Source organism: Geotrypetes seraphini, chromosome 8, assembly GCF_902459505.1.
Source record: "Geotrypetes seraphini chromosome 8, aGeoSer1.1, whole genome shotgun sequence".
Lineage (NCBI taxonomy): Eukaryota > Metazoa > Chordata > Amphibia > Gymnophiona > Dermophiidae > Geotrypetes > Geotrypetes seraphini.
Window position 1 is genome coordinate 21,900,011 of NC_047091.1, and position 121,896 is coordinate 22,021,906.

The 121,896-nt window shown below is 43.3% G+C and overlaps 1 protein-coding gene across 1 annotated transcript; it reads left to right on the forward strand.

Annotated features, from left to right (window-relative positions):
- Nucleotides 1-57,651: 57,651 nt before the first annotated feature.
- PSMB2 (proteasome 20S subunit beta 2) lies at nt 57,652-97,732 on the forward strand. Its single transcript, XM_033957492.1, has 6 exons — nt 57,652-57,831; nt 60,449-60,571; nt 61,638-61,708; nt 88,307-88,469; nt 91,780-91,829; nt 97,509-97,732. The coding sequence occupies exons 1-6, from the start codon at nt 57,741-57,743 to the stop codon at nt 97,608-97,610; spliced, it is 600 nt and encodes a 199-aa protein (XP_033813383.1). The 5' UTR covers nt 57,652-57,740; the 3' UTR covers nt 97,611-97,732.
- The last annotated feature ends 24,164 nt before the right edge of the window (nt 97,733-121,896 follow it).

Consider the following 121,896-nt stretch of genomic DNA (forward strand, 5'->3'; position numbering starts at 1 on the left):
TTGAAGCGATCCCCATCCTTTTGTACTCTCCTTCCCCTTTTCCCTATCCCTCTTTTCTTTCATTTTCAATCTTGATGTATTTTTTTTAACTCCCCTGTCCCCCCCCCCCACTATTTCAGTAAGTACCATTCGACTGTCAACCCCAATAATTTTAATTATGATTTCTTATATTTGATATTGTTTTTATGGTTCTTTTCAATGTATTTTCACTTTCTATAAATATTTGAAACCATTCAGGGATTCCTTGATAAACGGTATATCAAGTGACGAATAAACTTGGAAACTAGGCTTGGCTTTTTTCCTACTGCCTTCCCTGCTTTAAAGGTCTCGGTGTGAAGCCGAATTGATCAGTGGAATCCCTCAGCTAGGTTCAAATGTGGGAAGATGTCAGAAGGTGAGATGTGTAATTAAGAGGATGTTCTGTGAACTTGGATTGCAGACCTTATAGGTTTCGTGACATTTTTCATATCTAAAACTTTAAAAGGTAGTTTAAAATGCTGAACTCAACTGAATTGTCCATTTGATGGCATTAGTGAGAAAATGTTTTCCTCAAGGCCCATTTTGTTTGTCTTCCTGAAAAGATCCCTCTCCTCTAATGCACCAGACTGGGGTGTCCACTCTCCAGACCTGGTCCTGGGGTACAGCATGGTGTTGTGTCAGGGTGGTCTCACTGGCCACGATTCCTGGTACCACGTCACTAACCCTCACTATCGTATGCTCCACAGGAGCAGCCAGTGTAACTGATGGAAATTATTCACAATTCCTGCTTTGCCTTACTTGGAATTTATTTTGCTAGGTCTGATGGCTTCCTCATTTTGCCAGTGAGTAGCTGGTAAGGCTGGTGTCAGACATGTTGAGGGCCAGGGCAGGAATTAGGAAACGAGACTCAAAGTCCACCAAGCAGTATTTTCTTTTGCATCAAGCAGGGTTGGGATCTCAGAGCAATTGCTCTGCTTTTGACCCCTCCCCGCCTCCAAAAGTATGGGCCCTGCTAGCTAGGAAGAAATGAGAAGGGATGTGTTTGCAAAGGAGAACAAAGAAAAAAACCTTTACTGGTAAAGAACAGAGACTTAGGAGCCTAAGTTCAGGCACTGTTTTCAGAATTTGGCCTAAGGCCTAATTCACTAAACTCACTGATCGTGTCCCGATCATGTACCGACCAGTTTGCAATCGTTCCCTGACCATGACCCAATCCACTAACCTTCTGCCTGATCAATCTCCCACCCGATACGATTCGTCCGTGCAAAAGAGGGGAAATGGCGTGCATAAGTAGGAAGCCATCGATTCACTAAGCAGAAAAAGAAACACCGATTGGGTTTGCCGATCTGAAATGAAGTGACTGCCGAGGTTCAATCGCTTACTGCCTTTGCCGACTCTCCGCCGCCCAGTATCGAGGTTACAAAACACCCATCAAAATAAAAAATAAAACTTTTTATCTATTCTGCAAAAAGTGCAGGGCAAGCCCGTGGTTCTAACCCGTGGTTCTAACCCGCAGGTTTAAAGCGTGTTCTGTTCCATAATCCAGCTGCACATATTGAAATGATTCCTTTTAAAATGTCCACTCGTAGGGCCAGCAAGTAAACTGAGGTCGCTTGTGCGAAGAGCAATCGCCATGCACAAATCGCATCTACAACCAACAAGGATAATCTGCGCATGCGTCTCGATTGCTGTAGGGCGTGCGTCCGATCAGATCATTTGCATGAAGAATCTGTAGTGAATCGGTCTCTCGGCAAAACTCGGCCATGAATCGCCCAGCAACGATCCAGATCGGTGAGTTTAGTGAATCTAGGCCTAAGTGTCAGGAGTGTGGCATGGGCGGAGAGTAGGCCTGTAAGGGAGCATTTAATGTGGTGCACTTACTGGGCCCCAACTGCCTCACAGAGTTCACTTCCTATATAAGAGTGCTTAACCCAAGTTCAAGTTTATTTAGATTTGATAAATCGCTTATCAGTAATTTACTAAGCGAGTTACAATAAAGTATAAAATAAACATACAGTTCAACAAACTTCTTAAAACGGGTTAGACGGACAAACATATAGGCAAACTTGAATACATAAGGCAAAAAGGGAGAAAGTTACAAAGTTGATGGTTTGTTTTTTTTTAAAAAAAAAGAAAAGCAAGAGCCATAAATGGAGGGAACATGAGGAAAGGTAAAAAATGTTATTATTATTAAAAGGGTTTTTGTTTTTTTGTTTTTTTTGCACTGTATATATGTCATTTAAGTATTAAAAGCATCTCTGAAGAGAAAGGTTTTCAGGTTATTTTTAAATCGATTAAGGTCCTTTTCTTCTCTTATATATTGTGGCAGGGTATTCCAGGTCTGAGGGGCCATCACCGAATATATGTCGTGAAGTCTAGTACCAATAACTTTTCAAGAAGGAACCGCCAACAGCCTTTGGGCTGTGGAACGGAGAGAGCGTGAAGTATTATATGGAATAAGCATTCGGTTTATGAATTGCGGTTCGTTGGTGGACAGTGTTTTAAATGCTAGAAGCAGGATTTTATAGGTTATACGGTGGTTAATAGGAAGCCAATGTGAATCAATCAGAAAGGGAGTTACGTGATCAAATTTTTTTCCATTGTGGATGATTTTAACAGCGGTATTTTGAATTATCTGTAAACGCTTCTTTTCCTTTTGAGTGATATTTAATAATAATGAGTTGCAATAATCGAGCTTAGAAATGACAAGTGAGTGTATTAAAATATTTAATGATTTAGGTTCCAGAAACTTGGACATAGAACGAATCAAATGTAGGCGATGTGTTCGTGATAAGATAGCTTGTCATCGATAAGTCCATTGTGGTCGCCACGGCGCTCAAGAGACACCAGACAGCGCGTACTGCCTCTAACACTCCACCATAAGTAGCTGACTAATCCTGCTGTCCACGGAGAACCTCCGTTACAAGTAAGTAACTACACTTTATCTGAATGTTAATGCGCAATCTGCCATGCAAAATAGTGGGAACACCCCTAAGGATTGTTGCGTTGAAATCTGCAGCTACCATAGGTTAACATCTGGCTTTAATCCAGAGTAACTGCAATTTTATTGTGGCTTAGTAGCTGGGTGTCTTTGAAATATAGCTGGCCTGATGTACTAAAGGATTTCCCCCAAGTTTTCTCTACAGGGAAAATGCCGAGTGCTTGTGACCCAGAGAGTGTGACGACTGACCGCAAGGCTCATCTCTCATCCGTGCTGTTTGAACTCAGGCCTTCCCCCTTGCATTTCAACAACGAAGAGTTCCCTGTGCTTGTCTGGTCTGGGACTCTGTCGTCATATTTCAATCCCAGCTGTTCTCATCTAAAAACTGATCCCCTGTGATCATTACATTTATGTCGTTTATTTTATTAATATATTTGAAAACAATTTATATCTATCTTTATACAGTCTTGGGCAGCTAGGAGTTCGAGACATCCTGCCCCCTATAATTAGGAAATCAGCTATTGCCTAGTCCCAGATACAGAGCTGTATCTCTTTAATTCTGATCGGGCTGCCTAGGAGAATAAGGGGGGGGGGAAGAGGAGGGAGGGAAGGTCCCAGTCTGTGATCCCTCCAGGCCTAACCTAATCACCATCTCTCCGCATTATTACACTGCCTAACACGGCATGCCTTTAAATAAAATATGCAACGATAGCTCAAATTATTTCCCAGGGGCAAGTGCGTTGTCTATCTTCGCTCTTGCATGTTAATCTGAAAAATGCTAATTCTACACACCCCCATCTGTTGGGCTCCAGCCATTTTATTAACTTTTTAAATGTTAAATTTGTAAGAAGGAAAAGCAATGCTATGTGTTATTCTTGCAGCGTGTCTGTATGGTGGAGATGGGGAGGGGGAGGAATTTCTTTTTTTCAATTTAAAGAGAACAGCGTGTCATGTAAAAAAAAAAAAATTAGCTGAAAGGTACAAAGGATTACGTTGTCCCCAATATGAGGATTTTAATCGGAACTAGCTGTGGCGAGCAAACCTGGATTTACTCTAGAAAATATTAATATTTAAAAATGGCCAGGCTGGGCTGGCCCAGTCTAAGATTTCTCTTACAATTTCCATTCATGTGCATGTACTATATATGCAATATATTGTTATCAATTGTGTTAATAATTGCATATTCATATCTATATTAAAGTCTGTGGTACTTTCTTGATCTTACAGTGCCTCAGATATTTGCAGCCTGAGCAACAGTTTGCCAGCGGAGAATGCTCACCTGAGAGCAGCTCAGACGCCTGCCACCGCCTCAGGTGGCAATCAACCGGCGAAGTGTAAGACAATAGCAGCATAATTACACAATCACATTACAATTCATTTCCATTTTTCATTATTTAGAGCTGTGTTGTGTTAGCCAAAACAGCTGAGAGGCAGGGAGAGAGGAAAACGGGGAGGCTACCTGTAGTGTCATCCATTTTGACCTCTACCAAGGACACACCCATTGAAATGGGCCTGGGTTGAGCTCACGTTTGCTACATGTTGTAATCATAGTGAAACAATATTATCAGGGATTAAAAGATTCTGGTAAATAAAATGTTCCATACTTAAGCTGACCTGGATCGTAAAAGCACGGTTACGATGAACTTATCCGTCTAGAACACTTTCCAGCTGAGGAGGCAAACACATTAGAGTTAAGTTGAATATTTTCTGTTTCTAGGCCTAAGGTTGATTTGTTTTTAAATATCTTTATTGCAATTAATGGAATAAATGAAATGAAAATAAACAACAATAAAAAAAATCATAAATCACAGTCTACGGAAGGACTTGGAGAATAATGATTTTATTAACCTTCAATAGGCAATAAGAATGAGCAACGCTGAATTCAAAGACACAAATTCTTCCGTTGTTACTCTTTGTTCTCCATCTCTGTCCTGTTGTGAACTGTTATTGCTTGATCTTTACCCTCTTTTCCTGGCACATTTACTGTCAGAACACTTGGATGGTGTGAAATTATTTTAATCCTAGTTGCAAGACAGTGGGAGGGTTGATCTTCTAAGCAAGCTCAAAAGTAAGGAAGGTTTGGGTTGGTGCAACACCTTTGGGATGTGATGGAATCACATTTTAATGGAGGCAGCTACTGAATGCCAATTAAATGCCAACTGATTATTTACATAAAATGTATTTATCGAAGTTCAGATTAGCTCTCAGAGAGATGTGATATCGAGACATATAATTTAGAAGGTCAAGGTTGAACCGGAAAAGGATTACCAAATCTTTGGATCAAAAAATGTAATTATAATGGGGAATCAATTCATGTTAATATTTCCATGACACTCTCTTAGCCTGCTAGAAGTCTCCTCTCTCACTCCCGTACTTTTCACATGAGAACTGAAAGACTGAGGGCTCTCAACTCCAGAAGACGACATGAGATAGTCTTATGGGGGCACTCCAGTAAATTCAGAATGCAGCTCCTCAGTTGTTGACCAAGATAGGCTTTTGTCTAGAGGATGTAGAATCCCAGTTGCATAGTCGTATAGCCATAGACCTGTAGTCTCAGTTACATTAGTTACCAAGTTACATTTAAAGCGCCATTGCTTTTGTTTAAGGCATCAAAATAGGCCACACCATTTACTTTGACGAGTCCTATTAAAGAATATAGCCCAGTTAGAGTTCTGCAATCTCATGGGCAGGGATTCATTATATATTCGTGTGATTGGCACACGATCTGCCAGTCGCTTTTAAAGTGGCCGCCAGCAACAGCACTGCTTATAGAATCCGGGCCTCGGTTGCCACATTTACACCAGCTGTAGGCATGGCGCAAGTGGATGCGCTTAAAATTTGGCGCATAACTGTGGTCTTATGCTAGTATTCTAGAACAGATTTGGCGCGCAACTCTGCTAGCTTCCCACCCAGTTTTCAGGTGCCTAACTTTTAGCGACCTTTACTGAAATTACCCCAATCTGTCTTCCAGTAACCTCTTTACTGTTTTCTATTTCACACATCCGGTTGGTCGATGAGGTCAGACTCATAAATCACCTTTGCTATTTCACCATTAAATGTGGGTAGAAACAAGTCCAGCTGAACGAGAAGGTTCTCATCTCTTGCCCCCTAGCTTGACGTTATCCAATGATTTGTGCATCGCAATAGATCTTTGGGGTTTCAGAAAAGGCCTGAAGACTTGTGTGTTCAGATCCTCAGATTGCTAGCATTTTCTGTGAATGTTCTTGTTTTGATGATTTTATTATGATATTAAATGTATGTTTATCATTTATAATTATGTGTGGTTTTGCCTTCAACCCTGGAGACTAGGCGAGTCACAAATTCCTTCAAATAAATAATACCTTGAAAGTTGCTAAATTGGTTAAAAAAAGAATCAGCATACTCTAATCTAAAGGGTAATTGTGAAACCAACTACCAGTGGATTTAAGAATTTTGATAAATGTTTATGACTTGCACAAAAAAAAGTGAAAATATGGCTATTTACAAGTTCTTTCAGGAACTAATTACATTATATTAGAGATTTCTATTCCGCCATTGCCTTGGGGTTCAAGGCAGATTACAAAAGAATTACAATAAAGGTATTACATGAAGAAGATATCTGGTAATTTCTAGAGGAGATACGGAGTAGATGAGGTTGCTTTGGGGAATCGGGAGGGTATTAGGTAGTGGTATTGGAAAGTGGGAAGGAGCTAGCGGTATTAAGTCATTTGCAAGAATTTCTTGAAGAGTAGAGTCTTTATTTCTTTTCTGAATGTTTTGTAGTCTGGGTCATAATTAGTAGATTGGAGATTTGGTTGTCGAGTTTTGTTGCTTGTGTGGCTAAGAGGCCATCATATAGTTTTTTCCGTTTGACTTCTTTGGAGGGTGCGTGAATGGAGTGTGGGGTTTTCCAATGTCTAGTTGATGTGGTTTGGATGAGGCGGTTGTTCAGGTAGGTTGGGCTATCGCCGTTTATGGTTTTAAATAGTAGACAGTAGAATTTGAATAGTATTCTTGCCGGAATTGGAAGCCAGTGTGAGTTGAGGTATGCCTCTGTGATGTGGTCGTGTTTCCTCAATGAACAGATAAGGCTCAGTGCTGTGTTTTGGATTGTTTGTAGTTGTTTTAACATTGTTGTTGAACAGGGGAGGTAGAGAATGTTGCAATAGTCTAAAAGACCTAGGACTAGGGATTGTACTAAGAGCTGGAATTGTATTCTATCGAAGAATTTTCAAACTTGTCTTAAGTTTCTCATAACTGCGAATGATTTTTGTATTATTTTATTGATTTGTGGTTGCATGGTGCAGCATTTATCTATCGTCATCCCTAGTAATTTTAGGGTAGGTTGAATGGGGTAATTGATTGAGTTAATTTCTATATTGGTTATGGTTGGGACTTTGTTATTTTTGTTTTGTGGAACTTTTATATGATGGCATTTTAGAAGTATACTTGTCTGTTTTGATGTTTTGTCTTTGTTTTTTGTGAACTGCTTACGAGGGACTGCTGAAATGTTCTCAGCTCAGCCAAGAAGAGAATGATATGGAGCCCTGAAACTTACAAGTTATTCTACACTTTTCTTGACACTTTACTTCAATGAGGCAAATGCATCTAGTAAATGGGCACAAGTATAGGGAAACCAAGCCATTGTGATATCACCAATGAAGTTGGCTCTTAGGCATTGGTGGAATGAAGCATTATGACATCACAATACGAGGAGCCACTGAAAAGTTCTCAGCCCAACCAAGAAGAGAATGATGTGGAGCCATGACTCTTACGAGTTATTCAATGAGGCAAATGCATCTAGTAAATGGGCAGAAGTAGAGGGAAACCAAGCCATTGTGACATCACCGATGCGGTTGGCTCTTAGGCATTGGTGGAATGAGGCATTATGACATCACAATTCGAGGGGCCAATGAAAAGTTCTCATCCCAACCAAGAAGAGAATGATGTGGAGCCATGACTCTTACGAGTTATTCAATGAGGCAAATGCATCTAGTAAATGGGCACAAGTAGAGGGAAACCAAGCCATTGTGACATCACCGATGAGGTTGGCTCTTAGGCATTGGTGGAATGAGGCATTATAACATCACAATACAAGGGACAGCTAAAAGGTTCTCAGCTTAACCAAGAAAAGAATGATGTGGAGCCCTGAAACTTACAAGTTATTCCACACTTTTCTTGACACTTTTCATTTATATGAAATGAAACAAAAAGTGTGGAATAACTTGTAAATTTCATGGCTCCACATCATTCTCATCCTGGTTGGGCTAACTTTTCAGTGGCCCCTCTTAATGTTAGTGGCACATGAAATGAAACATTCCAAGGTCAGTGGCAAATTCACTATCTCGTTCCTGATTCTGAAACATATTTTGGCAGCTAAAACTTTTACATGGGTAGTATACATCGCTGGAAGACCATTACAAAACAAATAGGGTGCTCTAGGAGGGTCACCAATCCTTGTGTAGAATCTTGACAGCCAACTCACCGAAAGAGACCAGCAGAAGATGAAAACTTTGAAATAGAAATCCTGTGTAAGTCCATGAAAGAGTAATTCCCTTTTTTAGATACTCCATGCTTCGGGCTTCTAGATATTATGTTATTAGCAGAGGGAAGATAACGCTTTACTTCAAGAGACTTGTTTGACATTGCTCAGCAAATTCTGCATAACTGTGATGAGTGGTCCAGGAATGGGGAAAAGATAAAGTTGCCTCTCATTCTTGTCCCTCCAGGTAATGATGGAAGTTATTGGTGGGAGCAGTGAAGAAACTGGATGAGGGGAGAGGAACAGATAAGGACGGTTCAAGACAGGGTTGAGGATAGCTATGTTGCCTGGCCTTGATCTACTGGTGTTTAGGACAGCCCAACATTCCAGTAGCTGTCTCTCTGCCTTGGGGAACACGTATCCTCCTGCACAACTCGAGAAAAAAGAAAACAAAATAATATATTAAATGCAACTGGAAATGAGATCAAAGCCTTTCTTCAAATAATGTCCTGCAGCTAAAGAGAAAGAGATAATCGTCTGTCACTGTGCAAGCCCTGTGCATTTTGTTGTGGATAGAGCACGACAAAGGAAATTGTTGAACGTTTAGCAAATGCACAAGGTTGGCATTTGATGGAGTTTATCACCGCGGCCTCTTGACCTGCTTCTGAAATCCCAGAGAGAGGGAAGAATTTGCCTGCTACTGTCAGCCCTTGGGCAAGGCAGCTCAGGCTCAACTTGTTAGTGCATTAAATGGGGGTGAAGAAGATAAAAGGCGGGGTGGAGGGTCAGTGAGATATGCAAACCTTGTGTCTACCTGGCCAAATTATCTGAGACGTCTTCATCTACCACAACCAGGCATTGGCTCAAATTTCTAAATGGAATTAAGCTCTTACCCTCCATGCTGCATCAGATCTTGCTGAGGATGATGTAATCCTCTGAAATCCTGCAAAAGTTTTTCAGATTTTTCTGGAATGTGGCTGAATGAATTGTGCTGCCATTGAGCACTTTGCCCAAGGAAGGAGTGCTATGGCTTCAAAGTATGCAGCGCCAATAATGAACCCTTGAAAAAGCCAGTATTGCTGGCGAAACGTGTGCCGGCGGGCCATGGATGCCTGCACTTTTTAATGATAAGCGATTCATTTCCTTTGCCACATTTATGATGAGTAAACAAAGACTATAAGTGAAATTGATATAAAGAATTTTGAAGAAGAATAAAAATTAAGAAATTTTAGACAAGCAAAGGAATTTAGAGTAAGGTGGGGGAGGATTAGAGGGATCAATGAATGAAACTTGGAACCTGTCAGTCTTGGCTAAAGGTTTGTTTACCATATCCCCAAGCGGGTTTCTGGGATCCTCATTCTCTTTTTACTTACATTCCATGCTTTATAGAAGTGGGATACTTCTTCATCTACCACATCCAACCAGGAATTAAGCTCTTCCCTTCCATTCTGCACCAGATCTGGAATATGACGGAGGGCTCCTTTTACGAAGCTGCGTTAGGGCATTAACGCACGGAATAGCGGGCGCTACATTGCCGTGCACGCTAGACGCTAACGCCAGCATTGAGCTGGCGTTAGTTCTAGCCGCGTAGCGGGCGATAATATCTTGCGTGTGCTAAAAACGCTACCGAACCTTGGTAAAAGGAGCCCTGAATGAATTGGGCAGAACTTAGTTTTCCCTTTCCCGAGTCACAGCTAAAATGCACTAAAAGGGACATAATATTGTAAAACCCCATCAGTCCAAAAGAGAACCACTGGGCAGTAGTCTCGCAAGTGTGTCTCGATCCTGAGCTTAAAGATGGACCAACACTTCAGTTTGGCATCAGATGCAAGGTATGGCCCTGCAATATTTGGCAGTCTGTCCTGTCTGCTTGTTTTGATGGTTGAATGACCGTCCTCTGCTCCTCATGGTTCAGTATTTGTATGGCTTGATCCTACTTGACATTATTGCACCTGATCGATGGAACAATCTTCCTCATCCCATCCAAGCAGAAATTTCACAGTATTATCCGGAGTTTTACTAAATGGTGACAGAGGTTACTGCCACGAGCCAGCAAATTAAGGCCCCACTTTTATCAAGCCGTGTTAGGGGTTTTTTTTATCGCTGGCCGCTACGGTAAAAACTCCGACGCTCAGCGTCCAGCAATAAAAACCCTAACACAGCATGATAAAAGGGGGTAAATGCTCCAACGCTCATAGAATTCCTATGAATGGTGGAGCATTTACCTCACCAGCCCTCCGTAAAAACCTCTACTGCCGTTTAGTAAAAGGAGCTCTTAGTGAAGGTATTTCTCTTTAAATCGGTTTTTAGGGAGTTGGTTGGTTGAAGAGCTGTTTGCTTATTCATACATTTGTTGTTCTCATTGATTGATGTGATGATTATTCTATGGTACTTTTGTTTTGTTTGGGAGAAGTCCCATTCTGGTACAGTATGTCTGCAAGTTTAGTATAAGTGTGTTATTTATTTATTCCGTTATCTATACCAGTGGTTTTCAACCCTGTCCTGGAGGACCACCAGGCCAGTCGGGCTTTCAGGATAGCCCTAATGAATATGCTTGGAGCAGATTTGCATGCCTGGCACCTCCATTATATGCAGATCTCTCTCATGCATATTCATTAGGGCTATACTGAAAACTCGACTGGCCTGGTGGTCCTCCAGGAGAGGGTTGGGAATCACTGATCTATACCGTTCTCCCGGGGGAGCTCAGAACGGTTTACATGAATTTATTCGGGCACTCAAGCATTTTTCCCTGTCTGTCCCGGTGGGCTCACAATCTATCTAATGTACCTGGGGCAATGTGGGGATTAAGTGACTTGCCCAGGGTCACAAGGAGCAGCGTGGGTTTGAACCCACAACCTCAGGGTGCTGAGGCTTTAGCTCTAACCACTGCGCCACTCTAGAAATCAAAATTTAGTGAAAGTGAGCCAAGTCTAGGACAATCAAGCCATTGTGACATCACTGAGGAGGTTGGCTCTTATTGGTGGAATGAGGCATTATGACATCAGGGAAAGGGATTGGGACTTGTATACCCCTCCCCCCCACTCAAAGCGGTTTACATACAGGTACTTCAAGCACTTCCCTATCTGTCCAAGTGGGCTCACAGTCTATCGAATATACCTGGGGCAATGGGGAGCCTAAGTGGCTTGCCTGGTGTCATAAGGAGTAGTGTGAGTTTGAACCCAAACCCTCAGGGTGCTGAGGCTGCAGCTTTAACCACTGCACCACACACTCCCCTTCTCCATATATTAACCATTGTATGAAAATTTTAAACAGTCTTCTTTCTAACTACACAGAAGGGAAAAGAACATCATAAAAGACTGCATTAGAATATAAGAACATAAGAGTTGCCATATTGGACTAGGCTGAAGGTCCATCAAGCCTAGTATCCTATTTCCATCAGTGGCCAAACCATGATACAAGTCCCTGGCAAGATCCTAAACCAGGGGTGTCCAATGTCGGTCCTCGAGGGCCGCAATCCAGTCGGGTTTTCAGGATTTCCCCAATGAATATGTATGAGATCTATTAGCATACAATGAAAGCAGTGCATGCAAATAGATCTCATGCATATTCATTGGGGAAATCCTGAAAACCCGACTGGATTGCGGCCCTCGAGGACCGACATTGGACACCCCTGTCCTAAACAGTATAACATCTTATGCTGCTTATCTTAGGAATAAGCAGTGGATTTTCTCAAGTCTATCTTAGTAATGACTTACGGACTTTTAGCACATTATCCAAATCAGTTTTAAATCCTGCCAAGCTAGCGCGCCATCAACAAATTCCAGAGTTTAATTACAGAGAGTGAAGAAATATTTTCTCTGGTTTGATTGAAATCCACTACTCATTAGTTTCATTGCGTGCTCCCTAATCCTAGTTCTTTTGGAAAGAGTAAACAAGCGATTCACATCTACTCTACACTGAATAAGAAGGAAATGGAAATTGCCAGTGGATTTTTTCCAGTTCATACTCAGCTCTATTGTAACCCACCTGTGGCAGCAACAAGTGGCTTCTCTCTAAAGTTCTTGCAGAACCTTTGTGGGGAGGTGGAGCCATCTTTACTCTTCTGCCAAGCAGAGTTGATCTTTAACTCCACTACCAGGATCAACAGAGGTGTTCAAGGGTTGTCCTAGAACGTTCTTCCAGAGGCTGTTATAAGGGAAAGCACCCTTCAAGGATTCAAGAAAAGGTTGGATAAGTTCCTGCTGGAACAGAACATACGCAGGTAAGGCTAGACTCCAGTAGGGCACTGGCCTTTGACTTAAGGGCCACCGCGTGAGCGGACTGCTGGGCACGATGGACTGCTGGTCTGAGCCAGCAGTGGCAATTCTTATGTTCTTATGTCCTATTTCAATAACGTACTTCTTATCATTGTTTTATGTTTGGTCTGCACACCACATTGGCCTGTCTTATTGGTCAATTTTTAATTGACTATTAGCCAGGTAGCTTGGGGACCACCACCTCTTATTTCTGGGTGAGAATAACAGGGGGTGGATGCCCCATTAAGATCTGCCAGGTACTTTCAAGTTGTCCAGACTGGCCACTGCTGGGAGGCAGGGCGCTGGGCTTGATGGACCCTTGGCCTGACCCAATATGGGCACCTCTTACGTTCTTACATCATTTCAGAAGGAAGCAACTCTGACTTAATCCTTTCCTACTAGAATTTACAAGCAGTTTCAGTGGGATTTTGAGAAATAAGTGCTGAGCGGAAACAGCCCAGAGAGCTCGATTGCATTACGAAGCAAGACATAATTCCTAGCCAGTAGTTGTATTACCAGAAAAAGGGATTTCCCTGGAAAATGAGAACACAGAGTGGACGCTGGAAACATCCCTGGTGTCATGTCGGATGAGCTGATTAGCTCCATTCAAAGACAGCCCTGAGACCGAAGTATTCAGCTGATCTTAGTTTTCGAACATCCGCCCCAATTCATGGTGATATTTGTAGTCCCCGTGTCTTATCATTTAAAAATGAATTAGTACTGCATCAGGATGGAATTCAGAAATCTAGGACTAGCTTAAAATCTGCTTCCTAGAAATGGATCTCTTGAAAGCTCTTCTCTATAACCTAAAATTTTGTAGACTTTTTTTTGTTTGGTTGACTCAAGGTTACTGAAATAATAAGATAGACTAGAAAATGTCGCCCTGTCTGTTGCTAAAGGAATGTTTTTTCATGCTCTTTCTCCAGACAGTATGTTTGAGAAACACAAAATTCCGTTCCTGCTGGCCCAAGACATGAGGGGCCTCTGAGATAACATAAGAACAGCCATACTGGGTCAGACCAGTAGTCCATCTAACCCAGTATATCTTGTTTCCAACAGTGGCCAATCAAAGTCACAAGTACCTGGCAGAATCCCAAATCCCACTGATCCCAGGGCAAGCAGTGGCTTCCCCCATGTGTCTATTTCAATAGCAAACTATGGACTTTTCCTCCAGGATCTTGTCCAAACCTGATTTAAACGCTAACCACTGTTTATCACATCCTCTTGCAATGAGTTCCAGATCAACCCTCAGTGCGGTTTTTGCGGGTAAAACCAAAAAATACCTTGGCCTGTCCCATGAGGCACTTTAACTTGAATTATAATGGTCTGTCCAGGACATGAGCCCTTTCAAAACTTGAAGACCAGGTTGGAAGGGAAGGGATTGTACAATTACTAACATTCATTTTTATAATGTTCTGAACAGAGCATTTTCTAATTGCATTAAAAACATTTCTTTTTGCTGATGCATATGGAAATAAATAGAAATGTTTCAGCGCTGAGAGATTCCTGTAAAAGACGCAGGATATTTTGATTTTGTTTTGAATTTCAAAAATATTTTTACAATTTGAACTGAAATTTTCCCCTTCCTTTACAAAGCCACGGTAGCGATTTTAGTGCCGGCTGCCACGATAACTGCTCTGTCGCTCATAGAATTCCTGTGAGCATCCGAGCTGTTCCTGCCACAGCCGGCGCTAAAAACACTAGCGCGGTTTTGTAAAAGAGGGGGTTTCTTTTTATTGTACGTAATTATTTTATGTGACTAATTTTGTTATTTGAAGTTTAGACTGTAAGCCGCCCAGAAGGTCCATGACCACTGGTGTGGGATAGTAAGTTTTAAGTAAACTTGGTTTTCAGATGTCTTTGTAGGGGAAGAAGGTTCGTTTCTTATTTGTAAGGCAGCTGGTGGTTGATCATTTCAGTTTTCCTTCCATGACTAGGCCATTTCTGCTACACCTTGAGGTCTCCATGGCCCAAGGCACGAGCTTCAATTTCCAGCACTGCGGTCTGTTCTGAAGCAGGAAACGGCCTTACAAGGGAAGGTTGATGGGTTTGCCTCGATTCCCTGGATGGATTTCACCATATACCCAGATATGGTCTACACTGAAGGTGAAGGTGCTGGTGAATGTTCTCATCACTGTCACTATTTGGAGGCTAAAACGGGATGACGTGACACTCTCACAGCTCCGTCTTCTTAGGTCAAATAGCGGTAGCTTTCAGGTTGTTTCATTTTTACGTTTTTTTTTACTTATGAAGATTTTTATATGCAATAATCATAAACTTGGAGATCATATCAGCAACCCATAAGAGCACATCAGAACGTGATATCTCTCGTGGTGTTGAGGATGGACATTTTCTAGTTAAATGCCTCTTAATTTTAACCCTCCTCCAATGACATCTCAAGATAAACTTTCAAAGCTTGTGCTAAGTGCCTTGGATATCTCATCTTGTCTCTAGGACTCTTTCAGAATGCTGAATTCTTGATTGCTTAACTAATCTTCCTCTGTCTACTGCATATTGAGACTCTTCAGGGGTATGACCTACCAATCAAAAAGCAGGTGGAGCCTTCCTTTCAACACTCTGTATTGCGATTGGCCTGTCAACTAGTCCCTCCCAGCTAGGCCAGTGAGGTTGTGACAATTATGTAATCAGATCTGAGAGCATGGAAGACCTCGAGCTACAAGGCCACTCTTCCCTCTCCTCCTGGCATCCTCGCTGGGCCCTGGGGAGGGTATCACAGCCATGGGTTGCTCTGGATTTTGTGCCTGTGCCGACTAAAACTTTGTTGTGGAAAACGTGCCGTGCCCCCTTTAAAAAACAAAAGGCATGGTGCCTTTCTGTTTTCTCGTTAAATGATGTCTGGGAGGGAAGCTGCCACTCTGAAAAATGAACCTCGGTCTTTTTCCATTTACTCCCATCTTCCCTCCCAGCTCTCGCTCATCTGTTCAGGTGAACCGCAGGCAGATTCATTACATCTTTCTCTTTGACACTTCAGCTGTTTCAGTGCCTGTGGCTTTTCTTCCTTTTTCTGTTCTTTATGTGGGTTTTTTTTTTTCTCTCCCATCTTTGTGTCTGCCTGATCAGCACACTAAAAAGGGCTGGGGAGGGAACACCCCAGAATGGTAAAGCACAAATTGCACTTCCATTTTCAATTAAATTGCTTTTAGGGCTCCTTTTACTAAAGTGCGCTAGCGTTTTTAGCACATACTAACCATGCGCTAAACGAAAAATACTAATGCAAGCACTATGGAGGCATAAGAACATAAGCAGTGCCTCTGCTAGGTCAGACCAGAGGTCCATCATGCCCAGAAGTCCGCCCACGCGGCGGCCCATCAGGTCCAGGATCTATATATTAATCCTTTATCTATACCCTTTTCCTTCAGGAAATCATTCAATCACTTCTTGAACCCCAATACCGTACTCTGTCCTGTCACACCCTCTGGAAGCGCATTCCAGGTGTCCATCACCCTTTGGGTGAAGAAGATCTTCCTAGCATTGGTTCTGAATCTGTCCCCTCTTAACTTTTCTGAATGCGCTCTTGTTTTTGTAGTTTTCGAAAGTTTGAAGAGTCTGTCCCTCTCCACTTTCTCTATGCCCTTCATGATCTTGTAAGTCTCTATCATGTCCCCTCTAAGTCTCCGCTTTTCTAGGGAAAAGAGCCCCAGTTTCTCTAATCTTTCAGCATATGAAAGGTTTTCCATACTTTTTATCAATCGCGTCACTCTCTTCTGAACCCTCTCGAGTATCGCCATATCCTTCTGTAGGTACGGTGACCAATATTGGACGCAGTACTCCAGATGCGGGTGCACCATCGCCTGATACAACAGTATTGTAGCGCACGCTAAAACCGCTAGCACACCTTAGTAAAATAAGTCCTTAATGTTGATTTTTTTTTTGGGGGGGGGGGAGATTAAACAATTTTAAGATTGTTTCCCCCCACTTTTTCTTTGCAAGCTCAGCTTTCATGGGTCTTACTGTCATTCCAAAGACCCCACTTACCCTTCAAACACATTTACCTAGAGGAAGGGCCTCAAGCCGGATTTGGTTTTCAATGTAGACAAGCCAAATGTGGAACTTATTACCTGCTCAAATAAGAGAAGAAAAGAACCTGGAGAAATTTAAATCAAAACGAAAAAGTTTCCTATATCGAGACACCTTGAACTGATTAGTGAGTCCCTTAAACTAAGTTGACATTCCCAATCGAAGTATATTATAACCCCCTTTTGTTCTATCCTTATTTGTTCTCTTTACTATATCAAATTGTAGTTCTTCCCTGATTTCCCTTTGAAGTGTATGTTTGTCTATCCCTACATAGTATGTTCCCCTCATTTAAAAATTATTCATTGTACATCGCTTTGTAATCCTTGAAAAAAGCGATTTTATCAAATATGAAATAAACTTGAAACTTGAGTGCAGATGTATCCGTGCATGTCCATGGTGAATATCCTTGTAAACTGACATATTTGTGGTCCCAACTCAAACCCTTAACCCAGGAGCAAAGAAACAAGTGTTGCCACCTAGAAGAGGCAAGCTTCTGACTTTTTTTGGGTGTGATACTTCTTGTATTTACATATCGAGACTTTTCCAAATCAAAAACTGGAAAAATCAACATTTCAAGGATGAGTCTGCATACACTGTTAAGACAAAATCCCTCTAAGGGAGATAGAAACATGTTGGCTGATAAAGGCCAAATGGTCCATCCAGTCTACATCCACTAACTCCTCTCCCTGAGATAACAAGTGCCTGACCCACGCTTTCTTGAATTCAGACACAGTCTTTGTCTCTACCACCTTGTCTCGACGGACTATTCCACACATCTACCACCCTCTCTGTAAAAATGTAAGAACATAAGAATAGCCTTACTGGGTCAGACAATGGTCCATCATGCCCAGTAGCCCGTTCTCAAGGTGGCCAATCCTGGTCACTAGTACCTGGCCAAAACCCAAGGAGTAGCAATGCCAATCCAGGGCAAGCAGTGGTATGCAAGTATTTCCTTATATTACTCCTGAGCCTCTTAATTTCATCCTATGCCCTCTCATTCCAGGGCTTCCTTTCAATTGAAAGAGACTCGACTCATGCGCATTTACATTATGTAGGTATTTAAACATCTCTATCATATCTCCCCTCTCCCGCCTTTCCTCCAAAGTATACAGATTGAGATCTTTAAGTCTGTTCCCATACGCCTTATGATGAAGACCACGCACCATTTTAGTAGCCTTCCTCTGGACCGACTCCATCTTGTTTATATCTTTTTGAAGGTGGTCTCCAGAATTGTACACAATATTCTAAATGAGGTCTCACCAGAGTCTTATACAGGGGCATTAATACCTCCTTTTTCCTACTGGCCATACCTCTTCCTATGTACCCTATTATCCTTCTAGCTTCCATTCCATTGGAGAGACCTCCCAAGAAAGAGACTTGGGAGTTCTGATTGACAAGTCGATGAAGCCGTCTGCACAATGTGCTGCGGCGGCAAAAAGGGCAAACAGAATGCTAGGAATGATAAAGAAGGGGATCACGAACAGATCAGAGAAGGTTATCATGCCGTTGTACCGGGCCATGGTGCGCCCTCACCTGGAGTACTGCGTCCAGCACTGGTCACCGTACATGAAGAAAGACATGGTACTACTCGAAAGGGTCCAGAGAAGAGCAACTAAAATGGTTAAGGGGCTGGAGGTGTTGCCGTACAGTGAAAGATTAGAGAAACTGGGCCTCTTCTCCCTTGAAAAGAGGAGACAGAGAGGAGACATGATCGAAACATTCAAAATACTGAAGGGAATAGACTTAGTAGATAAAGACAGACTGTTCACACTTTCCAAGGTAGGGAGAACGAGCCATTTGCATGAAACTCAGGGAGTTGAGAGAACTAAGGCAAGACCTTTGACCCTGCTCTAGTATCAAGTGCATCAACCAGTCAGTCCAAAAAGGAGCCCAGTGATTCTTAACCTTTTCTGAGTCACGGACCCCGTTAAGAATCTGATGAAAGCTCTGGACCCCCTTCCCCAGAAATAGTCACTTAATCACAACTTTGCATTCAATGAATATAATGTACTTTATTTATCGAGGTTTGATTATCTCATACATATATGACATACACAAAGTCTTATTAAAATTCTATAAAACACTATTATTAAACAATCTATAGAAACACTCCTATTTTTAAATGAAAAAAGTATTGGCCACTGATTATAATTACAAAATACAATCCTCTTGTGCAAATTAAAACAAATCTACCACTATTACATCTAGTCTCTCGTTATCTGCAGGCTGTACAGTGAATATAAATGTTAACTTTTATCTGACCCTGAAACTCATCCATGGACCCTCTAGGGTCCACAAACCCCAGGTTAAGAACCCCTGGACTAGTAGATTGGATTTGTAAACAGATGATATGGAGAATTATTATATAGTGGTTGGCCAGCAGCATTGGTCTATTCCCACTCTCTGCCTTTCATACCCTTCTTTTTATCTATCTCCTGCTCCCGCCTTGTCTTTAATTGACAGAGCTGTCTGCTTCCCTTCCATGGATTGGGGGGAGGGGCACTGGGCCCCCAGGGTATCTACTACTACTACGAATTATTTCTATAGTGCTACCAGATGCACGCAGCACTGTACATAGTCACGAAGAAGACAGTCCCTGCTCCAAAGAGCTTACAGTCTAAACAGACAGGATATCATGGATGCAGTTAAGGGGAATGGTGGGCAGTGGGGAGTAGGGTTATGGATTGAAGGCTATATCAAAAAGGTGGGCTTCAGCCAGCTTTTAAACAAGGGAAGGGAAGGAGGCATAGGAGGCAGCTAGATGAAAGGAACGAAGTCTGGAATTGGCAGTGGAGAAGAAGGGTAAAGCTAAGAGCAGCTGATCTGAGGAACGGAGTTACCAGACGTCCGGATTTCCGCCTTTTGAGGACATGTCAGGGGGTCTGGATGGCTTTTCAAAACCCGTCACTTTGTCCGGGTTTTGAAAAGCTGTGTCGGGCAGGCAGGACGTCCGCTTATACACGGACGTCATCACGTAGCATCCACCCATTGCGGATGTCCTCTCTGCCTGACAAGAGCAGGCAGCGGGGCTAGGGTGGGCATGGGAGCGGGGCTATGGGTCCAGATTTTTCAAAAGGAAAATCTGGTAACCCTATGTATTAGGAGAGGTAAGAGAAGAGAGACGGCGTTACTCGAGAGGGTTCAGAGGAGAGCGATGCTTCTGATAAAGGGGATGGAAAACCTTTCATACGCTGAGAGATTGGAGAAATTGGGTCTCTTTTCCCTGGAGAAGAGGAGACTTAGAGGGGATATGATAGAGACTTACAAGATCATGAAGGGCATAGAGAGAGTGGAAAGGGACAGATTCTTCAAACTTTCAAAAAATAAGAGAACAAGAGGGCATTCGGAAAAGTTGAAAGTGGACAGATTCAAAACAAATGCTAGGAAGTTCTTCTTTACCCAACGTGTGGTGGACACCTGGAATGCGCTTCCAGAGGACGTAATAGGGCAGAGTACGGTACTGGGGTTTAAGAAAGGATTGGACAATTTCCTGTTGGAAAAGGGGATAGAAGGGTACAGATAGAGGATTACTGCTGGGCCTGTTGGGCCGCCACATGAGCGGACTGCAGTGCGCGATGGACCTCAGGTCTGTCTCAGCAGAGGCATTGCTTATGTTCTTATGATACTGAGGGGCAGCAGAATGAACAGGAGTTTGAACTGAGTACTAGGGATTGCACCAGAACAGGGTGGGGAACCAATGCCCAGTTTCAGGGAGGAGGTTTTAAGCCAGTTCTGGACTCTGACAACTCTGTCCTGATGCATTCTGGGATGTGTAGAATCATGGACTACAAATCCCACCCTACCTTGGGTTGGCCACAATGTCTCCCTCCTGGAGCTTAGTATGAGCTGGTTTGCACTGAGAGCTCAGCATGCCAGACCCCTTGCCATCATGTCTGTTACTAGGTTGAGGAGGGAAGGGGGGTCCTGTATGTTTTTTAAAAATGATTTGTACTCGGTTTCGTGGTTGCAGCCCAGTGCATGACAGCCCACTGGTACCGTGAAGTCAATGCAGAAGGTGCCGCAAAGTTCTGTGAATTCCTGCAGAGTTATGTTAGCGGGAATCAAAGTGCAGGCTGTGCGCTGCTTTAATTTATCCGCTGTCACGATTTCCATTTTTCTCCTCCTTCTTTCCTGCTTTTGTGTTATTTTAATTAACAGAGAGCTCCTCCGAGCAAACCAGCTGTCACGTAAATTGTCTGACTGTCTGTGTGCACAGGAACTTACCAGGAATTAGAACAATTATCACCTGGGATCTGCTCCCCTCTCTCTCTGGTTCTGGCGATGGACAAGCACCATTTTCATTATTATGAGATCTTGTTAATCTGTATTATGAAAATTCCTTCTAGAATCTGCCATACCAAGGAGATCAATTGATTTTCTCTGTGTCTGATGCAAGGAGAGTGAATGTGAACAGTTGCTGAGCTTCCTAGTTCAATTGTTTCAGTGTGGAGACGATGCTTTGCAATCTGCCAGAAAGGACAGCTGTATAATTGATCTCGTTATTAATTGCAATGTATCCAATGCTGCGATAATGATCATCGCTGTAAGATTTATGAATTTTACCCATAAAGGCCCGGATTCTCTATAGGGTGCCAATATCATCATGTGAAAGATAGGCACCAGAAATGTAGGCTAGGGTTTTCCAGACCTTAGTGCCTATCGTCACGTGAATTGCACCTAACTAGGTGCTTTAGGCCGCCTAACTCCACTTCCCATAATGGCGACCGATGGCCTAAAGCACCTCTTTAGGTGTAATTCTGGCGTGTATTATTTAGGCGCTGTCGGGCTCTTTAACGGTGCTGTTTGTTTTTCCATTTTAAATGGCTTTTGTTACTTAAGTTAGGCCTACTGGCCCCTAAATTTAGGCACCATTTCTAGAATTTCCCCCAAAGTTTCTTTTCTTTAAATAAAATAAAAACAAAACACTTTTTGGTTCTTTTTTCCCCAGTATATTTGTTAAAAAAAAAAAAAGTTTTTAAAAAACAAGTTTCAAGTTCAAGTTTTATTTAAAATTTGATTTACATGCATTGTCAAATATTTCAAAGCGATTGCAATTCTAATAAGGAGGGGGGGAGGGACAAATTTCAGATGTGCGTACGAAAACGGACTGAAATAGGATGGAAGAGGGGAAGAACTACAAAAAGTTATAGCACAGAAAGAACATGTAGGATTAGCACAAGCAGGATGGGAAAAGGTTAAAACTAGAAATGCAGAGAAAGATAGTCAGAGAATGTACACGATAAATGATAACGTAAAATATTAAGAAGGTCTTAGACCTTGAATCTAAGGGGTCCTTCTACTAAGGCGCGCTAACTGATTTAGTGCACGCTAATGCATCCATAGAATATAATGGGCGCATTGGCATTTCCATTTTATATTTTGTCCTTAAATTGTAATATTATCTGGGGGTACATGAAGGAGGACACGGTACTATTCAAAAGGATCCAGAGAAGAGCGACTAAGATGACTAGAGGGACTAGAGGAGTTGCCGTACAGTGAGAGATTAGGGAAACTGGGCCTCTTCTTCCTCGAACAGAGGAGATTGAGAGGGGACATGATCGAAACATTCAAGGTACTGAAAGGGATAGACTTAGTAGATAAGGACAGGTTGTTCACCCTCTCCAAGGTAGGGAGAACAAGAGGACACTCTCTAAAGTTGAAAGGGGAGAGATTCCGTACAAAAGTAAGGAAGTTCTTCTTCACCCAGAGAGTGGTTGAAAACTGGAACGCTCTTCCGGAGTCTGTCATAGGGGAAAACACCCTCCAGGGATTCAAGACAAAGTTAGACAAGTTCCTGCTGAACCAGAACGTACACAGGTAAGGCTAGACTCAATTAGGGCACTGGTCTTTGACCAAGGACTGCCGTGTGAGTGGACTGCTGGGCAGGATGGACCACTGGTCTGACCCAGCAGCAGCAATTCTTATGTTCTTAGTAAAACAAAATAAGCGATTATATCAAATTTTAATAAAAACTTGAAACTTGTACCTAACTTACATTGGCTTTTACAAAGCTGCGGTAGAGGTTTTTACCATGGGCCGGCGAGATAAATGTTCTGACACGCAGAGAATTCCTATGAGCATTCATTTCGCTGGCCCACAGTAGAAACCTCTACCGCAGCTTTGTCAAAGGAGCCCTTAATTAGTAAATTGGCTTAAATTATGACCTTTAACAAGCTCATAATTGAAAAAATTAAAAATGGATTGGGAGATAGGCATCTATCCTCTTAGGTGCGATTCTAAATAAAATAGTCACGTATTGCACCTAACACTAACCCCTTGGACACGTTAGCGGTTAGCGCATGCATAAGAACATAAGCAATGCCTCCACTGGGTCAGACCCGAGGTCCATCGTGCCCAGCAGTCCGCTCACACGGCGGCCCAACAGGTCCAGGACCTGTGCAGTAGCCCTCTATCTATACCCCTCTATCCCTTTTTCCAGCAGGAAATTGTCCAATCCTTTCTTGAACTCCAGTACCGTACTCTGTCCTATTGCGTCCTCTGGAAGCGCATTCCAGGTGTCCACCACACGCTGGGTAAAGAAAAACTTCCTAGCATTCGTTTTGAATCTGTCTCCTTCCAACTTTTCCGAATGCCCTCTTGTTCTTTTATGTTTTGAAAGTTTGAAGAATCTGTCCCTCTCTACTCTCTCTATGCCCTTCATGATCTTGTAGGTCTCTATCATATCTCCTCTGAGTCTCCGCTTTTCCAGGGAGAAGAGCCCCAGTCTCTCCAATCTTTCAGTGTATGAAAGGTTTTCCATGCCCTTAATCATTCGTGTCGCTCTTCTCTGGACCCTCTCAAGTATTGCCATATCCTTCTTAAGATGCGGTGACCAATACTGAACACAGTACTCCAGGTGCGGGCGCACCATTGCCCGATACAACGGCAGGATGACTTCTTTTGTTCTGGTCGTAATACCCTTCTTAATAATACCCAACATTCTGTTTGCCTTCTTCGCGGCTGCTGCGCATTGCGCCGTTGACTTCATTGTTGTATCCACCAGTACACCCAAATCTCTTTCAAGGTTACTTGCGTGGATTCAGTGCCTGCTAAATCCAAGCTAAAACGCTTAGCACGCCTTTGTAAAAGAGGGCCTAAGTGTGACTGCCCCCACAGATTAGACCTCTTGAAGGACTCCTCAACGTTAGGAAAGCAATAAAAACAGACTCCCCTGCCTATGACCGATAGATTACCGGTATGAGATAAAAACGTGTATTGAAAAATCTTGCACTGTAACACTGATAAATTTGACCTGTAAACTGTATATTATGGCTATTGATATTATATCCCTAGTTTGGGTTAAGTTAGGACAAAATCTTGTATTGAAAAAACTTATACTGTAACTATAGCAAATTGTAACCTGTATGCTGAAAGATTAGCGAAACTGGGGCTCTTTTCCCTGGAAAAGCGGAGGCTTAGAGGGGACACGATAGAGACTTACAAGATCATGAAGGGCATAGAGAAAGTGGAGAGGGACAGATTCTTCAAACTTTCAGAAACTACAACAACGAGAGGGCATACGGAAAAATTAAGAGGGGTCAGATTCAGAACCAATGCTAGAAAGTTCTTCTTCACCCAAAAGTGACTCGAACAAGAGGACATGGACTAAAACTGAGGGGCGGCAGACTCAGGACTAATGTCAGGAAGTTCTGCTTCACACAGCGAGTGGTGGACACTTGGAATGCTCTCCCGGAGGAGGTTGTGACAGAGACCACCATTTCGGGATTCAAGGGCAAGTTGGATGCACACCTTCTTGCAAATCACATTGAGGGATACGGGTGAACAAGGTGTCCATTAGGGAACACCTAGCTTGGCCTCCGCGTGTGCGGGTCACCGGACAAGATGGACCTAGGGTCTGATCCGATGAAGGCATTTCTTATGTTTTTATGTTCTTATGGTGGACACCTGGAATGCGCTTCCAGAGGGTGTAATAGGACAGAGTACGGTTTTGGGGTTCAAGAAGGGATTAGATAATTTCCTGAAGGAAAAGGGGATAGAAGGGTATAGATAGAGGATTACTATACAGGTCTTGGACCTGATGGGCTGCCGTGTGAGCAGACTGCTGGGTGTGATGGACCTGTGGTCTGACCCAGCAGAGGCACTGCTTATGTTCTTATGTTATGTATGTCAACCTGTAACCCGTTTTGAGCTCTTTGGGGAGAACAGAATAGAAAATGAATTAAAGAAATCAGTACATTGCCTTGAACCTGTATGGATAAGTGTGATTAAGAAATTCTGATCAGATTAGGTATGTAGGCGCCTAAAATTAGGTGTGATTTCCAGAATTTGGGGATAAGTGCTCCCGTGTTAATATTTTTGCAGGTCTCAAGGGAAAAATTAGTGTAAGACCTGAAAATATAGGGGGGGGGAAGCCCTTTTCTTCGTGCATCTTAGTACATCATCAGAACGGGAGGCACTGATGACACTGCAGCCCTTCTGCGCTGCTAAGCCTTTCCAAGGAGAGACAAATGCGATCTTATGATAAGAACAGCTGCCGCTGGTCCAATCAGTGAGCAGCTTCTGGCATTCGCAGTGACATATTGGAGAGCAGGGATCACGCAGATGTTCCATTTTCAGGGATTTATGACCTGCCTCCAGAGTGTGACAAGATGCTGTTTAATGCTACCTGCAACTTCTCCCGCCCTCAGAGCAGCCACTGATTCTTTTTGAATGGTTGCTTTAATATGGCTTCCACATATTGCTGTATTTTGTAAATCTCCGCTTAAAAAAAACCCTAAAAATCAGAAAGCCACCTGTAGGGAAAGATGCCTCCAAGTAAATCGCAACGGTTCAGGAGCCACTTCTCAGATATGTGTCTTCAACCCAGGCTGGAATAAGAACAAATAAGAAAAAGTTTCAAAGCAATATATCTATAGCATCAGTATTTCTCTCATTTGATCTCTCTCTACTACCATCTTTCTTTCCCCCCCCCCCCCCTAATGTACTTCCCTTTTATGTACTTTTCTTTAAAAAAAAATTGTATTTCTTCCCCCCTTTCCTAATGTTTCCCTTGTTCAATTTACCCCTGTTGGTCTAATTATAAAGATTATGTATTAGTGTTTTGTTTTTTTTAATTTCATTTTTTTCTGTAAAACGCTTTGTAATTTGAAAAGCGTTTAATCAAATTATTTGAATAAACTTGATTAACTTGAAACTTGATATCTGAACGACACAAAAACGATTTCATACAAGTCCTGTAGGTCTTTGTTCCAAAATCACTTCCCCTGGACAAACCTAAGATCTAGCTCTTTCACAGAGTCTTTTAAGAAACCATTTTTTCTCACTTGACTGGTCAGTGAAACAATTAAGGGCTTGATTCACTAAGCAAACCAATCGTGTACCGATCGGTTTGCAAGTCCTTTACGACCAGATTTCACTAGCGCCTGTAGCAATCCGATCCCGATCGCCCCATGCAAATTAGCCAAGCGACTGATTCACAAACAATTGCTTGGCTATTTTGAGTCAGGTTTTACTATTGGCAAACCCGACTGCTGCAGACCTGTCAGTAACTGAGTTACCGTCAGGTCTGCAGGCTTTTTGACAGGCCTGCCTGTCTTTTTTATTCATTTTTTTTTTCCATGGCACAGATATTTTGCGTGTGTTACACATGCAAAATATCTGCCCCATAAAAAAAAATGAATAAAAAAGACAAGCAGGCCTGTCAAAAAAATATGTAACCCCTCACTAAAACATCCCCCCCCACCCCCGACTGGAGAAAAAAGCAGGAGGGATGCCAATTCCCTCCTGCCATCAGCATTTAAAAAAAATGCATGCATGCAGCACTGCCTTCGTCCTCCCCAGGTCCTTGACCTCCACCCTGCCGACCGGCACGGCCCACCCCCGGCAATAAAAAGTTGTGAGCAGGAGGGGGGCTCAGTCCCTCCTGCTTCTAGGCCTCCCACCCCCTGGCCCACCCCTGGTCGGCGCAGACGGTTGGGCCTGGCCCTCCCACCCATCCCGGTACTTTTAAAATAGTTGGGAGCAGGAGGGGTGCCCGGTCCCTCCTGCTCCTTGGAGGCTCTGAACATCTTTGGGAGTAGGAGGGGTGCCCGGACCCTCTTCCTGCTCCTTCGCCACTCCAAAATCTTCAGGAGAAGGAGGCTTCTCCCTTTGGAGGGGCCTGGGGCACCTCAGCCAATCAGGGACTTCCTTAAGGAGTCCTCTAGCATAATTTTTCCAAGCCACGTATTCAATTTGGCGGCTTGAAATGAGAAAATTAGACTGTAAGCTCTTCTGAGCAGGGACCATCTATTGAATATTAAATGTACAGCGCTGCATTTGCCTTTCAGCGCTTTAGAAATGCTAAATAGTAGTAGTACTAACAGTTAATGACCCCAATGTAATTAGCAGTCGTGTGGAAGCAAATGATGAGCATCATGGATGCAAACCTGGACCTTGATAATACAGCATACTTATGCCCAACCGTGTGTTATCAAGAAACATCAGACGCAAGCTAGGCCTCAGAGATCATGCAGGAAAGTGCTTAGGTTGTCCCTAGCCTGTGCTCTCTAAGGTCTCAAATTTAACCCTGCCCCAGAGCAGGGGTTTAACTTTGTAGTATGCTTGTTCCTGAAAAATCTCAGCTAGCGGTAAGCACTGGGACTTACAGAGGGAAAGAAATACAAGACGTTACCTGGAGCTCTTGAGCTATAACACCTTCTTCCTGCACTTAGCTTGGAAAATGAAAATAGATGTCAACATCCACTTTAAACCTTCCACTGTTATTTACATCATGAAAATGTCTTTTCAAAGGTTTAGCGCATGGGAAATGCATTATAGCGCACTTCATGGTGCTCCTTTCTGAAGTAAAAGGCCATTCTAGAGGTTTCTATAGAATAATGACCATCACTGTCTCGTATGTAGCTTGTCAGTCCAGAGACCATTAAAGGCATTCGGAGCCTTGAGCCAGAGCAGTAATATAGATGCTGATATCAGTGGGCCCAAAATTCAGAAAAAGCTGTGCTCTGAAATTTATGTTCCTGAGTTTTTACCTGATAATTCACCTTCATTTAGGAGCTTAAAAGTTCTAACACTTGGCATTTTCATTAATGCACTGCATACCCACAAATTCTAGACTTCTAGCTAATACCCGTGTAATTGTGATTGTCACGCAGATGGATGCTAGCTATAACTCTAGCAGAAGACTCGCTTAACCTGTACACGCAAGGGGGTGTACACAGGCAGAGGAACATGGCCATGTCCAACCTACACTGCTCCAAGTCACTTAATCCCCTCATTGTCCCAGGTACATTAGATAGCCAGACAGGGAAAAATGCTTGAGTACTTGAAAAAATTCATGTAAATCATTCGGAGCTCCCCTGGGAATGGTATAGAAGGCTGAATATATAAATAGTGTGAAACGTTTCAGCCTCTAATAACCAGAGCTGGTATTATGACGTCATAATGCCTCATTCCACCAATAAGAGCCAACCTCATCAGTGATGTCACAATGGCTTGATTGCCCCATACTTGACTCACTTGTACTACACCTTGATTTCTAGAGTGGCACAGTGGTTAAAGCTACAGCCTCAGCACCCTGAGGTTCTGGGTTCAAACCAATGCTGCTCTTTGTGACCCTGGGCAAGTCACTTAATCCCCCCATTGCCTCAGGTACATTAGATAGATTGTGAGCCCACCAGGACAGACAGGGAAAAATGCTTCAGTACCTGAATAAATTCATGTAAAGAAAATTGAATACATAAATACACAGCAGTTACGCACCTAATTACAGTTGCGCAGTATTCTTTAAGTTGGCATGTAACTGGCTGAGCCATGGTCGGGTCGGACACTTAGATGCCAAATTTATAGAATACTGCAAGTTGCCTAGGTGCCCCATAGCTACACCTACCTTTTACACGGGGTAAGTGTGGTTTTCTAAATATTGGTGCATTTTGCACAGTGTATCTAAGTCCGACTTTAGACGTTTCCCTCTAAATGTTCAAATATCGGAGTGGGGAAACCTCCATTTACAAAAGTGCTAGACGTTCACTTTTTGGATTTTTTTTGAGAATGATCTATTTGGATGTCTTGGTCTTTAGGACATCTAACTATTTTGGTCATTTTCAAATACAAAAAAATGTCCATGTTCAAAACATCCTAATTCAGACCATTTGGACTGGCCACATACACATTCCAACAGAGCAGTGGGGCACCTTACAGGGCACTGCTGTGAACTTCACTGAAAGGGTGTCAGATGTAAATCTCAAAAAAGGCTGAAAAAGAACCTAAAGAATGCCAAAAAGCATCAGGACGGGCACTACCAGCGGTTTAGGCCCGAGCAGGGACTCATTAGATGACAAGCACCAGACTAAAAAGTCTCCATAAGCCCTGCCCCGTACATCACTTAAATTTCTTTCTTCCTTTTAATTTAATTCCAAATTTTTTTTTGTGAAATATACAAAAGTCTGCAATTGCACACTATGAATTCTAAGCAGAAAGGAGAAAGTAGGGCGCAATAAACGCCCCCCCACTATCCAAATTTTCAATTCAAAATCATTGCAAGAATCTTTGAAAAAGCCATGAATGCAGTTTCACTTAGCTGAATCCTGAGGCCTATATTAGATGTATCGCCGATATCTCACCCTAACCCCCTTATAATTTATGGTGAGCCCCCCAAAACATGCTATACCCACCTGTGGATCACCACAATAGCCCTTATGGCTGCATATAGCACCTATATGGCAGAAGAGTAGAGTTTGGGTGGGTTTTGATGGGCTCATACTTAATACCATGCCTTATGGGTCTGGAGTCCTCCTCCTGTGCTTCACTAGCCCACCTACCAGGTAACTCTACAATCTTCTCCATACCAGGTGCTACTGTTCAAGAGCCAGGTGTGTACCTTTTTGTTCTCATTTCTGAGTGATGAAAGGGAGTCAGTGAGCACTGGGTGAGTGTGGGGGTGTCTTACTGTAATGGTCATCTGATCAGTTTGGGGACCCTTGTGGCACTTAGATGCTTCTGAAACAGGTCTATTTCCGAACATCTATGTTCCGTCCAGGACATCTTGCAAAATGTTTGATTATCACTGCAAGACGTTCAGGTCTAGCCCGCCCTTATGCATGCTCAAAGCCCGCCCATGACACGCCTCAACCATGACTAATCTCAAGCTCTGAATGCACAGAGGCTGGGACACCTCACAAGATGTCCAGAAAGGCAGTTTCAATTATTGGCACTTGAACATCCTGGTGATTATTATGTGCCCCTTAGGCTCTATTCTACAATGGAATCTGGGCGCCCAGATGGTGCCTAATTTTTACATAGAAACATGACGGCAGATAAAGGCCAACTGGCCCATCTAGTTTGCCCATTATCTCTTTCTCTCTCCGAGAGTTCCCACCTGCCTATCCCAGTCCCTATTGAATTCAGATACAGTCTCTGTCTCCACCACATCTTCCGGGAGACTGTTCCACGCATCTACAACCCTTTCCGTAAAAAAGTATTTCCTCAGATTACTCCGGAGCCTATTACCTCATTGCAGAGTTGCCTTTCAAACGAAAGAGACTTGACTCATGCGCATTTACTTACATAAGTATTTAAATATCTCTATCATATCTCCCCTCTCCCGCCTTTCCTCCAATGTATACAGGTTGAAATCTTTAAGTCTGTCCCCATACGCCTTATGACGAAGACCACGCACCATTGTATTAGTCTTCCTCTGGACCGACTCCATCCTTTTTACATCTTTTTGAAGGTGTGGCCTCCAGAATTGTACACAAGATTCTAAATGAGGTTTCACCAGAGTCTTATACAGGGGCATCATTCAATACCTCCTTTTTCCTACTGGCCATACCTCTCCCTATGCAACCTAGCATCCTTCTAGCTTTTGCCATCACCTTTTCAACCTGTTTGGCCATCTTTAGGACCCTTTGCATAATTACCGCCATTGTGACTTGAACTCTAAAGTTATAGAATCCCACTGAGAGCGAGTCTAGCACTTATGCACAGGTTGGGTCAAGTTACACATGAATATTCAGCTGTACCACTTAAGTGGATAGTATCTCTGAATATATGTATGATTTGAACCTATCTAAGTCAAACATTTCACTTTATGCATTGACCACACAGCTGTGACAATGCAAGCTCCGAATTTGGATTCATTTTCGACAATTTACCTGATTCTCTGAGCTCGTGAAGGCTGCACAGGCTTGCGACCGGGGCTTCTAACTCTGGGAGCTGTATAGATTTGTATTGGGACTGAGAGTAATAAATCTTTTTAAACACGTTGTACATGTTATGTAAATGCTCTGCTGTGCCTCGCAGATTGTCCACAAATTCACGTTATCCATCTATGTCACAAGGAAGTTATAAATTCAGGTTATATTAATCAAAACCTTTAGTGTGAGATTCGAGCGCTGTGGCAGTGCCAGGGTAAGTGTTTCCAGCCTGGCAGCTCCCCAAAATCCTTTCCTTGTCTCCTCCTTAACAAGTAGTGGTTAAAAAACCTTAATGAGAAGGGAAGGTTTTAATGAGAGGTGAGAAGTAAGACACCTTGGAAATGATAGCAGTCAGAACTCATGCATCACAGCTGGGGATGGATTTTGGCATTCTGATTGGCTTGGAGTGTTACTTCCTGCCAAATACTTTGGTTTCACAAAAGGAATGTTATCATGTCTTTTACTAAGCTTAAAATCTGAAATTACCAAGCAGCAAGAGTTTATAGCAAAACCTAAGATTTCTTTTTTTTTCCCCCCGCCAATATTCATTTATGATTAAGTCTTTGTAACACTGAAATGCAACACAAAACATATGACAAAGGCTGTATAGCGGTATATAAGAAATAAATTACTATTATTATTATATAAAGGAAGGACATAAATATGTGGGGGCTCATTTTCAAAAAAGATAGACGTCTTACTACAGTGGTTCCCAAACCCTGTCCTGGGGACCCCCAGCCAGTCGGGTTTTCAAGATATCCCTAATGAATATGCATGAGAGAGATTTGCATACCTGTCACTTCCATTATATGCAAATCTATCTCATGCATATTCATTAGGGATATCTTAAAAACCCGACTGGCTGGGGGTACCCCAGGACAGGGTTTGGGAACCATTGTCTTACTAGTCAAAATGGCCAAGTGGGCATTTTTAGGTGTCTTTCTGGTTGTTTTTGCTCCTGTTCATCTAAATCTTAAAGGGGTGTGTTAGAGGCATGTTTGGAGCAGGATTAGGGAGGGCTTAGCACATCAACGTTTTACAGAAAATTTGGACGTTTTGGGCTAAGAGCCAAACTGACCACATGACCACTGGAAGGATGAAAATATGGTCCCCACACAGTCCCCCAGTGGTTAGTGACCACCTCCTACCCCCAGATATCTGCATGAAACAGTATGGACATATCGATCTCTATGACAGCTGCAGATACTGCTGCGTGCAGGTCTCTGTAATAGCCTGCTGAGCAGAGCAGTGGATTGCAGAGAAGGGGGGAACCCAGGCTCATATGCCATCCTAACCCCAGTACGCTTGTGGCATAAAGTGTGAGCCCACCAAAAATACACTGTACTGCCATATAGGTGACACCTCTCAGTTCAAACATAGAAAAATGATGGCAGATAAAGGCCAAATGGCACGTCCAGTCTGCCCATCCACATTAACCATTATCCCTTCCTCTCCCTATTGGCTAAGGCTCTTAACATTTGCATCTCCTCTTCCTATAGGCTAAGGCTCTTTACACCTGCATTGTGAGGTCATAGAGCAGGGGTGTCCAATGTCGGTCCTCGAGGGCCGCAATCCAGTCGGATTCTCAGGATTTCCCCAATGAATATGCATTGAAAGCAGTGAATGCACATAGATCTCATGCATATTCATTGGGGAAATCCTGAAAACCCGACTGGATTGCGGCCCTCGAGGACCGACATTGGACACCCCTGTCATAGAGCATTATAGTTATAGAAACAGAGAAACATGATGGCAGATAAAGGCCAAATGGCCCATCCAGAGCATCCACTATCTCCTCCTCTCCTTATTGGCTAAAGCTCTTAACATTTGCATCTCCTCTTCCTATAGGCTAAGGCCCTTTACACCTGAATTGTGAGGTCATAGAGCTTTATAGTTATAGAAACATGACAGCAGATAAAGGCCAAATGGCCCATCTGCAGCATCCACTATCTCCTCCTCTCCCTATTGGCTAAGGCTCTTAACATTTGCATCTCCTCTTCCTATAGGCTAAGGCTCTTTACACCTGCATTGTGATGTCATAGAACTTTATGGTTATAGAAACATAGAACATGATGGCAGATAAAGGCCAAATGGCCCATCCAGTCTGCCCATCCGCAGTAACCATTATCTCTTCCTTCTCTCTAAGAGATCCCACGTGCCTATCCCACGCTTTCTGAAGGCATAAGGGCTATTGGGGTGGTAGACAGGTGGGTACAGTAGGTTTTTGGGGAGTTTTGGAGAACTCATCATATAATGTACAGGGGTTAGGGTAAGATGTGTACCTGGTACCCTTAATGTGAAGTTCACAGCCGTGCCCCCTAGGGTGCCCCACTGCTCAGCTGGCATGTCTGTGTGGCCATTCCATTAAAATGCTGGCCCCTCCTACATGCAAATGGCTTGTTTTGGACATTTTTAATTTGATATTTTTTCAATAATGGCAAAAAAAAAAAAATTAGACTTCTAGCTGGGCTCTTTTTGAAAAAAAGAAAGATGTATTGAGGGATATGAGAATGGACATTTTCTCCACCCAATTTTTGGATGTTTTTCTCACAACGGCCAAAGTCAGACTTAATCGTCCTACTGAAAATGCCCTTCATTGTGTCAAACAATGCTTGTTTTTAAAAAAAATTTAACTCTCTGAAAAAAATACACACAAAAAACCATGTCATACACAGCCCAGATATCTCCTCACTCACACTTAGGCCCTTTTTTATCAAGCCACAGTAGCAAGTGCCAGGCAGCAAATGAACTGACGCCCATCCAATCCCTATGGACTTTGGTGCATTTACCATGCTGGCCTGCACTTTTCAGCTTGATATAAGAGGCCCCATAGAGTTCAAATGCAGATAAAGATTTGTTAAAATTTCACAATGAATGTGGGAAGGAAATCTTGAGGTTTTTGGTAGAGTTTCACCTAACAGCTTGTTCCCACAAAATAATCTATTTTGAGGAAGAGATTTTCTAAAAAATCAAAACCAGCTTATTGAATAGATAATTCACAGTAAATTGTCGCCACCATTTTAATAAGTGGAATCTGAGCTCACATCACAAACAGCTAGAATGCTTTCCTTTTTCACCACACACAATGCAATGAACAGAAATCTTTTGTCTGGTTTCGTGGAGCTTAGATAAACAGTGCATGTCACCTAATAACATAAATTTTATGTCCAAAGTAATTTGTTTCCCAGTTACAAACTGTGGAGTCTGTTTTGGAAGAGTTATGCACCATTTACCATTTTCAAAAGTTGTTTTCCATGACACAATCTGCTACTTATGCATTTAAGCCACGGGCATGAAGAAGGTAAACCTTGAAACTACACGCATATCTCATATTTTAGAGTAGCACTACAGGAATATTCTAGATAATTTACATTGAGTCACATGTAACTCTTGGCTAATTTCTGATTTGGAGAGCTCTGTTGGTGTTCAGAATTATTTATTTAATATACCATCCAAAGTACCATTTTTATTTATTTTATTTTAATGTATCTTTAATTTATCTTCATTGTAAATCGCTTTGAACCTCACGGTATAGCGGTATATAAGAAATCAAATCAAATCAATCTTAAACCCAAAACACAGTGAGTGGTTTGCAATCAAGCAAAAGCATCATAGCCAAAGAAGCTAGAGCAAAGGGAAGAAAGAGGAGGGAGAGAAGATAGGAGAAGGGAGAATAGAGGGGGTGAGAATGAAGCAGAGAGTAGCTTAGAATAGGTGACTAGAAAAAGTTGTTTTCATAACTCTCTTCATATGGGGCTTAGAAAGCAACCGAAAAGGAAGTGCGTTACAAAGATGAGGGCCCAGATAGAAGAATTTTATGCGCAGTCCTTTGAAAGATCCAGGTGAAAATGCACAATAGAATGTTAGGAATTCTGAGGAAAGGAATGGAAAACCAAGATGAGAAGGTGATAACGCCCTTGCATTTCTCCATGGTGCGTTGCTCGATTACTGTGTGCAATTCTGGTCATTGCATCTCAAAAAACAGAATTAGAAAAGGTACAGAGAAGGCTGGTGAAAATGATCAACTTCCCTATGTAGAAAGGCTAAAGTGGCCTGGAGAAGAGAGGTATGATAGAGGTTTAGAAAACACTGAGTAGACTGGAAAATGACAATTAAGAGAGAACACTTCCAAGTTTGAAATGCTTTTGGGCAGATCCAAAAAAAAACAAAACAAGAGTGTCTAACAGGTTATGTTACAAGTACTAAAATTCAATGCAAAGAAATGCAGAGTAATGCATTTGGGGATTAATAATAGGAAGGAACCGTATATGCTGGGAGGAGAGAAGCTGATATGCACGGACGGGGAGAGGGACCTTGGGGTGATAGTGTCCGAAGATCTAAAGGCGAAAAAACAGTGTGACAAGGCAGTGGCTGCTGCCAGAAGGATTCTGGGCTGTATAAAGAGAGGCGTAGTCAGTAGAAGAAAGAAGGTGTTGATGCCCCTGTACAGGTCATTGGTGAGGCCCCACTTGGAGTATTGTGTTCAGTTTTGGAGACCGTATCTGGCGAAAGACGTAAGAAGACTTGAGGCGGTCCAGAGGAGGGCGACGAAAATGATAGGAGGCTTGCGCCAGAAGACGTATGAGGAGAGACTGGAAGCCCTGAATATGTATACCCTAGAGGAAAGGAGAGACAGGGGAGATATGATTCAGACGTTCAAATACTTAAAGGGTATTAACGTAGAACAAAATCTTTTCCAGAGAAAGGAAAATGGTAAAACCAGAGGACATAATTTGAGGTTGAGGGGTGGTAGATTCAGGGGCAATGTTAGGAAATTCTACTTTACGGAGAGGGTGGTGGATGCCTGGAACGCGCTCCCGAGAGAGGTGGTGGAGAGTAAAACTGTGACTGAGTTCAAAGAAGCGTGGGATGAACACAGAAGATTTAGAATCAGAAAATAATATTAAAGATTGAACTAGGCCAGTTACTGGGCAGACTTGTACGGTCTGTGTCTGTGCATGGCCGTTTGGAGGAGGATGGGCAGGGGAGGACTTCAATGGCTGGGAGGGTGTAGATGGGCTGGAGTAAGTCTTAACAGAGGTTTCGGCAGTTGGAACCCAAGCACAGTACCGGGTAAAGCTTTGGATTCTCGCCCAGAAATAGCTAAGAAAAAAAAAAAAAATAAAATAATAATTTAAATTGAATCAGGTTGGGCAGACTGGATGGACCATTCGGGTCTTTATCTGCCGTCATCTACTATGTTACTATGTTACTATGTGTATTGTTTATTGAAAGCTGCTATCCCGCTAGTAATGACTAGGGAGTCAATTCAGAGCGGTTTATATGAGCTTCTGTAATGGTGTTATAATACATGTTATGTTGCTAAATCCTCCTAAGGTATAGTTTAGGGATGGTAACATATAACATGTAGACACTGATATACAATATGCAAAAAGAATACATTTCATTGAATCTCTTCAGAAAGAAGAGTCACATTTTACTGCTGTTCAGCACCAAGCCCTGGACAGCTCCTGTGATAGACAGACAGACAGACACTTCAAAACGAACAGTGCAACATTTCGAAACATGAGAAAATGAAGGTAAAAAGAAGCAGGGGATCCAAGTGTTCCTGCATGTATTCAGGGTGTAGCTGGTATCCTCCTGGTTCATCCAGTCCTGTTCAAATACCTTATGCTAAGAATTGGCTGCTCACTCCTGGACTTCAACCTTAGGGAAAATGAAGGCTGTGAAGCGCCCCTCAATTTTCAAATGTGCCCCTTGCACGAGTAAATGCAGGGGAAACTGTGTTCTATAAGGGGTAAATTCAAGGAAGGTGGACCACAGTTAGGTCCAGAACATTTTGGTGCTAGATAGCAAGTCCATCGTGGTAATTCTGCTTGGAACAGCCTTTATAGCTTACTAGTGTATGTCAGGTGTGAGGACCTAGGCCAGCTCAAAGGCTGGTGTAAATGTTCACAGCTAAATACTAGCACTCAGGCTCATGACAGTATTGTATGACATCACACCCAATTGCTTGGTATACCTTTGACCCACCCATGCCCCTTCCAGTCCACACACTCATCCACCCATGCCCCTTCCCAGGGACACACCCCTGACCCACCCATGCCCCACCCCTTGCTCATCCATGCCTCAGCGTTTGCAGCAGTTCTGTGCCTGGTGCTAAGCAGTCACATTTTAACTGTATGCTACAGGAATATTTTCCTTTCTAGAACTGCCCTCCAAATGTCCATGTTACAACCCAAACAACCTATACCAAATTTGTCCTCAAAATCTGACAGAGTGGATTTCAGAAGTAACAGACCAGGCAAATGCTTGAGTACCTGAACAAATTCATATAAACCATTCTGCGCTCCTCCGGAAGAAAGGCAACGAAAACTGAATATATAAATAGCGTGAAAAGTTTCAGCCTCTGATAACCAGAGCTGGTATTGTGACATAATAAGGCCTTAGTCCACCAATAAGAGCCAACCTCATCAATGATGTCACAATGACTTGATTGTCCTATACTTGGCTCACTTTTACTACATCTTGAGGGTGGTGCAGTGGTTAAAGCTACAGTCTTGGCACCCTGAGGTTGGGGGTTCAAACCTACACTTCTCCTTGTGACCCTGGGCAAGTCACTTAATCCCCCCATTGCCCCAGGTACATTAGCTAGATTGTGAGCCCACTGGGATAGACAGGGAAAAATGTTTGAGTACCAGAATAAATTCATGTAAACCATTCTGAGCTCCCCTGGGAGAACAGTAAAGAAAACTGAATGAATAAATAAATAATACCAAACATCTTGCAATCATCCTGCCCACTACCACCCTATATCTCTCTCTCTCTCTCCAATACCGAGTTTCTGCCATACTGGTTGTACAAAGCAGCAGCATGTTTCCAGGGTGTCATGGAAAGAAAGTTAACAAAAAATGATGAAAAAGTCCAGAAATAATAATTATAAGATGCCCGGAAACCCTCTCGAAGAAGCATAAACTCTGAAAATGAAAGTAAATGATTAAAATAATTAAATACTTCAAGTTGACAAGCAGAAGTAGAATCTTGCCAACGGACATTTATCGGTAATTAGTTAATTAATCCTAACACAAATTATAAGCCATAACAAAGCAGTGAGGCTGAACCCAGCCGGCTGTTCAGAATTAAACTTTCAAAAAGAAGGGAACCAGGAAAAGAAAAGTGAAATTGCTCTGATGAGTTCTCAAATGTGACATGGGCTCAAACCTTAAGGAGCATGAGGGGTGCAGATGAAATTATGTGGTTCTAACTGGGGGGAGGGGGGGTTAAAAATCAAACTAGTGAAAATAAAATCCACTGGATATTACCGTAATTCGGTCTTCTTTGCTGAATGGGTCTTTCAAAGAATGGCTTAAGATGGGCCCAGCCTGGAATGTTCTTTTCTAACATTAAAAGATGTTGTGAAACCAAACCCAACAAGAAATGGATGAGTTTCCACACTTGGAGCTGCTTTCTACTTTTGAGAGCACCAAACAAGGTTCAGGGTCTTTGAAGAAGTAGCTTAGAAGACGTATGAGGAGAGACTGGAAGCCCTGAATATGTATACCCTAGAGGAAAGGAGAGACAGGGGAGATATGATTCAGACGTTCAAATACTTGAAGGGTATTAACGTAGAACAAAATCTTTTCCAGAGAAAGGAAAATGGTAAAACCAGAGGACATAATTTGAGGTTGAGGGGTGGTAGATTCAGGGGCAATGTTAGGAAATTCTACTTTACGGAGAGAGTGGTGGATGCCTGGAATGCGCTCCCGAGAGAGGTGGTGGAGAGTAAAAACTGTGACTGAGTTCAAAGAAGCGTGGGATGAACACAGAAGATTTAGAATCAGAAAATAATATTAAAGATTGAACTAGGCCAGTTACTGGGCAGACTTGCACGGTCTGTGTCTGTGTATGGCCGTTTGGAGGAGGATGGGCAGGGGAGGACTTCAATGGCTGGGAGGGTGTAGATGGGCTGGAGTAAGTCTTAACAGAGATTTCGGCAGTTGGAACCCAAGCACAGTACCGGGTAAAGCTTTGGATTCTCGCCCAGAAATAGCTAAGAAGAAAAAATAAAATAAAATAATAATTTAAATTGAATCAGGTTGGGCAGACTGGAAGGACCATTCGGGTCTTTATCTGCCGTCATCTACTATGTTACTATGTTACTATGTTCTCACAAGATCCCCAGAGCTGATTGCTGTCCTAATGTTCTTTACTATACTGTATGTGTGGCAATGATATGTTGTATACCGTTTTGCAACTGTGAAGATCCTGCCCAAATTCTGGCCCCAAAATGGGGGTCTGTGACCATCGTGACCTAAACTTTCAGAAGCTCTGTTTAAGCTGAACCATTACAGGGGACAAATCTGTTGACGATCTACTGACATCCTGTATTTTTCTGTGGGCCTCCCTTTGTGTATTTTGGGCACCAGTCCTGCAGGATGCCTGTCTCGATATACTGTGCACATGCTAAATTTGTGTGTCTCATAAGAACATAAGAACTACCATCACCGGATCAGACCCTAGGTCCATCAAGTCCGGTGATCCGCTCACGCGGAGGCCCAGCCAGGTGCAACCTGGCGAAAACATTAGTCACCGGTATCCCTCTATTTGCCTTCCGAGGAGATGTGCATCTAACTTGCCCTTAAATCCTAGAATGGTGGGTTCCGCTGCAATCTCCACCGGGAGAGCGTTCCAGGTATCCACCACCCGCTGTGTGAAGCAGAACTTCCTGGCATTTGTCCTGGGTTTGTCCCTCCCCTCAACTTCAGTCCATGACCTCTTGTCCTAGTCACATTTGACATCGTAAATAACTTTTTGTCCTGCTCTATCTTGTCGATTCCTTTTATTATTTTAAAAGTCTCAATCATATCCCCTCGCAGTCTCCGCTTCTCAAGGGAGAACAGTCCCAGTTTTCCAAGCCGTTCTTCGTAGCTCAAGTTCTCCATACCTTTGACCAGCTTTGTTGCTCGTCTCTGCACCCTCTCGAGCAGTTTTATATCCTTCTTTAGATAGGGAGACCAATGTTGGACACAGTATTCCAAGTGTGGTCTGACCAATGCTCTATAAAGCGGCATTATAACACCCTCCGATCTACTTGTGATTCCCTTCTTTATCATGCCCAACATTCTATTTGCCTTCTTTGCTGCCGCTGCACATTGTGCTGATGGTTTCAGGGTCCTATCTATCAGTACCCCCAGGTCCTTTTCTCGCTCACTCTTACTCAGAGTTGCACCTGACATGGTGTACTCATGCTCCTTGTTCTTTCTGCCCAAATGCATCACTTTGCACTTTTCCACATTAAATTTCATCTGCCATTTCTCTGCCCATCTCTCCAACTGGCTCAAGTTTCTCTGTAGTTCCTCACTGTCCTTTTGTGATCTGATTGGCCGACATAGCTTTGTATCGTCTGCAAATTTGATGATATCACTAGACGTTCCTTCTTCTAGATCGTTGATGAAAATATTAAATAAGATGGGCCCAATAACTGAACCCTGGGGCACACCGCTAGTCACTTTCTCCTAGTCTGAGAGCTTCCCATTTATGCCTACCCTCTGCATTCTGTTTTCCAGCCATTTGCCTATCCAACTTAGGATGTCTCCCTCTATTCCGTGGCTTTGTAATTTCCTGAGAAGTCTTTCGTGTGGAACTTTGTCGAACGCTTTCTGGAAGTCTAGGTATATTATGTCCACTGGTTCCCCGTTATCAATAGATTTGTTTACAGTTTCAAAGAATTGTAGTAAATTTGTCAAACATTACTTCCCTTTCCTGAAGCCGTGTTGACTGGCTCCCATCAGGTCGTGTGTATCCAAGTGCCAGACTATGCTATCTTTAATCAGTGCTTCAACCATCTTTCCATCTCTGTATCCTTTGCATACCCACGGATTTTATATAGGGAGTACAAAACTAAGCATGGATCACAGATGCACGCATCAACTAATTAAGCCAATTATTGGGGTTACTTGACAGTTAATTGCCAAGAATTAGGAGTTATGCCACATCTGCCCTGCACTCTATTCTATTACATACATACCTAACTTTAGCCATGGGAGAAGCATGCGCAGGTCCGTGACCTCATCAAATGCGCACATGACAATCGCATGCTGACAATTGCGCAAGGCAAATGTGCACACTGAATGGGGGTGACCCGACCTGACAATTTGGGGTTTCTTTTAGGGGGTGGGGGGAACCAGCCCCCACTACACTTAAAATATTCACTTGCTATCTAGTGTTAGGGTAAGGTTTGATCCAATCTGGTTTTCTGATACTCCGCGTACCAACATTTGGGACCCCTGAAGAAGAAGTGTTTTTCGAAACACGGACCGTGTCGGGTCAGGTCCACATGAATATTAGGACCAGTTTTTGGGATATAATTATTGTAGCTTATGTATTTTTTAAATCTATGTCATATATGTTTTTATGATTTCTGTTGATTTTATCGAATAAATTCTTGCACCCTGTACATTCCCCTGAAGTTTTGTCTGGATCACATATGTACGTGTGTTTTACGTATTTTCTGGAATGTGAGATCTGACCTTCAGAGGAGAAGAAATAATGTACCCCCTTAGGCCAGTGTTGTCAGTGAAATGTCTGTCTTCCTTAATTTCAATTAGGAGGACAAAGGACGGGCATTTTGCTCTGAACAATCCAAACCTACTGTAAAACCTGTCAGATGGAATTTGTCTCCAGAACGAACATTTCTCGCTCTTCAGAATCATAGTTAAAGGCGTCCTGTGACCTGTGGGGCAACCCTGTCCTTCAGCTGAAAACAATCTTCACTTCTACTCTTTCAGTTCTAGTCTGTATATTTGAAATATTGGAGAAGTAGCTAGAGATGACACCTTTTGCAATTAGCTGCTGAGAATCAAGATCCCTAATGTGTTTCTCTATGAACCCAAAGCAGGACAGATATTTACATAGCCACGGAACTAAATAAAGAACACATAATCTCTAGATGATGTGAGATGTGCCTTTGAGATATGGGGAACGACTACCCTATTGTCATTACTCTTTTACGACTGCGTATTCGCTGTGCAGAAGCCTGATACACTTTAGAATAGTAAAATAAATAATTCTTTAACTAGTCATAATTGGGGGGGGGGTCACTAACTGCCAGATTCTCTAAACAGTGCCGTTGTTGGCGGCTGCCTTAAAAGCTGCCGATTGCGTCACAATTACACGATGGTTCTGTATGGAGAATTGTGCCTCTGGAAACGTAGGTGCCGGTAAGTGCTTTGAAATTTTGTATAAGTTCCGTTTAAAAAGGTGTTTCCCTCTTAACTTAGGCGCCGGAAGGGTGTCTTCCATCATCAAAGTTAAGGCGCTATTTATAGAATTTTCTCCTGATTCTGTAAATGGCGCTCTACCACTGACTAACTTAATTGTTTTAATTGGCTTTAATTGGCTCGGTAATTGACTGCGCTGTTAAAAGCCAATTAAAAACTCATTATCAAAAAATGAGTGCCAGGAGCTGCTTACTAGAGTAGGCAACATAATGGCGTCTAGAGTAAACTGCCTAACTGTGCCTAATGTCACAGTAGGTGTGGTTATGGGTGGAGATGACCTTAGGCACCATCAATGGAGTAGTATGGGGGAGTGTCATCTTGGTTGGGGTGCCCAGGGACAATTGAGACAGACATGGGGGAAGCCACTGTTTGCCCTGGATTGGAAGCATGGAACGTTGCTACTCTTTAGGATTCCGGAATCTTGCTATTCCTTAGGATTCTGTATGGATGTTGCTACTCCTTGGGTTTTGGCCAGGTACTAGGGACCTGGATTGGCCACCGTGAGAACAGGCTACTGGGCTTAATGGACCTTTGGTCTGACTCAGTAAGGCTCTTCTTATGTTATCCTCCTCTCTGCTTCCATGCTCCTTCCCCACCCCCACAACCACATGTGCAGGCCCCTTCCCTCGTACCTCTTTTAATGTTCACAACGTTCACAGCAACCCCAACCTGCTGCTCGCGCCAGCATCGGCTCTTCCTCTGACATCACTTCCTGGATCCGTGCCTAGGAAGTGATGTTAGAGGAAGAGCCGACGCAGGTTGGGGGTTGCTGCTCGCGCCGCGAACGCTACAGAGGTACAAGGGGATGGGGCGTATGCATGGCAGCAGGAGGGACAGGAAAGGAGCAGATGGGGCATAGGCGGGGGAGGGGTGCCACTGTCCCAAGCCTCGCTCATCCTCACTATGCCACTGGGCGCCGCAAGCTGCAATTCTTTATATGGTGCCCGCGCACGATCGACACGTGGGGCCGGCACCTTTATTGTAGGTGCTGTTTACAGGATCCGGCCCCAATGTTTTATCACAAATTAATCCAATTTTCTCCAAAGCTGATATAATCGTACAACTGTAACATAGTCGGGTGGCAAGCCAATTGTTTCTTAACCCCAAATATATATTGTACTAGTTAGTGCTGTGAGCTTGTACTGGGAATTGAAGGGAATAGACTTAGTAGATAAAGACAGGTTGTTCACCCTCTCCAAGGTAGAGAGAACGAGAGGACACTCTCTAAAGTTAAAAGGGGATAGATTCCGTACAAACGTAAGGAAGTTCTTCTTCACCCAGAGAGTGGTGGAAAACTGGAACGCTCTTCCGGAGGCTGTTATAGGGGAAAACACCCTCTAGGGATTCAAGACAAAGTTAGACAAGTTCCTGATGAGCCAGAACATATATAGGTGAGGCTGGACTCATTTAGAGCACTGGTCTAAGGGCCGCCGTGGAAGCGGACTGCTGGGCATGATTGACCACTGGTCTGACCCAGCAGCAGCAATTCTTATGGTCTTTTAATTTCAGTGAAACTGTTGCTATGAATGTCTCTTCGAGAAATATCCATAGATAAAACTGAATTGGACAGAATACCCCCTGAGCTTGGTCTGGGATGTTTCCCAAATGCTTAGAGACCAAAGGCAATAGAGCTGCTGAGGGCCAATGTTTGAGAGGAGGATATCCAATCTCAGTGGATGGGAATAGGGGATTCTCACCTGTGGATCAATCGATCAGAGACGGACACGGTGCTAATCACGACCAGCCACACTTTGTCCAGCTGGTTATAATCCATTTTCACCTGCCCACACCGATCGATTTTTCATTCTTACACTCACAGGCTCCAAGTAAACACTCCCTACACTAGCCAAGATCAGGTGAGGACTTTAATTCCCAAATATGTGTACGAATAAAGGCTGTTAACCCTCTTCACGCCAGTGCTAAGACCAGCATTTTTTTTTTTTCTCACAGTGAGAGGCTGTGTTAATGGAAAGTGTAATATAGAAAATACCTCCAGGCTGCACCAGGGTCGGAGAACAAATCGTTCTGACTCTTCTGTTCATCAGCAGATCTTCAGAAGGCCTCGGCAGAGCCATCAGTCATTAGGTGGGGGAGGCCCAGCATGCAGGTCCATGAAAGGGAAGCAGAGCTGCTGGGGGGAAAGCGCAGGATTAATGGGACCCTGCTTTTCTGGCATTACGACCTCCTAATGCGCCCTTAAAACCCGGTTCTTCAAGCACTGCTTAACAGAATGGAAGTCAGTCACTGATCTCATGCTAGGCTTTTACATGCAAAAGCAGGTCGACTGGCAAAGGAACATTCTCCCAGCAATGACTGGAAAAGGGCCAGGAAGTTATATATGAGGGACAGGGTAATCTGATCAGATGGGGACTTGAAGGCACCTGGAAATGAATGAACCTCATAAAACTTGACTGAACAGTTCATTACCTGACCGCCTCTATTAATGAAGTGTGTTTTATTTATTTATTTCCTGATGTATACAGGGCCATATGGTCGTCTTTGAGGCATTTTCCTCAAAACTACTGAAATTCTGCCCATAGCCCCTAAATGAGGCTCTTATGTGCCAAAGGTTATTTTCAATTTCCCCTTGATGCTTCCTTCTCAGAAGGCATGCTTGAAGGCTGAATGTGCCCCTCCTCTGAGGTATGTCCAGTCACAGGGTGCCCTTCCTCCCTCTCTGGGCGTGCTCCAGGCCACTGACCTTGCAGAATAGGGAATCTGATGCCAGAACCTTTCTTGCTGCATCACTATGACCTCATCAGCAATCCAGGCAGTCCCAAAAGTTGCATGTCAAGGTTCATAAGACAAAATCTGAATTATGACTCACTCAGGGACTCATGTGCTTACTGTGACTCAGTGTCAGGCATACGATGAAAACCACTCAGAACTGTTCCTCTATCGTATCACAAGCAGGACATAGCTTAAAATGCTGGGAATTTGCAGAAGGGTTGAGTGATCCTGAAATATATGTCACAAAACACGAAAGCATTTTGTATTCTATAGGATATGTGCCATGAAACTTGAGGGATGTGGCAGCAGAATTTCATATTTCTTCTTATATCTGATCTGAAATAACATGGACTTTGTAGGAGAGCTGAGTGTTCCTATAACATGAGCCATGATGGGCTGAGATCTAAAATGAACCTGAATGCTCTTCTACCCAGAAGCCCATCAATCTGTGTTGTAATTTAGCACTGTAGCATTTTGTGAAAAGGCAGAACACCTGCACCCTTTCATTGCTCACAGAACCCTGATCCAAACTATAACTTTCAAAGGGTTTAGCTCTGTTAGCCAGGTGTAACAACATTGAAACAGGCAGGTGGCATCTTAAAGACCAGGGGTGAGCAATCTCAGTCCTAGAGGCCACAACCTAGTCAGGTTTTCAGCATTTCCCCAATGAATATGCATGAGATCTATTTGCATGAACTGTCGCCATTGTATGCAAATAGATCTCATGCATCTTCATTGGGGAAATCCTGAAAACCCGACTGTGGTGCAGCCCTTAAGGACCGAAGTTGGCCAGCCCTGCCTGTTACAGACCAACCAACAAGAGAATATAGGAAGTGATGTAGATAAGAAGGATTACAATCTCACTGCTTGCCCTATATCGGTTTAGCAACAAGAAACCCAAAAAGAGGAGTACTGAAAAGTAGAAGGAGAAAAAGTCTCCCTGACCCGAATCAAGTGAGGGGGGAGAGACAACCTTGACAAACACACCTAATAAATTATTGAGAGTGAATGGGTAGTCCGCAATCCCACAGCCCGCAATGGGGAACTGTGGGGCTGAGAACTACCCATTCACTCTCCATAATTTATTAGGTGTGCATGTCATGGCTGTCTCTCCCCCTCACTCAATTTGGGTCAGGGGAGACTTTTTCTCCTTCTGCCCTGTATCGGTAGCATGGAATATTGCTATTCCTTGGGTTTTGGCCAGGCACTGGTGACCTGGATTGGCCACCATGAGAACGGGCTACTGGGCTTGATGGACCATTGGTCTGACCCAGTAAGGCTATTCTTATGTTCTGGATCTCTTCAGTGTCTTTCACCCAATGAGCATATTGAACATAACTCACTGCAGCCATATTAATTCAGAACCAGACATACAGTCAGCTCTACGGTGGATGTCACATGACACTACGGCCTATATGAGAGCCTGTGAAGGGGAAAAGAAAAAAATTAGCCATATTTGACCAGTCCAAGGACTCAGGATTAGAACCATGTTTGTTTATGCCTTCTGCCACACGGAGTGACTGGAGCAGTAAAGATCACACTAACAGCCCTGAGGAGAGGACACACTTGCTGTCGAAAAATAGCTACACCTAGTGCTTGGATTTAAGGCTCATTATTTCAGGGTCTGGAATGAGTGCCGTTTCTTGTTCCCAGGCTGACCAATATCTGACCTAGACACAGAAAGTGGGGGTACCTTTCCCCCCAATAGCTATGTACGAAGGTGCTTGATCCCAGCTCCAGTTCAAGTGGAACTCGAAGATCCCCTCTTTCCTCCAAAAAAAGGAATAGTGTTATAATCTATACTCTTCTCGAAACATGACCATGGCAGAGCTGGGATTAGAGCTCACAGGGAACTAGAAATAATTTCTCAGAGAATGTATAAGGAGCTAATAAGGGCAGTAGTTGTGGCGGATTTGTGAAAGGCGTTCAGAATGCATAAACTCTCTAATATGAATTTAATAAACAGCAACTATGCATTTGGTCATATTTGAAGAAGGGCCTATGAAGTCCCAAAAAAATACCGGTACAGGAACATTTACATCAGCCCTATTTTTCCAGTAAAAGGTATCAAGACCTACAAGAAATAATACATATTAAGAGAAAGAAAGCAAATAACGTGAACTATCAAGGAAGGCTTCCAGGAGTTTCAGTAATGGATTGACTTGTTTGCTGAAAACAAGATGTCTTGCCAGCTCTCACTCATTTACAGCCAGGCTCATTGATTTTAGCTTTAGTCTCATGCCGTCTCACACCTTCTCAAAGATTTCCATGGAGCTTTTAATGACTCAGGGTGCAAAGAGAACACTGTTTTTCACACCTTCCACTTCTGTCCTCCTCCTCGTCCTAAATTAAATGGACAATCTTAAAGTGTTGGCTAGCATCAGAATACTTATATTCAGCATGCCTTTAATAGCAAAGGAGTGCATAAGACAGATCTCAGGTACAGGGACTTGGAATGGAACCTGACACTATCATTACGAATGAAACTACGCTTTGAAGCTCTTCTGTTTCTGTGCTAACTCGTTAAGCCTCCAATAAGCCCACTGATTTAACTTAAAGGCTCTGATCTGTACCCTATCGTTAAAATTATCCAGGGTACCCGAAGACTGGAAGGTAGCCAATGTAATGCCAGTTTTTAGAAAAGATTCCAGGGGTGATCAGGGAAATGAGAAACCAGTAAACCTGATGTTAGTGCTGGGCAAAATGGGAGAAATTATTATAAAAAAAAACACACACACCCTTTTACAAAACTATAGTGTGGATTTTAGCGCCAGTCGCAGCGGTAACAGCTCTGACGCTCATAGGAATTCTATGAGCTTTGGAGCTGTTACTGCCATGGCCGGTGCTAAAAACCACGCTACAGTTTTGTAAAGGGGGAGGGGAAATTAGGCTCCCTATTATGAAGCCGTGTTAGGCTTTTTTATTGTAGGCTGCAACAATATGATGCTGATAGGAATTCTATGAGCATCGGAGCTTTTAGCACCATGGCTGATGATAAAAATACTAATGCAGCTTCATAATAGGGAGGGAAAATGACCCCCCTCCTTTACAAAACCGCACTAGCATTTTTAGCGCCGGCCGCAGTGGAAACAGTTTGGACGCTCATAAGAATTCTAGGAACATTACATTACATTACATTACATTAGTGATTTTTATTCCGCTTGTACCTTGCGGTTCAAAGCGGATTACATAAGAAGAGAACTGGACATTTCCAGGATGGTACATGACAATAGAGAATACAGTTTGAGGATAGAGACTTAATAACAGAATGATAGTAAAGACTTAGTAACATCGGAAGATGTTTTGGACGGCAATGTTTTGGTTTCTTGGGGGATGGGGTGAGGGAGGTTAGGTAGATTGTATATGCTTTTTGAACAGCAGTGTTTTGATTTCATTACGGAATGTCTTGAGGTCTGATGTTGTGGTTAACAATCTGGTGATGGAGGGTTCGAGTTTTGCAGCATGTGTTGCCAGGAGGCTATCGTAAAGCTTTTTGCGGTGAGTACCCTTGAGTGGTGGGTATGCGAATGATGTCAGTGTTCTTCTTGTTCTGGTTGGAAGGTTACGGTTTAGGCGGTCATCTAGGTAGGTGGGTGCAGTACCGTCAATTACTTTGAAGAGTAGACAGTATAGTTTGAATTGAATTCTGGCTCGAATCGGTAGCCAGTGTGAGTCTAGGTAGGCATTGGTGATGTGGTCAAATTTTCCGAGTGAGTAAATTAGTCTAAGGGCTGTGTTCTGAACAGTTTGAAGTTTTTTGATCATGTTTGTGGGGCATGGTAGATAAAGGATATTGCAATAGTCCACGAGACCTAGTACCAGGGATTGTACAATTATCCTGTAGTGTTCTTTGTCAAAGAATTTCCTTATTTTTCTTAAGTTGCGCATTGTGAAGAATGCTTTTTGGGTAGTTTTGTTGATTTGGGTCTGCATAGTGCAGCATCTGTCTATCAGCACTCCCAAGATTCTGAGTGAGGTCTGGATTGGGTATTTGGTTGCTTTAATTTCTAGGTCTGTTATGGATGGGTTTTTGTCCGTTTCAAGCATTAGGAATTTGGTTTTGTCCGAGTTTAGTTTCAGTTTGTGGTTTGTCATCCATTTTTCTACTTCATCCAGAATTATTTCCAGGTGTCCTGTTGAGGTGTGGTCTTTGGTTTCAAAGGGGAGGAGTATAGTTATGTCATCTGCGTAGCTGAATGATGTTACACCTAGGTCGTCTAAAGTGGTGCCGAGGGAGGAGATGAAGAGATTGAATAGAATGGGCGACAGTGGTGACCCCTGCGGGACTCCGCATGGATTTGACCATGGGTTAGATTTCGTGTTGTTTGTCTTAACTCTGTACGTTCTTGTTTTAAGGAATCCTTGGAACCAATTGTAAACCACCCCTGAGATCCCGATTGCATCAAGTATCTGGAGTAATATGGTGTGATCGACTAGATCGAACGCGGCGGAAAGATCTAGTTGGATAATTAGAATCCTGTGTCCTTTACTGAGGTGTTGTCGGGCTATGTCTAGTAGTGTTGCTAGTAGTGTTTCCGTGCTGTGGTGAGATCTGAATCCTGATTGAGAGGAGTGAAGTATATTATGGTCAAATAGGTAGTTGGTGAGGTATTGAGTCACTAGTCCTTCAATCAGTTTGACATATAATGGGATCGAAGCGATAGGTCTGTAGTTGGTAGGAGCGTCTATAGGACCTTTTTGATCTTTCAGTAGGGGTGTGATTATGATCTCTCCAAGATCTTGTGGGAATTGACCTTCTGTGAGAGTGCTTTGAATCCATTGCATGAGGTTGGTTTTGAATTTAAGGGAGGCATTTGTAAGCAGATACGATGGGCAGTAGTTCATGTCGCATGAGGTGTGGCTGTATTTTTTGTATAGTCGGTTCAAATCAGACCATTGTAGGGTTGGGAATGTGGTCCATGTTCTGTCTGCAGATATGGCTTCTTCCGTTGTGGGGGTTGTTATCTCGTAGAGTTTGGTGGTTGAGTTGTTGAAGGTATTTCTGATTGTAGTGATCTTGTGTTTGAAGTGGTCTGCTAGTTGAGAAGCTGTTGGTGGTTTATTGCCTTGGGTGGCAAGGAATGGGTTTGTGTCCGTAAGTTTTTTTACTAAGTTGAAGAGTGTTTTTGTATCAGAGGTGTTTGTGCCAATTAGTTTAGAATAGTATGTTTTGCGTTTTTCTTTAAGTTTGATGTTGTATAGTTTGATTTGGGTTCTCCAAGCGGATTTGGTTTGATCATTTTTCTTTTTTCTCCAAGATCTTTCAAGTTGTCTGCAAAGCCTTTTTTGTAGGAGGAGTTCGGAGTCGAACCACTTGTCTGAGGATCTGCAGGTTCTATGTTTGGTTTTTTCAGGGGCTAGCTCGTTCAAGGTTGTTTCACTTAGGATGCGCCAGTGATTTACGAAGTCAGTTGGGTCGATGGGAGCGATTGTAGGGTCCACTTTATCCCAGAATGTGGCAGGCTCAATCTTCTGTCTAGATTTGAAGGTTGTTTTTTGTGGTTTGGGTTTTGTGTTATTTTGAGGCCAGTTGATGGTGAAAGTGTATTGTGGAACGTTGGAGCTACCGCGGCGGCTGGCAGTAAAAACACTAGTGTGGCTTTTTAAAGGGGGGGGGATTTAGTGAACACACAGACAAACATGGTTTAATGGGACAGAGTCAACTTGGATTTATTCATCCAAAGGAAATCGTGCCTCATAAATCTGCTATGTTTTTTTAAAGAAAACCACCACAGGAGAAAATCTTTCTCACAATGGAGAATCAAAGAACGAACAGTGAAGGCTTTATTGACTTGAAGACATGATACGTATGTGTTTCGGCCCAAACGGCCTGCATCAGGAGTCCCGGACAAAGTGCCGGGTTTTGAAAAGCCATCCGCGGAAATCCAGAGGTTGGGCTCACAATGAAGTGACTTGCCCAGGCTCATAGGGACTCAGCTCACACTGTCCTCACCAAATGCTTTTTCCTTTTTTTTTTTTTAAATGATTTTTTCTTTTCCCAATAACAATAACACACACTTCCAATATGTACAATACAACAATAATAATAACAACACACACATTATTACAACTTAATGAGGACTATGGGGGGCCGCCACGGGAGCGGACTGCCGGGCACGATGGACCCCTGGTCTGACCCGGCAGAGGCAACGCTTATGTTCTTATGTTCTTATGTCTGTTATAAAATAACAACCTAAAATAAAATTAAAGATAGAATAAAATAAAATACTCCTTAGCTGCATATATGCAATTCAGATGGGAGAGAGTTAGGGAAGGTTCTCCTTCAAACTTTTACAGAAACCATCCAGGGGGGCCCAATTTCTTAGTAAAATGAGCAATATTATTCTGTATATCTCAAACTTCTAGGGAGATAATTGATTATAATCTGTGATGACTTAATCAAATCACAGTTTCTAAATGATTTAATAAAATAGTGTTTGTAAAGTGCTCAGACCCTGTGGCTATTATTGGGACCACTTTTAAGCTGTTCCCACTAAACAGCAATGTTACTTACCGTAACAGTTGTTATCCAGGGACAGCAGGCAGCTATTCTCACTAGTGGGTGATGTCATCCGACAGAGCCCCGATACGGACGTCTCACAAGCATATTTTGCTTGAAGAAACTCAGAAGTTTCGAGATGCCCGCACCGCGCATGCGCCAGTGCCTTCCCGCCCGATGCTCCGGGCGTGTCTCCTCAGTTCAGGTAGCTAGCAGAGAAGCCAACCCAGGGGAGGTGGGTGGGACGTGAGAATAGCTGCCTGCTGTCCCTGGATAACAACTGTTACGGTAAGTAACATTGCTTTATCCCAGGACAAGGATATTCTCACTAGTGGGTGACCTCCAAGCTAACCTCAATGGGATGGAGGGAGAGTTGGCAACTTAGGAGAATAAATTTTGTAACACTGTTTGGCCAAACTGTCCATCTCATCTGGAGAAAGTATCCAGACAATAATGAGAGGTGAATGTATGAACCGAGGACCAAGTGGCAGCCTTACAAGTCTCCTCAATCGGTGTCGATCTGAGGAAGGCTACAGAGGCTGCCATTGCTCTGACCTTATGGGCCGTGACTTTACAGGGAAGGGGTAATCCAGCCTGGGCATAGCAGAAAGAGATACAAGCCGCCATCCAGTTGGAGATGGTGCGCTTCGAGACAGGTCGTCCCAACTTGTTTGGATCAAAGGAGACGAAAAGTTGAGGAGCAGTTCTGTGTGGTTTGGTGCGATTCAGGTAGGAAGCCAAAGCACGTTTACAGTCCAGAGTATGAAGAGCTGATTCTCCAGGATGAGAATGAGGCTTTGGAAAAAACACTGGAAGTACAATGGATTGGTTGAGATGAAATTCAGAGACCACTTTAGGCAGGAATTTCGGATGAGTGCGGAGGATCACCTTGTCATGATGGAATACTGTGAAAGGTGGATCCGCCACTAAGGCCTGAAGCTCACTGACCCTGCGAGCAGACGTGAGGGCCACCAGAAAAACCACTTTCCAGGTGAGATACTTAAATGGAGCCTTGTTGAGAGGCTCAAAAGGAGGCTTCATAAGCTGAGAAAGGACAACATTGAGATCCCAAACTACTGGAGGAGGTTTGAGAGGAAGATTGACATGAAAAAGTCCTTTCATAAATCTGGAAACACAGGATGAGCAGAGAGAGGTTTCCCTTGTAGAGGCTGATGGAAAGCCGCAATAGCACTCAGGTGGACTCGTATAGATGTAGACTTGAGACCAGACTGAGACAGGTGTAGAAGATAGTCCAATACAGAGGATAGGGAGGCTCGCTGAGGCTCCTTGGAATTGGAAATACACCAGGAAGAAAATCTAGTCCATTTCTGGGAGTAGCATTGACGAGTAGCAGGCTTCCTGGAAGCCTCCAAGACTTCCCTCACTGCCTGTGAAAACTGGTGAGGAGTTACGTTGAGAGGAACCAAGCTGTCAGGTGGAGAGACTGCAGGTTGGGATGAAGCAGTGATCCTTGATGCTGAGTAAGTAGTGAAGGAAACACTGGAAGAAGTACCAGCTCCCTGCTGCTGAGTTGAAGTAGAAGGGAGAACCAAGGTTGTCTGGGCCACCGAGGAGCTATTAGAATCATGATGGCATGGTCGCCTCGCAACTTGTCCAGAGTCTTCTGAATGAGAGGAAATGGAGGAAACGCATACAGAAAGCGAGTCCCCCAATCCAGCAGAAAAGCGTCTGCCTCGAGGCGATGAGGAGTGTAGATCCTGGAGCAAAACTGAGGCAGTTTGAAGTTGTGGGGGGCTGCAAAGAGGTCTATCTGAGGCGTCCCCCATTGTGCAAAGATCTGATGAAGGGGGTTGGAATGGAGTGTCCATTCATGAGGCTGGAGGAGACGACTCAAGTTGTCTGCCAAGACATTATCCTTCCCCTGAATGTAGACAGCTTTGATGAAGGCGTTGTGGCGAACAGCCCAATCCCAGACTCGAAGAGCTTCCTGGCAGAGGGAGGCCGAGCCGGTGCCCCCCTGCTTGTTGACATAATACATGGCGACCTGATTGTCTGTGCGAATGAGGACCACCATGTCGTGAAGCAGATGTTGAAAAGCTTGAAGAGCATTGAAGATGGCTCTGAGCTCCAGAAGATTGATTTGATGGAGTCTGTTCGCACTGGTCCAGAATCCCTGAGTGCGAAGACCATCCAGGTGAGCCCCCCACGCATAGGTCGAAGAATCGGTGGTGAGAACCTTCTGGTGGGGAGGAGTGTGAAACAGCAAACCTCTGGATAGATTCGAAGAGGTCATCCACCAAAGTAGAGACTGCCGAAGAGCAGGATTGACCACGATGTGTCGAGTCAACGGGTCTGACACCTGAGTCCACTGAGAAGCCAGGGTCCACTGAGGAATTCTGAGATGGAGTCTGGCAAAAGGCGTCACATGAACTGTAGAAGCCATGTGGCCCAGGAGGACCATCATGTGTCTCGCTGAGATGGACTGGCGAGAAGACACAGACCGGCAGAGATGAAGAAGAGCATCCATGCGTTGAGGAGGAAGGAATGCTCCAAGTTGAATGGTATCCAGGACTGCCCCGATGAAGGGGAGAGACTGAGTAGGCTGAAGATGAAATTTGGGGAAGTTGATCTCGAAGCCCAAACTCTGCAGGAAGCAAATCGTAGCCAGGGTCGCCAAAATGACCTCTGGGGCTGAGGGGGCCTTGATGAGCCAGTCGTCGAGGTAGGGAAATACCTGAAGACCCCTGTTCCAGAGTGCAGCGGCCACCACCACCAGACACTTCGTAAAGACTCTGGGAGACGAGGACAGGCCGAATGGAAGCACTCGATACTGCAGATGTAGATGTCCCACCCGAAATCTGAGGAACTTGCGGGAGGCCGGATGAATGGGAATGTGAGTGTAGGCCTCCTTGAGATCCAGAGAGCATAACCAGTCGTTCTGCTCGAGGAGGGGGTAGAGAGAAGCAAGGGTCAGCATGCGAAACCTCTCCTTGACCAAGAACTTGTTGAGAACCCGAAGGTCCAGAATGGGTCACAGGTCGCCCGTTTTCTTCGGGACAAGAAAGTACCGGGAGTAAAAACCCCGGTCGTGCTGATCCACCGGGACCGGCTCAACGGCCCGAAGCTGGAGCAAAGCCTGAGCTTCCTGAAGAAGGAGGGCGGTCTGCGTCAAGTTGGAAGGATACTCTCTTGGAGGGTGGTCCGGAGGGACCCGATGGAATTGAAGAAAGTATCCTTCTCTTACGATGGAAAGGACCCAGAGGACGATGGTAATAGCCTCCCATCGATGGTAAAAATGGTGGAGGCGACCCCCGATGGGAAAAACAGGAGGATGCAGAACGAGGTCGGTTATGCTCCCTGGAATGGAGTCAAAAAGGCTGAGTAGCCTTGGGTGCAGCCGGCGGCTGAGGTTTCTGCTGAGCCTTCTGGGGAGGCTGCCTCTTCGCTGGTTGCCTTGCAGCCGGAGTCTGCCGTGGAGTGTAACGCCACTGATAGATCAAAGGCGGCCTAGTAGGTCGAGACTGTTGAGGCTTGGGCTTAGGCCTAAGGATAGATTGGAAAGACTTTTCGTGGTCCGAAAGTTTCTTCGTGACAGTCTCGATTGATTCGTCAAACAGATCTGCACTCGCACAAGACACGTTGGCAAGCCTGTCCTGGAGGTTCGGATCCATGTCAATTGTTCGAAGCCATGCCAACCGACGCATGGCCACGGAACAGGCGGCAGCACGTGCCGAAAGTTCAAAGGCATCATACGAGGATTGCATCAGCTGGAGACGCAGCTGGGAAAGTGAGGCTACCACTTCCTCAAACTCAAATCGAGCCTGAGAATCGATATAGGGAGTAAATTTTCGGAGTACCGGCAAGAAGAACTCCAAATATGAAGAAAAGTAGAAATTATAATTAAGAACTCGTGAAGCCATCATCGAGTTCTGGTAGATTCTCCTCCCGAACTTATCCATCGTCCTGCCCTCGCGACCCGGTGGTACAGAGGCATACACCTGGGAGGGATGAGATCGCTTGAGGGAGGATTTGACCAGCAGGGATTGGTGAGAGAGTTGAGTGCCCTCGAACCCCTTGTGATGGACAATGCGGTATCTTGCATCCAATTTGCCCGGGACCGCAGGAATAGAGTAAGGTGTCTCAAAACATCGCATAAATATCTGATCTAGCAATTTATGGAGAGGAAGTCGAAGAGACTCTGCAGGAGGATGAGGTAAGTGCATGGTGTCGAGATACTCTTTAGAATATCGAGACCCAGTGTCCAAAGTAACATCCAAGCCATATACCATCTGTCGGAGAAAAGAAGAAAAAGACAACTGGTCTGCCAGTACAGGTCTCCGAGAGGGACTGGACGAAGTTGAGGCCTCAGGATCCAGAGAGACTTGGGATCGACAAGGAGAATAAGAGGTAGACGGTTCCTCGTACTCCGGCCCCTCCGGGGGAGACAAGTCAGAGGAAGAGTACCCCAGACGTGGCAGCTTCTTCTGCGGCGAAACCTCAGAATGGCGCGAGGAGTGCCGTGATGAATGCCTGGAGCGATGCCCCTCCCGGTGCCTGGAGGGAGAGCGAGAATGTCGATACTTCTCATGGTCCCTTGAAGCTTCCAGCGAATGAATGGGACTCGAAGCGGTAGATCGAAGAGGCTGAATGGTTGCCGCTTCACGCGACGCAGCCCAGGCCTGATATAGAGTGCGGAAGAACTCTTCCTGAGATTTGCTATGCCCAGGACTTCGATTATCTACAGGGGGAACACCACCTTGTTGGCGTGGAGGCGTGATGGGCTCTAAAGGAAGCATGTCACTAAAGGAAGCCCGCCTCGAGGGACCGGCCGCCCTCCGCCGCTCCTCCTCGCCAAGCAGCGAGATCGATCGGCGCGGAGGAGGTGGTCCGCCCCCCGGAATCGGGACAGGAAGGTCACCCTGGATGGAGGCGATTAATCTGGGTCCCATAGTTTGCATGAGCTCGACAAACTGAGTTTCCAACAGGGACCGTAGCGAAGCCAATATAGAGGGATCCTCACCGAAAGGGGGTCCTCCAGCACGGTCTTCGCGCTCCTTCGTGGTCGAGTGCTTCTGCTTGGAAGCTTTCGGCACCTTAATGACCACAGGCGGAATGGTGGAAGGCAGTACCTGAGCCAAGGAGACGGGAACAGGCACCGGCATCGAACTCGGGGCCGAAGCCAGAGTGAACAAAGACGGCTTCAGAAGGCCCGGAGTAGCAGGAGTAGTAGCTGGCTTCGCATGGACAGGCGAAGCGGCCGAGAAAGTCGAAGCCGAAGGTTCTTTAGCAGCTTCCATCTTGAACATCGACTCCCACAACAGACAGCGCCGCTTAAACGCCCGCGCTGTAAGAGTGGAACAAGGCCGGCACGATTTCGGGAAATGTTCTGGACCAAGACACTGCAGGCAGCGTCGATGCGGGTCCGTCAGCGAAATCGCGCGCTGGCACTTGCTACACTTTTTAAAACCGGTGATTGGCCGGGACATAGACCGAAAAAGCTCCGCCGCGAGATCGAAGGAGCGGGGCCTGAGCCACGTGGCCGACCCGGCTGACTCGCCGGAAGAAAAATTTTTTTTTTTTTTTTTTTTAAAGAATAAAGAAAACACACGAAAAGGAGTAAAATAAACTCAAAACGCGGCAATTAGAAGGCAAAAAACGGGAATTCAGTCAGCGCAGAATTGAAGTAAAACTTCTCAGCTCCGCGGAAAGAAAAGAACTGAGGAGATACGCCCGGAGCATCGGGCGGGAAGGCACTGGCGCATGCGCGGTGCGGGCATCTCGAAACTTCTGAGTTTCTTCAAGCAAAATATGCTTGTGAGACGTCCGTATCGGGGCTCTGTCGGATGACATCACCCACTAGTGAGAATACCTGCCTGCTTGTCCTGGGATAAAGATGGTTTCAGGGTCTGAGCACTTTACAAACACTATTTTATTATTTTATTGTTATTAAATCATTTAGAAATGGCAATATTATTCTGTTTCATTTCTATTAGTTCCTCCTATTTTCTAATTGTACTCAATTGGTAGAGATTTGGTGGATGGTTCATGCACTCATGAGGTACCAGGATGGTTTCTCCCTTCCCGCCTTTTTTAAATCACCTCTTCATCTTCTTCCTTTCTAGTCTCCTACCCACCCCACCACCCCTCTCCTCCCCTCCCCCTCCATGTCTAGCTATTCTTCTTTGTTTTCTTTATAAATGGTTTTTTAACGATTCTAAACCGTCGTCTAGAGACGGTATATCAAAGAAATCATGAACTTGGACCCCCCCAGACCATAGCTTTAACCAGACAGGTGGGAGGTGGGGGGGGCGAGGGGAAAAGAAGCCCCCCTCCCCTCAGCAGCGCTGCCCTTCCGCCTTCCCTAACTACATCCCCCAGAATGCCCGCGGCGTCCCGCCCCTTCCCGATACGTCATCGCGAGGGCGACGGCGCGCGCTAGGCCCCAGTGAGGCAGCGCTTTGTGTAGCGAGCAAGCGGCCGTCATGGAGTACCTGATCGGCATCCGGGGCTCGGACTTCGTGCTGGTGTCGGCGGACACGGTCAGCGCCAGCAGCATCGTCCAGATGAAGCACGGTACGTGCCCGGGGGGGAGGTGACGTCGACTCCCCTCTCCCCCCCCCGCAGGGCCCTCATTGAAAAACCGGGGCCTAGGACTGGCCTTAGCGAGGCCTCACCTTCCCCTAATGCTAAATGGGGTCTCTCCCCCTCCCAGTGCCAAATGGAGAATCTCCCCCTCCCCAATGCTAAATGGGGACTCTTCCCCCAATGCTAAATGGGTACTCCCCCCTCCCCCTCCTAATGCTAAATGGGGACTCCCCCTTCCCCTTCCTAATGCTAACTGGGGACTCTCCCCCTCCCAGTGTTAAATGGGGAATCTCCCCCTCCCCAGTGCTAAATGGGGACTCTCCCCCAATGCTAAATGGGGACTCTCCCCCCAATGCTAAATGGGGACTCTCCTCCCAATGCTAAATGGGGACTCTCCCCCCAATGCTAAATGGGGACTCTCCCCCAATGCTAAATGGGGGCTCTCCCTCTCCCCCCAATGCTAAATGGGGACTCTCTCCCTCCCCCTCCTAATGCTAAATGGGGACCCTCCCCCTCCCAATGCTAAATGGGGACTCTCCCCCTCCCCCCAATGCTAAATGAGGACTCTCCCCCTCCCTCAATGCTAAATGGGGACTCCCCCTCCTAATGCTAAATGGGAACTCTCCTCCTCCCCCCTAATGCTAAATGGGGTCTCACCCCCTCCCCCCTAATGCTAAATGGGGACCCCCTCCCCCCCGGATACCAAGGCAGCAAACCCAATGCATAATTCTAGTGGGTTTGGTGGGCACCGCTGCCAACACGTCCAGTTGCACCAGGGAGACTTGGGTTCAGGGCCTCCTGGGTCTCAGGGACTGGGCACTATTTGGTGCCTCCAGTGTGTTTCTTCACATTTGGAGGTGCCATGTTGTGCTCCCCACTAGCGCCTGTGAAAACAGCTCATTACTTCTCTGATTTATTTCTTTATCCCTCACTTCAGCGTGCATATTGTGCTCTTTTTTTTCATAGCTTGCATAAAATTGTAGATGATGCCTTTTATCCATTTTATCATCTGCCTCCCTGAGTTCTTCCTTTCACATTGTAGCTCCCTCTTCAAATGAACCCTGTGCAATTCTGCTGCTTTCAGACTTGCAGCTAACTATACGACTAACCTCCTTAGATAGATGAGGGCAACTCAGGAGCTACAACCAGATTAACCCCTCCCCCCCAACCCCTTCAGAGCTCTCTAAGATGTCTTCCTGGAACATTAGTCAGCAGCATTTAACAAATTGAAAGTAAAAGTAGGAATTTGGCTGCTACTAGCTTTTTTAGACTTAGGTTCCCAGCTCAGCAAACGGATTGATCCAGTCCTGGGTTTAGCCACACAGGTGCAGTTTTGATAATTCTTAGGGACATAGGTGTGAAAATCAGAGCTGTAAATCCTTGCATGCAAGGGATTAAAACCTGGACTGGATCAACCTGCCTTGTAGTTTTGCAGTGAGCTAGCAACCGTGGACATGCATTGCCAAACAGGTACCCCCCCCTTCAAAAACAAAACATAGCTGTTTACTGGGTGGTGAGGAAGGTGTTTTTCTTGTGAGGGGTTGTGTTTCTGCAGAGATCTGGCTTTTCTCAGAACCAGCCTGCAAACTCCCTGCTCCTTTAAGGGCTACAGATCCCTTTTGCCCCCTTAAGTGCCCATTTGCTTGCATAATCTTCCTTCCCAACTCTCCCACCCTAGGCCATACTATCCTCTATCTCAGGGGTCTCAAAGTCCCTCCTTGAGGGCCGCAATCCAGTTGGGTTTTCAGGATTTCCCCAATGAATATGCATGAGATCTATGTGCATGCACTGCTTTCAATGCATATTCAAAGGGGAAATCCTGAAAACCCAACTGGATTGTGGCCCTCAAGGAGGGACTTTGAGATCTCTGCTCTTATCTTATCCAAACTATTCTGGGCCATCTCTGTGGGCTTTTCCTGATCTTCTTGCTAATTTGGGTCCTGGTGGCAGTGATGATATAAAGGAAGACCAGTGGGAGCCCTGAGAGCCAGCACATGCTCGTTTGTCATGCTGTGGCCCCCATCCCTCGCAGGGTTTCGTCTGATCAGGAAGCACATGTGGCATTACTGTCCCTGTGGGGGAGTTGCACTAGCTCATGGGCATTTCGCTGACTTTATCTCCTGGTTTTTTCCAGTTACTGAGGAGCAGCAGGCTGCCAGGTCCTTTTCTTTTTGGACTCCTGCATTGCAGGTGCTCATTGACAGAATTTGCATTACTTGTTGAAGCACTATAACAATTGTTTTGTTTATTCTGTCTAATAGCAGTTTTTTTAAGCCAACAGATAAATAGTAATGAACTAATGATTTCTGTAATCAGCTGTTGTGATTATTCTGGTCAGAGTCCTCTGATATCTTGGGCATGTGATGGTCAAATGAGCTGGGTTTAGAAGTCAGGAGTCCTTCTTCTCAGTACATTGTACATCTCAGTCACATTTGATAAACCACAGGACTATGAGTTTCCTGTCCTATATCTGGAACTCCTATAGGGTCTTTCAGCTCATTCAGACCCTTGATATTTCTGCTTTCATGTGAATTGTGTGAATAAATGTTTGCTGCTGCTAATCCTACCCCCGTTAATGTTCTCTTTCATCCTTTTGCCTTAAAAGATTATGACAAAATGTTCAAGATGAGCGAGAAGATCCTGCTGCTTTGCGTAGGAGAGGCCGGCGACACTGTCCAGTTTGCGGAGTACATTCAGAAAAATGTTCAGCTGTATAAAATAAGGAACGGTGCGTATGGGTCACTGGGAATATAGCGATACTGTTTCATGCCTTGCAGAGCTTACCTAAACCTACCCGAAACAGAGCAATTAAAACATAGATCAGTAACTATTCCATAACATCCAAATGTAAACATAAACCAAGAGAAAAACCTGTAGGAACATCATTCCACACATTCACCCTAAATACAGAATAGTCCATGGCAGATGAATAGTCACTTGGCTCAAACTTCCAAACCAGTGGCTACAGTGGAAACATATTACATAACATCTTATGGCTTTGTCATTGGACCATGCCACTAACCAGCATATTTTCAACAGCACTGTTTGATAGGGTTCGGCTACAGTTGTGCCGTTTGGCCACTCGTCTCGTCTTCAGTTTAAACCAGCAGCTAAAAGTAAATTATTAAACCCAATTCACCAATCGCAGCTTTGCCTCTTAGTTAAATTTATTTGACTTTTCCTCTTATCTGTTTTCTGATATGTCAGAATCTGCTGAATCAAGGCACTTTTTAAGGGGACGGGGATGGGGATGGGAACGGGGACAGGGTCTCTGGGTAGGTTACAGTCATGAATCTCATTCCTAAACCAGAGTATGAGGAGAATGATCTCAGGCTCAGATTGACTACTAAAGCTAACTAGTACATGTATCATGCCAAAGAGAGCTTCTTCCTTATTTCATTTGCTAAACCATCCATTGATGCAGCCAACTGAGCAGTTCACAAGGATTAATAATCTAATCGGGTACTGTAAATATTTTCCCTTTCTGTCCTGGTGGGCTTGATAAGCTGCATGGGCAACTTATCAAGGTATGTCTTGAAGCTGCTTTTAATCAAATCTGTGCCCTGCCCCCCACCATTTGCATTTGTCTTTCACTTTTTCTTTGTCTCTGTAGCAGTTGGGGATTTTTCTGTTTGCACAGAATAATCATTTGCCCCGGAAACCTCTTTATTCCTGTGGTTTTCTTCACTCCAGCTTCTGATCAGTTAGAATGGGAATGTTCCAGTTTTTGCCTGCATGGGCTTTTCGTTGTTGCATTTCAGTTTTGATATAACTGCATCTGTTTTTTATACCAGGATACGAGTTGTCTCCTGCTGCAGCTGCAAACTTCACCCGTAGGAACCTGGCAGATTACCTCCGGAGCAGAGTAAGGCATAAATAAGCTTTTTTTTGTCTCCTCCTTTGCCTTATCACAAAAGAATAAAGTCTTTCAGCAACTCAGAAATCATGAGTAGATATATCTGAAACTATGAGAGACAGTAATCTAGTGAAAAATCATTGGTTATTTTTGCAAAAACCTCTTGCAATGAAAAGAGCTCTGGTATCATTAAGAATAATTTCTGTGGTAAGTCCTAACTTCTAAAGCACTCGTATCTGTTTGTCATTCTCTCTCTGCCTTGACATTCCTTCTTCAGTTCCCTACCTGAGCAGCTTGTTTAGATTTACCCTTTTTGTCTCTCACAATTAGACTGTAAGCTCTCTTGAGATGGGACTTCCTCTCACATGTTAATGAACAGTGCTGTGTGCCTCTGGTAGTGATACAGAAATGATAAGCAGCAGTAGTCCAGGTACAAGATCCATTATCCAAAATTCTGAAAACCAAACTTTGAGGCAAATAGGAAGTCCTCATTTTCCCCGATGTGACACATGCTGAAACCAACACTGGTGCGTGTGTTTCTCCTGTTCTCTGGAGAAGTGGTGGTGCAGTGGTTAAAGCGCCAGCCTCAGCACCCTGGGGTTGTAGGTTCAAAGCTACACTGCTCCTTGTGACCGTGGGCAAATCACCTAATCCCCTCACGGTCCTTGTTGTGAGCCCAATGGGACAGACGGGGAGAAATGCTTGAGTACCTGAATAAATTTGTGAAAACTATTCTGAGCTCTCCTGGGAGAACGGTATAGAAAAATGACTAAATAAATAAACATTTCAGGTCGGAGGACTGGAAAACGGCAAAACAGCTGCAGATTCCATTCAGATCATTGAGAAGCAGAAGTCTGGTGGCAATTTTTTTTTATATTTTTTTTAATTCTTTAGTAATTTTTATAATTTTTGACATTCACATCAGTCAAAAAAGGAAAAAATACGATGCAAAGAAAATACCTGAATTGATAGCAAATTGTACCGATAAAGTATCTGACCCCTCCAGGAAATTAGATAAATCCAAACTATCAGCAGATAAATTCTGCTGATTGGGATTTTGAGACCTAAGTCTTCATGAAGGCTTCCATCTTCGTTAAGCCCCGCCCCATTGATGTCTGGTGACAATTTTATGGTTGTATAGTCTGTCATTCTGACTTAACATTGCCATTCCGGAAACCAAAATATGCCTGGTCCCAAGGATTTTGGATAAAGGATCTTGTACCTGTAGCAATACTGTCTGCTCTCGTTATTTATGGTAGTAAAGTTCCCGAAAATGTTCTTGAATCGCGAATACCAAAACAGTGAGTCTGGGAAAATAGAGGTTAGGTTCCAGTAATACACGTAATGCCTCAAAACTGCGGAAAGTGAACAGTGGATCCTATTGGGAAAATAGGGTTAGGTTCCTCCGCACGCCAATGGGGCATGTTGGTTGCGATTGATGCAGCCGCCGGTAGGCAAAATTGCACATCGTGAATGCACGAATAACGAGAACGGACTGTAGTAAGTTGTAACTGCACATGTACATTGGTTCTTCTTGCTTGGAGAAACTGTTAATAGTGTCTTTAAAAATTCTGTTGAATTACTACCGAGGGCAGGGCCAAGTAGGTACCGGCTTAATTGCTGTTAAAGAATCCTAACACAAGTCCGCATTTGTGTGTGTAATTTTAAGTACGAGCAGCTAAATGCTTGTGCCAAATGCAGCAGTTAATGTTCATAAGTGAATGTATTATAAACATTTAATGAATAAATGGTTGGTGCACTCCTGCTCTTCCTTTGCCCTTCCCATGTCCATGCTTCTCTCACAGTTAGGCACTTTATTTATTGAATTTAAATAAACAAGCATCAAAAATACTGTATGTCTTAAACACTACTATCCATTCAGTTGTGCCAGACCCTTGGATACTTTAAGCCAGTCCTCGCCATGCTTCCCTGTTTTCCATGGCTTCTTGCAATTGCTTGATGTTCGTTCATTCAATTCTGGTCTCCTTATCTCAAAAAATATATAGCAGTGCTAGAAAAGGTTCAAAGAAGAGCAACAGCCATGATAAAGGGGATGGAACTCCTCTCGTATGAGGAAAGACTAAAATGGAGTAGAACGGGTACAAGTGGATCGATTTTTCACTCCGTCAAAAATGACAAAGACTAGGGGACACTCGAAGTTACAGGGAAATACTTTTAAAACCAATAGGAGGAAATCTTTTTTCACTCAGAGAATAGTTAAGCTCTTGAACGCATTGCCAGAGGTCATGGTAAGAGCGGATAGCGTAGCTGGTTTTAAGAAAGATTTGGACAAGTTCCTGGAGGAAAAGTCCATAGTCTGTTATTGAGAAAGACATGGGGGAAGCCACTGCTTGCCCTGGATCGGTAGCATGGAATGTTGCTACTCTTTGGGTTTTGGCCAGGGGACTGGCCACCGTGAGAATGGGCTACTGGGCTTGATGAACCAATGGTCTGACCCAGTAAGGCTATTCTTATGTTATGTTTCTTATTGTTTTCTTTTCCTGTGACTGTTTTTTCTGTCTTTTTTTGTGTGTGTGCTTAACAAACTCCGCTGTTTTATGTTCTGGTGATTTTGCTTGCGCTCTTAATGTGGGCACAGATATTTGTATTTATTTGGGCCACGGATTTTCAGACAAAGTATAAAAGGGATAGCCATGGATTGTACACCTACTTTCCAGGAGGCATTTTAGAATGAATCCCTGTTTGTTTCTTCACCTTCCTGGCTGTAACTCCAGTCCTGCCCATTTTGCTGCAACAGGGAGGGTGGATTTTAGGCAGTTGGTTGGTTCCCTGGGCATTTTTCTCAAGATGTGCAGAAAGAACTTATACTTGGTTTGGTAGCTTGAGATTCAGTTATCTTGGCCTTTTTGTTGTTTTTGTCTTTATACAGATCTGATTATGATTTTTGCTACTTCATACTTTTTTATGTTTTTTCTTGTTTATTTTTGAATATTTTTTTCTTTGTTTCTCTGCAATTTTGTTGTTCTGTCTTCTCCTTGTCAACACAGAAGAGAAACTACAGAAGTCCAAACTGTATGGTCTATTTTGGCCCAGGACAGGTCCCAGGTGTCAGTTTTTAACAACCCAGGAACTTTCTTCCCCTGTTGGTTATGTTTAGCCAGTTTTAAGTTTGTAGGCTCTTTAGTGCTACTTTGTCTTTTTTCTTTGGAAGTTCAATGAAATCTTAAGTTATATTAAAGATAAAGAAGGAAAAAGCTACCTCCTCACACAGCTGGATCAAAGCCTGCCAAAGCTCTTTCTGACATAAGCAATAAGGAAGGAGCATCTCTGGCCATCAGTGAGACTCTTTCCCCCGCTCCCCCTCCCATCTCCAATATAAGAGGCAATTTATTATGTGAGAATAAAACTGATGCCCCCCATTTCTGTGGCACAATGGTGAAAAGCTACAGCCTCAGCACCCTGAGGTTGTGGGTTCAAACCCACGCTGCTCCTTGTGACCCTGGGCAACTCACTTAATCCCCCCATTGTCCCCAGGTACATTAGATAGATTGTGAACCCAGCAGGACGGACATTGTGGTTAATAAGTATACTTTTGAAACTGTTTCATAGTAGTCCTATAATTAAGTTTCAATTGACTGATTTTGCCAGTACCTCACTTGTTGTATTTATGTTTATATTTGGTCTTTTTACTAACAAAATTGTAAGTTTTACGTTGAATTGTACCTGCTGTACATCGCCTTGGGTGAATTCTCCATAAAGGTGTTTAATAAATTCCAATCCTCTGTAATAAAACCCTAAGCGCGCATGCGCTTAGGACGACGTGTTCCCTGGCAGCATGATGTGTCCCTCCGTGCCGAATTCCATTTTCGAACACGGAGGCAGGGAACATGATGGCAACTCCCCTCCCTCCCGCCCTCACTCACCAACTGCTGCCGCCGCTGCTGCTTCTCTTCAAAGCAGCCTGCTGAGGATCGCCTGCCAGCTGTAGCGAACCTCGGTAGCAAGGTGGAGAGCGGCCTGTGAGGTTTGCTATAGCCGGCCAGCGAACTTCAGCAGGCTGCATTGAAGAGGAGCAGCAGCGGTGGCAGCAGTTCGTGCCGGTGGGCCAGAAGACACCAGGAAACCGGGATGGAGGGAGGGTAAGAACAGGCATGCACAACAGGGGGAGAGGGAAAGGGGGCTGCTTTGGGGGGAGGGGAGAGGTGTGCTGGGGGGCAAACAGGAATCATGCTTTGTTCTGGGAGGGGGGAACAGAAGGGGGCCACGGAGCAGGCAGGCATGGCACAACAGGGGGCCAGGGGGAGAGGGAAAGGGGGATGCTTTGGGGGAGGGATGTGCTGGGGGGCAGACAGCAATCATGCTTTGTTCTGGGAGGGGGGAACAGAGCAGGCAAGCATGGCACAACAGGGGGATAGGGAAAGGGGGCTGCTTTGGAGGGAGGGGTATGCTGGGGGGCAGACAGCAATCATGCTTTGCTCTGGGAGGGGGGAAAACAGAAGGGGGCCATGGAGAGACAGGCAGGCATGGCGCAACAGAGAAATGCAGGCAGGGAGACAGAAAGAAAGACAGTCAGGGGGCAAGGGAGAGACACAGACAGAAAGAATGACAGACAGCCATTGTCCCAGGAGAGAGACAAAGAAAAAAACCAGACAGACATCTACTCTAGCACCCGTTAATGTAACAGTCTTAAGCAAGCAAACAAACCCTCTGGAGGACATCTCTAATGCCAGCGTGCCACTGGGGAAAGAGAGTCTGGATTATCCAGTTGTGCCTTTCCTGTCACTTGCTAACCTACGTAGGACTGGTGGGGAAGACGTCCCATTACATTAATATTTTATTAATTTTCCATACTGTTCTTCCAGGGGAGCTCAGAACGGTTTACGTTAATTTATTCAGGTTCTCAAGTCTCTGGTGGTCCTTTTTTGGCTGTTATGCAGTATATAAAATTTTTAATAAACATATACCTGGGGGCATTAAGTGACTTGCCCAGGGTCACAAGGAGCAGTGTGGGTTTGAACCCCCAGCTTAGGGGTGCTGAAGCTGTAGCTTTAACCACTGCGCCACACTCTCCCCCAGCTTTCATTCTTGCAGAGGCTGTCCTGCTTTCTGTGTTTTTTGTTTTGTTTTCAATGTTGTTCTCATAAGTGACTTCACTAGTTACATCATGAACAAGAAATGTTTCTCTCTAGTATATTTAACATGATATGCAGATAGGAATTCCTGGGGACTTTTATTCCTCATTTTAGAGTTTATAAAGGCATGGTACTAACCCTTCCTACTCCTCTTCCACTTCACACTCCCTTTTCGCCCCCAGAGACTTGATGTCTTGTGTTTCTTGTGAACAGATGGCCCAGGTGAAACTGTGACTCTAAATGTCCTGCCTCCTCCAGCCGCGACAGCCATTTGCTACATGTGATTAAAACTAAGAGCTCTAACGAGGGTAATTTAACATACTTCTTGGCAAACATGGTTAGCAGGATGTGACATGATGCCACGCTCTCTTGTCTTCCTCGATGTGCCATCTCCCCGGAGGTCTGACGCTTGATGCCTTCCCCCTTGCCTGGGCATGCCTTCCAGCTCACCTGCTCCAGATGGGCAGCACAGTGGGGAGGACAGTGGCACAGGCAGATGTGTTTATTTACCGGAGACACAGCGTTGTGCCACTGCAGATGGCAATGCCTGTAAGCGAGTGACACCACTGTCGCATTCCAGGGGCTGTTTGTCTGAGACCCTCTCTGTCTTGCACTGAGCTGCTGGAGCACAGAGCTTCACAACCTAAGGATAGTTAACAGTTATTGGGGGAAATATTTTTGGCTGTGCAGAAAGCATTTCTTTCATTTATGTAGCATGACATGAGAGAGGACAGTGCTTCACATCAGTCACAGTGGTAGATGCTGGTGTATCCTGTAATATGACCCTGTGCCCACACTGTCTTACACTGACATTAACAGAATTCATAGGAACCTGAGCGATGGAAGAGTGAGGGATAAACTCTGGTGTAAGGTCAGGGTTAGAGCCTGCGATAAGCATAGAGAATATATAGCTGTGAGAGGGAGTGAGAGATAAAGCCTGGGATAAGCACATAGGATCCTTAGCTGTGGGGCGAGTGAGGGGTGAAGCCTGGGATAAACATAAAGGCCACTTAGTTTCAAAGTAGAAGGAAATCTTGCGATCAACTGGGTTTATAGTATTTCATGCTGAAAAATGGGATCTCGCTCCTACTTTTCAGCCATTGTTGTAATGACTGGGAATCTCTCTTGAGATTAGGATATTGTTGAAATTCCGCCTCTCCTCATGGTACATCTTGTTGAAGGACTGTAAACTCTTAGATCAGGGGCTTCCTGTGCTTGACTTTACATAAGAATTGCTGCTGCTGGGTCAGACCAGTGGTCCATCATGCCCAGCAGTCCGCTCACGCGGCAGCCCCCAGGTCAAAGACCAGTGTTCTAAATGAGTCCAGCCTCACCTGCGTACGTTCTAGTTTATCAGGAACTTGACCAACTTTGTCTTGAATCCCTGGAGGGGGTTTTCCCCTATAACAGACTCTGGAAGAGCGTTCCAGTTTTTCACCACTCTCTGGGTGAAGAACGGAATCTATCCCACTGTCTTTCTACAGATCTAATGCAGGAAATGAGAAATTCAAAATGGGATTTGCAGAAATTAAAAAGCAGTTTAAAGAGCTTTCTTTTTAAAGATGCTTTTAACTGAAAACACAATGTTTAACTAAAATATAATTTTAGCAGTTCTCTACTTTGACCCTATCTTTGCCACCAAACTCTTTCTTCTTATCCCTTTGTGTACTTCCCTTTTATGTTCCTTTTCTTCAAAATTGTATTTCTCCCCCTCTTCCCTATTGTTTCCTGTGACTTTAAAAAAGTAGTTACCCTTGTATGTCTTGTAAAGAATTATGTATATTATGTTACTTTTATTATTTGTACAACGCTTTGTACCTTTGGTTAAGCGTTTAATCAAACAAATGAATAAACTTGAAACTTGGAAGAATTAAAGGGTCAAAGTGAAAGGCTGGAAGGTAAGCATGGGATCGGTAGCATGGAATATTGCTATCTTTGGATTCATTTCAGTTACTTGTGACCTAGATTGGCCACTGTGGAAACAGGATACTGGGCTAGATGGACCACTGGTCTGACCTAGAGAATGACACGGGGACCAATTTTTCGCCGTCCCTGCGAAAACTCCATTTTCTGTCCCATCCCAGCGATTTCTTTTCCTATCCCTGCCCCATTCCTGCAAGCTCCGTCCTCATCTACACAAGCCTCCAACACTTTAAAATCCTAAGTAGCAACATTCTAGAGCTCAGATTGTGATGTCATAATGCCTCATTCCACCAATGCCTAAGCTCCGTCCTTATCTGCACAAGCCTCAAACGTTTTCAAATCCTAAGTAGCAACATTCTAGAGCTCAGATTGTGATGTCATAATGCCTCATTCCACCAATGCCTAAGCTCCGTCCTCATCTACACAAGCCTCCAACACTTTAAAATCATAAGTGTTCGAGGCTTGTGCGGTTAAGGCAGAGCTTGCAGGAATGGGACAGCTCCTACATTCTCCAAATGTCTTGTTTCAGAGGGGGTAGTAGCCGTCAGTCCCTGAGTATGTGCTGGTACTCAAGACACCATTGCAGCCGGCCACGTGATGCCTCTTAATGCCAATTTTGCTGCTCTGGTGGAGGAAAGTAAAGAAGCTCATGGTGAGGGGGAATGTTCTGTGATAACGATGCCTAAATAGATACAGCTAACTGCATGGCATTGTCTGCTGTTCAGTCAACATAGAGTAAGGAGCTTTTATCCCAGGACAAGCAGGCAGCTATTCTCACTAGTGGGTGATGTCATCCGACAGCACCGATGCGGACGTCTCACAAGCATACTTGCTTGAAAAAAACTTCAGAAGTTTCGAGATGCCCGCGCATGCGCGAGTGCCTTCCCGCCCAGATCGAAGGAGCAGGGCCTCAGCCACGCAGCCAACCCATTCGAATCTCTGGAAAAAATTTTTATTTTATTTTATTTTTTTGAAAATAAGAAACGAATGAATAAAACACACGATAAAGAGCAAAATAACTCAAAACCGCGGTACTAGAAGGCAAGAACACAGGTTCACTCAGCGCAGAGAATTGAAGCAAACTTCAGTAAGTAAACGGCGAAGGAACAAGAAGCCACAGTGGTTTACTGCGGAGATCTCAGACCTGATCAAGTAGAAGAAAAAAGCATTCATCTCTTACAAACAATCAGGGAAGCAGGACTAGAGCAGACTACCTGGCCAAATCAAAAGCCGTCAAAACAGCAGTCAGGGAGGCTAAATTCCTCATGGAGGAGTCTCTAGCAAAGAACATCCAGAAGGGAGATAAATCCTTCTTCAGGTATATCAGTGATAGAAGAAAAAACTCAGGCGGGATTGTACGTCTTAGGAAACCAGACGGAGACTATGTGGAAAAGGATTCGGAAAAAGCCCAACTATTAAATGAATACTTCTGCTCAGTCTTCACCCGAGAAGCGCCAGGGCTCAGCCCTCAGCTACAGACAAGGGTTGGCTCAGTTGACCCGTTTAGTAACTTTGAGTTTACGCCCAGCAGTGTCTACGGTGAGCTGTCAAAGCTCAAGGTTAACAAAGCAATGGGGCCGGACAACCTGCACCCCAGGGTGCTTAGGGAGCTGAGTGATGTCTTGGCGGAGCCACTGTCCGCGCTCTTCAACCTCTCCCTTAGTACAGGCAGCGTCCCGTTGGACTGGAGGACGGCTAACGTCATTCCACTCCACTCCACAAGAAAGGCTCAAAGATGGAGACAGCAAACTACAGACCAGTGAGTCTAACATCGATAGTGAGCAAACTAATGGAAACTCTAATCAAACACCAATTAGATAAGATCTTGGATGAGGAGAATCTACGGGATCCCCGACAACATGGATTTACTAAGGGGAGATCCTGCCAATCCAACCTGATCAGCTTCTTTGACTGGGTAACGGGGAAGCTGGATATTGGGGAGTCCCTGGACATCGTGTACCTGGACTTTAGCAAAGCATTCGATAGCGTACCACACCGCAGGTTACTGAGCAAGATGAGTTCTATAGGATTAGGTAACACATTGACGAAATGGGTTGGGAGCTGGCTTGGAGGTAGGCTCCAAAGGGTGGTGGTGAACGGCACCCCCTCCGAAATGACGGAGGTGATTAGTGGAGTACCACAGGACTCAGTCTTGGGCCCAATCCTATTCAACATCTTTATAAGAGACTTGGCAGAAGGGCTTCGAGGTAAAATAACATTATTCGCCGATGACGCCAAACTGAGTAATGTAGTGGGCAAATGCACAACAGACGAAGATTCAGTGCCCGACAACATGATGCACGACCTACTCCTACTGGAGCGATGGTCTAGGACATGGCAACTCAACTTCAATGCCAAAAAATGCAAAGTTATGCACCTGGGCAGCCAGAATCCATGCAAGTCTTATACCCTTAATGGCGAGATCCTAGCAAAAACGGTAGCAGAACGAGACTTGGGGGTAATCGTCAGTGAGGACATGAAGTCTGCCAATCAAGTGGAGCTGGCTTCGTCCAAGGCAAGACAAATCATGGGCTACATACGAAGGGGTTTCGTCAGTCGTAAGGCGGAAGTCATTATGCCATTGTATAGATCCATGGTGAGGCCCCACCTGGAATACTGTGTGCAATTCTGGAGGCCGCATTATTGCAAGGATGTGCTGAGACTGGAGTCGGTGCAAAGAATGGCCACCCGGATGGTCTCGGGACTCAAGGATCTACCATACGAAAAACGGCTTGACAAATTACAGCTATACTCGCTCGAGGAGCGCAGAGAGAGGGGGGACATGATCGAGACGTTCAAGTATCTTACGGGCCGCATCGAGGCGGAGGAAGATATCTTCTGTTTCAAGGGTCCCACGACAACAAGAGGGCATCCGTTGAAAATCAGGGGCGGGAAACTACGAGGTGACACCAGGAAATTCTTTTTCACTGAAAGAGTGGTTGATCGCTGGAATAGTCTTCCACTACAGGTGATTGAGGCCAGCAGCGTGCCTGATTTTAAGGCCAAATGGGATCGGCACATGGGATCTATTCACAGGGCAAAGGTAAGGGAAGGGACATTAAGGTGGGCAGACTAGATGGGCCGTGGGCCCTTATCTGCCGTCTATTTCTATGTTTCTATGTTTCTCAGCTCCGCGGAAAGAAAAGAACTGAGGAGACACGCCCGAAGCATCGGGCGGGAAGGCACTCGCGCATGCGCGGTGCGGGCATCTCGAAACTTCTGAAGTTTTTTCAAGCAAGTATGCTTGTGAGACGTCCGCATCGGGGCTCTGTCGGATGACATCACCCACTAGTGAGAATAGCTGCCTGCTGTCCCTGGATAACAACTGTTACGGTAAGTAACATTGCTTTCTTGGCATTGAGGGATGTCCCATGTTAATTTGGACATTAACCCCCAGTAGCTGGACAAGTCTTGTGCCATTTTTGTAAACGGATCTTGCAGTATTTTTACCACTACCCCTGTGTGCCCTGGGCATTACTTTGCCCACCCTGTCTCGGACTTTGCTGCCAAGCCGTAGCTGGAATCTTTCTCTTTCACGTATCTTCTGTTTCCTTTTGCATTGTGCTGTTTTCTTTTTTTCCAGTGCTGATGCAGTTTCGAGTTTGCAGGTGTAAATCCCCTCTCACCAGGGGCTCCTATGTGTGATAGTGTTGCTTTCTCACTCCTCCAGAATGTATGTGCTATCCCGTAAGCTGCCTGCTGAGAGCAGAGGTCCCTGCTTCTGGTGCTCCTGCTTCACAGAATAATCCTGCCCCATCAGTGCGGCAGCTCTGTCTTTCTTTTGGATCACTATTTTCTCGTTTTCCCAAAAAGACGTGCAGAAAACGGGAATCTCTTCTTTGCACTCAAAAAGAACCGTTATATTTTCAAGCTGTTTCTTTATTTTGCTCCGTCCACGTAGGCTAAGCGTTCAGGATTTTGCTGTTGTGCTGGGGACTTGGTCTGTTTTCAGCAATACCCCCAAGTCTCCAGAGGTGCTCAATGACATGTTCCTGTGATTCATACTCTCCTTTGACCAATTTAAATGCTAAAAGTGAGATATAAAACAGCCATTCAGTGACAATGTCTCCATTTCTTTATTTGGTCCCTGAAGAGAAGTGTCTGAAATGTCCAGGGTAGCCCTGTGGACTGTCCATTTTGGTAGAAAGACGCCTTCTGTGGTGCATCTACATGCTCTCCAGTGCTAAAATATTTTTTTTTATTTATAGATGTATTTTGCTATTTTGAAAGCATCTAATCCAGGGGTGGGCAACTCTGGTCCTCGAGGGCCGGAATCCAGTCGGGTTTTCAGGATTTCCCCAATGAATATGCATGAGATCTGTTTGCATGCACTGCTTTCAATGCATATTCATTGGGGAAATCCTGAAAACCCGACTGGATTCCAGCCCTCGAGGACCGGTGTTGCCCACCCCCGACCTAATCTGTCTGTCCACATGTGTGTTGCAATTTAGCAACTAATGCTTGGCTTTGCCTGAAATTTGGCAGTAGAGGTGGAAATTAAAACCCATCAGGAGACTGCTGGGCACGATGGACCACTGGTCTGACCCAGCAGCGGCATTTCTTATGACTCTCTCTTGTTGAATTGGTTAAGATTAACAATTGTGTGATAGCTTCTGTTGTCCATCCCCTTTGCTGACTTTTGCATGCTCGCAGAAGGGGAATATTTTTTTTGCTTCCATTTTTCAGCTTATTTGATATCTTAGCAAATGCAACAGGCAAGAGAATTCCCCAGGACAACATATTTTGTTGTGATTAAATATTTTAGAGAAAATTAGCTATATCATTTGTACTGTGCTTGGCCCCAGTACACCCAGCTCGTCAATTGAAGTGCATTTTCACTAACTATAAAGAGTGTTTTTACAAAGCTTCCAGGTAGTTTTGGAACGAGCAGAGGTGAAGAAATGAAGTTGGAGCTTTGGGAACAGCGTCGGAAACGTTGCAGCAGGTTCAGTGAGCGATCACAGAGCCAACTCCACATCAATTAGAAGCTGTATTTTTACCAGTTCCCCTGTCCTAGGCTTGAGCTGCTTCAACAAATAACCATTACTTTCTAAGTTGTCTTCAGAAAAATACGACAGCCAATGAGGAACACTTTAGTTCCATTACATGGCACAGCCCTTCCTGAATAGGACGTCTGCAGCTGTTAATTGCCTCGTTTTATTGGTCATGTGGCTTGCGGTGCATGGGCCTTTTCTCTCTTACTTTGGTGTATGAAACTGGACTGGCTTTAAGACGTGGCTATTCAGAGGCACTTTTCTCCAAGAACGGCTGATCCTAAACCCAGCAGTATTGGATTAGCAAGTGAAATGAACGAAGAACCCCCCCCCTCCAATACTATGCTAACTAGTTGGCATAATCAGGCATCTGTGCTACGTTGTGTCTCATGTCATTAAATTTGAAACCATTCTAATTACAATATGGCAACAGCATCCTTCACAAGAAAACGATCAGACCTGGAATTGATGTTAAGTGATAAAATCTGCCACAATATAAAATCTAGTTAATCCAGTAAGCCAGGAAATGGGGGCTTCTGTTTGCAGACTGATGACAACTAATTGTTATTTAGCTGACTCGAAGGCCTAAGGTGTCTCGGGGAATTAATATGTTGTGTTATGTACCATTTGGCATTACAATAGTGTCTGAAGATACCAGATAAAGCTTCTGATTCGTGACTTGGGACCTCAGGAAATCCATTTCTTTTCATACCAGAACCGATACGTTAATCACAGGGACCCAGAGCGTAATTTTATGTAAGGTAGGTCAACGGTTACAAAGTCTTGAGTTTGCGAAGAAGTGAGTGTTCAGTACTTCCCAATGCTCCTTGAAATGAGCAAATGTGGAGAACGTAACCGTGCCACCATCCATCATTTCATAAAGGGTTTGAGCCCCACGAGAGGCCCAAGCTGCAAAGGGGCTGCGTCCAAGGCCTGATGGGAAATCCGGATTACCAGTCAGCTGCAGAAATGGAGACGCAAAGGGCGTTTTTGCCTGAGCCCTACGCCACCACCGCCATGCCATGCAGAAGGGTTTCAGGAACCCTTTCTAATAAAAGATTTTTTTTTAAAACAAACAAAAAACCAAGACCTGAGTTTGAGAATTATTAATATGTTTGAGATAAACGTGCACACAAATTTCTCTCGTGCATAGTCATTGTGGGAATCCTGAAAATCTGGCTTGCTAGGTGTGTCCCGAGGACAGGATTGAGATCTCCTGTTCTGGAGTAAGGCTCTCCATGTAACCCTGTAACCCGCTTGTCCTGTTGTCACCAGGTAGCCAAAAGAGTCTCCTTTTCTGTTGTTAATATTGAGCCCAGCGATCTCTGGAAAGCATCGGAAACTGAGCCCCATTCTCGATGCAAGTGGCTCCTAGGGGCACAGTGCAGCCCTGGTATATGAAGAAACGCAGCGTATTGTCACAGTTTTTAAAAGTCAAAGTTCATTCAGACAGCAGAAACTTTTTCCCTTCCGTCAGTTTCTTTCCCCTTTGGTAGTGTTTCATTCCCCCAGTGACACACGAGGTACCTGCTGGGATATAGTGAGACTGACATTGCTGAACACACAAGTCTCAAAACATTATTCAAATTTTTCAAAGCAAAGTGCATCTCAGCAATGTCGTTACATTTAATTATAAGTGGCAGGGGCTGGCCCAGGTCCAAATCCAAGAGTCGCTTCCTCTTGCACTGTCCACGCTCGGCAGGATGCTTCCTCACGCCCACCTCCTCCTCCCCCCCCACCCCACTCTCTCCCTGTGACTTTGGCTTCCGCCAGATGTCACGCTGCTGCCTATCACCGCCCAGCCTCCCCTCACTGATTTTGTTGTTTCAGTCTATTTATCACAACTGTTTCCTTCAGCTGCGAATTCTGCGGAATTTCACGCTCTGCCTAATCACTGCTGCTTTTTCTTTTTTAATTAAATAGTTGAACATGTAAAGAGAGGTGGAAATGGGAAATTGTTGTCTGGAGAAGTTGAGGAAAAGTTTTCTTTTTCCATTCGCTTTTGTGGTGTTAGTGTAGCAGTTTCAAAACGAGCCATTTTGCTCTTATGGGCCATTTCCACCTGAGGGATCAGGCACTTTATGGCTGCTGGATATGACGGGAAGCTTGATGATGGTAAAGATTCAAGGGGGCTAAAGCCTTATAACCGGATTCGTATGTGAGAAGTGCAGAAAGGTGCCAGATACAGCTCCAATAATGCATGTTATTCCTCCTGCTGCAGAGTTGATATACATGTATGCATTTACTCATGCGTGTACCCTCATGTCTTATAAAATACCCGTGTATGTCGCCAATTTCCCTAACCTTCCTGCCCAAATTATGCCCCTATATAGATCACATAGAAATAGGCCCAGACTTTCCATTCACATTCTTTTTCTGAATAAACAGTAGCACAATTTATAAAAACTTTTTTCCCCCATGTACAACAGGTTTTACACATGGAACCCACTTAAAAAAAATGCAATTTCATATTTTAAAAATCAAGCAAATGAAATGTATACAAAGTTAGAAATGCAGAAGATAGTCATGAACTATAACTAATAGAAAAGGAAAATTATAAAATGACTCTAGTTATTTTAATAAAGGCATGATTTATGGGTTCCGAGCGTACTAAGAAAAATAAGGAAAAAGGCATCACAAAATGATATCTCAACTAGAGAATGACACGGGGGAAAAAATCTGTCCCTGTCACTGCCCCGTCACCGGACCACTGCCCCGTCCCCCGTCGCATCCACCCTTCCCTCGCCACCTCAGCCATTCAGCGGCCCGAGAATCTCCCTCCCTCCTCCTTACCTTTGCGGCACTTTAGTAAAGAAACTTACTGAAGCCTGCCTGCAGTCGCATGTGTGTGGGTGGAAGCTTCTCTGACGCAACCGGAAGTTGCGTCAGAGGAGAAGCTTCCGCCCACACATGCACGACTGCAGGCAGGCTTCAGTAAATTTCTTTAATAAAGCGCCGCAAAGGTAGGGAGGGGGGCCGCACGCGATCGGTGACCGCGCGCCTTCCCTCCCTTACCTGTGGGGACAAGGCCATTCACTGCTCCACGGGGCGGTGGATGGCCTTGTCCCCGTGCCTGCAGTGAGCACTTCCCCCCTCCCCCACAGTTTGGCGGGTTACCCGCGGATACCTGCCACCGTGTCATTCTCTAATCTCAACTACACCAGCCGTTTCCAAAAAGTGAGCTATTTGGTCTGTGGCTCTAACTATAGAATTCTGAGTCCCCCACGAGAGAAATCTGTTTAGTGGCCAAAAAGGCAGATAGTTACGAAGGTACGGACTTTAAAAAAAAAAATCTAATCTAGTCTTCAATTTATATATCGGGTCATCTCCCAACGGAGCTCGACTCGATTCACATGTAATTAAGACTAGAGTACATAAGAAAGAGGAGCATAAAAGGAAAAAAGCTGGATTATCATCAATTCTTTGATACTATAGTTAAGTCATTTAAATGTTGTGTAAACAGCAGTTTTCAGGGCTTTATGAAATTGTTGTAGCTGGCCTATCAGTCTAATGGAGTCAGGAAGTCCATTCCACATCTCTACCAGCTTGAAGGCAAAAGATTGAATAAGCTTTCCCACAGATTTAATACCCTTAAAAGAAGTGAAAGATAGTTTATATCTCTGTGTATTCTTCAAATGACAAGATTTGAAGGGGTTCCAAGCTGAGCAGGTGTCCTCCAGCTGCATTGCTACCACTAGGGGGTGGAATATTTTCAGTCGCTAAGGACAGGTATGTTCCCTGGAGTCCTGCAGAACTTGCCTGTCCCTCACAATTGAAAAATGTGACAGTAAAACAGCACCCTCTATTGGTGAGACTGTGGGTGGAGGACTCCTGCTCAGCTTAGAGGGAACAGTGGTTTCCAATATAAGGGAGCTAAAGGATCAAATATTCCATAGAAAAGCTTAAAGATAATGCATGCACATTTAAATTGAATCATAAAGCGGACTGGAAGCCAGTGAAGCTTTCTCAACAAAGGAGAGACATGATTGTACTTTTGAGAACGAAATCATACCACACATATACAGGGGCATTTCAGAAAAAAAGTTCCACCCAGTTGAATTAATCCCCTTATTGTAGACCTTTTTTGCAGAGGTGTGGAGAAAAAATCCCACATAACTCATTGTAAGAAAGTTACACAACACAAGTCCTTTTGTTCATAGTCTTATCTTTTTGAGATTTATTTTGAATATTGAAATTTCTAAGATTACACAAAGAGCAATCGCTCTATTCCCAAACATCACCAGATACTAAACATACAAAAAAAATACTCTGTCACAGTTCTAGTAGCAAAATATCATTAGTAAATGTTAAAAGCAATCCCTTTCATTTACAAAATGGCAAACATAATAGGCCCCACTCCGTTGTTTCAGGGCTTCAGAAACCCCTCCCCCTCCTTCCAAAAAAGAAATCAAGGAGAAGAATAAACTTTTTAAACTAGTCCAGCCTTTCAATAGGCTTTAAACTGATCTGTGTAGGTCCTGATGTTGCTAAAAAGTCAATCTTTCCATATTCACTAAAAGTCACCTATGATTTTTCCATGCATAGATTGGTGGTGATAAGGATTGCTTCCATTGAGAGGCTGTGATGTGTTTGACTGCTGCCGGACCCAAGCATCTCGCTTTCTGTTGCCACTTCACACTCGTGTCATTGTATAGTCCTAGTAAACACAATTGAGGTGTCGGGGCAATAGAGACGGTCAATGTTTTAGATCATGCCATCTCCACCTTTATCCAAAGCTGCTGTACTAAATCACAAGGCAACCAGATATGCAGGAATGTATCTAACCCCTGGCCTCAACACCAACAATATCAAGTGCAAAGTACATCAAGTGCAAAGTGCAAATGTTGTCTCCTACCCCCTCCTACGAATGAAGCCTGACTAGTGTAAATAAGATTAGGCAGCACTCTTGCCAGCCTATCTGCTAAGATCTTGGAAAATGCCCCCATTTAGCAGGGAGATAGAGTGGTAAGAACTGCACCCTTGTAGGGTCCTTACATGGTTTCAAAAGGATGGAGATACCCACCTCCCTCATAGAGGGAGGTAGAGGAGGTTCTTCTAATAGTCCATTAACCACCCTCTCCAAAAGTGTCCCCAATTCTGCAGCAAATATTTTTTATAAAAGGGTCAAGAAAGCCATCTAAGCTTGGGGCTTTGCCAGATTTCAAATACTTAATAGTAGAAAGAACTTTTGCCTCTGTATTAGGTGAGTCTAACATTTCCCTCTCTGCCACAAAAAGCTGGGGCATCTGGATTGTGGATAAATAGAGTAAAACCTTGGATTGCAAGTAACTTGGTTTGCAAGTGTTTTGCAAGACAAGCAAAACATTTGATTAAATTTTAACTTGATATACAAGCAATGTCTTGCAATACGAGTACATACAGTATACACACATCACAACTGAGCCCATGGTTCTTCTCTCTCTGACGCTGCGGGAGTGTAGTGACTGTTCTAAACGAGCAAAGTCTTGCAATACGAGTACATACAGTATACACACATCACATCATCACAACTGAGCCGATGGTTCTTCTCTCTCCGACGCTGCGGGAGTGTGGTGACTGTTCTAAATGAGCTAGGTCTTGAAATACAAGTACGTAGAGTATTTTGCATTAAAGTTTTGGGGTCGTGGAATGAATCGTCTGAGTTTCCATTATTTCCTATGGGGAAATTTGCTTTGATGTACGAGTGCTTTGGATTACAAGCATGCATCCAGAACGAATTGTGCTCGTAAACCAAGGTTTGACTGTAATCCATTATTCTACTGGGTCCTCCGATGATTCTTGCTTATATAAAGATGAATAATAATCCAGGAAACAGTGGGCTTTATCAATGTGAAGCATCCTAACCTCTCCTCCTCCTATTTTTTGAATATTCCAAGTTTTAGTACAAGCTTTTTAGGGATCTAGCTAGCATAGTGCTGGATTTATTTTTGAACTTAATAAATTTCTGTTGTAATCTCTGGCGAGCAAGTTCCGTTTCAGCTACACTTCCCCCCTCTGCATTCGCAGTGATAGGGGAACGGCAAGGCAGCAAATAGAGAAAAACTGCGAATAACTTTTCGTATGTTATTCACGGTTTTGGTGTAAAAAAAAGGGCATAAAACCGCGAATAACCTGACCTATTCCAGTGAAGAAAGTGCAGCTAGGAGGATCGATTTTCTCTGTGCATCACCGGGAGCAGCGATTTTCTGTGATATAAATTTGGGAGTAGGGCCTTTGATCGAACTGCGAATAAGTGAAACCGCGGACTGCAAAACCGCAAGCAAGCAAGGAGGGGTAAGTGTATTTGAATTGAGTAAGCTCAGCCCTCTACCTGGAGAAGTAACTTTAAGGTATGGGGGCTTTGATCTGCATTATGCCTTTTTTCAAAGACCAGAAGTCTCTCTCTAAGCTCAATGGAGGCCTTTTCTTTCAATTTCTTCTTCCTAGCCCCCCATTTGGTTAAGATACCCCGAATAACAGCCTTCAGAGCATACCAGAGTATTCCATCTTCCCATTCACTATTATCATTGGATTCCAAATATTGACAAATAGTATTTTGAATATCAGTGCAAACCACTCTATTTCTCAATAATGATTCATTGAGCCTCCAAAACCCATGACCCTGTGAATCCACTATACCAGAAAATAAGACCCAAACAGGGGCATGAGATTATGATAAGACCAGATTGCATCTATACGTATATACGTAGTTTTTGTGTGAGAGAAAAAGATAACATTTTTTGAGAATCATGGAGGAGTCTCCAGGTATCCGTGAGCGCTAATTGTCTCGTGAAGTCCTTCAAGGCTTTTCTATGTAATTTACGATACTCGATTCCTCCTTTAGAATGATCCAAATGAGCATTAACAACAATATTAAGATCTCCTTCCAAGATTATCCCACCCTTCACAAAGCTGGTTAACTTGTCTTGCAACTCCCGAAAAAATGTATCTTCCCTGAGTTAGGGGAACAGAAATTGATTAAAGTAAGTTCTTTGCGCTGAAACAGACCTGTTAACCCTCTACATTTTGGATAGATTTTGATGGGTGAATGATTGTTAAATTGAGTGTATCCTACTGAAATAGGTATCGGGAGGATTAGACAAACGGGAGAGCAGATGAAAAGGCTTCCTTCCATATGAGGACAAGCCTTTGGCTTTGTGGAAGGATTGAGGCACTAGGGTGGACAGGCAACTAGGAACTGCTCTGTACCCTTGCAAATACCTACACTCGGTGAAAGCTGATTGATAGCAGATTGTTAAAGTGTTCAGAGAAAGTATCTTTCCAGTCAGTTCATCATCAAACTGGAGGAGGACTGTGGTGATTAAGATGGCTGCCTGAAGGCGTTTGGCAAGATGCCGTTGACCTTTTCTAATTCTCTGATGGTAAAAAGTTCATATTCAAGCTGCAAACTTAATTGTTAGGGATGTGGTCAAAGGCATCTCGGGTTTCTGAATGAAAGTCTTATGAACAATTATTAGCCAGGTAGCCTTGGGAAGGCCACCACTTATGCTGGAAGTGAGCTGGAATGAGTGGAATTTCCAAAAATTTTCCTTTTACCGCAGTATTATTAAGTGAGACTGGAATAGCTGATGTGGTTTTCAATTGGTTGAAGGAATTTTTATATAATAGAAATTACTCTATCTATAAAAAGAATGGTTGGAAATTTGTTAGTGGAGTGCCTCAGGGCTCTCCATTGTCTCCCATGTTTAATTTGTGTATGAGTACATTTTTAAGGTGCCAAGATGCCAACTGTTTGTCTGCAGATGATTTTGGTCCCAGTTTTGCAAGATCGGGCTAAAGAGTGAAATTAGTTATTGAACAGTGGCCCATAGCTGATTCTTTGAAACTGAACACACAGAAAACTAATATCTTCTAGTTTAGAAACATAGAAACATAGAAAGATGACGGCAGATAAGGGCCATAGCCCATCAAGTCTGCCCACACTATTTACCCACCCTCTTAAATCTACTGACCCCCTAAAGAATAATTGTAATTATACTGTCACTCTACTGACCCGCTCATTCAGTCATAGTGACCCTATCCCTTGGCATGACCTCGTAGGGATCCCACATAGGTATCCCATTTGTTCTTGAAGTCTGAGATGCTGCGTGCCTCGACCACCTGCACTGGAAGCTCGTTCCAATGCTCAATCACTCTCTCCGTGAAGAAGTATTTCCTGGTGTCTCCACGGAACTTCCCTCCCCTGAGCTTGAGCGGATGTCCTCTTGTGGTCGAGGGTCCCCTGAGAAGAAAGATATCATCTTCCACCTCTACCCGTCCCGTGATGTATAGGGTAGAGGTGGAAGATGATATCTTTCTTCTCAGGGGACCCTCGACCACAAGAGGACATCCGCTCAAGCTCAGGGGAGTTTAGTAACACACTATACAGTGTGGTGTGTAGGGTTCAGTGTCCCTGTTTTTAAGACTCTTAGGAAGAATATTGGCTGCCACACTTACTGTGGAGCCACAGGTGACAAATTATGTGGGACTTTAATCTTCAAAGGTGCTGCACGGCTAGACTGTCTTGTGGCTGAGCCTCTAAAGCAGTGGTTCCCAACCCTGTCCTGGAGGACCACCAGGCCAATCGGGTTTTCAGGCTAGCCTTAATATGCATGAGAGAGATTTGCATATAATGGAAATGACAGGCATGCAAATCTGCTTCATGCATATTCATTAGGGCTAGCCTGAAAACCCGATTGGCCTGGTGGTCCTCCAGGACAGGGTTGGGAACCACTGCTCTAAAGAACTATGCATATGAAACAGGTAAAACCCGTGACTCCTAATGACATTGTGTCCGAGGTGTTCATATGTTTGTGACTCATGCCCTGCATTCCTCAGGCGGCAGCAGTGGATGGACCTCCATGTCCCGTAAGCTGTATTTATAAACATTGATTTTCTGTCTAAATTTTTAGTTTTGTATGTTTGCTAGTACTTGCATTATTGACATCGGTGTGAATCCCTCTTAGTCTCCACTTGGCAACTGTGTGCTGACCTAGGACTGATGGACACGAACTGCAGTTGCTTATCTACCTCTAGGCTGGCGAGTTGATGGCCAGTAAAGGCTTTTTGCCTTGTTGGATAGGAGGATCCCATCCCTTTCCAAGCAGAATCTCTTCCCTGGAAGAGCACTGTGCTGCTGGGTCAATTTTTTCTACATGGTTGGAAATGTTTCTTCGAAAACCCGCTCATCAATATGTATAGGAGAGATGTGTGCCTTGGTTGTGAAAAGCTCTCTCTTATTTCTAGCCCTGGTGAAACATTAATTACATTATAAAGTATTTCCAGAGCTGAAGGCTTGAGGGGAGACCTTTTTCGTACATACAGATATGGGTATCTTGATGTGAACTCAAGACGTTCTAAAAGCTCCTTCAGCCCTTAGGAAAATTAATAGTATTAGAGAGTATGGAATAATAGTTGTTTGTTTAATTAAAAAAAGAGATTTAAATAAACTTTGGCAGAAGACTGCTGAAGCAGGAAATGATCAGATTGGTTTAGCTGGACCACCGATAGTGATATTGGAGTAAACTCCAGACTTGGGTTTTCTAAACATTTGGCCTCTACTCAAGGTTTATGTGGCTGCGCTTGGGGTGAACTGGTGGGATGTGATGCTGTTCCATTCAAGGGAACCTTTCAACTAAAAGACCTTTTAAGGGCCTCTGACATCGTTTCTGTCCCAGCTGGCGAAAGATTCCTATGCTTAAGGTACAGCCGACTGACTCTTGAAAGCCAGAGAGTTAGGATTTCGGCAAAGTGACTCTTTGTGACAGGAAAAGTGCTCGGTTTACGTATATCCAAAACATTCATGCATTACCTTGAGAAATTCTCGATTGTGCCTCTGAAAGACGTTAGTAATTGTGGGGTTTTTGAGTGTTACTGGCCCATCATACGATGCTGTTCTTTCAGTTGGATGAGCTGTGGGGGCGCAATTCTAAAAGTTGAACTCGGGATGCTGACTGTGGAAGATCTGGGGCAAAAGCTAATTGCAAATCGTTCAAGCAGAGGGTCGGTGATATTAAGGCTTTATTTTTCTAGCCTATTATGATCTTTACAAAGTCATGTGAAATCTGCAGTGGATACTTCTCATATTTCTTGGGTTTGTTTTCCTGCATCCCCAGTTCTTGAGCTGAGATGCTGTGGATCCTTGTGACAATTATGCTTCTGCCCCTTCCTGTATAACCCACCCATTGTGGGGCTAATGCTTAGTAGATGCCAACCCGTGGCTCTATTCCAAGTCTGGCGTGTACAGCCAAATACCATCTATTGGTGTCTTTTGTTGTATTAATGGTTCTCAGACCCGTCCTGGGGGTCCACCAGCCAGATGGGTTTTGAGGCTATCCCTAGTGAATATGCATAACATACATTTAGAAAAAGAGAAACTACTACATATATGCATACAACATTAATAATTTATTAATCAACCTTACTTTTTTCATAAATATTATAAATACATTAAATGCCTCTGAATAGGCATGAGACAATTTTGCATACCTGACACTTCCATTATATGCAAACCTCTCATGCATATTCATTAGGGATATCCTGAAACCCCAACTGGCTGGTGATTCCCCATGACAGGTTTAGGAACTACTGGCTTAGATTATCTCTTGCTGCCCCCAAATTATCATCTGGGTCTGTAAGTTCTACCTTTTCAGCATTCCCAGAATCATTAGCCAGAAATTGAGTTTGATCATCAAATCTAGGTTTCCCATTCCTCCCATTAAAGTTTCAGGCTGGTCTCTCCTGCCCAGTTTACTTTAGGCTCAGAGTGCATCCAAACCCAGATTTTCTGGTCTCTTCCCTACTCTAGAACGCATGTACCTGCTTGAGCCTTCAGAAATAGAGACTTCCCTGTCCCCATGGGAAACCATCCCTGTGTCATTCTTTAAGGAGAGAAGGAAGAGTCGGAGTATGATTGGGCCCAGCCAGTGACCCTCGAGCCTTGCATTGAAGAATGCTGGTGTAGAAGGACTGAGGTTGAGACGGACACTAAAGGATGACATGGGATGGTTATCTGCAGGGATGGGGACAGATCCTGTTCCCATGTCATTTTCTAAAAAAAAAAAAAAAAAAGTTTTTTCCAGAGAAGGGGAATCAATAAAACTAGAGGACCTGAATCGAGATTGCAGGGTGGTAGATTTACGAGATGTCAAGAAATTATTTTTCATAGAGTAAGTGATTGATACCTGGAATCCTCTCTCAAGGGAAACGATGAAGACGAAAACAGTGATGGAATTCAAGAAGACATGGGAAGAAGACTGGATTCTTAATTAGAAAATGGATGGTATTTTTGAATTGATTGAATTTGTGCTCTATCCCTATCATAACAGGGACGATTAACGATGATATTTAGACATATCTATGTTATTTGTGATAATTGGAGGGAAACAAGATTTTATGTATGTGGTATGGAAACCGTATAGTTGTATGCGGTGTATATACATTTTTTAATAAATAAATTAAAAAAAACCTTAAGTGACTGTATATGTATTAAATGGTGCTTAGATGGCGACTCCGGCTGTGAGGAACTAAGGCAGGTGCTGGACAGGATGAGGGAGAGGGCTTTGATGGCACCTCCAGTAGTTAGCATGAGAGGTCAGACTTCTACGCTCCGTGTCCCAAAAGTGGCAATGAAAGACTGGGATCAAGTGGTTTATTCCACATTCATTGCTGGTTTAATCATGAACTGGTAATGAACGACTGTTGGGCAGTTGTGTCGTCATCTACTATTTTACTATGATCTGTTCTCTTTTGAAGTCTACACACATTTTCCTGGAGAGAGTTCAAGGACTTTGTGAAGTCGTAGCCTTCCAAATCTAGTTGTGTGGGGAACGACTGTAATGGAGAGGAAACCACTGAACACGTCCAAGGGATGTCGTCGTACTCGGTTCTGCACCTTAATTCTCAACAACCCCTTTAGCAAAACAGGGAAAATCAGGTCGTGAGAGGTGTAAACATGAAATAAGTCAAAGAGTAGTTCTCTAGGGTTTACTGTTTCCATCTTCCAAAGGAGACACATGGAAAGGTTTGTATTTACATCTGAAATGCTCAAGAAGCAGGGTGTGAACAAAGGTGCACCATGCCGCCATGCGTGGGAAGGATTTCAGGAGCTGCAGCTTGCACAGATGTATTGATTTAATTAAGCTGCATAACACCATTTATTTATGCTTAAGCATCTCGCACCTGCAAAAGTTGGTAGCTTACAGCCACACAATAATTTTTGAGTTCTCTTCTGTACCACATGGTGGGCTTAAGTACCAACCTTTGTGAGTGTGTGACAAGATGCTTTTGCATATCTTCTAGTGATTAATTAAATCAATACATCTGGGGAAAAATGAGTCTCTCTGAGGTGCCTTGAGCATATTGTGTATCCTGGGCCATCTTTTCATTACACTGCGTCACTTCACAGATTCAATGACAACAATCGCATTCTCTCTATCTTGTCTTCACTGTTTCCAGAATATTTGAAAATCAAAATATTTAATTACGAAGAAGCATGATTGTGCATGTCATTAGAGAAGATAGCTCATCCGATTGCAATTTTCTGGGCTGTTCTGTCTTCTCCAATCCCCCATAAGTGTTGAGTCAGTATTCCTAGCTGATTATCCAGGTCACGGCTTAGCCGCCTTGGGCTGAGAATAGTCACTGGATATCCTTACACACTGCCTCTGTACTATTTTGGTAGCCCCAGGGTGGTGCAAGGGAGAAGCACAAAATTATCCAGAGCAGACAGCTCTCAAGATCATCAGTGGATGAAATTGTGGTCCTTTTTATCCACTTAGCTTTCTAGTGCTGCCCCGACAGTGGCACTGAATATCTGTATTTTAGAAAACTAGCACTCATCACTGCAGCTGAATATTGAGCCTTTGAGACTATAAGGGATGAGGGAAATGTTGCCCACCACACTGAGCTAAAGGATGTTGGATTGGTCCTGATTTAATTCGTTTTCTCTACTGTTCTTCCCAAGGAGCTCAGAAGTTAAACATACATAATATACAGTTAACGGTTTCCTTCCTGCGACCTTTGGAGAGTTTTGCAAGCTGAAAAGAATATTTCTGAATTTAGGATAAAAGTAAATGCAACATTTTCTGCACAGACTTGTAGCAATATATTTTTAGTTACTCTTTGATGTGATATTTGTTTTATATTGTGTACAGTATAATCTCATTTTATTCTGTTTTGTATAATTGATATTATGCTGCAATTTATTATGTTATGTTTGTAAGCCACTTAGGGCTAGATTTACTAAGGACACCGATCGTGTCCCGACCACTTTGCGACCCATTTGTTCCCCAACCCGATTCACTAACCTTGGTGCCGAGCAACCTCCGATCCGATCCGCACATGTAAATGAGGGGCAGGCAGCGATTCACTAAACAAATCTGGAATACCGACTGGGCTGGCCGATCAACAAAAGAAGCGACTTCTGGGGACCAGTCGCTCATGTGCTTTCCGACTGCATCTCCTGCTCTCTGCCTGGATTCTTCTGCTCTCCTGCCCGACTCTCCTCTCGCCACCTTGCTCTCTGTCCTGAATCTCTTGCTGCCCCAACACACTGCCCTGAATCACCTCCTCTTGCCCTGCTTTCTGCCCCAAATTTCTCTTGCCGCCCCGACTCGTCGCCCTGCTCTCACCCCGAATCTCCTCTTGCCACCCCGGCTCACCGCCCTGCTCTCGCCCTGAATCTCCTCTCGCTGCCCCGACTCCTGCCCTTCTCCGCAGTGCGAGCCCATGGGTTTAAAGCAGGTTAAAACCATGGGCTCGTGAAGTATTAAAAAGTTTTTAAAAAAAAGTTTCCAGCTCTACTGGGCACGGAGGGCCAGTGCATGCGCAAAGAAGATGGTCTGCACATACGTCAGGATCGCTGGAGAGCGATCCGTGTGGTCGGTTGGGGCGTGATTCCAATCGCCCTCATTTGCATGAGGGCGCTTCATGAATCAGCCCCCTGGCCACGGATCAGATCCGTGGCCTTAGCAAATCTAGCCCTTAGTTAGATTTGCAGCACATAAATATTTTAAAATAAGTCATTATGCCATATTTATAAGATGGAACGAGCTCTTGCTACGCAGAAAGGGACTTACAATAAGTTTATAAAGATCTGGGGGCCAATGGAAAAATATTGTAATGAGTAGACATCACTTTTTATGGGAGATTATATTTTACGCATTGGGGGGTGGGGGGTGGTATATTTTCCATTGAGAGTTTGTTTTTATTTCTTTAGGTAGGGCGGGAGGGAGGGGATTAATATTTGTATTTAGATGATTTGGAAAGATGTTCAAGTGTTGTATTGAAATTATAATGATTATATTTCTGTATACTTATTGTATGTTTGAAAATGATTCATGAATTTTAATTTCAGTAGGGTGGGGGGTGGGGATATATACTTTTGTTCTTGATGATATGATTAAGATTTTCAAGTGTTACATTGAAATTTAATGGATATATTATTGTACACTTGTTTATGATTTAAAATAAATAAAGAATAAAAAAATAAAAGAACTTGAAAAGCTTTCTCTGCTTCAGAGGTGTTAAGGATCAGTTATCTAACTCGTCACCTGTTTGTGAAGTGTGGTGCTCTGAAGTGACGGTGTTCTCTGTTGTTTTGATTTACTTTGTTACAGACCCCTTACCATGTAAACCTGCTTCTGGCTGGCTGCGATGAACATGATGGCCCTTCTCTGTATTTCATGGATTACCTGGCAGCCCTGGCTAAAGTTCCTTTTGCAGCCCATGGATATGGTGCATTTCTGACTCTCAGCATCTTGGACCGCTATTACAAACCAGGTGAGGATGGAAAGTCAAAGATGCAGTGGCTTCACCCGCCCGAGTCTTCCTCAGATATCAGAAATGTTAAACACGTGCTATATTATTGTTATGCATCAAATGGAACATTTCTTGACCCTTGATTTGCCAGTGGGAGTTTCGTAGGAAGCCCCTACTGAAAATGATTCATGTCCTTTCACCCGCAGTGTTCCCTGCTGGTACTAGCCACAACCCCTAAAGTCAGTAAAGTTGTGCACAGAATTGCACAAGCAAATTAACAGTGGTGGTTATGCTCAGAGTCTAATTTAATCATGAGCTCCTGATTGGTAAAGCCCGACTTAGTGCAGGAAGAGGCAGTTGGAGCATATAGTGAGTGATTTCCTGCACTCGCCGGCGCTCCGGCTGCTCTCCCGCTGCCCTCTCCAGTCTCCCTCGCTTGAAAAACCATATTCGTGTTTTTTCAAGATTCGCGGGGGTTCCTGGAAAGGAACCCCCGCGAATATCGGGGGAATACTGTATATACTATCTGATCACCCAGCATTGCCCGGATATTTTTTTTATCCCAGTCTTCTGGTATTGATAGACTTATATTCAGTGATTATGCCTGGAACATGTCACCCCCTTTTTACCATGTCACCCCTTCCCACCCCCACAGTGTTTTTCCCCATATAGTAAGTCATATGTGTACCAAGTTTGATTGAAATCTCTCCATGTGTTTCAGAGTTATGCAAACATACACAGATGCATCTGATTTTATTTATTTATATATATATATATATATATATATATATATATATATATATATATATATATATATATATATATGAAAAATTATGCACACAGATGGTATTTTCATTCCCCAACCTAAAACCATCCCCTAGAAAATCTCTTGTTCTTTATTTTTATAAGAATTAGAAGTGTATAATTCCTTGTAAAAATCAAGAAATTGTGTTATAATATCTTTTGTGTTGGTATGTGTGTTACCTTGTATATCTTTAATTGCAATAATCTTAGATTTTCTTTTCTTTGCTTTAAGAAAATTTGCTAATAATTTTCCTGCTTTATTTGAATTGCCATAATATTGTACTTGTTTATTGAAAATATCTTTCCTCACAATTTGAGAAGAAATCTCATTATATTTAACTTTTACTTTTAACAACTCTTGTAATGTATTGTTTTCCCATTTTGTAATTAATTTATTTTCTAAAATTTTTATTTGTTTTTCCATATCTTCATATTGTTTTTTAAGTTGTTTTTTAATAAAAGCTGAATATGAAATTATATTTCCTCTCATTGTTGCTTTAAAAGCATCCCATAAAATTTCTATATTAATGTCATCAGAAGTATTAAATTGAAAGAATTCTTGCATTTTTGCTTTAAGATCTTCTAAGAATTTCGAGTCTGCTAATAAATCATTATTAAATCTCCATATTGAATTAAATTGATCATTATTGTAATTCTGAAGGTTAATCCACACACCAGCATGGTCTGAAATTATAATGGGATCAATTACTGCTTTTGATACATGCTGTGCTATGTTATTATTTACAAATATATAATCAATTCTTGAAAAAGATTTATGGACTTGAGAACAAAAAGAATATTCCCGATCATTAAAATGAAGGATACGCCATATATCTATTAAATTACAAGATTGTATTAAATTATCTAGTCCTAGAAAATCTCTTATTGAGAATCTAATCTCTCAGCAGTGATGGAATAAGGGGAGGGTAGACTGCCCCAGGTGCCATCTTTGTGGGGGTGCTGGCACTGCTCTCCACCCCCCTGCTCCTTCCCATTCCTCTCCCAACGCACATGCCTTGACCACCCCCTCCCCAATACCTCTAGCTCTTTGCTAGTGCAAGCAGCAGCTCCAACTTGCCTTGGCATTCCCCTCTGATGTTATTTCCAGGTCTTGCAACTAGGAAGTGATTTCAAGGGAGAACCGGCGCGGGCAGCAAGTTGGAGATGCTGCTTGGGGTGGGGGAAGGGGGGCGCCAGTGCCCCTGATGCCTACCACACCCCCGCCCTCACTGTGCCAGGGACTCTCAGCCACATTAAGGGTGGGCAGGTTTCAGATGGCTGACTTGCGTGCAGTGGTGGAAATTGCCCACCTGGTGTGCTTAGGTGTCAAGGCATGTGAAAATGGTGACTGGTTTGTGATTTTCAGCATTACGGGCCACGATGATCTTCAAGACAAAAGAGCTCCTGGGTGTTCCACGAGCAGCACCATCTGCTGACACTCCAGCCAGTCCTGTGTCCGGATTTGAAAAATGTTTCATAATACTAGTACTGTACTAATCACATTTTGACATTTAATTTTCCCTGCTTGGAAGAGCTTACCATCTATACAATAATTGTAAGGTGGCATTTGAGGATTGGTTTTGGTTTCCACCTTCCTGCCTAATGCTACAGACAGAATGAAGTATAAGTAATAATTCCCACACAGGTGTCAAAGTCGGTCCTCGAGGGCCAGAATCCAGTCGGGTTTTCAGGATTTCCCCAATGAATCTGCATGAGATCTATTTGCATGCACTGCTTTCAATGCATATTCATTGGGGAAATCCAGAAAACCCGACTGGATTCCGGCCCTCGAGGAGGGACTTTGACACCCCTGCCCGGCCTAGAAAGATGGGTAGATTTATTTTGAAAACGTCGAGCAAATGAAAAGGCCACTTGATGTCATATTAAAAGCATCCCATTGATCCTATGACCCACTCTCCAAGCAGCAGCCCATAAATATTTTTGTCTCTCCCCACAAAAACACATTGTGAATCAGTCTGGCCTGCCCCCATCGTGAATAGAAAAACTGAAAACCAGACACAGCATGTCATCCGAGTAATAACTGTTTCTTTTATCCAGTGCTGTGAGGCTACAATGTGCAGCTCACACGTGCCAGTCTCTATTATTTAAACTAACACCCAGCAGGATGTAAAGCAAAAATGCCCCACCTCCCACCCTCTTCTCTTTATTCACTAAGTGCACCCCCCCCCCCCCCCCCAAGGCAGATGGAGCTGATTTAAAACCCTAATAAACTCCGAAGAGACTAGAGCTGGACTTTTCCTGAGCAAGTTCCTGGCCTGTGAAGAGGCAGAATTTGTCATGCTTCTGCTCAGTGGAACAAATCGATTCTCAATGGCTGGTTATAGCGCAGAGTTGCTTCAGCCCTTACCACTGCCCGATTACATATGGAATGTGTTTACTCTCTGTTTTTTTCTACGTCTGGATCTGCCCAGCAAAAAAAAATTTCAATTGAATAAGCAAAGGTCTTCAAGTTTTGAAAGTTTCACGTTTAATTAAAACAGTGTGGATTTGTCTTTCTCCCCTTCAGGTATCACACGTGAGGAGGCAATAGCGCTTCTTAAGAAATGCTTCGATGAGGTAAGTGCCTTTGGGCAGGGTTTCAGCTCATAGCTCGTGTAGTTCTCTGGATACTTCTGACCATGCCAGGAGAGCAGTGAGGTTTACGGTAGCCTGGGTTTAGAAAGGTGAAAATGATGGACATGAGAAACAGAGAGAGAGAGAGAGAGAACCGATCTGCACAGAATTGGAGAGGGAAATAAATCTCTTATTCCGCGCTGCTTCAAAGACTTGGGGGCCTTTCAGACTGAATTAACTTAAGCAGAGACCAGAAGCCTCCATTTTAAAAACGGCAGGGTGTGCTTTTTATAAATATATATTAAATACGTATTGTAGAATATAGTTACTAGCAGGGACTCATTCAGGCCACATACACAAAAGTAGTTGACATAACACAAACTGTATGCAAAATAATAATAATATTGAAACGGAGAAAAAATAAACCTCAATTGTGAGAGGTTGGGACTACACAAGTGCCCAGCCCTCAACACATCATCACGGGTTTATAAAAAAACTCCGCATACATAGAAATAAATAGGGCTTCCATTCGTACAAAGTCACATTTTTTTCAAGAACTTTTTTGTGTGTAATGACAGCTATAAACACCCAATTCCATGTAATATACATGTCAACAATTGGTGACCAGAACCCCAAGCTTGACTATATTAATAGTGAAGGCTACAGCTCAGTTTCATTTGTGTAAGTTGTTTTGGAGGCATGGAGCACAAAAAATCACAATTAAGGAAGAAATACACTCATCTGAAAGTGTGAAATTTCAACAGAGGCTTTCAACTCTTAATCCCGACAGAAAAGACTTTCTGTTTCGCCAAGAACAGGCTACTTCAGGGGATATATGCCATCTTCGAATGTCTCCTTGCGTCTTACAATCCGATGGAAATGAAGCCGGCTCCTCTCAAAATGGAGTTGGCATTCGAAGATGGCATATATCCCCTGAAGTAGCCTGTTCTTGGCGAAACAGAAAGTCTTTTCTGTCGGGATTAAGAGTTGAAAGCCTCTGTTGAAATTTCACACTTTCAGATGAGTGTATTTCTTCCTTAATTGTGATTTTTTGTGCTCCATGCCTCCAAAACAACTTACACAAATGAAACTGAGCTGTAGCCTTCACTATTAATATAGTCAAGCTTGGGGTTCTGGTCACCAATTGTTGACACGTATATTACATGGAATTGGGTGTTTATAGCTGTCATTACACACAAAAAAGTTCTTGAAAAAAATGTGACTTTGTACGAATGGAAGCCCTATTTATTTCTATGTATGCGGAGTTTTTTTATAAACCCATGATGATGTGTTGAGGGCTGGGCACTTGTGTAGTCCCAACCTCTCACAATTGAGGTTTATTTTTTCTCCGTTTCAATATTATTATTATTTTGCATACAGTTTGTGTTATGTCAACTACTTTTGTGTATGTGGCCTGAATGAGTCCCTGCTAGTAACTATATTCTACAATACGTATTTAATATATATTTATTAGTCATTACGATTGTATCCCAGAAACTTGTTAGTTGTGCTTTTTATAAAACATACAACATAGAGTACACGTGAGTTTGTTCCCACCTTAAAATGTGCCACTTAGATGAGCTGGAGAGACTGCTTTTGTGACCGCATGTAGCAAGTACTAATAGCAGTCATGAGTTGAACCTTTATGAGCAAACCCTCCCCTAGTTCTGGTGGCAGGAATTTACTCTGGATCTATCGGGTACAGTACATTGAAAAGCGCTCATAGTAGATTCCAATTTCTCACACACGGTTGATATTTTGGAGTGCTTTGTCAATTCATTTGTAAGTGAAATGGTAAAAGCAGTCGGCCATTTCCATCCCTTAAATCAAAAACGGCGGCGGTCTCTGGTAGAGAAAATATTTCCAGCGAAAAGCTGTACCAGCAGACCCGAGCAGTTTTAAGTCTTTGAATATAAGAACAAGGGTAAAGGACAGACTGCGAACTGCCTTCTCCAGCAGGGCTTCAGTTTTACAATGTGGCATCGAGAAGTGACTGCAGGTAATTGGTAGCGGGATGGGGTGCAGTGTGGCTGTCGTGTTCCTGATGGATTGACTTCAGTGACTATCCCACACAGCCAGTTCAGCGGAGACCTGTTAACTAGCGTACATTTGGCACGCTGTCAGGTTAAGCACACTAACAGAATTATCCTTTTATTAGATTTTAGTTGTGTGTCAGACAAATTTTGTACAATGAAGCTTTCAAAGAACTTTGCAACTAACAGGTTTATTCACTTAACAGGTTTTATAATCATGTTACATCTCTTGGTACGCTAGGCTAGCGATTGTTCCTGCTATAAATTTGATCTTGCCTATGGAAGTCAGTCTGCAGTCTCAACTAAAATCCATGCAAATTTCAGCATGATTCCCTCCTGACAAGCATTGTTTAGAACGAGAGAGAAAACGGCTGAATTTTGCCAGTGACCTTAACACTTGCTTCCAAAACAGGATTCTGAACCACTATGTTGAATTGTGCTGTTCTGTTTTGCGGAAATGATTCTGGTTCCCTGTGTAGTGCACTTGCAAAGTGTTTGTAAAGGTAATTTCAGCAAACAAAGGCACAGACTCATCCATAAGAGAAGTGAAAGCACTTGAACCCTCTTACCCCAGTGCCACGTCTAGTAAGCATTGATGGACGGGAGGGATCAGCTGGGGCATTTGGTAGCGCTCTGGGAGTTAACAGAGGGCTTTAAGTAGCATTAAATGCCCCAGCTGTAGGGTATTATTGTTCAGTTACTGATCAATGTGAGTGTTTGGATGCAGTTCTGAATGTCAGAAATACTGTTTCTGGTGTACCAAGGCCCGCCTCTGTTTAGCTATTTATTGGGTTTAATAACCCATCCTCCCCAGAGACCTCGGAACGGGTTCTGATTTTGCAGTCTTAGCTACAATGCGCCGTCACATAAGGTTGCTTTTAGAACAAAACAACAACAACAAAAAAAAAAACAGAGGTCCAACTTCGTCTGCAGTGAAAAAACAGACCAGAGCAAACAAACCAAAACTGCAGACTTGTACACGGTGCAGGCAAATTTTATTTTGACAAATAAATCTTAACTAAAAACCTTTTACCAGACGGGGGACCCAACACGGTCCGTGTTTCGGACAACCTTCATCAGGGGTCCATGGTAATAAAGGTAAAAAGAAAAATATCACAAAAAGAAGCCTGGAAAAGTAGCGTTGGTAGCACACCAGTGAATCTCCGAAATGCACTACAAGTTTTTACTGTGACGAACTTGTAGTGCATTTCGGAGATTCACTGGTGTGCTACCAACGCTACTTTTCCAGGCTTCTTTTTGTGATATTTTTCTTTTTACCTTTATTACCATGGACCCCTGATGAAGGTTGTCCGAAACACGGACCGTGTTGGGTCCCCCGTCTGGTAAAAGGTTTTTAGTTAAGATTTATTTGTCAAAATAAAATTTGCCTGCACCGTGTACAAGTCTGCAGTTTTGGTTTGTTTGCTCTGCTTTTAGAACAATGCATGGAGAGGTAGCTTCTGACGATACAAAGTCCATCTCTTAACAATTTATCACAGAGTATGCATTACAAAACATAATCATTAAATATACGAATAAAAATGACATTTTTTTATATGAAGTGCTCAGTGGGTTCAAGCAACAGTGGCTCATGGGACCATCACAGCACTCCAAAAGTCCCAGACCGCCCAAAACCTTCAAATAAAGCCAAGGTACTTATCTATGCCTTATCGGCAGTGTTATTCCATTTCAGCCACTACTTGTTGCCCCTCGTATGCTGTTACACTCCCCTTTGAAGTGACCCCCCCTCCCCAATCTAGATTTTGCAAAATGCTTTCCCTCATGATTAGATTTCATCCGGCACTTGTATATTAGAAACATAGAAGATGACGGCAGAAAAGGGCTACAGCCCATCAAGTCTGCCCACTCTGCTTACCCACCTCCTGTCTATGCCCTAATGACCCAATTTTCTTATCTTGACCCTCGTAGGGATTCCACATGGGTATCCCATTTATTCTTAAAGTCTGGCACGCTGTCTGCCTCGATCACCTGCACTGGAAGCTTGTTCCAATGATCAACCACTCTCTCTGTGAAGAAATACTTTCTGGTGTCGCCATGAAATTTTCCGCCCCTGAGTTTGAGCGGGTGCCCTCTTGTGGCCGAGGGTCCCTTGAGAAAGAAAATATCATCTTCCATTTCGACACGTCCCGTGAGGTACTTAAATGTTTCGATCATGTCTCCCCTCTCCCTACGTTCCTCGAGAGTGTAGAGCTGCAATTTGTTCAGTCTCTCTTTGTACGAGAGACCCTTGAGCCCCGAGATCATCCTGGTGGCCGTCCGCTGAACCGATTCAATTCTGCGCACATCTTTACTGTAATGTGGCCTCCAGAATTGCACACAGTACTCCAGATGAGGTCTCGCCATGGCCCTGTACAAAGACATTATGACTTCAGGCTTTCGGCTGACGAAACTTCTATTGATACAACCCAATATCTGCCTTGCCTTGGATGAAGCCTTCTCCACTTGATTGGCAGTTTTCATGTCTGCACTGATGATTACTCCTAAATCTCGTTCTGCTGAAGTCCTAGTTAAAGTTTCTCCGTTCAAGAAGTACGTCCTGCATGGATTTCCGCTTCCGAGATGCATGACCTTACATTTCTTAGCATTGAAGCCTAGCTGCCAGGTTGAGGACCAACTTTCCAATGTAAGCAGGTCCTGCGCCATATAATTCTGTAAACTGCATTCACTTACTATATTACATAGTTTGGCGTCATCGGCGAATAGTGTTATTTTACCTTGAAGCCCTTGGGACCAATTATAAACACCTCCTATTTCATATACACCACTTACTGGTATATATTCAAGCGTCACAAGCATCCAGATTTACCACCATTCATCACCCTAAGCTTGATGAGTCAGTTCATCTTCAGTTCTACTTATAAGTGGTTTCACTATTTGAATTCTATTGTTTATTTTTTCTTCATTAACTTTAAATACTATAAATATAACCTTAGAAAAGTTTAATTGACTTATCTTTGTGGTCTTTCGGGCAGGGATCAGTAAGCCGACATGTTTCGCTTAAAAGCTTTATCAAGGCGGCATCCCTCATCTGACCACTTTTCAGCTGTAAGAACCCCTCCTGATGAAGCAGATTGGGGGGGTCACTTCACAGGGGAGTGTAACAGCATACGAGGGGCAGCACGTAGTGGCTGAAATGGATTAACACCGCCGATAAGGCATAGATAAGTACTTTGGCTTTATTTGAAGGTTTTGGGCGGTCTGGGACTTCTGGAGTGCTGTGATGGTCCCATGAGCCACTGTTGCTTGAACCCACTGAGCACTTCATATAAAAAATTTCAATTTTATTCGTATATTTAATGGTTATGTTTTGTAATGCATATTCTGTGATAAATTGTTAGAGAAGTATATTTTTTTTTATACAGAGGATTTTCTCCCTATTTTGGCCTATTTTATACAAAAGTACAGAAATACAAAGCTACACATTATATCAAGGAATTGTTTAAGCAGTGCTTTCCCTTGGTCAATAAAAACTATTTGTTGCGTCCTTCCCTCCTCGTCCGGCATGCCAGGTTGGTTTAGCGGCACAGAGCTGATGCGGGTGGAGTGGGTTAGTGGCAGCTTCGAGGTACATGTTCAAGAAGTGTCTCATGGCTTCTGTATTCATGGTCTTTCTTTTTCCTTATTTCAGCTTCAGAGACGCTTTATCTTGAACCTACCATCTTTCAATGTCAGGATCATCGATAAAGAAGGCATTCATGAGCTAGAGAGGATCTGCTTGCAGAAAGTCTAACCCCCCACGCCTTCTCTAGGATTCATTGATCTCCACATTATCTTTTTTATATTGTGTAAGCTCTTCAAGTGTGGCTCATGTATAAAACCTGTGAAATTTTAAATAAATGCATAACATTGGCACTTGTATTTATTTATTTAAAAGGATTCGTAATTCACTTATTGTAACATCTGGGTGAACTGCCACCAAATATACATAAATCAACAGTAAACTAGTGTCCTCTCCCTCCTCACCCCAAGTAGAATTTTTTATCTGCTTGGGCTATGCCGTGTCTAGGTAAGTGAAATTGACATGTCAGCCATCATGCTTTGGCTTTATTCAAAGTGGTCTGACGTCTAAAGTTCATCCAACCTGATTATTTATCTGTCTGTTAACAAGTAAACATAGAAACATGATGGCAGATAAAGGCCAAATGGCCCATCCAGTCTGCCCATCCGCAGCATACACTAACTCCTCTCCCTATAGGCTAAGGCTCTTTACACCTGCATTGGGAGGTCATAGAGCTTGATAATTATAGAAACAGATAAACATGATGACAGATAAAGACCAAATGGCCCATCCAGTCTGCCCATCCGCAGTAACCATTATCTCTTTCTCTTTCCAAGAGATCCCATGTGCCTATCCCAGGCCCTTTTGAATTCAGACAGTCTCTGTTCCACTACCTCTTCTGGGAGACTGTTCCATGCATCTACCACCATTTCTGTAAAAACATATTTCTTTAGATTACTCCGGAGACTATCACCTCTTAACTTCATCCTGTTTTTGTTTTAAAATATATTTTTATTGAAAATTGTCTTTAAAATCCAAAATTTAAACAAATTTGAACCAACATGATACTTAATTTTTTTTGCAAAATAAGCATTCACATATTGTCCCTCAAACCCTCCCCCACCTCTTAACTTCATCCTGTGCCCTCTCATTACAAAGTTTCCTTTCAAATGAAAGAGACTCAACTCGTGCACATTTACGCCATGTAGGTATTTAAACATCTGTCAAATCTCCCTTCTCCTGCCTTTCTCCAAAGTATACATATTGAAATCTTTAAGTTTGTCTCCATATGCCTTATAACAAAGACCACCGACCATTTTAGTAGCCTTCCTCTGGACCGACTCCATCCTTGTTTATATCTTTTTGAAGATGCGGCCTCCAGAATTGTACATAATATTCTAAATAAGGTCTCACCAGAGTCTTATACAGAGGCATCAATACCTCCTTTTTCCTACTGGCCATACCTCTTCCCTATGGATCCTAGCATCCAATTACATTCTATTCATCTTATAGAAATAACTTACTCTGTTTACTCTCACAATAGTAAAAACAATGGAGTAAACAGAGTGGTTGGGATTTGCACTCAAAATAAAACAGCAATGCAGTTTGCTTTAATGCAGAACAAGACAAGAGTGAAGAGTAACAGCCCCTGAGGAAACGTGTCAGTGAAACGGCTGGGTAGCCATCGGGCTATAAGTTAAGTGCTCTTATAGCACCACATAGATGCATTAGGGTACATCCTGCATTAAAAATTAAACAAGACCGATGATGAATACGTCACCCCAGTAAGGACACGAAATGAATTAAGTAGTGTCTTGGGTGTTTGAGGTCGTGGTATAAATATTAGCTGCAATCAGTTTGTTCACATATAGTTGCATATTGTTTGATCAGTTGAACAAACTATTTTTCCATATATTAAATTGGTTTGATCATATAAACCCCAGAGTTATCCCTGGAAGGCAAGATTGCCAGACGGAAACTGATGAGGGCGAATTCATTAGAAAAGGAGGTGCTATTTGGAATGGTCAGTGGTAAAAGGAAGCAGGGGAGACCAAAGGCCCATTGGCTGGCGACCATCCAGAATGACACAGGAATGAACTTCAAGCAATTGCAAGAAGCCATGGAAAACAGAGAGGCATGGCGAGGACTGGCCTATGGAGTCGAAGACGACTGAATGGATAACAATAGTGGATTTATAAGATGTCAATGGCATCTAGTTTAGTGGAGCCATTTCATATATTTTCTCAGGAACAGAACCTCAACTTTGAGATTATCTGTGAGTCCTCTCATAAGAACATAAGAACTGCCATCTCCGGATCAGACCCATGGTCCATCAAGTCCGGCGATCCGCACACGCGGAGGCCCAGTCAGGTATACACCTGATGTAGTTTTAGTCACCCATATCCCTCTATGCCTCTCATAAGGAGATGTGCATCTAATTTGCCTTTGAATCCCAGCACAGTGGATTCCTTGATAACCTCCTTTGGGAGAGCATTCCAGGCGTCTACCACTCGCTGCGTAAAACAGAACTTCCTGACATTTGTCCTGGACTTGTCCCCCCTTAGCTTCAAACCATGTCCTCTTGTCCGTGTCGCGTTGGACAATGTAAATAATTTATTTTCCTGCTCTATTTTATCGATGCCTTTCAGCATTTTGAACGTCTCGATCATGTCCCCTCGCAGCCTTCTCTTCTCAAGGGAGAACAGTCCTAGTTTCTTGAGTCGTTCCTCATATTCCAAGTTCTCCAACTTGCATCTTCCGTATCTTAGTTTTGCAAGCAAGATACGATTTTAGTAATCTACATCCAGGTACAGCGAATTCCTGCCAGTAAAAAAAAAAAACCCTGACTCACTTGAGACAGTCCGTAAAGCAGTTAGATTTTAAATGACTTGCTTGAGGTCAAAGCAAGTGTCTGTGGTAGAATCTAGATTTGAATGTGAATCATTCTCAGCAAACATGGATAAGAGCTACTCGAGAGAATATGATACCATATAATGCAAGCGTGTCATATCGGAGAAAGAGAGAGGGCCTTACAACCACTTCTGCTTCAGTCTGGGTCTGTTGGAGCCATATTGTCTTTTTCTTTTTCTAAAGTGGAAAAAAAAAATCGAACCCAGGTCGCCTGACCACAATAATCCACTTTGAAATATGCAGTTCATTCTAGGAGGAAATATTAGGTTTATTTGCTAGTGATTTTGTCCAAATTCTAACATTTGTGGTCACTTACGGAAAGGGAAAGATCTGTGTTTCATTCCATATGTAAATGTAAACTTGCAGGCTAGCTGTGTGTCTCTACACGCACACACAGATGTTATCGGGGAATCTCATGCGGTGTGGATTATCAGTTTAGTCACATTCGGTTTTCCTTTCCTGCATTACAAATATTTTTCATTCCTAATCCAAAAGGCAACAGTTCATCTTGGAGGTTCAGCCACACGTTCTGTTTTATTTCCTCTTCATTATTCATAGCATTAATTTGGATCCCAACGTGCTTCTCTAATAGCAAACTTTAGAAACATAAGTACTACAGTAGGAGATATCGGGGGGGGGATACTTTTTTTTAATTATTTTTTTTGTAGCTAGCCTAATTTAAAGCATCAGATGTTAGAGAGGGGAAGTGAAACAATGATTTATCTCAGGTGGAGTTGAGGTAAGGTACGGGAGAGAAAGTGACTCCTTCACGATCTGAGTTGGTGTCTATATGATATTCTTCCACTTCTCAGCTTTGGTTTTAGTTAAGATTAAAGTAAAAATTCTGAGGACAGTCCTTTCCTAGCCTTGGCACTGAGATTGAAACCCTATGTGGTTTGGAGGCAGAGGTGGAGGACATATTGATGTTCTGCCATGTTATCCCTTTGGGGATATAAAGATGTGATTTTTGTCAAGGCATTTAGAGTGTCAGGTTCTATTTCAGAAGATCTTATTGATAGGTATCTAAATTGTCTCTTTGGAAAATGTCCTGGGCCTAAATGGTGCCTAGTTTCTCAAGGCTCTAAAATTTAGGTGACCAAACATGAAGGCTATGATGATGGGGTTAGGGCGGGGAATTTAGGTGCCCAGCATTGATTTAAAAAAAAATAATAATAATAATAATAAATTCCAGCTCCTTCCTCTTATCTACCTTACTGACCATCAAAATGCAGTGCTGGATCCTGGTCCCCCATCTGCCTGACCTTGAAAAAAAAAAAAGATGGAGCTGCTTAGGACATAGTTGAATTTTCAGTCGAACCTGGATGTCTACATCTGCCTCTGAATATTTTCCCAAAATGAGTTGGCCCAGGTCAAAAAGTTCATCTTGTTATGAGAATTGATTCTGTGACATCTTAGGTATGATGAAGATTAAGATCTATATTGGTCTACATTTGATCGAGAATGGGATGATTTTTCCAAATTATTTTGTAGATATGCTATATCATACTGTCTGCTTGGCCCCTGGTCCCCCAACCTTATGGCAGATGCCCTTTTAAGCTTCAAACTGAAATTATTCGAATGGCTATCTGACTCCCTAGAAGCAGGAATATTTCCACAAGAAGAAGGTAATATAATTATTATGCCAATAATTAAAAAACAGCAAAGAATCTATTTCATTACCATCTAATTATAGACCTATTGCATCCATTCCCTTTTTTGTGAAAATCATGGAGGGTCTAGTTCAAATCCAGCTCACAAAATACTACTGCATGATTCCCAATCAGGTTTCAGCACTGAGACACTGTTGGCTACATTATTAGACCATCTAAATTGCCTACTGAGCAAGGGTAACAGTACATTGGTGCTTCAGTTTGACCTAAGCAGTGCCTCGATTTGGTAGATCATACCAAATTATTGGCTTTGCTTGGACGCTTTTGGCCTACAGGGCAATGTTCTCCTGTGGTTTAAAGGATTCTTGGAATCCAGACAATATCAGGTTAAGTTTAATAATCAGTTTTCCTTTAACTGGAAAAACCCGAGTGGTGTACCTCAGGGTTCCCCACTTTCTCCCACATTATTTAATGTATATCTCTCTTCCTTGGGTTACAGCTTGAGTAATCTAGGTATAGAACTGTTCAGCTATGCTGACGATATTACAATTGTTATACCTTGCGGTACAGTTCTATCTTATATTTCTCATAAAATTGAGTCTGTGTTGAAATTGTTGAACTCTTGGATGCAGGATTTCAAACTCAAGCTTAACCCTGATAAGACAAAGTTTCTTGTCGTGTCGCCACATAAGATCATTCACGAGCCATCGATTAGTGTAAATTCTACTTTATATACAAGTCAACCAACAATTAAAATATTGGGAGTCATTTTGGATCAGCATTTGACCAAGAAAACCAAATAGATATTGTGGTACATAAAGGGTTATTATACATTATGGAAATTGCGTACCATTAGACCCTTTTTTGAGTTTTCTGCTTTTAAACTTATGGTACAATCTTTGTTACTGAGTCTTTTGGATTATTGCAATATTGTACACTTACCAATTCCCAAGAAAGACATGGTCAGACTTACACTGATTCAGAATACAGCGGTTAGAATGATCTACGGTCTTAAAAAGTATGACCATGTAACTCCATTTTATTCTGAGTTGCACTGGCTTCCAATGGAGGCTCGTGTTTTGTTTAAGCTGGGTTGCTTTTGCTATAAGGTTATGTGTGGTACCACTCCGTTTTACATGGTTAACAGAGTCTCTTTAGCATCATATAAATATAGTAGAAGACCCCATGTCCTGTTTACCTTTCCATCCGTACAGGGCTGTAAAAGCAAGAAATTTCTTGACCATACTTTAGCATTCCAAGCGGCTTCTCATGACAGAGAATTTTGATTGTTATTGCATAGAGCCTGTTCTTATAAACATTTCAGAGCTCAATTGAAAATTCATCTCTTCTCAAAATACTTGGCCAAATAATTTCTTTTTGTCATTCTCAAATTGTCTTTAGTTCATAATCTTTTGTAAACCGCATAGAACTTATAGTTACGCGGTCAAGAAGTACGAAGTTATGTTAAGGATTTAAGGGAGACCTTGGGGGCATGGTCATTACACCTTGGGAGAAAAACAGCAAGGAGTACCAAGACAGATCCTTGCACAGACACTATACACTAGCAGAACCCCCTCGCCTCTGTCTCACCTGCAGATCACAAATAGACCCTCGCCAATACAGAATAAGGGATCACAGGCCAGAAACAGAAGAATGGCAGGTAAAAACTGAACTAGAAACAAGAAGCCAGACGGACAAGGCAATTGCCAGAGAATGTGGTGAAAGCAATAAGTTTAGCAGGGATTAAAAAGGATTTGGATAATTTCCTAAAAGAAAAGTCCATAAGCCATTATTAGGATGGATGTGGGAAAATCCACTGCTTATTTCTAGGATAAGCAGCAGACAATCTGTTTTACTCTTTTGGGGTCTTGATTTTTGGGGTACTTGTGACCTGGGTTGGCCACAATTGGGAACAGGATACTTGGCTTGATGGACCTTCGGTCCGTCCCAGTGTGGCAACTCTTTTGTTCTTATCCCATGGGAATTTCTACTTTCATTACATTACATTACAGTATATTTATAGACTGCAAAACCTTCCAGATCGATGCAGTTTACAGAAACAAGAGACTGTACAAATAAGTGAATTGCAAAATTTGTGAATTAATCATTAATTTTCCCCCAATCTTACAATCAAAGATATTTTCAATAGTTTTTGGAAGTGCAGATAACTGTTCACATTATCTCAACCCTTCCCTAAGACTGATCTCTACATCAGCAGAAACCTGGGCATGTACAAAATAGGAGCCTTTTGATTTGGGAATGGTAGCAGGTTGCCTTGTCACACTCTTGGATAGGGGGGGTGGCTGAATTGGGAACATCACTGCCGAGGTTCTGCTACACAGAGAGTACTCCATATGGAAAGTTGCACTGTGCTGGCCATTTGAACCCTCAATTATCTATTTACTCCTTCAGACTTTTATATTGGGGTGAAACCCCTAATTATTTAGATGTCCTTTGATTAAAATCCCGAGTTCTTAGACAGGATCTTGCCATTGAGGGATTTCCACTTGGCACTGGTAATGCTCCACTGCTCCTGGTCTCTGCCTTTTATTGCCTCGATTTTGTGATTTATTGCATCCCATCTGCATACAGGTGATTAATAAACATAAAACAATTATTTTTTCTGAAAGAGCCTGATTGCAGTCAGGTTAGAGTGGAACATATGTTTAGCCCCGGGGCAGGGAGAGAGCGCTGGATCCCCCACTGATAGAACGATGCAGAGGTCGCATCAGGAAGACAAGGCAGCATGAACGTCCAACTTCCAGCAGGGACCAATGGTTTCTGGGCTTTCCAAGTTCTCTTAAGAGCATATTTCTAGCAGTGGTGGAGAATGCAAAGCTCCCGCTTTGTGTTTTGTCTACACAGCATGAAGTTTCAGGTACTGATCTAGTGATGCAAGAAAATTTGCATCTTTTCATCTGGCGCAAACAGAACTTTTTAAAATAAAGAACGTTATTCAGAGAAAAGACTACATGATAGCATCTTTTGTTCTTCTCTTTCATAATTTGTGCTCTGATCTGGCGCCATGCTCCCGTCTCTGCATTGCCCTTAATAAGTCATTCACCAGGAGGCATATTGGCCTGTGTTCTCAGTTTTTGTCCTTATTACACAGAGGTTTTTTCAACTTGGTTAAAAAAAAAAAAATGCAGACAGTTAGTCTTCCAGAACCAGAGCTTAGGGATTCAATTAACCTCAGTTTGGAGATTCTTAACTGCTTCCAAAAACAAGAGGACAGGAGGTGCAAAGACTGACAGGCTGATGCCATAAATTGTGCATGAGATCTGCTGAAGCTGCTGCACTTTTCTTAACGCGGACATACACACAATTTACGCCCGATGCTCTAACCAAATCATATGCAAATAATGCACACAAACGTTGCAGAGTGTACTCATTGCCAGGGAAACATGCAGATGGATGTGTATTAGTGATAGAATTAATAATTGCACAACTTTACCTCCACTTGGAGGAGTTGCAAACAATGCGTTATGTGCATGGATACATCTGCATTGTAATTCCGTGCATAGATATTATTTTTATGGTATCTTATAAGAGGTTGATATTCAAGGCAATTTAACTGGCCAGAAACGTTTCCTGGCCAGTTAAATTGTCTGTTTGGGGCTAACCACTAATTTTCAGCTGAAGATCACACAACCAGCTATGTGTTAGCCAGCTACAGAAACATGTTGGTTTAATGCCAGTGGTGGTTAGCAAAATAGTGATTGCTGCCAATTGATTTTGAGGCCCTAAATTTCTATGACTGAATCAAATTTTTCATTCTCATCAAAAGTTACAAAGACTAGGGCACACTCGATGAAGTTACAGGGAAATACTTTTAAAACCAATAGGAGGAAATATTTTTTCACTCAGAATAGTTCAGCTGTGGAATGCGTTGCCAGAGGATGTGGTGAGAGCGGTTAATGTAGCTGGTTTAAAAAAAAAGATTTGGACAAGTTCCTGGAGGAAAAGTCCATAGTCTATTATTGAGACAGACATGAGAGAAGCTATTGCTTTCCCTGAATCAGTAGCATAGAATGTTGCTACTCTTTGGGGATTGCGCATGAAATGTTCTCACTATTTAGGGATTGTGCATGGAATGTGTAGCTACTATTTGGGGTTCCGGAATCTTGCTACTCTTTGGGGATTCCGCATGGAATGTTGCTACTTTTTGGGTATTCTGCCAGATAATTGTAACCTAGATAGGCCACTATGGAAAAAGGATCCTGGGCTTGATGGAGCATTGGTCTGACCCAGTATGGCTATTTGTATGTTCTTATGAGTGTTTTTGCCATCATTTTACATCCACAGCACCTCTTCCTTACCCTGCATTTTGCATCCTTACCCTGCATTCCCTTCCCATTTTGTTTTCAATTTGTCTACCCGTTGTCTTCAAAATAAAAATTGTGTAGAGTTCATAATAGCACAAAAAAGGATAGTGTAGCTGGTTTTAAGAAAGGTTTGGACAAGTTCCTGGAGGAAAAGTCCATAGTCTGTTATTGAGAAAGACATGGGGAAGCCACTGCTTGCCCTGGCTCGGTAGCATGGAATGTTGCTACTCTTTGGGTTTTGGCCACCGTGAGAATGGGCTACTGGGCTTGATGGACCAATGGTCTGACCCAGTAAGACTATTCTTATGTTTAAAATTGGTAAAGTTTATTAATTTAAGTGCCTTTTATCAGGGCCAACAAAGTGCTATTCAAAACATAGAAAATTTAAAACATGTATATTGGAGGATGGGCGTTTAGCAACAGAAGACACTAGTTGGTTACAAAGAGATGTTGAATATTGACAAATGAGGGTAACTTATAGAGTCAATATATCATGAACATATATGCATACCAAGCTGCAGCTCATGATTGCAAATATAGCATTGTGAAGGGACTGCAGAAGAGGTTGCTTGAAAGTGGAGGACAGGGAGGATGGATATGATAACTAGACAGCTGAGGGAGATGCATAAAGAGAGAGTCAAACTTTGTAGCTTGCTTGACTTTTTAGTTAACTAGATTTATCTCTGAACTTTGGGAGAGATTTCTAGGGAAGAAGACCAAAACACAGCAGATGACTTCACCAATAGGAGAAAGGATCTTCAAAAGAAAATGGTGTGGGATTTAATGGGATGTAAAATGTTGGAAGAGTTAGGATAGAAACTATATAATGCAATGAGTTGAAACTAAGATTTTGAACTGAATTCTGAAGGAGATGGACAGCAAAGTGTGACGCAGTCATATCTTCTGACCATGAAAGGAAGTTTAAACAGCCATATTCTGTATAATCTTAAAGAGTTGCCATAGTTGAGAATAAGATACTTGTCTAACAGTAATGAATCAGATTTTCCTGCAGGCAAAGAAAGTGAATAAGAGAGTAGATTTGTTTATTAAGATAAGATGAAAATAAAATGCACTCCTAGAAAAATTACTAAGTCCTTAAGGGACAGCGGGACATTACAAACCATAGGTGCCAAGCTAGACTGAATATACCTCCCAGGAGAACCAGATGGCTTCCAACTTGTAAGGATTTAGCTTAAATCAATGTTTCTTGAAGCAGGCTGTGACATCAAGAGAGAGAGAGGTCATCTGATGATAAGGGGTCCATATTAATAAGTATTTGAATGTTGTCATTATAGGAAGAAGTATGACTCTAAAACTTTGAATAAATGTGGAGGGTAGAGGCAGAATAAATTAAGGAGTGTAGAACAGAACCCTGAGATACTCCACAAACTACTGATCTGGGAGCAGATGACTTACCTTAGGTCCTTACAGGTTAACTGAAATTCTATCTAACAAGAAGGACTTAAACCAGCTGAGGGCTATGCCTGTTAGGCGCAGTTCTTCCAGTGAGATAGCAGGAACAGTCTTGTCAGAATGAAGGTTGCGCTAAGAGAAGAACCATGATTATCTCTGCCAACATCTGTGTGGTTGTCATCAAGGCATATGGGGACAGACTTAAAGATCTCTATCTATATACTTTGGAGGAAAGGCAGGAGAGGGGAGATATGATAGAGATGTTTAAATACCTACGTGGTATAAATGCGCATGAGTTGAATATCTTTCATTTGAAAGGAGGCTCTGGAATGAGAGGGCATAGGATGAAGCTAAGAGGTGATAGTCTCAGGAAATACTTTTTACAGAAAGGGTGGTAGATGCGTGGAACAGTCTCCTTCCTGGTAGAAATGGTGGAGACAGACTGTGTCTGAATTCAAGAAGGCGTGGGATAGGCACATGGGATCTCTTAGAAAGGAAGAGATAATGGCTACTGTGGATGGGCAGACTGGATGGGTCATTTGGCCTTTATCTGCTGTCATGTTTCTATAACCATAAAGCTTTATGACCTCACAATGCAGGTGTAAAGAGCCTTAGCCTATAGGAAAAGGAGGAGATAGTGGATGCTGCGAATGGGCAGACTGGATGGGCCATTTTGGCCTTTATCTGCCATCATGTTTCTAAGACTTTGGAAGAATAGGAGGTTTCAGTACTATAAATGACCTTAAAACCTAGATTAGTAGGGGTAAGAAATGAGTTGTCAGAAAACTATATTCTTAGTAATTATTGAAAGAATCAGCAAATTGGATATCAGGCAGTAGTTGGTTGGAACAGGTGCATCAAGGTTCTTCTTTTATAAAAGTGGGTGGTTTTGGCACTTTTCCAGCAAGTGGGAAAGAGGCTAAGGTGGAAGGAAGATTGAAAGAGCAGTAGCAATGACTATTCCCTAAGTCAGCAACTAATGGCTCAGGAAAGCTCTGAAGAAAGGGGGAATGGAGCTGGGAATGGAGATGAGGCAACTGTTCTCTTATGGACACTGTGTGGAAGAAATCTGCCAATTGAGAGATGATGACAAATGATGCGAAAGTGTTGTTTAGGTTGGTCCTTGTGTAAGTGAATGAGCGTACAGAAATAGGTTTTTCAACAAGCTTTATAGCTATAGAGCCATTCCCTGCAAAGTAGGAGATCAATGCCGGTTTTTCCCTCCACAACCTGACTGGCTTGCTTCCTAGGTAAGGAGAGGCCAAAATGATGCCATGAGGAGACCATATAGTCTGATTTCTTGGGGCGGGGAGGATGGCATGCTCTGTTTTTAGCTGATTGCTTAGTGTATTGTTACAGTAGTTTGCCTGAGCTTCCAGGGACGAATCAACATTTGCAGGAAAAGAGTTACAAGATTTATTCCTTCTGTCGGAAAGGGAGTTAGCCTGGCCCCATTAAAGAGGACAAGCAACAGGGCATAGAGTACACATCAGACACCTCAAAGTGGATTCTGTAGCTACAAGGGCATGTCCCTGTGTCATTCTCAATGTAAAAACTTAACACATCTTAGACAATTGGCAACTGAATTCAATGATTTAAAAAAACGCAGAAGCTGCTTTTCAATTTCAATGAGCTACTGCTAAATGACATCATTTGTGTCTTGTCTGCCATCTGCAACATCCTTCCATCATGTGCCCAGCTGCTCAGGCATCTTACTGTTACTGCAACAGATTCATCCATTGTTGCTGGCATCAAGGAACATTTCTAACATTTAAAAGACAGAGATCAGGAAGGAGACAGGTACAAGAAGAGGCCTGTAGGAGTTGCCCAAAGGAGCTCCTTAGGCATATGTCACGAGCTGCACAATCTTGAATGTAAACAGGAACCACAAATACTGAAGTCACTTTGGGTGGAGCTAGAGGGTGAGGCTTGGATGGTGGGATGGGCCTTGGACAAGCAGCATAACCCTGTTCTCAACCTTAGGCTTCATGCTAAATAGCCAGGTCATAAGCTCTTGAATCTTGTATACACTTCTTTGCATCCAAGTTTAATAGCTAATGCCTTCATTGGTTGAGCTGCTGCCTCTGCACCCAGAGGTTATGAGGTTGTGCTGCTTCTTGCGACGCTGGGCAAGTCACCTAATCCTCCAGTGCCTACCACCTTGAATACCAAAGCCACAAAAAGGCAGTATACAAGGTCCCTTGCCTTTGTGCACGAAACTCTTTTGAGGATAGGATGACAGCTGACCTAGGCGCTTTTTGGAGAGTAATTAAAACCGTACTGTTTGACAGATTTATCTCCTAAACCAGGGGTGTCCAACCTGTGGCCCGAGGGCCGCATGTGGCCCTGTGAAGTATTTTGTACGGCCTCGTTCGAGGGCAATGCAGTGTTTTCCTCTGCTGCCCCCGGGTGTTTACCATCTTGCCGGCTCCCTCCTGTGTCTTGCTGCAGCATTTGGAAGTTTGTGCGGCCCCAGAAACATTTTTTTCGGCCAATGCGGCCCAGTGAAGCCAAAAGGTTGGACACCCCTGTCCTAAACAAAAGCCACACTAAACTTTATATTTTCCTTCTGTCTATTCTTATATAATATGTTGTACTTTCACTATTTGCATTTTGTAATTCGCTGATTGTCCAGCTCTCTTCGGTGTGAACCGCCTAGAAGTCATCTGACTATGGTGGTATAGAAGAATAAAGTTATTATTAATTGCATACAGCCATGCAGATCACTAAGCTTCCTGCACTTTATTTGTTAGCAGGACTGCTAGAAATGTAAGACTTCCATATCTACCATATTTTCTGCCATTATTTCTAAACCTAATGAACCTAGACAACTTTTAGCATCATATGCTGAATGCTTAGGCTCAACAGCTTCTCTGAAAGAGTTTAATTTCTTGCATGCTCCAATCTAAGGATGCCTCTGCCCTAGAAATAAGCATCATTATACAGTAATTTGCCTCTTAAGCAACTACTGTTGCCTTCAGGCAAATTTAGGGGGGGGAAAAAACTGTTGTACCTAACCCTCATTGAACTGTTCAGTGCCTGTCAGGCTTTCCTGCCCCTGTTAATGCCGCATCATGATGATTTCTGTACTTGGTTGTACTTTGCTGTCTGCAGCTTGGCCCCACTCATCATCTGACCTCCTAGGTTCTTAAGTCATTTACAAGTATGAGCATTTACCTGTTTTCCCGCTCCCTCTCTTCAAACAAGAGTAACGCAAGAGACCATGGCAAAGCCTGCTAACTCTCAGAATTACGAAGGAATGAGATTCATGGTGGGGAAGAAGATTAAGAAGAGGATAAGCACTGTAAAAAAGCTAGAGCAAGCATGGTCCCTTTTCAAGGACACGATCACCGAGGCGCAAAATCTATATATACCGCGTATCACCAAGGGATCCAAGAGGAAAAAAGAACAAGGAACCGGCGTGGCTTACTGTAGCGGTGAAGGAAGCGATCAGAGATGAGAAGACTTCGTTTAAGGAATGGAAAAGGTCAAAAACGGTAAAAACTGGAAAAAGCACAAACAACATCAAAGCAGGTGCCACAAGGCGGTAAGAAGGGCCAAAAGAGACTATGAGGAAAAAATAGTTAAGGAGGCGAAAAACTTCAAGCTGTTCTTTCGATATATTAAGGGGAAACGACCTGCGAAGGAAGCGGTGGGACCGTTGGATGACCATGGAATAAAGGGAGCGCTAAAGGAGGACAAAACCATCGCTGACAAACTGAACACATTTTTTTACGTCTGTATTTACCAAAGAGGATATACACAACATACCGGAAGCCGACAGGCTATACTCAGGAAACGAGGACAGGAAACTGACAGGATTGACGGTCAGCCTAGAAGAGGTTTGCAGGCAGATTGATAGGCTTAAAAATGATAAATCCCCAGGACCTGATGGCATCCATCCAAGGGTAATCAAGGAACTGAAAGGGGATATAGCTGAACTGCTTCAACTAATCTGTCAATCAAATCGGGAAGGATTCTGGAAGACTGAAAAGTGGCAAATGTCACACCGATTTTCAAGAAAAGTTCAAGGGGAGATCCTGGAAACTACAGACCGGTGATTCTGACCTCGGTACCGGGAAAGATGGTAGAGGCGCTGATAAAGGACCGCATCATTGATCACTTTGATGGACACAATTTGATGAGGACCAGCCATCATGGCTTCAGCAAGGGAAGATCTTGCTTGACAAACTTGCTGCACTTCTTTGAGGGAGTAAACAGGCAGATAGACAAGGGTGAGCCGATCGACATTGTATATCTGGATTTTCAGAAGGCGTTCGACAAGGTCCCACATGAACAACTACTTCGAAAAATTGTGAGCCATGGAATCAAGGGTGAAATACTTGTGGATTAAAAACTGGTTTGGTGGATAGGAAACAGAGAGTGGGGGTAAATGGACAATACTCGGACTGGAAAAGTATCACCAGTGGAGTGCCGCAGGGTTCGGTGCTTAGACCCATGCTCTTCAACATATTTATAAACGACCTGGAAATTAGTACGATGAGCGAAGTGATTAAATTTGCGGACTATACGGAGTTATTCAGAGTGGTGAAGACGCAGAAGGATTGCGAAGACCTGCAACGTGACATAAACACGCTTGAGAAATGGGCCACGACATGGCAAATAAGGTTTAATGTGGAAAAGTGTAAGGTGATGCATGTCGGTAACAAAAATCTTATACATGAATACAGGATGTCTGGTGCAGTACTCAGAAAGATCCCCCAGGAAAGAGACAGGAGTACTGGTCGACAAGTCAATGAAGCCATCCGCACCATGCGCGGCGGCTGCAAAAAGGGCGAACAGAATGTTAGGAATGATTAAGAAGGGGATCACAAGCAGATCGGAGAAGGTTATCATGACGCTGTACCGGCCCATGGTACGCCCCCACCTGGAATACTGTGTCCAGCACTGGTCACCGTACATGAAGAATGACATTGTACTACTCGAAAGGGTCCAGAGAAGAGCGACTAAAATGGTAAAGGGGCTGGAGCAAAAGATTATAGAAACTGGGCCTCTTCTCCCTTGAAAAGAGGAGACTGAGAGGGGACATGAACAAAATATTCAAGATAATGAAAGGAATAGACTTAGTAGATGAAGACAGGTTGTTCACCCTCTCCAAGGTAGAGAGAACGAGAGGGCACTCTCTAAAGTTAAAAGGGGATAGATTCCATACAAATGTAAGGAAGTTCTTCACCCAGAGAGTGGTGGAAAACTGGAATGCTCTTCTGGAGGCTGTTATAGGGGAAAACACCCTCCAGGGATTCAAGACAAAGTTAGACAAGTTCCTGCTGAACCAGAATGTATGCAGGTAAGGCTAGTCTCAGGGCACTGGTCTTTGACCTAAGGGCCGCCGCGTGAGCGGACTGCAGGGCACAATGGACCACTGGTCTGACCTAGCAGCGGCAATTCTTATGTTCCTTCAGGGCCACTGAGAGAGATTTGCTTGCACTCTCTCTATCCATGGTATGCAAATCTTCTCTTCTGCATTTTTATTAGGGGTATCCCAAAAATCCTGGCCCACAAGGACAGGGAACAAAGACCAAGCTTATTAGTCTTTCTCTGGCTTGGTGGTTCCCAACCCTGTCCTGGGGAACCACCAGCCAGTCAGGTTTTCAGGAGAGCCGTAATGAATATGCATGCCTGTCACCTCCATTATATGCAAATCTCTCATGCATATTCATTGGGGCTCTTCTGAAAACCTGACTGGCTGGTGGTCCCCCAGGATAGGGTTGGGAATCACTGCTCTAGCTTCATTTATCTAAACTAGGTACCAAAACGCTTCACAAATGGATACAGATCAATCTTGTGCATATTCACGGTGGATATCCTGAAAATCTGACTGGCTGGGGTTCCCCCAGGACAGGTTTGGGAATTTCTGGTGGAATGGGAGAAAAGACAGTTGTTGTAATTATTATCCATGTAGCATTCAGAAATCTGTGATTTTCCCAAGGTCACAAAGAGAAAACTGTGATGGCAGAAAAACTGGACATCAAAATGTCAGATGATGTTTAATGTGAGCAATTGCAAAGTGATGCATGTGCGAAAGAGGAACCCGAAATATAGCTATGTGATGCTGGGTTCTGTGTTAGGAGTCACCACCCAGGAAAAGGATGTAGGTGTAATTGTTGAGGATACATTGAAATTCTCAGCTCAAGGTGCGGTGGCTACTAAGAAAGCAAATAAAATGTTAGGAATTATCAGGAAAGGAATGGAAGACAAAGATGAAAATGTTATAATGCCCTTGTATCACTCAATGGTATGGCCGCACTTCATTTTTGGGAAACGAAAGTATGATCATGTTTCCCCTTTGTTGATAAAGCTTCACTGGCTCCCAGTTTGCTTTAAGATCCAGTTTAAATGGCGCATGCATAATCTTCAAGCTTCTCTATGGAATATTTGATCCTTTTGTCCCCTTATGTTGGAATACCCTTAGACTTTGCCATTTGAGAAACACACAAAGATATAAGTTAGCCTTCCCTTCCTTTAAGGGAATTCAATCTGCTGGGAAGCTCAGTCGATCTTTTGTTTTCAAGTTTGTAGAGATCTGGAATGAACTTCCCGACTCCATTAGGCTTTTAGGCCAGCTGCAATTATTTTGTAAATTCCTGAAAACTTTGTTGTTCTTGCAATTTTTTAAATGGTTTAACTACAGCCTCAACGAAATGATAATATTATAGTTATTTTCTTATGTACTTTAGTTTTTAATTAGTTCTTCCTTCTCCTATGTTTTCTGCTATGTACTCTAGTCTTAATTATATGTGAACCGAGTCGAGCTCCACTGGGAGATAACCCGGTATATAAACCAAAGTTAGATTAGATAGTGGAATTAGAAAAGGTACAGAGAAGGGCGGCGAAAATGATAAAAGGGATGGGTCAACTTCCCTATGAGGAAAGGCTAAAGCGGCTAGGGCTCTTCTGCTTGGAGAAGAAATGGCTCAGGGGTGATATGATAGAAATCTATAAAATACTAAGTGAAGTGGAAAGGATTGATGTGAATTGCTTGTTCACTTTTTCCAAAAATACTAGGACTAAGGGACGTGATAAAGCTACTAAGTAGTAGATTTAAACCAGAGAAAATATTTCTTCACACAACTTGTAATTAAACTCAGAACGAAAGAAGTTATCCTGCCATTGTATCGGGCGATGGTTCGTCCGCATCTGGAGTACTGTGTCCAATATTGGTCGCCGTACCTTAAGAAGAACATGGCGTTACTCGAGAGGGTTCAGAGGAGAGCGACGCGTCTGATAAAGGGGATGGAAAACCTTCCATACGCTGAGAGATTGGAGAAACTGGGTCTCTTTTCCCTGGAGACTTAGAGGGGATATGATAGAGACTTACAAGATCATGAAGGGCTTAGAGAGGGATAGAAAGAGAGAGAGAAAGGGAGTCAGAGAGAAATAGAGAGAGAGAGAGAGAAAGAAAGAGAGAGAAAGGGAGAGAGACAGAAATAGAGAGAGAGAGAGAAAGATTGGAGAAACTGGGACTCTTTTCCCTGGAGAAGAGGAGACTTAGAGGGGATATGATAGAGACTTATAAGATCATGAAGGGCTTAGAGAGGGATAGAAAGAGAGAGAGAAAGGGAGTCAGAGAGAAATAGAGAGAGAGAGAGAAAGAAAGAGAGAGAAAGGGAGAGAGACAGAACTATAGAGAGAGAGATAGAGAAAGATTGGAGAAACTGGGTCTCTTTTCCCTGGAGAAGAGACTTAGAGGGGATATGATAGAGACTTACAAGATCATGAAGGGCTTAGAGAGGGATAAAAAGAGAGAGAGAAAGGGAGTCAGAGAGAAATAGAGAGAGAGAGAGAGAAAGGGAGAGAGACAGAAATAGAGAGAGAGAGAGAGAAAGATTGGAGAAACTGGGACTCTTTTCCCTGGAGAAGAGGAGACTTAGAGGGGATATGATAGAGACTTACAAGATCATGAAGGGCATAGAGAGAGTAGAGAGGGACAGAAAGAGAGAGAGAAAGGGAGAAAGACAGAAATAGAGAGAGATAGACAGATAGATAGAGATTGGAGAAACTGGGTCTCTTTTCCCTGGAGAAGAGGAGACAGAGGGGATATGATAGAGATTTACAAGATCATGAAGGGCATAGAGAGAGTAGAGAGGGACAGAAAGAGAGAGAGAAAGGGAGAAAGACAGAAATAGAGAGAGATAGACAGATAGATAGAGATTGGAGAAACTGGGACTCTTTTCCCTGGAGAAGAGGAGACTTAGAGGGGATATGATAGAGACTTACAAGATCATGAAGGGCATAGAGAGAGTAGAGAGGGACAGATTCTCCAAACTTTCGAATAATAAAAGAACAAGAGGGCATTCAGAAAAGTTGAAAGGGGACAGATTCAAAACGAATGCTAGGAAGTTTTTCTTTACCCAACGTGTGGTGGACACCTGGAATGCGCTTCCAGAGGGCGTAATAGGGCAGAGTACAGTACTGGGGTTCAAGAAAGGATTGGATAATTTTCTGCTGGAAAAGGGGATAGAGGGGTATAGATAGAAGATTACTGCACAGGTCCTGGACCTGTTGGGCCGCCGCGTGAGCGGACTGCTGGGCACGATGGACCTCAGGTCTGCCCCAGCAGAGGCATTGTTTATGTTCTTATGTTGCTGGAGAATGTGGTGAAATCAGCCTAGCAGGGTTTAAAAAAAAGTTTGGATAATTTCCTAAAAGAGAAGTCCATAAGCCAGTATTGAGATGGCTTGGGGAAATCCACTGCTTATTCCTAAGCAGCACAAAATCTATTTTTCTCCTTGGGATCTTGCCAGGTACTTGTGATCTGGGTTACCACTGTTGGAAACAGGATACTGGGCTTGATGGATCTTCAGTCTGTTCCAGTATGGCAATTCTTATGTGAGCCAATTATAGGACAATCAAGCCATTGTGACATCACTGCTGAGGTTGGCTCTTAGGCATTGGTGGAATGAGGCATTATGACATCACAGTCTCAGCTCTGGAATGTTGCTACTCTTTAGGTTTCAGCCTGATACTTGGAACCTGGGTTGGCCACTGTTGAAAACAGGATACTGGGCTTGATGGACCTTCGGTCTGTCCCAGTATGGCAATTCTTATGTTCTTATGTACAAGTTCTGTCTCCCATTAAAAGGGTCAGCAGCATAGCTGCCTTCATTACCTCATTAATTTCATCATATGGTTCTGCTGATTGCGATCCTGGGATTTGGCTTTGTGATGCGAATTTTCATGGTGAGCCCACATTGTGATCTCGTTTGCTGATGACTAGTTTTCGTAATTGCACAATGGAAGATGAAACCTTGTGGGCTGTGTCCATTGTCCTGTGGCTGATGTAGAATGGTTATTGTTTAATAATGGCAATGCCAGTGTGAGATGACATCACGAAAGGAACATAAGAATATAAGAAGTACCTCTACTGGGTCAGACCAGAGGTCCATCGTGCCCAGCAGTCCGCTCGCGCGGCGGCCCATCAGGTCTAGGACCTGCATAGTAGTCTTCTGTATGTACCCCTCTATCCCTTCAATCCTTTTTTTTTTTTTCTACCTTATCTATATCCTTCTAACTGTACCCTTCTTCATCCTATATCTTCCCTATCTATATCCTTCAATAACTTCTTCTTTCAAGAATATATCCAATTTCTCTTTGAAACCCTGTAAAGTACTCTGTCCTATTACACCCTCCGGAAATGCATTCCAGGTATCCACCACCCTGAGTGAAGAAGTACTTCCTGGCATTGGTTCTAAACCTGTCCCCTTTTAGTTTCTCCAAGTGCCCCCTGGTTATTGTAGTTCCCCATAGGCTGAAGAATCTGTCCCTCTCCACATTCTCAATGCCCTTCATGATCTTATATGTCTCTATCAAGTCTCCTCTGAGTCTCCGCTTTTCCAGGGAGAAGATGTCCTTAGGTGTCCAGTAGCTGAATGTATAAACCAGGAAGTATCTAAAGGTCCCCTTTTGGATTGGCTTTTGGTGGCCCTTGAAAACAGTGCTCCTGTGACCTTAGCAGAGTCAAAGTGAACTGGGAACCCAACTGGAGGTTTAATTCCCTATAAAGACTACACATGCTGAAGAGCTTAAGATAAGAATCGTGTTGGAAAATGTTTGCAGTGAAAATCTCCACAAAATAAATTAAGGGCTGTTCCGACAGTAGAATGGATAACAACAAGCCTGAGCTTCCTCCAGGGTACGCTGCTGAAAAAAATTTTTTTAAAGAAAATTTAAATAATGTCTAATAGAAGAGCTTCTATAAAGTAAAACAGGAATCCTTTGTGAGCTGCTTAAAATATTTCTAAATTATTAACATCCATATCACTTTGTTTTCTTTGCTTTAGTGAATAATGTTGACCATATGTTTTTATCAGCAGAGCCCCAGGGTTTAGAAAGAGTTAAGCCTGTGCTGCTCTCCTGGCTGGCCTTTTCATGGGTTTGTGGCTTGGATGGGTGAAACAGACCATATGCAGTCTAAAAAGGTTCTCTCGAAGCCTGAGTTTGCAGTAAGGTTGAGTTTAGGGTAATAATTCTTTTGTATTGGTTCATTGTAAGACGCCTAGGGTACCAACACTTAAGAAATGACTGATAAAAGTCTAAAACCCTAAGGCTAGCCAAGAGCTCTGTGGGCCTATAAATCTTTATTTTCCAAGCAAAGTGGCAAAAGCCTCACCATCCCTTCATCCTGGTTTCTTTGGCCACAGCTAGAAGACCCTTTCGTTTTATTGTACTTAGTAACTGGTTGAAAACATTGTGTTCGACAGGTTGCGACAGTGAAGGAGGAAGAGAGTCTAGTGATCATGGAATGAGTCTAAGACCCTTCCTAAATCCAGTCCCCTGCATGTGCTGGGCTGTTGGCCTGAGAGATGGAAGGCCCACGCAAAAGTTTGTGATCCTCACATAGCTGTTAGCAGCACAGAGGAAGGGATTGCAGAGAATGACATGGTGACAAATTTTTCCCCATCCCCGCAGGAACTCATTTTCCCTTCCCGCCAAGTTCCTTTCCTGTCCCTGCCCCATTCCTTCAAGCTCTGACCTCATCTGCATAAGCCTCCAACACTTTAAAATCATAAGTGTTCGAGGCAGAGCTTACAAGAACGGGACAAGGACACCGACAAAACTCACAGGGATGAGAAGGGGAAATTGAGTTCCTACGGGGACGGGAAAAAATTTGTCCCCGTGTTATTCTCTACTCGGTAGTTTTTTATGGGTGGGCCCTATGGTCTTTTCCTGCTATCTTTATGTTTCTGGGGACAGGAAGGGATTGTAGAGATTAGTAGTTGGTATGGATGGATAGACTGAATAGACCACATGGCCTTTATCCATCATTGTTTGCTAAGTTTCTACAATAGGAGAAGAGGAAGAGAGTCAGCATGCCATCATTCTCCATATTTCACAATAGAGGGAAGACCTTGAGGTTTTGTAGAAGATGGACTGTTTCATGTCTTCTGCTGTTGATCTTAATCCTCATCTCCTAAAATGGCCCAAGTGTATCATGTGATGTATTGTTCAGAGCTTCTTCTAAAGTTAAATGTTGGATCATTACCTCTGCTTACAAATACTTTTTTAATAGTACATATAAAATCAAGAAACATCTTATGTGCAGACTTGTCACCCAAAGTAGACTGCAGTGTTAACTGAAATGGACCAGTCTGACATGTTGAAGTTTGGTTCCATACTAGTGTAACATTACACAGATATGCAACAAGGTGCAACTTTGCAGTCTAACTCAAGCACACTTTCACCGAGAGAGTGGTTGATCATTGGAACAAGCTCCCGGTGCAGGTGATCGAGGCAAACAGCGTGCAAGAATTTAAGAGCAAATGGGATGCCCATGTGGGATCCCTTAGAGGGTTAAGCCAAGGGAACCTGTCACCAGGAGTGGGATCCCTAGGATAGTAGACTTGGGGGTGGGTCAGTAGAGTGGGCAGACCTGATGGGCTATGGCCCTTATCTGCCGTCATCTTCTTTGTTTCTATGTTTCACCATTTAAGTCTGAGGCTTTCCCCTATTATTTTAACCTGAAGAAACTTGCCATTTTTTTTAAATACTCACTTCAGTGGGTTGTGCCTTTGCAGTTGACCTAGTTCCGGTCTGAAAGACTAAAGGTTGCTAAGCATGTTCCTTATAAGTCAAGAATGTCCAGGATCAAAGTGCTAGGGTGAGTGAAGGCAGGAAGGAGAGATACATACAGCTCCTGTGGCGGGAAGAGGAGGCGGAGCTCTATCTGCATGGATCGTACCAACTAATTGATAATAAGCACCTTAATCCCCCTGACACCCCTGAGAAACAGCTGGGTCCCCTCCCTACTAAAAACAGGGTTCTGGGATGACTTGTTAATTGAATCTTTGCTAGAAGATCTTTTGATTTATTACTATTTTATAGGACTAATTGCTGTAGGAAATACAATCGTAAGAAAGCCTGGAGCTAAGTAAGATGTAACAGAGCTTCCTTGGAAAGATTTTACAAAATCTTTGTTTAAAAAAAAAAAAGCTGTACTCGGGAGAAATGTTTAGTTATGATATGGTCTGGGGTAGCGTGGAATGTTTTTGCAACATATTATAACACTACATGAACTCTTGTTTAGTACATTTCATAAATTTATTTTAGAATTATTGGCCTTCTGTTGAAATCTGCTTTGAATGAGAATGTATTTCTAAGAAATGTGAGATATGGGTGGGATGTTGCTGTAACATGGATCCTACCTGGGCCTGTTGAAATCACATTGTGAATGTTTCTGTACCGGATGCCTTAAACGGCAGTCTCTATGCAGCAGGGCCTCTGTCTCTTTCGGGCCATGATCAATGTTTAAGAACTGAGCCCTGATTGCAGGCAGTCTCTTCTTGGCTGAGTTGGAGGACCTCTACTGTACGATGGGTTAGGGTTAATGACAACGTCTTATCACCCAACCTCTACTGGTTACAAAACAAATTAAAACCTTTTTGTTAAAAGAATCAATAAAAATTTCTTATGTAGAACAGATATCAAACTGGTGACTTTATAGAAGGGTCGGGCACTCCATTAGTGCTGTCTCTCTTATAAAAGAGCGCTGTGCCTCAAATGCAAGTACTAACGAGGAATTATCAATAAATTTGTCAGCCTGAGATCAGATTCCACAAACGCTTTTGGAGACATTGCCCTGGGTTGTTTTTATAACACATCCGCTATGGTGAAGGGAGGGCTTGGTGCGTGAGGTGTGCCTTTCGCACTAGGATGTAAGAGGGAGTGAATTTCTAAAGGATATGAGATCACTTTGGATTCAAAAAACCTGAAATCGAGTGGGTTCTCTGAAGAAGCCGCATCAGAAGCCGGAGGATTTGGAATTCTCCTTGAGATAAGTACTGCCTTAAATATTTGGTAACAACTGTTGTGAGTTTAGGACCCGTTTGGGTCACAAAGAGTGATATTTATGTGCAGTGATTGAGAGAAAAAGGCACCGTTTTGGGGGTGTTACCCCACTTGTGATCTTTTTACCAGAAAATGGTCCAGAGCATTTTTTTAACACTTGAAAAGGGTGTCGATTTGGAGTTTTTGAATTGCACATGTTTTCATTTATTTGGGTACTTAAACTCATAACCATGTTGGTTGTAAGATGGATTTTCAAGGCCCTCCTGGTTGTTCATTGGAAGTGTTCGTGCAAGTTGATGGAAGCCTTCAAGATTAACCTCTGATGAAATGTTTAGGAGCTGTTAAAAGGCAGAGGGGGGTTCCAGGTTAATTTTAAGGGCAGCAACGGTCTCTTCTAAGAGTTAAATGTGTAAAGCATGACTTCCATGCCAAACCTAAACTTTTTTTTTTAAGTACCTTCTTTACAAAAAATATTAAGCTTATGCCATTTGCTGTTTCATAGCAGAAAATATGTGGAGTGGGGGCGATTTCCTTAATATATCAGCAGAGCTGCTTCTGAAGGAAGATGTCAGGTCAATCCGAATGCATTTTTGTAACTAATCTTTCATCCTTCTTCCATGGACAATGCAATATAAAAATGAGAAGCAGGCTTACAAGTTCCACAGTCCGGGCGGAAGGAAGGCCAAAAAAGTGTGACCTCCAGGCCTAAATGTTTCTGTGCAATGTCTACTGGAGCTGGCCTCAGGTGCACTTCCTTAGTATTCAAGGTGAAGGAACAAGAACTTTGGAACTCTGCGTCCGTACTGCCTTATGCAAGATGCCAAAATTCTCTTCTTAAAGGCCATTACTAAAATGAAGGGAAATGTCTAATCTCTATAATAAAACCCTAAGCCGCGCATGCACACTTCTACTTGCGTGTTCCGTATGTCCGTGGCCGTGCCTATAACTGCCCCA

Bases quoted from the DNA above. Each gene is read 5' to 3' on its own strand.
- PSMB2 (XM_033957492.1), top strand. From the start codon at position 57,741: ATGGAGTACCTGATCGGCATCCGGGGCTCGGACTTCGTGCTGGTGTCG. The intron at 57,832-60,448 runs GTACGTGCCCGG...TTGCCTTAAAAG, and splicing joins CATCGTCCAGATGAAGCACG to ATTATGACAAAATGTTCAAG. The intron at 61,709-88,306 runs GTAAGGCATAAA...ACTTTGTTACAG, and splicing joins CAGATTACCTCCGGAGCAGA to ACCCCTTACCATGTAAACCT.